This window comes from Phascolarctos cinereus, unplaced genomic scaffold, assembly GCF_003287225.1.
Source record: "Phascolarctos cinereus isolate Bilbo 61053 unplaced genomic scaffold, phaCin_HiC Scaffold_5;HRSCAF=322, whole genome shotgun sequence".
NCBI classification, from domain to species: domain Eukaryota; kingdom Metazoa; phylum Chordata; class Mammalia; order Diprotodontia; family Phascolarctidae; genus Phascolarctos; species Phascolarctos cinereus.
The window spans coordinates 322,448,600-322,566,389 of NW_027555958.1; the positions used below are offsets into that span (position 1 = coordinate 322,448,600).

The 117,790-nt window shown below is 41.7% G+C and overlaps 1 protein-coding gene and 1 long non-coding RNA gene across 2 annotated transcripts; both read left to right on the forward strand.

The window, feature by feature from the left end:
* Positions 1–36,774: 36,774 nt before the first annotated feature.
* LOC144457968 (uncharacterized) lies at positions 36,775–41,015 on the forward strand. The gene is made up of 4 exons (XR_013487549.1): positions 36,775–37,127; positions 38,228–38,375; positions 38,782–38,820; positions 40,727–41,015. It is a non-coding gene; the product is annotated as an uncharacterized LOC144457968 (long non-coding RNA).
* Positions 41,016–44,684: 3,669 nt separating this feature from the next.
* Positions 44,685–113,332, forward strand: IL6R (interleukin 6 receptor). The gene is made up of 10 exons (XM_020991651.2): positions 44,685–45,307; positions 71,762–72,010; positions 74,379–74,502; positions 77,541–77,716; positions 78,360–78,526; positions 79,666–79,804; positions 94,451–94,497; positions 97,715–97,790; positions 101,277–101,367; positions 108,053–113,332. The coding sequence occupies exons 1-10, from the start codon at positions 45,223–45,225 to the stop codon at positions 108,297–108,299; spliced, it is 1,401 nt and encodes a 466-aa protein (XP_020847310.1). The 5' UTR covers positions 44,685–45,222; the 3' UTR covers positions 108,300–113,332.
* The last annotated feature ends 4,458 nt before the right edge of the window (positions 113,333–117,790 follow it).

Sequence of the window (117,790 nt, forward strand, 5' to 3'; positions counted from 1 at the left end):
CTAGGTCTTCTTGGATCCCAGAACAGATCTCTATCCACTGTGAAATGCTATTTCTTCCTTTTTACATTTATTTGCAATATCTCTGTGCCCTAATCCATGGCCGATTTTTGTAAAAGTTTTATGTGTTGCTAAGAGATATGTATTTTCTTTCATAGTCCCATTTAGAAGATGCCATAAGTCGTTTTAGTTCTAGTTTCTCCAGTATTTTATTCAATTCCATATTTTCCCTTCTGTTTATCTCTCTGTTAGATTTGTCCAGAAATGGAAGAGAGACATTAAAATCTCCTGCCATAATATTTTTTATGCTCTATGTCTTCTAGTAATTCAATTGATTTTTCATTTATGAATTTAGATGCTAAGGCATTTGGAGCACATACGTTTAATATTGACATTGATTCATTGTTTATGGTTCCTTGTCCTATGAAAAGCTGCCATTCTCTACTGGCTGTATTTCCCCTTTCCTCTCTGTTTTCCTATACATGATGAATCCTTTCCCTATAACCTTCCTCCCCCCACAACTGTAAGGGACTCTAAAAATAATTTAATCCATTCCCTTCATTTTACAGATGAAGAAACTGAGTAAAGAAACAGAGGTGGGATTGGAACTCAGATCCTCTAACTTCAAATCTTTCCTATGGGGCACCCCCCCATCCCCATCCCCTCCAAACATGCATACCTCCTTTCTCCATGTATCAAATGGAATTTTCCTTCTCATCTACTTTCTCCTATCTCAGTAATAATCCTTTCTCCTGGCACCTCAGACCTTTTACCTACCCCCTATACCTGGCTCTGCTATCCTTGCCTTTCCCGTGGCCCCTCACTCATTCCTTCCTTGGAGCACTCTGGCTAGAACCAAAAGGGGAAGTAGAGGTTCTGCCCCTTGCTGCTTCTCCTTTTTCCTCATCAACACAGATTAGGCAATCTTGCTCTCCCAGAAGTCCTGAGGCCAGAGACCTGCTGGGGACATGCAGTTGCTCTGATTCGTATTATTTTCTTCTCAGCAAACCCAATAATCCCGGAAGAAGCTGCCCCCTGCTTGAGCAATCAATTTATTTACTTCTTTCCTAGCTCTAAGCTCCAAATGTTCCCAGGACCCTTCCCCTCTTGGTTAGGGCCAGGGAAAGTCATTTTGTGGGCTGAGGGCTCAGCTCAGGCTGATCATAGTTTGCATTCCCTTTCCCCCCTTTTTTTCTTTTATTTTTTCATTTAGCAAGTGTTTTTTTTTTCTCTCCGAGTTCTCCCCCAACAATTTAAAAGAAAGCAATTACAGCATTGGCTATGTCCAATTCTGTATCTTGAAGCCATCACCTCTGTCAGGAAGTAGATAGCTTGCTTCACATTAATTCTCTGGAATCATGGTTGGTATTGCATTGTGATCTCTGATCTTAGGAAATATTAAGCACATTTATTTAGTAGGTGCTTAATAAATGCTTATTGACTGACTTCCTAATTATCCTTTAAAATCAACTTGAGAAGCCATCTTTTCTTACAGAAAGCTTCTGTGATTTCCCTAAACTTCACCAAACACCTGTTCTAGACCAGCACCATTGATCAAGTGTGCCCCAAGATTCTCACATTCTAATTGCTATAATGACTCAATTTTTGTCCCTAGTATTTTAGGTGGCAGCTGAATTTTCTTTGAAGAAGAGGGGCTTTACCAATGTGAAAATTTGTTTTGCTTGACTACGTATGTTTGTAATAGGTTTTGTTTTTCTTGCTTGGGAGGGGGAAAGGAGGAGGAAGAGAATTTGGACCTGAATATAAACCAAAATAAAATTGAATTTTTTAAAATGAGAGTTTTCTTTTAGGAAGTGGGTCTAGGGAACAAGTTCAGTCTGCTCCCCACTCCCCACCTTCCCTCCATTTAACATGAAGTCATTCGAATTTAGAGATAGATTTTGAGATTTTATCAGTGCTCTCCTTTCTTTGACACTATGGGCACCCCAGTTGATATCAGTTCAGGTGTGAAGGCCTGTTCACAGACATCCAAAAAGGAGAGTCTGGCTTAATAGGGAGAGAAGAACCCCCAGGGAACTTCCTCAGAAAGGGTTGACAATTGGTGTTACACACTAGAAAGTTCGGAACATCTTTGTCCTAAACTTCCAGGCTCATCCTTGATGAGAATCTGCCATTTTGGAGGGATTACTCAGCGAATTATGTTACTCTTCCAACCCCATTCCCACCCTTCCTTCCCCTGTGGCATCCACTGCTACAAAGTAGGTTCCTAACTTACTTGTTTCTCAACTTGTTTATGTCAAAATCAACAGAAGTGGGGTGGAGTTGCAGGAAAGGGAGGAGAGACGAGGGGAGGAGGAGCCACAGGGCTAGGCAGTGCAAGGGGGAAGCTGGAAAGTCCCTGGGAGCTCCAGGTGGTTTGCTAATCCAACTTCCCTGTCTGTCTGTTTAACTGAATGTGCACGTCTCTGGAGGTAAGAGGGTTTTAAAAAAAAAAACATGAATGAGGAAATGAATTTTCCCCCTCTTAAAGTTAATGCAACTCAGCTCAATTGACTTCTCTAAGTATCATTTTATGGAATCAGTAGTGGCCATCTCCAGTCATCCTGCTTTGTACCTTGCCACTGGACCCAGATGTCTCTGGAGGAGAAAGTGAGGCTGGTGACTTTGCACAGCCCTGCCTCACTTAAATCCAGTTCACTTGTAAGTCATGGCATCACCTCCCTGATGTCATGGTCCTCTTCAAGAATGAAGAACAAACAATAACGAACGATGGAATCTGTAACAGAATAACACAGAACACTGTGCTAGGCGTAATATCATAGAAACAGAGTTGGGAAGGCCCTCAGTGGCTCTCCAGGCCAACCCATATCAGAAAAGGCCTCCAACCAATTTGAGGTTTGGTCATAGCCTCTGCAGCCTGTGGTAAGGGCTTAATAAATGTTTCATCTAAAAATATTTGGGACTTCTGATGAATAGAAGCCCGCTATCTGCCCAAGTAGCCCATTCCGTTTTTAGACAACTCCATTTTTAACAAGTTTCTCTCGAAGTCAAGCCTGAATTGGCCTCTTATCAACTTGGCTGCCTTGACTCCGCCTTCTCTAGCCTAAAAGGAACAGTCTAAAGTCTCCATATGGTGGCCCTTCTCCTGTCACCTACTTAATCTTCTCTTCTTCAGATAAAACATTCCATATCCTCATATGCCCTTCACTCCCCTGGTTGCCTTCCTCTGCACTCTCTAAAACTCACAATGTCCTTAAATTGTGGTATCCAGAATTGAACCCAATACTCCAACTGTCTAGAGTGAGTACAACCGCACTTCTCTTAATGTACCCCAAGTCTCCATTTGTTTGTTGGTTTTTGGCTGTCACATTATACTGCTAATTCCTATAGAGGTTGTAGTCCATAAAAGCCCCAGATCTTTTTCAAATTGCAGTCTAACCATCTTGTACCTGTGAAGTTGATATTTGAGCCCAAGGTAAGACATTCTTATTCAACTTCGTCTTATTAGATTCAATCCAGTGCTCTGGTCTGTTCTGGGGGTCCTGTCTCTGTCATTCAGTTTGTTAGCTGTCCCTTCTATCATTATATCATCTGCCAATATCATTACCATTGCCTTTATCTGAGTCATTAACAAAAACATTAATGGCACAAGACCAAGTACCGCTCCCTGGGGCACTCCAGTGGAGATTTTTTGCCTAGTTGACATTGAACTTTTTAAATCTACCCGTTCAACCAGTTCCAAATCCACTTAAATATATTATTGTCTAGACTACCTCTATCTTTACCCCAAGAATAGTATGAGATGTTTTATAAAATGCTTTGCTAAAGTCTAAATAAACTATGTGGCAGCTGGGTAGAGCAGTGGATAGAGTGCTGGGCCTGGAGTCAGGAAGACTTATCTTCCTGAGTTCAAATCTGGCCTCAGACACTTACCAGCTGTGGGACCCTGGACAAGTCGCTTCATCCTGTTTGCCTCAGTTTCCTCATCTATAAAATGAGCTGGAGAAGGAAATGGCAAACTGCTCCAGTATCTTTGTCAAGAAAACCCCAAATGGGGTCACAAAGTTGAACAACAAATAGCAGCATAGTTCCTTATCTCAACTTAGCTCAGTTCCTCACAACATTGGTCCTACCAAGTTTATTTCTGTCCAGATGCACATGACTACAGCATGAATCCTGCAGCTGTGCTGAAGTCCCAAATATGACTCCTGAAGATTTTTCCTTGCTCTTTACAGTATCTGTGCTGTGCTGGCTGCAAGACCCACCCTGGATTCAAATTCCTTCATTCCCGTGGCTCGCTCTCTTAAGTAAGACTGGAGACCCCATTCCCTTTACCTAGATCAGAAAAGAATGAATGAAAAGGACTAAGTCTCATTTCTTGGGGGCCATATGACCCCCTATGTTCTTAAGAACACTGCCCCAAGGCCAAATTTTCTCTTACATCATGGTCTTTCACTGGGTGTCACAAATGAAAAAGTCACCAAGCTTCCTATATGTGAGTGAAATAAAGACGTGGCCAAAGCTGACGCAGGTTTTTTTTTCTTTTGAAGATGCTGATAGTTCCAGTGAGGCATCTAATTGAAAAAAGATACTTACAACCATATAGTTAGTCAACTGGAATCAGTTGCAGAATGTCTATGCATGCTTCACATGGCATTTCTCTTACATGCCATCATGATTCTTCCAGAAGCAAGCTCTTCAGGCTCTCCACAAGTGAAGAGTGAATTAGCTGAGCAAGTTGAGGGGATCTGTGGATGTGCCATACCTGTAAAACACTTTTTATTTTTGGAAGCAATCAGGGTTAAGTGACTTGCCCAGGATCACACAGGTAGTAAATGCCTGAGGCTGGATTTGAACTCAGGTCCTTCTGACTCCAGGGCTGGTGTTCTATCCACTTTGCCACCTAGCTGCTCCCATAGTTCACTTTTAAAATATAAATGTTTTGTATAATGGGTGCCATATTGCTTGCCTTCTCAATAAGTGGGGGAAGGGCTTGAATGGAGGAAATAAAAACTGAAAATAAGATTTTTTAAAGTGTTATTGATACTTTTTGTTTTTACATCACCTATGTTTCCCACTGTATTCCTCTCCCAAAAATCAATTTTCTGTCAAGAAAATTATGCTCAATTTGGGGCAGCTAGGTGGTGCAGTGTATAGAGTTACAGCCTTACAGTCAGGAGGACCTGAGTTCAAATCCAATCTCAGACACCTGATACTTACTAGCTGTGTGACTCTGGGCAAGTCACTTAACCCCAACTGCCTGGCCAAAAAAGAAAAGAAAATAAAATTATGCTCAATTCAAACCACAAATAAGGAAAAAAGTAGTGACCATTACCATGTATATGGAGATGGAGCCCAGATTTATTTATCTATTGTTGGTATTTCTTCTGAGTACCAGTCTCTCGGCATGACCTGCTCTTTTTCCCCCCCCCTTTTTGGTGAGGCAATCAGGGTTAAGTGACTTGCCCAGAGTCACACAGCTAGTAAGTGTCAAATGTCTGTTGGATTTGAACTCAAGTCCCCCTGACTCCAAGGCTGGAGCTTTATCTACTGCGCCACCTAGCTGCCCCTGACTAGCAGGTCATGACCTACTCTTGATGAAGTCTTGTTAGCTCTTTGTAATCACAACTTCCTTTTCCAGAGGTTCACCACATCTTTAATGATCCATTTTAGAATTTTCCCAGGAATCAAAGCTACCCTCCTTGGCCTAAGGTTTGCAGACTCTGCTCCACTTCCACTTTTGAAAACTGGTATATTTGTTCTTCTGTAGTTCTGTGGTATCTCGCTCGTTTTTCCATAATCTTTCAAACATCACTGACAGATTAGCAAAGTTGGCTAAGAGGGAAAAATGAAAATTTGTGGGAAAAGGAGCACATAAAGGCGCTGTTGGGGGAGCTGTTTAATTGTTACCGCTGTTCTGGAGAGCAATTTGTAATCTATGCATGCACTTTAATCCCATGATAACACTACCAGGACTATATCTTAAAGACAGCAAAGAAAGAGGAAAAGGACTCAGAGGTACAAAAATTCTTCTAGTAGCTCTTTTTGTTATAACAAAGAACTGGAAACTAAGAAGTATCCATCAGTTGGGGAATGGCTGAACAAATTATAAGTGAATGTAAAGGAAGACTATTGTACCATAAAGGGTGGGGAATGGAAGGGATGGAAGGGATGGTTTCAGAGAAACTTGGGAAGACATGTAAATTAATACACAGTGAAGAGGGAAAAATCCAAATCGTTCATTTATTCATTTGCTTTATTTTTGGAGGCAATCAGGGTCAAATGACTTGACCAAGGTCACACAGCTAGTATCTGAGGTTACATTTAAACTCAGGTCCTCCTGACTCCAGGACTGGTGCTCTGCCCACTAACCCACCTCTCCAAAACAGTATATGCAGTAACAATGGCATTATAAAGACAGACAACTATGAAAGACTTAAGAACCCTGGTCAGTGTGATAATTCAACATAGTTTCAAAGGAAGAATGGTGAAGGATGTTACTACCTCCTGAGAGAGAGGTGATAGACTCAAGTTACAGAATGAGAGATACTTTCAGACACAACCAGTGTAGGAATTTTATTTTTTTTTTGCCTGATTATGAATATTTGTTAAAAAGGTGTTTGTCTTTTTCTTTTTCCCAAGTGTGGAGAGGGAGAGGGGTGCATGAAAGAGGGTAAATGCAGAACAGGTTGTTAAAAAGAAAAAAAAAAGGAAAAGAAAGAAAAGAGGTTGTTGAATCTTTTTTTTTTTTAATACATAGAAGACAAAATAGATCGAAGGCCTGAAGGAATCACAGACAAGCAGTATGGCTTAGAACATTACACGTTGAATTTATTATATTCTTCAGAAAGAAAGCAGGTTGTACATATGAAAGATTCACAGTTTCAAGTACAACTTCTTTTTTTCTGTTTTGCTGTGTATATGAAAGTGCCCATTTTATTTGGTGTTAAGTTTAGAATAAAAAACAAACCCAAAAAACCTCCAATTACCATTGGCTCAGTTTGTATCTACCACAGTTCTTTTCGAGACCTGAAGTTGTAGCTCCTTGGGTCCACCTGACTTGAATTCCTCGAGGGAAGCTAGGGGCTTCCTTACTACCTCTTCACTGATCCTGGTTTTCAGCTGTTTTCATTAGATAGAGCCCTGCTTCCCAGGAACCCACAATCTAATAAGAAGATAACATATATTGCTGTTTTGTTGTTGTTTAGTCATTTTTCAGTCTTGTCCCACTCTTCATGACTCCATTTGGGGTTTTCTTGGCAAAGATACTGGCATGTTTTGTCATTTCCTTCTCCAATTCTTTTTACAGATGAGGAAAATGAGGGTTAAGTGACTTGCCCAGGGTCACACAGCTAGTAAATGTCTGAGGCCAGATTTGAACTTAGGAAGATGAGTCTTCCTGACTCTTGGACCAGCATTCTATCCACTGAGCCATCTAGCTGGAAGGGAATTATAGGGACATATAACTCAACTATCTCATTTTGCATGTTAGGAAACTGAAGCCTAGATCTGAAACTCAAAGGTACCGAAAAGGCCATCAGTCCCAACCTCCTCGTTTTATAGAAAAGGAAATGGCGGCCTGGGAGATTAAATAATTAACCAAAGTCAGAGGGAAAGACAGAAAGATTATTTTATATATATGTCATATATATTATATTTAACTTTACATATAATTATTTTTTAAATGGATATTTTGTATATAATTATTTTAATTGATATTTTCTGTTTCTTACATTACCATATTATTCTCTGTATCCCTCCCCCCTCCCAGACAGTCATCCAATATGAAAAATCGTATCTTTTTTTAGAGAGGAAAAGAAAAGGCAGCAGAACTGATCATACATTGAGAAAGTCCAAAAACATGTAATGTGTTACACCTATGAACCTCCCATCTCTGCAAAGGGGTGGGTTGAGGGTGTCATATCTTTTTACTTGAAGAGATTGATCTTTATAATTTAGTTATATTTGCTCTTTTTTTTTGGTGTGTCGTTCTTTCCATTTACATTGTTGTAGTTAGTGTATATCATTTTCTTGCCCCTCCTTACTTTATGTCACGTCAGTTCATACAGATCTTTCCATGCTTTTCTGTATTCATCACACATATCATTTCTTGTAGCACAGTAGTGCTCCATTAACATTCATGTACCACAATTTGTTTAGTTATTCCCCAATTGATAGGCATCTACTTTGTTTCCGACTCGTAGCTATCACAAAAAGTGCTGCTATAAATATTTCGGAGTATATGAGGCCTATTTTCTCATTGATGGCTTCCCTGGGGTAAGTACAGTAATGATGTCAAAGGGTATGGACATTTTAGTCTATTTACTTAATTCCAAATTGCTTTCTAAAATGGCTGTACCATTTCACAGCTATAACAATAATGTATTAGTGTTTTTTCTACATTTTCCTACAATCCCTGTCCCCCCAGTGTTGACAGTTGCTATTTTTGGTTATTTTTGCCCATTTTCAGGGTCGGAGAGGTAAAACCTGTTGTTTTGATTTGTATTTCTTGTATTATTAGTGATTTGGAGGATTTTTTCATGTGATTGTAAATACTTTGCAATTCTTTTTTTGAGAATTGTTTGTTCATATCTTTTGACCATTTGTCTACTGGGGAATAGTGCTCTTTATTTTTTTTTAATTTTTAATTTTTTTGCCTTTTTAGTGAGACAATTGGGGTTAAGTGAATTGCCCAGGGTCTCACAGCTAGTAAGTGTCAAGTGTCAAGTGTCTGAGGTCAGATTTGGATTCAGGTCCTTCTGACTCCAAGGCTGGAGCTCTATCCACTGTGCCACCTAGCTGCCCCAGTACTCTTTATTAAAAAAAAAAAATTAAATTAAAAATTTAAATTAATTAAAATTTTGAAGAATTAACGAAAATCAGTTTTCTTTCCCTACCATCTGCCCCACTGAAAAAGAACAAAACCTTGTAATAAATATACATAGTCAAGCCAAAATAATTCCCACAATGATCATGTCCAAAAATATATGTAGGCACTCTGAGTCCATTGTTTTCTGATCGGAATTGGGGTAGACTTTCATCATGGGTTCTCTGGAATCATAGTTGGTCATGGCATTGGTCAGTTGCAGAATGGCTTCTATTCCTAAAAACTTAAATCATTTCTCTATATATCTTGGAATGAAACCTTTATCAGAGAAACTTGCAGCAAAGCTTTCTTTCTCAGTTACCTGTTTTCCTTCTAATTTTAGGTGCATGGTTTTGTTTGTGAAAAAAAAACCTCAAATTTTTATATAATCAAAACTGTCCATTTTATCTTCTGTGATCCTCTCTATCCTTTATTTGGTTCTGAACTCTCTCTCTGTTTGTTAATCTTAAACGTAATTTCTTTCTTGCCCCACCAATATGTTTATGATATCACCCTTTTTGTCTAAGTTAAGCACCTATTTGGAATTTATCTAATAAACCATAATTTTGTTCAGAGAAGAGTGCCTCAGTTTATCTTTTTGTTAAATTTTGGACATGACAAATGGAAATTAAATGGAGAACCTCAATTTGGCTGTCACTGATGAAGCCTTTATTTTACATAGGGAACTATGTTCGATGCTGGAGTTACTCTGAAATGATGATTTCTTTAGTGTGAATAACTCAGCATAGAGGTAGAACTACTGATTAAAGAACTACTTGGAGTTGCCTGAAGCACTTAGAAGCACTTAGAAGAAAAGTGAACTTGGCTTCATGCCTAGAGCTCCATGCTCTACCAACAGGAATGTTAGGAAGTCACTCCTTCCTAACCTGCTAAATTATAATAGTAGCTAACATTTCTATAGGCTTTAAGGTTTACAAAGGCTTTTCTCCAATCATTTTGTAAGGGAGGCAAAAGTTCCTTTTTACAGGTGAGGGATAAGAGGCAGCCCAGTGGGGTGGATTGTGAGCCAACTTCCAAGTCAGGGAAACCTGGTTTGACGTCTGGCTCAGGACACATATTAGACAAGCCACTTATATCAGTGTTCCCGGATAAAACTGTGCATTTCAGAACAATTCCTGATCTAGGGAGTTTCCTACTAACTGGTGAGAAAATTGAACCTCAGAAAGGTTAAGTGATTTGGTCAAGGTCACATAACTAGCACAATGCCATCCCCCTCTTTCCTTCCTCTCCCCAACTCCACCCTCAACATACAAAGTGCATTTATCCCTCTTATCAGGAGGGTAGACATTGAGCAACTGTTAAAAGAGGATTGGAATAATGATTATTTTCTTCTTTGACCCCTTAGATTCTCAATCTATAAAATGAGGAGATTGTACCAGATGACTTCTAAGGTCCTTTCAGGCTCTAAATCTATAATCCTATTATAGTTATCTGTCTGATATCATATATAGCTTCAATGGGGCACTGACTGGGTGTTATCTAAACTTTGTATTTCCTCTATCTCCCAGTGCTGTTTTCTGCGCACAGTGTTTTGCAGAATGCACCTCAATCCTCCAGAACAGACTTTTAAACTAGGAAATAAGCAGGAAAAGGTCTCTGAGCATCAAGTTTAGCTGTCATGAAGTCATTAAAATAAAACTCTTAGGTTCTCATTCAAACTCACAGACTTTTCTTTACCACTCTTATTTTTTAATTCTTAAATTCTTCTTATTATTTATTTTATTATTTCCCAGCTCTTATTTTTTTAAAATGCTTTTAAAAATCACATTAATCCCCGTGACAAAAATTTTAAAAGAAAGAAAAAAAGTATCTCAACAAAACTAGTTAACTCATTAAGTTTCTGACTATATACATATATATAGTATGTACATATGTGTGCATATGTATTGCATATATATGTATATGTATATATATATATACATAATAATGTGCACCCATAGTCCCTCACCTTTGCAGCAAAGGGTGAATTTTCTCATCTCTTTTCCTGAGTCAAGTTTAGTCATTACAATTAAGAAGCATTAAGTTACCTTTTTCTATTCTTTCAATTTACATTGTTGTAGTCATTATCAATATTGTTTTCCTGGTTCTGCTTACTTCAGTCTTAGGAAATTAGTTAATAAAACTTATAAAATTAGTTCATATAAGTCTTCTCATTTTTCTCTGTATTCTCCATATTTGTCATTTCTTACACACAGTAAAATATTTCACTAGATTCATGTGCCATAATTCATTTAGCCAATCTGCAATTGATGGACACCTATTTTGTTTCTAGTTCCTACTGCAAAAAGTGTTGCTGTGAATATTTTCGCACGTATTATCTGGGATTTGCTTGACGATTTGACTACCAGTGAAATCTCAGGGTCAAATGTCCAAGGGTTCTTAAAAAGCATAATTCCAAACTACTTTTCAGGATGGTCGGACTAGTCCACAGTTCCACCAACAATATATACTTAGTGTGTTGAGTTTCCAGAAGCCTCTACAGTATTGACTATTGACTTCTTTTGTCATCTTTGCCAATCTGTTGGGTTTGATGTGAGACTTCAGAGTTGTCTTGGCTTGCATTTCTTTTCACAGCAACACTTTTTGCAGTAAGAACTAGAAACAAAGCAGTGTCCATCAATTGGAGATTAGATAAATGAATTATGGCACATGAATCTAGGGAAATATTTTATTGTGTGTAAGAAATGACAAATATGGAGAATACAGAAACATGGGGAGACTTATATGAACTAATTTTGTAAGTTTTATTAACTAATTTCTTAAGACTGAAGTAAGCAGAACCAGGAAAACGGTAGAAATGCAGTAGAAAATAATAGTGATTTGGAGCAGCCCTTTATAAGGTTGATAATAGCTTGCGATTTTTCTTTTGAGAGCTGTTTGTTTCTATGCATTGGAGAATGTGTGGTGGTCTTATATATTTGTACTAATTCTCTTTCTATGGGATATCAGGCCATTATCAGAGACATTTGCGAAAAATTTTTTTTCCTAATTGTCAGTTTTCCTTCTTAGCTACTGCATTGATTTTATTTGTGTAAAACTTTTGTATTTAATTTTTATCAAAATTATCTGTTTTATCTCTTATGTGTTCCTTTGTTCCTCATTTCAATATTCTTTTTTCCTTTTTCTTTCTTTTTGTTTAGTATTTTATTTTTCCCAATTACATGTAAAAACAATTTTTAATATTCATTTTTAAAAATTTGAGTTCCAAATTTTTTCCTTCCTCCTTCCCCACCCCCCCTCGTTGAGAAGGCAAATAATTTGATATGTTATACATGTGTAGTCATGTAAAATATATTTCCATATTAGTCATGTTGTGAAAGAAAACACAGACCAAAAAAAAAAAAACCTGAAGAAAAATAAAGCAAAAAAAAAAGTATGCTTCAATCTGTATTTAGACACTATCAGTTCTTTGTCTGGGGATGGATGGCATTTTTCATCATATGTCCTTCCAAGTTGTCTTGGCTCATTGTATTGCTGAGAATAGCGAAGTCATTCACAGCTGATCATCTTACAATATTGCTGTTACTTTGTAGACAGTACATTTCACTTTGCATCAGCTCATGTAAGTCTTTACAAGTTTTTCTGAGAGCATCCTGCTCATCATTTCTTATAGCACAATAGTATTCTATCACAATTACATAGCACAATTTGTTCAGTCATTCCCTAATTGATGGGCATATTCCCAATTTCCATTTCTTTGCAACCAGAAAAGAGCTACTAGAAATATTTTTGTACATATAGGTCCTTTTCTATTTTTTTTTATCTCTTTTTTGGATATAGACTTAGTAGTGGAGTAGTGGTATTGCTAGGTCAAAGGGCATGCATGGTTCAATAGCCCTTTGGGCATAGTTCCAAATTGCTCTGAAGAATGGTTGAATCAGATCACAACTCCACCAACAATGCATTAATGTCTCATTTTTCCCAAGTACCATCCAATATTGGTCATTTTCCTTTTCTGTCTTATTAGCCAATTTAATAGGTATGAGGTAGTACCTCAGAATTGTTTTAATTTGCATTTCTCCAATCAATAGTGATTTAGAGCATTTTATATGGCTATAGATAACTTTGATTACTTCATCTGAAAATTGATCATATCTTTTGATCATTTATCAATTGAGGAATGGTTCTTATTTTTATAAAATTGACTCCGTTTCCTAAATCTTAGGAAAATGAGGCCTTTATCAGAGAAATGTGCTTCAAAATTTTTTTCACGGTTATAACTGCTAAATGTATTTCCCTCTATTCTATTTCTCCCCTGTGTATTCTATACTCTCTCTCCTTTCACCCTGTCCCTCCTCAAAAGTGTTTTACTTCTGACTACTACCTCCCCCAATCTGCCCTTCCTTTTATCACCACCACAGGACTGTGACTCAGATCTGAGTATAAGCAAAGAGTTCTGCCCAGCAAGGAGATCCTTATAATCCTTCTGATCAGTTGTTCGACCCCTTTACTATCTATGTTCTAAGAGCTCTAGAAGCAGCCACTACCACTGTTGATTCAGTGACTCCCAAGGCCTGATCCTGGTTTGCTCAGCTTGGTCTATGCTGGCATTGCCTGTGCTGGACTGTATTTCACTCCCACCCTAGTGCAACAGACCTTTCCTGCCAACCTTCTAAGTTGTCTTTGCCTGGAAAATTATTTCACCCCATCCTTTTGTGGGTTTTGCTGCTCCAGGAATTATTTTATGGTGTTATTTAAAGGTGTTTGGAGGGGCTTTGAGAAGAGCTCAGGTGAATAGCTGCCTTTTCTCTTATTTGAAATGTTTAAAGGAGAAGAATGTTTAAAAATTTTTCTTCTAAGAGCTCATGATTAAACAAGAGATAGGTTCACAGGAGATAAAATGGATCATTTTGATTACATAAAGTTCAAAAGTTTTTATACAAACAAAACCAAGGCAGCTAAAATTAGAAAAAAAAGCAGGATACTAGAAAAAAATCTTTGTAGCAAGTTTCTCTGATATAGGTCTTATTTCTTAACTATATAGGAAAATGATCCAAATTTATAAGAGTAAGAGCCATTTCCCAATTGATAAATGGTCAATGGATATGTACAGGAAGTTTTCAGAAGAAATCAAAGTTATCAATAGTAATAAAGAAAATGCTCATCTTAAATAACTAATAATTAGAAAAATGCAAATTAAAACAACTCTGAGGTATCACATCATGCTCATCAGATTAACTAAGATGACAAAAAAGGAAAATGTTGGAGGGGATGTGGGAAAGCACTGTTAGTAGAGCTGTGAATTAGTCCAGGGGTGGGAAACCTGCTATTGACTGAAGTCAAAGGGCCACACTTGAGGACCTAGATGGCCACATGTGGCCTCGAGGCCGCAGGTTCCCCACCCCTAGACTAGTTCAACCATTCTGGAAAGCAATTTGGAACTATGTCTCAAAAGCTACTAAACTGTGCATACACTTTGACCCAGCAATACCAATATTAGGTCTATCTCCAAAGAAATCAAAGAAAAAGGAAAAGGACTCATATATACAAAAAATATTTATAGCAGCTCTTTTTATTGTGGCAAAGAATTAGAAGTTGAGGAGTGCCCATCAATTAGGGAATGGCTGAGCAAGTTTTGGTATATGAATGTGATGGAATACTGCTTTGCTGTAAGAGATGAAAGGGATGGTTTCATAAGGACCGTGGAAGAATTACATGAACAACAAAAAACCAAAACCAAAACCAAAACAAAACAAAACAAAAGAAAACCAAAAAAAAGTTACATGAACAGATGCAGAGCAAAACAAGCAGAGCCAGAACAATTTATACAGTAACAGCAATATTATAATTAACTGTGAAAGACTTGGTAACTCTGATTAATGCAATGACTCATTATAATTCCCAAGGTCTCACAATGAAAAATTTTGTCCATTCCCAGATAGAGAACTAACAGACTCAGAGAGCAAATCGGAGCATATTTTCTTTCTTTCTTTCTTTTTCTTTTTTTTCCTTCCTATAACAAGGCTTATGTAGAAAATTTTTTTTTTGACTTCATATTTTTAGTGGGTTTTGTGTTTCTTGCCTTCTTAATGGTCAGGGAAGGAAGCAAGGGAAAGGAAAGAATCCAGAACTGAAAATAAAATAAAATTAAATTAAAAAAATAAAAATTATTTCTCTAACCACAACTATGAAAGATATTTCCACTGTTTTTCCTTAATTTTTCAAATGGTAAGACACTTTTATATTTAAGTTGTGTATCTGTTTGTACCTTATTATACCCTATAATTCTTATTAACTTGGGTATTTGGTTTCATAGAACAAAAGAGCGCCAAAAGTGCTCGACATAAAGTAGGTGTACTCAATATGTGTTTGTAGATGGTTGATGATGATGATGGTAATGATGATGAAGGATAGCTGACAGAGAAGAGAGAGATAAACAAAAAAGCAGTTACAGATCTGTGTTGGGTATTATAGTCAGTCAGCTAACAAGAATCTTCTGTGTGCCAGGCATTGTGCTAAGCACAGAGGATACAAAAAGAGGCAAAAGAACATCTCTGCCTTCGAGGAGCTCACAATCTGATATGGGAGACAATAAGTGAACCAAAAAGTACAAACAAGCTATATAAAGGATAAATAGGAAATAATTAAAAGAGGGAAAGTACTAGAATTAAGAGGAGTTGGGAAGGGCTTCCTATAGAAGATGGAATTTTAGTTGGGACTTGAAGGGAAATTAGGGAAACCAGTAGGTGGGTATGAAGAGAGAGAGTTTTCCAGGTATGGGAGAAGAAATACCTTGAGTGGAGAGATGGAGTACTTTGTGGAACAATAAAGAGGACAGTGTCACTGGATCGAAGAATATATGCTGGAGAGTAAAGTGGAAGAAGACTGGAAAGGAGGGGGACTAGGTTAGGTTATGAAGGGCTTTGAATGCTAAACAGAGAATTTTATATTTGATCCTGGAAGCAATAGGGAGCCATTGAATGATTGATTATTCAATAAAGGAGTGATATAGTTGGACTTAGGCTTTAGGAACATCACTTTGGCAATTGAATGGAGGATAGATTGGCATGGGGAGAGACTAGAGGCAGGTAGTCCCACCATCAGGCTATTACAATAGTCCAAGTGTGAGGTGCTGATGGGTTGCACTAGGGTAATGGCAGTATCAGGGAAGAGAAGGAAGTGTATTTTAGAGATGTTGCAAAGGTGAAATTGACAGGCTGTGGCGACAAATTGTATATGGAGGGCAAGAGATAGTGAGGAGTCCAGGATGACCTCTAGATTGTGAACCAAGGGGACCGGGAGGATGGTGGTGCCCTTGACAAAAAGTAGGCAAGTTAGGGAGTGGGAGAAGGTTTGGGGGAAACGGTGGGTTCAGTTTTAACATAGTTGGGTGTGTTTACTGAACCTTTAGCTGAAGATGTCCGAAAGGCATTTGGAGATGTGAGATAGGAGGTCAGCAGAGAGGTTAGGGTAAGAGGGGTAGATCTGAGAATCATCACAGAGATGGTAAATTCATGGAAGCTGATGAGATCACCAAGTGAAGGAGTATAGAGAGGGAGGAGAGAAGAAAGGCCAGGACAGAACCCTCTAGGATACCAATGGTTAGAGGGTGAGCTGGATCAGGATCCAGCAAAGGAGTCTGAAGAGTAGAATGATGGACAGGAGGGGAACCAGGAGAGAGAGGTATCCTAAAAACCAGAGAGAAGGCAGTGTCAAGGAGAAGACGGCGAGCAATCGTTTCACAGGGCATAGAGAAGCCAAGAAGAAGGAGGACTGAGAAAAGGCCATTGGATTCCACAATTAAGAGATCATTGATAACTTTGGAGAGAGTAGTTTTAGTGGAGTGATGAGGTTGAAAGCTGGATTGTAGAGGGTTAAGAAGTGAATGAAAGGAGAGAAGGTGGAGATACCTCGTGCAGCCAGCCTTTTCCAGGGATCTGGCCACAAGTGGCAGAAGAGACATAGGACAATAGTGGGGATGGAAGAATCAAACGAAAAGTTTTTTAAAGACTGGGAAGAGAAGGCATGCTTTTAGGTAGCAAGGAAGCAGACAGTAAACAAAGAGAGAGTGAAGATAAATGAGAAAGCAGAAAGGATAGAGGGGGTGATCTAGTGATGACAGGATAGAATGGAACCACTTGGGCATGTCTGCCTTGATGAGGTGAAGTGCCACCATTTTATGTGAGACAAGGGTGAAGGAGAATTCATCTGAGTGATGCGAGATGAGGAATTGGGGAGAAGAGGAGGCTCATGACTGATGACCTGGGCATCTTTGATGTCTGAATAAGCCCTAATCACTCCATAGTGCCAGCTTCATTCACCTTCCTTGGTACTGGAACAAATTGTTCTCCTCTACCCATTCTGCCATTGTTAGCAGCACATTTGAAAAGAATTGGCACATAGTAGGTGCTTAATAAATATTTATTGACTGGTTAAAGAATGAATGAATAGGACACGAATGGGCCTTTGTTGAGGGGGTGATCTATGTGTCAGATTAAATGAAATTATTCTGAATTTTTCGGTTGATGGGAATGCTTTCTGTAGTATTTGTACTTCTTTGGTTTCTGACGCCTTCAGGGAGAAGTTTTTAAGATAATAGCTAGCATTTACATAGCACCTTAAGGTTTACAAAGCATTGGACATAAATTATCTCATTCGATCCTCACAACAGCCCTGTGAGTAGGTACAATTATTATCCTCATTTTACAGATACGGAAACTGTGGCAGAGAGAGAGATTGCAGGACTTGCACAGGGTTACATGGCTACCTGTTTCTAATATCTAGTTTGCTAAGAGATTATGCAGTCATGTTGGGTAGGCCCTCTTCCAAAGTCCTCTTTGTGGCCTGAACACAAAGTTCAGTTCTCACAAACTACATTCCTGGAATGCCAGCACACGCAAGTTCCACCAAGTGCGATCAGCAAACGATTCTCAAGTGTCCACTCTGGGCCAGGACTTGGGCTAATCATTGGGTATACAGATATACAGATTCAATGCCTTCAAGGAGCCTGCAAATCTACTAGGAAAGCATATGACATGCATACAAACAAATCAGATATAATGTAGAGTGTCCTGGGGGCAAAGGTGAGAACAAAGGAAGAAGTGCTCTAAGAAAATTTGGGGAGGCAGCGATCCAGAAGGGTAGAATAGTAGGAAGATTTGGACTTGGAGTTAACCAACCAACATTTATTAAGTACCAACTGCATGCCAGGCACTGTATTAGATGCTGGGGATGATACAAAACCAAAAATGAAATAGTTCCTGCCCTCAGAAAGTTGATATTCTATTGGGGTAGACAACATGTACACATAGGAATATGTATAAAATGTTTATACAGATTCTCTGCGTGCTTGCTAAAGGACATATCCCACAGAGAGGTGCCTGAGCACATGCCCAGACTCATAGGAAGAGCTCCTACATATATAAAATGAATATTAGAGAATTTGTTGTGCAGATTGGATTGGGGAGTGCTTTAAAATTTTATTTTCTTGTATTTATTTGTTACATTTTGAGTTCAGAGTAGTCTCTGTCCCTCCCTCCCAATCCTGTATTAGAGAAGGCTAACATTTGACGTGTGTGTGTGTGTGTGTGTGTGTTTGTGTATATGGAACTATACAATACATATTTCCACTAATCAGTTCTTTCTCTGGAGGTAAATAGCATTTTCCTTTATAAGTCCTTCGTAGTTGATTTGAATATTCATATTACTCAGAAAAGCTTAGTCATTCACAATTATTCTTTGAACAATATTGTTGCTACTGCATACAATGTTCTCTTGGTTATGTTTATTTCTGCATTATTTCATGTGAGGGATTGTTGAGGAAAAAACATATCAGTACTAATAATATACTCTGCAACAGATGCTCAAGTATGCCAGAAGCAATACAATTTTCTATTTCTAAGCTATTTCTAGCTTGGAGAGAGAGAGATGTCCAAACGAATGTAAGTCTCCTCTGATGTAACTCTTTGCCGTAAGAAAATTTCAGGTGACATTTATAGGAGTCTCGAATAAGGAAAAAATTGTAACATGTTAAAATACAGTTTTGAGTTAATGTTCCAGAATAGTCTCTGCTTAAATCTTTCCTGAACACATTCCCTTAAGAGTTCCTTCCTGCGATCGATATCTTAACCTTGAATTTCAAACGAGGACAGACTTAGGTGGGTCTTGGCACCAAGCACTCCGGGTGCTGGGGAGGCAATCATACCATCTAGATATACATTAAGTTTGGTTATCATCCTTACTCCATTTCAAAGAAAGGCCTTAGCCTTTCTTCTTCCCACTTTCCTATAAAGAAAGGTTCGGAAAGGATTTTAAGTTGGAGAAATAGTATTTCTTAATATTTCTGATTTTTTTTGGTTGCTGTTTAGTCCTGAGTCTTTGTGTTTGTGGCAGAAATACTGGAGTGGTTTGCCATTTCCTTCTCCAGCTCATGTTACAGATGAGGAAACTGAGGCAAACAAGGTTAAATGACTTGTCAGGGTCACTAGTCACCGTCTGAGACCCGATTTGAACTCGAGAAGATGAGTCTTCCTGACTCCAGGCCCAGCACTCTATGCTTCCATAGGAGGCACTAGCAGCTAGGGCTCATATAGAAGTCAAGAGACACGTAGGTTTGAATCTGGCCTCTGATGCTTAGTAGCTGAGTGACTATGGGTGAGTGATTTTCACTTTCATGAATCTCAGTTTCCTCATTTATAAAAGAGAGATCAAGGTGGGTTCACTCAGCAACACCCAGGACAATGTGAGTCCATACCTTATCAAAGAAGCATCACCAGTGTAAGAACAATGGCCTCACCTGTGTTATCCTTGTTAATAGGGATTTAACCTTATTAAGGCAACATCACATCTTAGGTAGACAGGAGAAGGATTCAGAAGGGCCTCATAGGCTTGTCCTGGGTATCACTTGGGTTTGGGAGACATCTGGGTAGAAGTAATAAATGGGGTCAAGGTCAGCAAAGGAGAGTGGGCCCAGGACAGAGTAAGGGCAATGGAGGAGAACAATAAAAAGGGACCCAAGCAGTCAGATAGGGAGGAGGAGAACCAGGAGAGTGTCAAGGAAGCAAAAGGAAGAGAGAGAGTGGGTGTCAAGAGGGGCTGGTAAACGATGCTATAGAAAGCTCAATAAGGATGAAGACTGAGCAGAAATCGTAGGATTCAGCAATTGCTGAAGGTCATCGGTGAGTTTTTATAAGAATGATCTTTTTTTTTTTTTATGTGAGGCAATGGGGGTTAAGTGACTTGCCCAGGGTCACATAGCTAGTAAGTGTTAAGTGTCTGAGACTGGATTTGAACTCAGGTCCTTCAGACTCCAAGGCCAGAGCTCTATCCACTGTGCCACCTAGCCGCTCTTATAAGGGCAATTTTAGCAGAAATCCTGTTGCATGAGGTTGAGCAGTACAAATGGGGGTGAGTAAATAGACATAGCAAGTGGGGACAACTCTTTTAGAGGTTCTGCAGCAGGAAGAAAAAAGAGATTAAGGATGGTAGTTTGAAGGGGTTGGATGTTTAAGGGGTTTTGTTCTATTTTTTAAAAATTAAAGATAGAGAGGCAGCTTGGTGGCATAGCGGATAGAGCACTGGCCTTTGAGTGGGGAGGACCCGAGTTCAAATCCAGCCTCAGACACTTACCAGCTGTGTGACCCTGGGCAAGTCACTTAACCTGGATGGCCTCAAAAAAAAAAAAAGAAAGAAAGAAAAGAAAAGAAAAAGGAAGATTAAGGACAGAGAAGGAAAGAGCACTGGATTTGGATTCATAGGACCTGGGATTGAATTCCAGTGCATTCTGCCATTTATTACCTGTGTAAGTTACATAACCTTTCTGGATCTCAGTTTCCTCATCTGTAAAATGAAGGAGAGGGACTTTGTGGCATCTATATTCTCTTTTAACTCTAAAACGATCTCATGAATACATTTTTAGGCACTGGGGAAGGAGGGAGAGCCCGAAGCTAAGAAGGGACAATGCCTAGGGCAAGCTTGTAGAGGAGACAGAAGGCGATGAGATCATGGATGGCCCAAGTAGAGAGATTAGCCTTGGCAAAGTGGAGGGATAACAAGAAGAGAGGCTTCTGAGATGTGAAGGGGGGGAAATTAGGATGTCTGTCACGAGCTCAGTCTCCTCATTGGAGTTGGAATTGAGGTCACCTGCTGAAGGAGGAGGTTTGGAATGGAGTTGGGGACTGCAGAGGGGAGAAGGTTTGGATCAACCAGAGAAGCAAAGGATTGTCATACAGCAGCGAGCACCCACTTTAGATTAGACAGTGTAGGTTTACAGCTTCCTGCCTTTCTTCAGCAGCATTTGGCTGGCTCAGGAAAAGGAGCGGAAGAATGAAAATGGTGGGGGTGACCTGGGCTGAGGGTTAGCAGGGCGTGAACCGAGGAGGGTTCAAAAAGCAAGAATTCAAGGCTGGAGAAGAGGGACTTGTTCGAATGGAAAACTACAGGGTTAAACTTGAAGGGAGAGATGAGAAACCAGCACAGGTGAGGCGGAGGGGGACAGGAGGTGGGACAAAAGGTGGACAAAAAGACAGGTTTAGGAGATTTCAGGCCAGATGCAAGGACTGCACGCTTGCCACCCGTGGATCAGCCTACTCAGTCTGAAGTGACTCATCATCAGAAGGGTGGCTACCCGTGATATAAAGGCGTGTAGGTGACAATGGATTTTTGTGTCTACAGAAGCTCAGGGAGATAATCTACTAAAGCCAAAAAGTAATTACTAACACTCCTGATTGAAGGCCATGACAGCAAAATTGCATATTTTTGATTTAATAATAGCTAGTGTTTGTATAAGGGCAGCTAGGTGGTGCGGCAGACAGCGTGCAGGGCCTGGAGTCAGGAAGACTCGTCTTCCTTAGTTCAAATCTGGCCTCAGACACTTACTAACTGTGTGAGCCTGGGAGAATCATTTCACCCTATTTACCTCAGTTTCCTCATCTGTAAAATGAGCTGAAAAAGGAAATGGCAAACCACTGCAGTATCTCTGCCAAGAAAAACCCAAATGAGGTCATAAAGAATCGGACACAACTGGAAAAATGACTAAACACCAAAAATATTTATATAACACTTTAAGGTTTGCAAAGCACTATAAATACATCATCCCATTCAATCTTCTCGACGGCCCTTTGGAGGTAGGTGCTGTTATTAATCCCATTTTACATGTGAGGAAGCTGAGACCTCATAAGGTGAAGCGATGTGCCCAGGGTCACAGAGCTAGTAAGTGTCCAAAGCCAAATTTGAAGTCAGTTATCCCTGGCAAACCACTCCAGCATCTTTGCCAAGAAAACTCCAAATGGGGTCACAAACAGTCAGCACGACGGAAAAAAAAGACTGAACAAAAACAACAGCTCCCTGATTCCAGCACTCTGTCCGTGGGGCCACCTGACTGCCTTCAACTAATTCTCACACAGTATGGTTTTGAATAATGTCTTGCTAGCTTTCTGTGGACATACTCCAGCTTGCAAATGTCTTTCCTAAAACGTAATATGAAAAACTGAATAAATCTGGCCTGACTAGGGCAGTGATAAAGTGACTAGGCCAGGGTCATACACCAATAATTAGGGGTAGAAAAATCAGGATTGAAATCTAGGTCCTCTGATTTCAAATCTCACTCCCTTTCCACCGTACTATGCAGCTTGAATTTCTTTTCTTTTGGCAAGGCAATTGGGGTTAAGTGACTTGCTCAAGGTCACACATCTAGTGAATATCATGTGCCTGAGATCGAATTTGAACTCAGATCCTCCTGACTCCAGGGCCAGTGTTCTATCCACTGTGCCACCTAGCGGCCCCCCCCCCCACTGGAATTTCTAAAACCCAAAGCAGTCAGCGACTTCTTGGAATACCGGTTTTTGTTGTTGTTCAGTCATTTCAACAGTGTGGTCTTTTTAAAAAAAGATTTATTTATTTTATTTTTAATGTATGGAATAAAACAAACATTTCTATAATATAGTATGATTAAAAAAAGATGATTGCACATGAAACTGCAAATGTGCTGTGTACAACATGCTATTCCTTTTAAATATATAATAGGTAAATTTCTTTTTTTCTTTTTAAATTTAAAAAAATTTTTAAAATTAAAAAAAATTTTTTTCTTCCCTCCCTCCTCCCGTCCTAGAGATGGTTACCATCACACACACACACACACACACACATACACACTCGTAAAATCATTCTATACAATTCTGTTTATCAGTTCATTCTCTGAATGCAGATAGCGTCTTCCTTCACTTTGTCATTACTTTGGGTATTTATAATAGTCAAAATGACTTAGTCATTCAATGTGGTACTTAAAACAATATTACTATAACTGTACACAATGTTCTATTGGTTCTGCTTGTTTCACTCTTCATTATTTCATGCAAGTCTATTCGTGTTTTTCTAAGATCGTTGTGCTCATCATTCTTATAGCACAGAAGTATTCTATCACAATTACATACCTCAACTTGTTCAACCATTTCCCAGTTTGAAGGCATCCCCGTGATTTCCAGTTCTTTGCTACCATGAAGAGAGCTGCTATAAACATTTTAGGACATATAGGTTCTTTCCCTTTTCCCCTAGTTAATCCCCCCCCATCCTTTCTTCCCCATTATAATCATTTGTATCTGTGTAGTTAGAATTTCATCCTTGAAAACAGCACCTCCCTCTTACTGTGATTAAGGTTAGGTAAGAAATGAGGCAGAGAATGGCCTCTTTACCTAGTTAAAAATCAATCAGTCTGGAAGGGATGAAGGACAAATAACAACAATGATAGCTTTGCCCCTCTTACTGATGTCCCTTAAGGAGGTAGATCTTGTCTATCCTTTCGAGGAACTCTTTGAAATATGTCTCGGGTATACATAGGCACTTCTACCTTTTTTTTTTTTTGGTTAGGCAATTGGGGTTAAGTGACTTGCCCAGGGTCACACAGCTAGTAAGTGTCAAGTGTTTGGTCTGAGGCCAGATTTGAACTCAGGTTCTCCTGACTTCAGGGTCAGTGCTCTCTCCACTGCGCCACCTCGCTGCCCCACACTTCTACCTTCTGAAGGATGAGATGACCAGGAAGGAAAGTCAAGAATTTGCCCACTGCTCTGCAAATCACTTAACCCTGTTTGCTTCAGTTTCCCCATCTGTAAAAAAAAGAGCTAGAGGAGGAAATGGCAAACTGCTCCAGTACCTTTGCCGAGAAAAACACAAAAGGGGTCATGAAGAGTCAGATATGACTGAAAATGACTGAAAAACAGCAACAAACGCTTTGAGGGGAGGGAGGGAGAGAGAAAGACAGGGAGGGAGAGAGAGAGACAGAGAGAGAGAGAGAGACAGACAGAGAGAGAGAGAGAGAGACAGACAGACAGACAGAGAGAGTATAATATAAGTAAAAGGGGTTTTTCATTTCCTTCTCCAGATCATTTTATAGATGAGGAAACTGAGGCAAACAGTAGGTTAAGTGATTTACCCAGGGTCACATAGCTAGTGAATGTCTGAGGCCAGATTTGAACTCAGGAAGATGAGTCTTCCTGACTCCAGGCCTGGCACTCCACTTCTTGCACCAGGTAGCTGCCCCTTAAATCCTAGGTGTCCCAAGAAACTTAGTGCTGTGTTAAGCTACTAAATATTTAATAGTTTAATATGGCCACTAAATTTCTTAGGACACCCTGTAGCTGTGTTCTAGTTAGGAGCCACAGCTCACCAAGCTTCGGTGATATCTGATTGCAGTTCTGTTGGGAAGGTTAATCATTTCTTAGCTTAAGGCCCTATGCCTCTAGGATAGCTTCTATTCTGGGAAAACATTGCACAGGGCTCCTCCTAGGAAATAGGAGAGCACACAATGCCATCTGCACATGCTTGTGAAGTCCAGCCTTTCCTGTCAAGCAGAAATGACAGACAGTCAAAGGGCATCAGTTCAGGCAAACTTGTGATTGTGGTTAACAGGCAGACGCACTTTGTGAATGTGAACCTAATTAACTGAATGTGATAATAAGCAATTCTCTTTTAGGGCAACTCCTGTAATCTAAACTAGTGTTCTCAGAGTGTGGTCCTCTGCTAGGGTCCACAATGTCAGAGTTCATTGCTCATATTCTCCTGGTATATTCTTCAGTAGGAGTTCTCAAAGTGGTCTGTGGACCCCTGGGGTCCCTGAGATCCTTTCAGGGGATCAGCAAGGTGAAAAATTTTCATGATATAATGAAAACATTATTTGCCTATATGCTCCCTCCTTTACCAACTGCACATCTCTCTAAGGCTAGGTTTTCTTCATCTACTTCAACCCAAATAACTGATCGCAACAGATTGAATGCAGAAGCAGGAAGGAGAATCCCGATGTCTTCTATTAAGCCAGAGATTAAAGAGATTTGACAAAATATGTAAAACAATGCTACTCTTCTCACTAAATTATTACTGATTTAGAAAAATAGTTATTTTTCATTAAAATACATTATTTATGTTAACACGTAATGAGTTTATTGTGGTTGTTTTGTGGAATTAATAAATCAATTAATTAAAAATTAAATCAGTTCATATTTCTAATACGGCAAATATTGATAGCTATAATTCAAATAAACAAAAGCTCTTTGAGGTCCTTGACAGGTTTTTTTAATTTTTATTAGGCAATTGGGGTTAAATGACTTGCCCAGGGTCATACAGCTAGTAAGTGTCAAGTGGTTGGTCTGAGGCCAGATTTGAACTCAGGTCCTCCTGACTTCAGGGCTGGTGCTCTATCCACTGCACCATCTAGCTGCCCCTCCTTAACAGTTTTTAAGAGGTCCTGAAACCAACAGTTTGTGAACCAGTGATTTAGACTAATCCCGTCATTTTTCAGATGAGAAAATTGAATCCCAAAGAGGAACTTGGCCAAAATCATCCATCTAGTTAGTGACAGAGCCTTAAATCCAGTGTGTGTGTATGTGTGTGTGTGTGTGTGTGTGTGCGCACGCGCATGTGTATGTGTCAGTGCATGTGCATAGGCGTATATGTTTATGTATGTATATGTATGTATGTGCATGCATGTATTTTTGGAAAGCTGCACTTAGATCAAACTTCTATAATAAGAATTCTATCTTGCTTGCACTAGGGAAGATGGCCCTTCAGGAATCATCCTTAATTCAGATATTTTTGGAGTGAGTCCTACTATGGGGCAAAGCACTGTATTAGGTGCTGAGGATGATATAAAGAAAACACAGAAGCCTCTACCCTAAAGGACCTTACAGGTGAGTAGGGAAAATGAGACATGTGTACAAATGACTCTAATACAAATTAGAATGAGCCAAGCGCAGGGATCCAATCCATCCTTCCTATCAAAGTCATCTTTCTTATCTGCTGCCCTGGTCATGGCATTCCTCTCTGCCCAGAAATCTTCTGAGGCATATTATTGGCTGCCATGAATGATTCAAATTCCTTTGCCTCTAAGACACTATCACATCTCGCACTACCGGTCTTTCCAGCCATCTCTCATATAACCTACTTCTACAAATTCTTTGCTCCATCCAAACTGTATGGTTCTCTGGCCCCTGTATATGTCCTGTACTTGTCCATATCCATGTCTTGCTTGAGTCATTTCCTGGAATATCCCACTATCCTATATCTCTCCCTGTTAAATTCCTTTAAAGCCCTCATTCAATGCCATGTCTCCCAATGGAGCCTTCTCTCATAACATCTGGGGACTCCCTGTTGCCTCCAGGATCAATCATAAAATCCTCTGGCTTTCCAGTCTTCTTACCTTACTCCTCTCACTCTATTCTGCCATTCAATGACAAATACCAGCCTCTTTGCCCTTCTTCCCACAAGACAGTTCATCTCCAGACTGAACGTTTTCATTGGCTGTTCCCAAGCCAGGAATGCCATCTCTCCTTATCTCTGACTCCTGGTTTCTTTCAAATCTCAGCTAAAGACCTGCAAGAAGTCTTTTCCAGTCCTTTGCCTTAGCGCCTTCCCTGTGAAATAATCTCCAATTTTTCCTGCCTAGAGCTCGTTTGTGTATAATTGTTTACATGTTGTCTTTCCTGTTAGATTGTTAGCTCCCTGAGAACAGGGGTGATTTCATGCCTTTCTTTATATCCCCAGGAGTTGGTAAACAAAAGGGCAGGTAGGTGGCACAACGGATAGAGCGCTGGGCCAGGAGTCAGGAAGACTCATCTTCCTGAACTCAAATCCGGCTTCAGACACTCACTAGCTGTGTGACCCCTGGGCAAATCACTGAACCCTGTTTGCCTCAGTTTCTTCGTCTATAAAATGAAGTGGAGAAGGAAATGGTTAACCACTCCAGTATCTCTGCCAAGAGAATCCCAAATGGGGTCGTGAAGAGTCAGACATGGCTGAACAATATCAACTTGGTAAACAACTTGGTAAACTTAATAAGTGCTAGTTACAGTCTTTCTGGTAACAACCTTCATCTGTTGCCCTTACATAGCACTTTGTTCTGTAGTTATACGGGCTTGTGCTACCTTTAGGCTTTGTGTTTCTCCCAGTCCCTTGCCACATACAGTAAGTGCTTAATAAATGTTAGTTGACTGGACAAGTAATTTAATCTCCTCTATGGACTTTAGACTTATCCAGTTAGGCTCCTGGCTATTTCAGCTTCTCTCATGTGTTTCCTTTCTTTAGCATTGACCTTGTGAGGACTGAAAGGTCTTCAAATCTGTCTGTTGGGCCAAGAACCAACAGTGGCCACCAGAGTGGGAAGGGAAAGGCGGCCAGTAAAGAAGCACCGTGAGAAAGAAAGTGAGTCGGGGAGGAAAGATCCAGGGGAAGAAAGTGACAGTGAAATGTCAAGCAGCTCTTTATCACCCTTGCAAAGAAACTGTCCCTGTCAGCCTTGACTGTTAGCCTCCCAACTTATATTGGGAGTAGTAAGTGACTAGATTCTGTTCTGATCGTTCTGTGAATCTCTGTTGCTTAGAATCCCCTTTTCTGTGTGGCAATAAACTACTCCAAACCTGATTCACTTTATATTCTGAGCACGTTTTTACTTTCTTTTCTTGCTGGGGAAAGCCCGAGACTTAGAACCCATAACAATTTCTATAATTAGCAATTCTATAAGTAGTAACTTTTCCAGGGAATCCGAGATGGGGGTCAGAATGAAGCACTGGGCAGCCTAATTCTCTGACTGAAAAGGCAGGCAACCCCAGAGCAATGAACCCTATGCAAAGCATGTCAGGTAGAGAGATAAAATTGGTACAGGTCTCCAGAAGCTGTGGCCTCAGCCAGCTGGTGCCTGGTTAACATTGTGTTCTCTCTGTCCATCTGTCTCTTTCTGTCTCCCATTCTCTCTTTTTCTCCTTCTCCCTCTCCTCTCTCTTTCTTATTCTTCCTTTCTCATTCTTTCTCATGTTCTCTTTTCTCTCTCATTCCCCCACTCCCTCTCCTCTCTTTTTTCTCTCACCTTTTTTTCTCATTTTTCTCTTTTTCTCTCTTTCATTTTCCCTCTCTCGCTTATATTCACACACACACACACACACACTATTAAAGCTTTAAAATGCACTAAGACTTTTGAGACAATGTGTATATATCATTTATAATGCATCTATAAGGCAACATCTATGTTGCCTAATTTATCCAATGATATATCTCTGCATACAGAGGGTCCAAAAAGCTTTAATTGCTTAAAACTGCATTAAGCCTGATTAAGCTGATTGGATTAAAAAAAAAAAGGATGAATGTAGCAAGGCAAGGACACTACAACATTACTGGATGTCAAAACCAGCCTAGCCACTGCTTGTCACTAAAGGTGATTTTATGCATACCTTCATTTAACAAATTAGTCAATATATATATCATATGTATATATGTCTTCTATGTGATATATACAGGGTGTCCCGAAAATCTCCATGCAGTTGTAATCTATTAAAGCTTAACCCGTGGGAAATTCCCTTAGTGCTATAAAATGGTTAGACCGATTTTGATGTCCAATGATCTCTTAGTGTCCTTGTTATGCTGAGCTCACCCTCTCTTATCTGATTAGCTTCATCAGATTATGTAGTTCTCCTATTGTAATCTGAAGCCATTTTACGGCTGTGGGAATTCACCGCAGCTTTGTGACTGAGTGGAAAAGATTTTTGAACTTGATCTGTGTAACGATCAGATTTTCCTCTTTTCATCTGGTATTCAACCCGTTTGCAGGATGCCGGTAGACTTTTGGACCCGGCGCCACTAGCTAGCTAGATGTGAGAATTTGTGAGGTTCCTTTTACTACTGTGGGCCTCAGCTTCCTCATCTTTAAAAGGCGGAGGTGTAGAGGTGGAGCTCTGCAGGCACATTGTGAAGGAACCTCTTGTTCTGGGACAGGTTGGAGTAGCTGACCTTTGATGGTCCCTCCAGCTCAGAGGTTCTGTGGTTTCTGAGAGGCACAGGGGAAAAAATCTCTTTCCACTGAGGTGCAATAGGGGTGTATAATGGCACCTTATTTCAGTCTCTCTATCAGCAAGTATTCATTAAACACATAGTAAGTGCTAAGCAGTATGTTAAGTGCTGGTATACAAAGATAAAAACCAAAATAATTCCTGCCCACAAGGAGCTTACATTCTAGTGGAAAAAAAACTATATGCACACACACATATATCCTAGTGAACCTTACTTTATAGATATACTTACTATAGGTCTAGAGTAAGGCTCACTGGGCCTTACCATTGGCTCTACCTACCCCTACATCCTTCAGATTCCTGGGCATCACTATTCGACTTGCTGATTACCCTAAAGACCATAGAATCTTTCCTTCTGCTGTACAGCTGAACCCTTCTACATATATTGTCTCTCTCAATTAGAATGTGAGCTTCTAGAAACAAAAGACTGTCTCATTTTTTTTTTCTATTTGTATCCTCAGTGCTTGGCATGTAGTAAGCACTTAAATAATTTTTCATTAATTCATTTTCATACAGGCATGTACAAAACACATACAAGGCAGATCCAAGAAGGTATTTTTGGCTGGGGTGGGGTCTGGGGGAGCATGGGAGGGTATAGCAGCCAAGGGGACCAAGAAAGGCTTTGTGTAGACAGAGGTGGTTAAGCTGAGAATTTTGATGGAAATCAAGGATTCCCAGAGACAGAGGTGAAGGAGGAAAAAAAACATTCTAAGCATAAGTTCACAGAGTTGTGAGAATCAAAAACTTTAAAAGTATTATATAAATGTCAACTATTACTATTAGGAAAAGAACAGGAAGAATGATCACAGAACGCAAGGGAGGAGAGAATATTCATAAGGAGAGGCTGATCAACAGCATCAAATATTATGGAGAGATCAAGGAGGGTGAGGATTAAGAAAAAACTGGTGCATTTGACAAATAAAAATTCAACTTTTAGGCAACTAACAGACATATATGACCAAAAGCTACTTCCCAATAAATGTGGTCAAAGAACATGAACAAACAGTTTTGGTAATATTCAAAAGTCCTTTGGAAGCCTATGACAGATGGTGCACCATCTTGGGGAGGGAGGAGAGAAGGGAGGGGGAGAAAAATTTTAAACTCAAAAGCTTATGGAAGTGATTGTTGATAAGTCAAAAGAAATTAATAAACATTTTTTAAAAAGTCCTTTGTAACATGAAACAAACCCCATAATTTATCAGTTTCATAAATCATATTTTCATATACCAAATTGTTTTTTCAAATGAGGCATGCCTGCATTCTGAATACTTTATTTTTAAAAATAAAGTTTTATTGCTATCCTTGTGTGTATATAATTTACATTTCCCAATGTAACCATGTGTGCATGTATCCTCCCCACTCCATCCCCTTAGCAATCCCTTATAACAAAGAATAAAAAAAAGTGGGAAAAACTCAATAAATTAACATATTGAAAAGTAGGGCAACATATGTAGTATTCCACACCCATAGTCCACCACCTCTTCAAGGAAACTGAGGCAGTACCTTTTCATGGTTTTTTTTTTTTGTGGTCAAGTTTGGCCATTATAATTTTACAGATTTCAGTTTCGTTATTTTGTTCTTTTTTCTTTCATTGACCTTGCTGTAGTCATTGTATTTATTGTTTTCGTGGTTCCACTAACTTCACTTTGTATCAGTTCGTCTAAGTCTTCTCAGGCTTTTCTGTACTTCTCATATTCATTGTTTCTTACTGGAAACCTTTCTCAGCCCCTTTTAATTTTAGTGCCTTCTCTCTGTTAATTATTTCCTATTTATCTTGTATACAGCTTGCTTTGTATATATTCGTTTACATGCTGTCTCCCCCATTAGACTATAAACTCCTGGAGGGCAGGGACTTTTGCCTCTTTGTATCCCCAGTGCTTATGCTGTCTGGCACATAGCAGGCACTTAATAAATGTTTATTGATTGGTTGAGCTTACAGCACAGTAATATTCCTTGACATTCATGCACCATGACCCATTTAGCTATTCTCCAGTTGAGGGGCCTTTATTTTATTCCCAGTTCTTTGCTACTACAGAAAATTAGGCTATAAAAATTTTGGCTATGTGAGCCTTTTTTCATTCTTGACCTCCCCTGGGCTATATAGCTAGTAATGGAATCTCTGGATCCTAAGTATAAGGAAATTTTAATCACTTCCTCCACATAATTTCCAATTGCTTTCCAGAATGGTTGGACCAATTCACAGCTCCATCAATGGTGCATTAGTGTGCCTGTCTTTCCATAGCCCTTACAGCACTAATTTTTTTTTGCCATCTTTGCCAGTTTGTCATATGTGAGGTAAAACCTCAGGGATATTTTGATTCTCTTTTCTCTTATTAGTGATTCAAATCTTTCACATGTTGTTTGCAATTTCTTCCTTTGAAAACTATTCATGTTCTTTAACTACATTTATTGGGAAGTAGCTTTTGGGCATATATTTCTGTTAGTTGCCCATATATCTTGGCATATGAGCACCTTTTATAATTGCAAAATCATATTATTTCTTAAGTATAAAGATGAGAAAAGCATTTACTAAAACTCATTTTTTCCAAGAAAGGTAAGGAATTGCTGTTTCTGAGTTTTGACCAAGATGTTAACAGCAACTTGATGTAATGAATAGGTACTGGATTTAGAGCCAAGAAGACCTGGATTCATGTCTCACATCAGGCACTTGCTAGTTATATGACCTGGGGCAAGTCATTTAACTTCATTGGGCCTTAACTTCCTTATCTGTAAAATGAGGGGAATTGTCAATCAGGCAATAGTCAGTCAACAAACATTTATAAGCTCCTACTATGTGCCAAGCACTATGCTAAGCACTGGGGATACAAAAAGAGGCAAAAGAAGTTCCTACCCTCGAGGAAGTCAGAATCAAAAAGGGAGACAATAAGCCAACAAATATGTACAAACAAGTTATATACAGGAGGGAAAGCATTAGAATTAAGAGAGGATGGGAAAGGCTTCCTACAGAAGACTGGATTTTAGCTGGGACCTGAAGGAAGCCAGGGAAGCCAGGAGGCAGAGATGAGGAGGGAGAGCATTCTAGGTGTGGCATTTTAAAAAAGTTTGAGACATAATTTCTGGGTAATTTAATCATGTTGTTAATAAGGCCAGCATGTTTTTTAATAAAAGGATGGTCATTTGGTCGTCTCTCTCATGGTGGTGGGTTCACAGTCTACATGCCCTTAGAAGAGGAGGTGTTCCTGAGGGGTGGTAATCAACTCTGATTGGTCAACAATGAACGAGAAAATGAATATTACAGTGAGAGGGTGGGCTATATTACAATGAGGGTCTTGGGGTACATGACTTAGGTCACCCAAATCTTGGTCAAAGAGACATCAATTCCTATATCACCTGTCTGAGAAAAAGGAGATTCAACACTTCCCCAGAACTATCTGAGTAAAACACAATGAGCAGGAATGTACACATTAGCCCGAACTTAGCATTTCTTTGACTGTCTGATAAGTTCTTGGCCTGGGTAAATCTTTCAGAGAGATGTCCTACACTGGTTGGTTGCTGGATGAGGAAGTAGATAAGGGGGAAAACCCTGGTCCTGATACAATAATTAGTTATTAAATACAAAAGAGAAATAGCTAATTTCTCACACAGGCATGGGAGGCAGCCAGAGAAAATGCTCAGAAGCCAAGAAATGGAATGTCAAGATGGAAGATCTTGTTCATGGAACAGCCAAGAGGCCAATGTCGCTGGGTTGAAGAGTAGAGAGTAAGGTGTAAGAACAGTGGCAAGATTGGAGAGTGCTAGGTTATGAATGTCTTTAGATTTGGTAACCTCTGAGCTCCTTTCCAGCTCTCTCTCCTATGATCCCGTAACTAATGGGGCAGAGAGATGAGGGACAGCCTGGCAGAATGGAAAGCAAGCTGGAGTTGGAGTCAGACAAACTGGTTCAGAGTCCTGATTTCATTCTTACTAGTTGTATGGTCCTGCTCTTATTATGAAAGTAGGACTAGAAGAGCCATTTTGGGCTCCGCCCCTGATATTAGCTGGGAGAGGACCTGAGAGAGTTCTGTCTGAGGCCAGAGAGACTGAAATTAATGACAGGGGATGAGGGTCCTCTCTCTTGCTCTTTGGGGACTTCAGCTGACATCTGATTATGGGTAATGGAGGTCACAGGCCAGGGACACTGTGTTCTATTGATTCTTAGGACTGTTGGCTTAGGAACCATTGGCTGCCCTTCTTACCCAAATACCAGTGACTCTTCTCCTAAGGTTGGGAGGGACCAGGTGAAGGTTTTAGGGATCCTATGACCTACTCCCTTTCATTACTGATTAACCACTATTTGTAGGACACTCAGAAATATAAATAACTCAGAACTGGGACATAAGACTTAGGAGAGAAAGAGCTATATGCACGTGTGTATTGTGTTACTCTTACAGTGCCTTTTCCTAGACATTATACCTCTTTCCAGACTGCTCCCAAAACATTCCTTCATAGTCATACAAATAGTAAAATGCCACCAGAATCAATCTGAAAGGCAAAGTAGTGAAGTAGAGAAAACACAGAACTGCGTTTGTTTTTAGGCTCTGTAATTGACTCCCTTCATGGCACTGGGCAAATCACTGCCCTTCTGGGACTCAGCTTCTTCATCTGGAAAATGAGTACTGGATTAGAATCAGGGATGGGAAACCTTCAGCCTCAAGGCCACATGTGGCCCTCTAGGTCCTCAAGTGCAGCCCTTTAGATTCAGTCAAAGGGTCGAGATTGAAGACCTAGAGGGGCACATGCAGCTGGATTAGATGATCTCAGAAGCTTAAAACCTGATGAGCCTAATTCTATCCCCACCTCAAGGCCAAGTCTCTTTGACCTTCTAAAAGGGCAAATATTCAGCAGCCCAGATTTGAAGGTCAGAGGTAAAAGGGCACCCTGATTGTGGGGACAACTTGCTTGACCAAGGTTTGAGGACTTGTGGAACACTCCCTTTCGGGGGTCTTGAATGAAGTCACAAAGGATTGTGTTTGGAAGATAATGTGGTGCTGTTACCCAGTGAGGAAGAGAGCAGAGAGTATGGTCTACTCTGGCAGCAGCTTTAGGGAGCAGAGTGTGAGGTGGGAAAACAAAACAAACAAACAGTGGCTTTGGAGTCAGAAGGCCTGGGTTTGGATCTCAGCTCTCTCTCAGAGGCCATCATCTCAGCTGCAGAATTACAAAATTCAGAGTTGGAAAGGGCCTCAGTCACCAGCTAGTAGATCCCACACCTCAAAAGGAATATTCACTATAAGATTCATGACAAGTAGACATCCGTCTTCTGCCAGAAGGCATGATAATAGTCATAACAAAGCTATGGATTATATAACACTTTAAGGTCTGTAAAGCATTTGCATATATTGCCTCATTTGGTCCTCACAATGACTGTATAGTATATACTAGGTTGGAGTCTATGGGGTGCTCAAGGAGGGCTGGCATCTCTGGTGTGAGGGCTTGCTGAGCCCTTTTCAGGGCTGCTTGTCCACCTTTGGTGTCTACCCGGCATTCACCTCTCACCTGTGACTCCAAGAAGCTATGCTATGCCCAGCAGCCGCACCCTGGTAAACCCTCTCGGCAGACTGGCTAAATCGGGTTGAACGTAACCAACAGGTCACAAACTTGTTGGTAAGTTAGGGGGCATCTACCCCAAGCATGCAAAGACTTCTGTCAGTGGAATGGGCAGATGAGAACAATTTGTTCCAACAGGCATGAAGGCAGCTGAAGCAGGCACTGTGGAACGCTTAGAGCTTGGTCAAACATCAAAGACGCCAAGATCATCCATTGCCCCCTAAGCTATCACCTGTCTTCTGGACTTTTGCCTTGCCCCTGGACTTTGATGACTCAGGAAGAAAGAGTGAGGCTGACGACTTGGTGCAACTCTCTGCCCCACTTAAATCCGATTCATGTACAAGTCAAGACATCACTCTGTGATATCATTGGTCCTCTTTGAAAACGAAGGACAAACAAGTAAGTGCTATCACTATTCTCCTTTCAGAGATGAGGAAATTGAGACCAGGAGGTTAAGGGACAGACTCACCCAGCTAGGAAATGTCTGAGGTAAGGTTTGATCTTATATTTTCCTGACCCCAAGCTCATTATTGTATCCATCACAATACCTACCCGCCTCGACATTTAATTGAGGGAACCCACTATCTTCTGAGATGCCCCATGCCGCTTTGGGGCAGCTAAAATTGTGATCTTATTTCATAGGAACACGGGATCAAAGATTCAGAACAAGAAGGAACCTCAGATGTGGTTTATGTCCAATCCTATTATTTTACCGATGAGTAAAATGAAGCCCACAGAGAGCAAATAAGCTGTTTAAGGCCACGTTTAAAAAAACAGAGCAAGGATTTGAACCCAGTATCTTAGATTCCAAAGCCAGCATTCTTTCCACTATACCATGCTCCCTTTGACCGTACCTTTTTACTTACAACAATTCTGTGAAGAAGGTAGTCTATTATCTCCCCAGTTGACAAATGAGGAAACTGAGGCCCAAAGTGTGTGTGTGTGTGTGTGTGTGTGTATGTGTGAAATTACTTGCTCAAGATCATACAACCAGTCAGTGGCAGAAAAGAAACTTGAACCCAGGTATATGATGATCCTAGAACTGGCATGCTTTCTATGACACCTCATGGCATAAAGTAGAATGGATCCTGGATTTGGAGGTAAAGGACCTGGGTGTGATCATGACCTTGGGCAAGTCACTTCCCCCCTCCACTCCACCCCCCACCCTCAGTTTCTTTGGATCACAGTTCTAGGACTAGCAGGGACCTCACCAAGATCACACAGGTAGTAAGCACCAGAGCCAGAATTCAAATCCAGGCCCTCTGATTCTACACTCAATGCTCTTTCCACTGTACCATGGAAAATGCAAGTGTTACATTAGATGAGCTCCAAGGTCCCTTCCAGCTCTTGATTTATGATAGAATTAAATTCAGCTTGATTCGGTACAATTCAAGTCAATTCAACAAATATTTGTTGAATATTCAACAAGTATTTATTGAGCACCAGTGCCAGGCTCTGTGCTAAGCTGGGGGTATAAAGCCAAAAGTGAAAGTCTCTGGTGGCAAGGAGATTCCATCCTGCTGTGATGAGAAAGTCACTTTGTCCAATCTGTTTCCACCACTGCTACCAATTATTGTTGTTAAATTGTTTCACTTGTATCTGACTTTTCATGACCCCATTTGGGGTTTTTTTGGCAGAAATGCTAAAGTGATTTGCCATTTCATTCTCCAGCTCATTTAACAGATGAGGAAACTGAGCCAAGCAGGGTTAAGTTACTTGCATAAGGTCACACAGCTAGAAAGTGTCTGAGGTTGGATTTGAACTAAAGAAGATGAGTCTTCCTGACTCCGGGCCTGGCACTTTGTGCACTTCAACTTCTAGCTGCCCTTTAATTGCCCTTTAATTGCTATTAATTAAGAGTCATCAAACCCCAAGGGCAACCCTTCTCCCTTCCGGATAAAAGAGATTAAAATAAAGCTTCAGGAGAGGGGTGCAATGAGAAATCTGTCATCCCTCCTGCCACCCATACCACCGTGGCAGGTGCAGCCCCGAAAATAATCAGTAAAGGGTCTGAGCAGCTGCAGGCCTGAAACCGGAAAGTTGCTAAGGAAGTTATACTTGGAGATCTGACACCATTTACAGGAAGTGTGAAATGAGTTCCCCTTAAGCAGATCTCTTGGATCTCTCACCAGAACCCCAAACCAGCCTCTCACCAATTGATGAGAGGAGATCCGGCCCACTGAGGCGCTGGCAGAGTCACCTCTTCTAACCCTGCGTTCTCTAGGCATGCCTTGGACTCTGCCTCCAAATTAGGGTTGAGAAAACAGGGGCTTCTCACCCCTGGCTTTGTTTTGAGAAAAACTGGTAAGGAGGGAGAAAAACCAGCTACTTTCTTTATTTTCACTCTGATTCTCCCCTGTGGGCAGGAACCTCTTCTGAGACCAGTAAGAGTGTCAGACATCCTGCCCTTTCTGTCCCCCCACCTCCATCCTGGGAGTGGTGGGGGGGACATTGGAAGCACAATATTAATTCAGGTTTGTACAAAATACTTTGTTCATAATAGCTACGTGGTGTAGGGCTCCACCCTTCCTCCCCAGAAATTATATTGTATTTGTTTGGTAGGGATTTGGTCTTTATTTATCCGGGCTTTCTTGCCAGCTTTACTACTGGTGTGACCTCGGGTAAATACTTGTACTCACTTCTCTGGGACTCAATTTCCTCATCTATAAAATAAGAGGATTGGACAAGAATTCAGGGGTGGGGAACCTGTGGCCTCGAGGCCACATGTGGCCCTCTGGGTCCTCTAGTGTGGCCCTTTGATTGAATCCAAACTTCACAGAATAAATCCCCTTAATAAAAGGACTTGTTCTGTAAAACTTGAACTCAATCAAAAGGCCACCCCTGAGGATAGAAGTCCCTACCCCTGGACTAGATGATCCTTAAAGGCCCTTCCAGCCCTAAATCTATGACCCCACAATTCTCTGTTGTGCCACCCCCAGTAGAATGGAAGCAAAGCAGGGCTGTTTTTGCATTAGTAATGCCTTGTACAAGTGATAAATGATGATGAATGAATGGATAAATAGATTGTACAAGGATTCTCATCTTACAAATGAAGAAATCATAGAGGCCCTTGTTTGCTTCTGACTCTTCAGTGCTATTTGTTATCATCAGCATCATAAAAAAAAATGATTAAGCATTTACTATATACTAAGACCTGGGGAAACAAAGAGAGGCAAAAATATGCTCCCTGCCCTCAAGGAGCTTACATTCTAATGGGACAGACAACCAGCAAACAGCTATACATACAAAATACATACAGTGTAAATGGGAGATAACCTCAGAGGGAAGAAACTAGCAAGGCTGTTTGAGTCTTATAAGCCTAAGCAGAAGGAGACATCACTTGGTTTTGGGGGGTTCCGGGGATGGTGAAATAAGAAAGAAGGATGCATTCTACATTTCAGACAGTCTGGACAAGTTCTCTGCTATCATCCAGCTGTCCCCCATGACAAGCCATCATCTCTTGTTCCTGTAATGTCTTCTCTTCACCTGTTGAAATCTTTCCCCTTTAAGGGCCAGCTCTGGAACCATCCCTTTAATGAAACTTTGTACCATTTTTTACCCCATTTCTCCCCAGCCAAAAGCAATCTCTCCCTCTTCAAATTTTCTTAGAGTACATTAGCTTGATTTCTCCTTTGCACCCCATCACATGTGAAGCTTGAAGTCTATTTCTTTGTGTGTATGAAGAGCATGAAGCACAGAGGCCTGAAGGCCTAGCAAGTCAGGTAAGTGCTCTCAGACTAAACTCTAAGGCTCTAAGTTGTGAAACTATCACAGATCCTTGGTGTATTGTTAATGTGACACTCATCCTATTAGATCCTTCAGTGTAGAAACTTTCATTTATCACCTTGGCATGGCCAGAAACTAGTGCAGTGCCTAGAACGTAGCAGGTGTCTAATAAGTGTTTGTCGATTGTTAGATTGAATGTGTCTGATGATAATAGGATGAACAGGATGAAAAGAATAAGGACCAATAGGTTCAAGACATAAAGTAAACAGATTTCAGAAGTGCCACACATATGGGACGTGGGAAAGAATATAACATTCACAGGTTAGAACTTTTGTTTTTAAATTTTAAAAATATTTTAAAAATAAAAAATTTTTATTATCTTTCATTTTTTTTTTGGTCTAGGCAATGAGGTTAAGCGACTTGCCCAGGGTCGCATAGCTGGTAAGTGTTATGTGTCTAAGGCTGGATTTGATATTTTAAAATTTTTTACGTCACTTGTAATTCCCAATATATCCTTCCATTCTCCTCACCTACAATAACCATCCCTCTGACAAAGAAATCTTTATTTATTTATTTATTTAGGTTACGTAATGGGGTTAAGTGAATTGCCCAGGGTCACACAGCTAGTAAGTGTTACGTGTCTGAGGCCGCATTTGAACTCAGGTCCTCCTGAATCCAGGGCTGGCACTCTATCCACCGTGCCACCTAGCTGCCCCTACATTTTTAAAAAAGGGGTAAAAAAGTCCAACAAAACCAATGATATGCTGGAGCCGGCTCACATGACTCTGCAATTATTAAATTTTCAGTGTGAGCATTTACACTTCAGGAATTGGCATCAGGGCTTGATTTATTGTTCTGTTGATTGTATAGACTTAAGAAAGTGTTGGAGAAAATGGTGATAATACAGATTAAAAGTGTGTCCAGTATACTTTTTTTGGGGGAGAATTGTTTGTTATACATTTACCAGCATGCCCCTGAGCAAAACTAGCCAATGTATTGAAAAATTATGACATTTTATATTGTGTTCCGCACCCCAGTCCCCCACTTCTGCAAAACAGCAAGGAGAGGTGCCCTTTTGTATCTCTTCTTTGGTGCCAAGCTTTTTTCATTATAATTTTGAAGCGTTCAGTTTTATTTTATTGTAATCGTTCTCTCCTTTTACCCTATTGTAGTCACTGTCTATATTGTTTTCCTCTTTTGGCTTACTTCACATCTCTTCAAATGTCTTTCCATGCTTCTCCGTATTCATCACAACTATCATTTCTCTGTATTCTTTTTTTTTTTTAAAGGCAATTGGGGTTAAGTGACTTGCCTAGGGTCACACAGCTAGTAAATGTCAAGTGTTTAGTCTAAGGCCAGATTTGAACTCTGGTACTCCTGACTTCAGGGCCAGTGCTCTATCCACTGCCACACCTAGCTGCCCTTCTCCATTGCCTTTGGGTAATGTAAATTGAAATGTGTGCTGGTAAATTAACAACCAGCTTTCTGAAAACTCTGGGAACACTTTAAATTAATTCTGCATTATTAACATTTTTTCCATCACTTTCTTAAGTCTAGACATTAAAAAAAAACAAAAACCCAATAAATCAAGTCCTGATCTGTAGCATTTGTCAATTTCCAAGGTATAAATGCAGGTATAAATGCTCTCACTGAAAATTTAATCAGCCATTATGAGCTAATTTAAGCTACCTCCAGAAACCTACCATCTTTGGTTCAATATTGCAGAACACCTGCAATATTGATTCTTCTGATGTTATGTTCTATCATTTTACAGTCAATCTATGAGCTTTTGCTCATTTGCCCTGGAAAGATGTTGGCATCAATTAAGTTATACTTGTCATTGATGGCTCCTGGAATTGAGGTATAGACCAGCCTCCAAATTGTAGCTGTGGCTCCAGATGCCTATGGTAGGACTGGACTGCTAAATCTATGGTCCTATATCTCTACTTACTTGCCCCTTTGCTTTTTCTAATAGCTAATATTTATGCATAGCACTTACTTATGCCGGACGCTGTGTCAAACACTTTACAATTATTATCTCATTTGATTCTTACAACAACCCTGCAAGGTACCTAGGTATCTTCCTAGCCCTAGCAACACTTTAGTGTCCATGTAGACATTAGGCCCCTTCCAGGGGGAGAGAAGAAGGGGTGAAATAATGAGATATTCTGGCCCATCGTTACAACTTAAAGGGGCTTCATAGAAGAACTAAATGAATCAGTCCACGCTAAAAATAAAACAAGACATTATTTTATAATATTATTTATATTTATATTATTTTGTAATTCATTTTATAACTTATTTTATAACAATACGTAATAATAAACTTATTATCTCCATTTTACAGGTGAGGAAACTATGGCAAACAGAGTGACTTGCCTAGGGTCACAGAACTAATAAGTATCTGAGGCTGGATTTGAACTTCAAGTCTTCCTGACTCCATGTCGGGTCCTTATCCTTCCACTCTCAAGCAGATACACAGCTCTTGTCATGGAGTCCAGTTCCAGTCAGCTTCAGGAATTGTGTTCTTGAATTGATTCAGGCTCTACAGTTATCCCTTCTGCCTCTCGGGGGTTAGATGCACAGCACCTCTATGATCTGGAAAATCTGTGTAAAATTCTATAAAAGTCAGAATTATTATGGTTATTAAAAGATAAAATATGTTGATATTATATAATACTATGCATATATTTTACGCATTTCTGAGTTTTTAAACTTTTTCTGTGTTGTCTGTTGGCCTTTGAGTGTAGTCTGCAGCTTCCGCAGAACTCCCCCCCCAAATTCCCGTTTAATTTCTTATGCCAACTGGCAATAAATTGAAACCTCGATGGGAAAAGTCCCAATGTGAATGGGATAACTACATCCATTGATTGATACCCTGGAACCACAGTGTAGAAACACCTCCATTCTGGGCAGCATGGAATAATGGGAAGAGCTCTGTATCTGGAGTCAGAGGACTTTTGTATCCTGGCTCTGCTACTCACAAACTGTGTGACCTTGGGCAAATAACTTCAGTTCTTTGGGCCTCAGATGTCTCAGATGTCAAATAAGGTGATTGTATGATTAGATGGTCTCTGAGGCCCCTTTCACCTCCAGCATTCTTTGTTCTCTAGTTTCTTCCATTACTATCATTCTATATTTTGAGATTTCTAAAATTCTATATTCTAAGGTCCCTCCTAGGGTTTGGTTTCTATGATCCCATGAATTGCTTTCAATTTAGCAGAAGTTTCTGGGAATAATTTTAAAGCTGAATCTTAAAAATATTATAAAACTGCTACTAATATAAATAATATAATATAACATAAATAATATAACCCATAATAATAAATACTATAAACTAATAATAATAAATACTATAAACTAATAATAATAAAAAACAATAAAACTAATAGACCATCAATAACGAATAATTTAATAAATATTATAAAACAAAGATAAAATCTTCACATGAAGCAATTTTTAACAGGATAGAACCAACTTAATTAACAAGCCAGCAAAAAGGTACTTTTTTTGTTCTATGTCCTTTTCTAGGTCTATCATTTACCTCTGTAGAGCCGAAACCTTTTTGGGGGGGGCAGGGCTAGGCAATGGGGTTCAGTGACTTGCCCAGGGTCACACAGCTAGTAAGTGTCAAGTGTGTGAGGCTACATTTGAACTCAAGTCCTCCTGACTCCAGGGCCAATACTCTATCCACTGAGCCACCTAGCTGCCCGTTTAGAGCCTAAACTTGAAAATAAATTCCCTGACACTTCAGCTTAGTCTAAATCAGGGATGGGGAGCTGGCAGCCTGTGTGAAACCTCACAGGATGAGTTTGGATTCACTCAAAGGGCCACACTCGAGGACCTAGAGGGCCACATGTGGCCTTGAGACTGCAGGTTCCCCACCCCTGATAATTGGTAGCTGCCATCAACTCATTCCTTTGGCATGGCTCTTCTCCGTCCTTTCTAAGCATATGGTGCTGGTTTGTAAAATTCACATCCACTCACCATGGAAACACCTCTTTGCCCATTTGTCTATGGTGGGTCTCAGTTTATACATTCTGGGTTGGAAAGATAGTAGAATTTCTTCATTTGACAAGCAATGGCAATGGACGAAGTGTTGGACTGGAGGCAGCTGTCAGTCCTAGCTCTGTCACTGCTGGACAACCTGTTGGGTCAGAGAACCATAGGCCTAGAACTGGAGAGAAGTTCAAAGGCTAAACCTAGTCTAAAACATTCATTTTACAAATCAGGAAACAGACGCCTAGAAAGGACCTTAAAAGACTTGTCCAAGGTCACGCAGGTAGAGTTAGAATTTCAACCCTGGTCCTTTGACTCCAAATTCTATTCTTTCAGCCAGACAACACTGCTTTTCAAATTAAAAAAAATTTTTTTTAATTAAATTTCTTTTTTTATAACACTGCCTTTCAAATCAGCAAGTCAACAAGCATTTGTTTAATGAGCCTTCCTTCTGTTTATTATTTGAGCTTATCTTGTTTAGACATAGTTTACGTATTGTTTTTCTTCTCCATTTAACTGTGAGTTCCTTGTGAATAGGGACTACTGTCTTTTGCCTTTGTATTCCCAGCAGTACAGTACCTGCCACACAGTAGGCACTTGTCAATGGGCTCAATGACTATTAAGCAGAAGTGTGCTGGCAAATATTTAATGACTAGCTCTCTGGAAAAAAAAATTTATACATATATATATATATACATATATACAATACACTTTTAATTTTAATCTGCATTTTTAGCATTTTCTTTATCACTTTATCTAGAAGATCAACAACAGAAAAGCAAGCTCTGATTCTGTAGCCTTTGCGGATTTCTTAGGTGTAAATGCTCACACTGAAAATTTAACAGTAAGTTCTCCTAAGCTGTCTTGAGCTGGTTCAAACTCTTGAAGGTGCCTACTATGTGCCAGGCTCTGTGCTTCTTGCAGAAAGGCACCACCTCGATGCTCACACATTTAGAGCAACAATATTGCTTCACCACCTAGTTTTCTGATTTCTCAAGTTAAAGGTTCTAGAAGTGAAAAGCTTGCAGTCAGCTTCTTCAGATTCTGGCTCAACCTTGCTTGCCTATGAAATAAAAATCCAGTATGGCATGTACTGTAACATTCTGAAACAGATCACCAGTGGCAAAGGTTATTTTTTGCTGATTGAAAGAAATGAAGCATTTGAAGTACAGGCCCTGGAGGCTGAGGCTGAGGACCTGGATTCAAATCTTCCCCTGTCACTTACTATTACGTTTATGACCTTGAATGAAACACTTCAGCTTTCTGGCCTTTGGTTTACTCATCTATCAAATGAGATGCTTGAATGAGATGATCTCTAAGGTCCTTCCCAGCTCTGAATCTATTATCCTACTGGGATCTTGGCTCTCAGCAAACACATCAGCCTCAGTACTCTCATCTGTAAACCTGGGATAGTGATAATTACATCATCTACCTCACAGGTGAAGAGAGTGCTTTGTAAACTATAAAGCCCAGTTATTAATGTGCGTGCCTGAGGCAGGGATCATTGAGCCCAAGGAACTGATCACTATGTGGGGAGGGAGAGGCTTGTCCCTTAACTAAATTCCAAAGCTGCTCTGTTCTCTCTGTTCAGCTGCTTTCCTAATAGTGACCCTGGGAGAAGAAAGGAGTACCTTCCTTTTTTTTTTTCCCAAGGTTTTGTTCCCAAACAGAATTCTGAGGGGGGGTGGGGGAGGGTTGGGGGTGGATGGGGAGGGGTTGCTCCTCTGCCCGCTTAAGAAAAGCAATGGACTTTAAGAGGTGGCAAAATGAGTAGAATTCTGGCCCTGGTGCTAGGAAGATTGGAATTCAAATCCTACCTAAGACACGTAACTAGCTGTATGACACTAGGCAAGTCACTTAAACTGCCTCAGTTTTCTCATCTGTAAAATGGAATAATAATAGCACCTATTTCCCAGAGCTGTTAGGACAATAAAAAAAGAATATTTGTAAAGCACTTTACAAGTACTATGCAGGGTGTTTCCCAAAAGTTAGCTTAAAACCAACTGCCTGGACTTGGGAAACACCCTGTATAAAATATTAGTTATTATTATGAATGAGGAAGCACTGACTTCAAGTCCCTGCTGCACCACTAACTCACTCTAGGGTTCCCTAGCAAGTCATCTCAGCTCTCTGAGCCTCGATTTTCTTGTCTGTAAACCAGGTATAATAATAACGACCTTCAACTGTGTTGAGGAGAAGAAATCAGCCTATGAAAGCTCAGGGCGTGCTATGAACATAAGTCGTCGTCCCCTCCCCCCCCCCCCACCCGTCTCCTCTCTCAGGTGTGGAGTGTTTGCTGGCAACCCGCCCTCACGTCTCCCCTCTTGCCCTGGCTGCTGTTGCTCAATCGGTCCCCGATTTCACAATCGCACATGGGGACGGTCGACAGCCGCTGCAGAGCTGAGTTCCTCAAATGTTTTCCTGTGTTTGCCAGGACTATCCACTACTCTGAGTCATGTATAAGTGGGAAGTTGAGCTAAGACAGTCAGGGCTGGCTGAGCAGTGAACAAGAGAGGGAGTGAGAAAGGGCACTCGGAGTCTGGGCGCTCGCTTGCTTGCTGCTCCTGCCCGGGCTTGGGCTGCAGAGGTAGGCGGGGAGAGAAGCGCGGAGCCGGCCGAGCCGAGCCAGAGGCGCGGAGCGAGCGCAGCAGGCTAGCGAGCAGAGAGTGGCGAGGAGACACTTTGGGAGCGGAGAAGAGGGCCGAGAGAGGAGCGCGGGGAGCCGGCTTGGGGAGCACAGCGCTCCTCGGAATGGGGACTGGGAGTGAACCTCATATGACCAATGGACACTGGGAGAAGTGACACCACCCAGTTGGAGAATGGTGTATTAGAAGAGGAGGAAGCATGCTGTCTGTCATCCTGGCGCTCCTGGCCGTCCCGTTCTTGGCTCTTGGGGACCAGCTGGTCCCAGAAGGCTGTCCCAGACTGGGTAAGCTATTTTCTCTCTTGGAAGTCTGGGGTTCATGAGGCTGGGACAGAGGCTGTTGCCTCTGGGGCCACAGACAGAAAAAAGGACCGGCTGAAGGGCCCATGGCTAGCAGAATCCTAGCAAGTTCCATCTAGTTTCCTAGAATACTTGGGTCTCCAGACTTCTTTATCCGACGTTGGTCTCATTGGTTTTCTTATCGGTAAAATGAAAATAAAAGTGTTCAAGGTACCATCCCAACTCTGACGTTTGGTAGCTGTGTGATTTATGCCAGGCAAGTCTCGGGTGGACCTCGGGCAGGGACACCTGCCTGTGCCACATACTAGTTGGGGGGACCATAGGCAAGCCAGTTAACCTCTCAGTGCCCCAGGCCACTCTTTAAGACTGTCCGTCTGTACAAGTAGAGAGAGCTTCCACCTTGGAAGCTTTCTATCTCAAATCGTTGGTCTGAACCCTCCCCTCCCCCCACAAAATTCTGTGACAAAAACACACTCTGATGAAAGACAAGAAAGGGAGCATGTTTTTAATGCTTCCTCTGCTCCATCAATGACTGTTCTCTTGTGACGGGTCTCTCTACACCTGCTCCATGTGACTTGACTTGTTCTCTCTGACAGCCAGGACCGCTTGGGGCTGCCCCTCAATACTCTTATTTCTCATGAAACTTTCAGCACCTGGGGCCTTGTCCCCCTCCCCCTCATCTGCTCACAGGGAAAGGTCTGAGTTAGCTTTCAGGTATCCCAAGGGCAAAGATGCTTGAAAAGTCTTCTTGTGGGCACGGCTGTTTCCTCAAACGTGCCCCAACTCCTCTCCCTTCCCGAGGGTTATCCCTGAGCGGCTCTCCCCAGCCCTCTGGGGCTATGAGGATGACTCCTTCCTGACTGTGAGGTTGACTGACAACATCAGTGCTGAGTCACTGATCCACTCCATCCACCTTTTCTCCAGCACTCCCTCCACCCAGTCCTGGCAAGTCTAGAGTCTTTCTTTCTGGGAACCTAATGCCGAGACATCGAGATCACCAAGTGGGGATTGTCCATGGCTGGAGCTGGCAAACCCTAACCCTAGCCCCACCCCCACCCCTTCCTGTTAAGGGTCCAGGGAAGATACTGTGTTTGACAGGACTCGCTTGCTGGTTGATGGTGATATTTCCATTAATATCAAGGCTTTGGCTGGATGCCCAGGGCTGCCTGGCATACATAGCGTGTCTCAGTTTCTCTTTGACTTGTGGTGGCAGCACCTTCAGTAGTTTATTTTTGGGTTTGTCTGTGAGGATATCTAGAGGGCAACAGGTTTATTTCTTGCAAGGATCAATCAGCCACTTGGTTCCTAAGGCTGGTTGTCCCCAAGGCATCCCATTCTCACTGCCAAATACTCTCTTCAGTCAAGTCTCTGGCCTCCAGAAGGCAGAGTGAACCAAGTGTGCACCCCTCTCTCTTTTCTGGTTTCATTCCCAAGGAGAGGGTATGATTGTTGGTCTTCTATGATTGGAGGAAGACGGTAGGAGTGACGGTCTTGATGCCTAGCAGGCAGTGAAGACTGCCAAGACAGTAAGACCCTATAAAGTGAAACAAGACAAAAGGAGAGAGATGGGAGACACTGGGACAGAGCTGGAAGTCGCCCATGATCAGTTGAGGGCTTAAAAAGATAGAGGAATGGACAAGGAGTGGATGACCCCAGGCTGATGTCCTGGGTACCAGGACAGTGTGGGTGAGGAGGAGGAAAATAACAAGAGAGGTGCCGGGATGAGTCCCCAGGAGTTGCGGATGGGGCAGGTGGAAATTTACAATACACAAATACTATTCTTAATTGCACCTTAGTAGAGGGGAGCCAGTGGGAAAGGCCCTGTGACTGGTTTGAGGTATTTTAGGCAATCTTTCTTTCTCTCTATGCCGCAATGCCGGGCAAACAAAACCTGGAGGAAGTGTCAGCTCACTTAACATCATAGGAAAATGCAGAGAAGCAGAAAACATCCAGGGCCCAAGCTGCATACACACACACACACACACACACACACACACACACACACACACACACACACACACATATACTCCCACAAACTTGAGAGCAAAAATAGAAAAAGAAAAGAAACCGGGTAAGATAAATGGATCAAATGAGTTAGATGTTCAATTTCAGAGAATCAGGAGGCAGGAGTAAGAAATTAGAGTTGCTCCAACAGAAACATGTGATTTGGTAGAATGAAAATATAAGACTAGGAATCAGAAGACCTGAATTCAAGATCTGGTTTTGGACCTGCCACTGATCTTAGACCAGTGAAATCTTATCTCTTTGGGCTTCAAAAATCTTCATCTGTAAAATAAACTAGGATTACTCTTAACATTTTTTTTTCTAGTGGAAAGAGTGGTAGACTTGGAGTCAAGAGATCTGGGTTAGATATTAGCTCTATGTGACCCTAGCCAAGTCACTTACTTCTATGAGCCTCTGTTTCATCATCTGTAAAATGGGGATAATAAAAATTTCACCACCTACCTCACCAGATCATTGTGAGGAAAACACTTTCTTTTCTTAAATCTCCATGTAAAATGCCGATTTTCTTATGATTTTGAGTTTCCCTTCCCCTACCTCAAAATATGCAAAGCAATGTATCTTGAAAGTTTCTCCAGCCTTTGATTTTCCTTTTGTTACGATCTCCTTCTGCCCCATACTTTTCAATCTTATCCCTATCCTTCAGATGGCCAAGCCCAGGGCTATTATGACCCATAGATATAGACTTAGTGGCTATGGATAGAGCATGATTTTAGGGACCAGTTAGATTCTCTTACCTCCCAAAAATATCTGTCTCACTCAGTTTGGTTTTCTGATACCTGACATCCAGAGTCAGACATTCAGTTCTTTGGCTTAAAGAGTTAATGCTCTAGTACAATGTAAAGACCCTTAAAGAAGGCCTTTATTTATTTATTTTAAATCAAACCTGTGATTTCATTGGTAAAGGGAGCTCCTATCGAGGGACATTTTCTCCCCATGTAGCTTGTCTTAGCTGCCTGAAGCAAAAGGTTAATAATTTGTCAAGGGTCACATAGCCAATATGTGCCTTAAGTCCCTATTTTCTTCATCTGTAATATGGGGATAATAATAGTGATAATAGTACCTACCTCCCAGGGTTGTTGTGAGATAAAATGAGATATTTGCAAACTGTTTTGCAAACCTTAAAGTGCTCTCTAAATGCTAGCTATTGTAATTATATGGCAGAGCAGGAACTGGGACCCAGGTGCACGTGACTCTGCATAGCACCTAGCCCTGTGTCGTGCTCTCTTATTTAGGCCTTCTCACAATCACTGACATCTGTGGCAATGCAAGCTGCTTCTTGGTCTGCTTATTCTTTAACTTGAAAGCTTCATTTTTTGTAAGTCAAATATCCAAGGTATCCACTGATTATGTAAGGTATGCGTCATCTAAGCCCTTTGCTGCTTTTTATGGAAGGGGGGAGGCAAGGGGCATCTTGTCCTTTCCATGGCATGGTACAGTGGAAAGAGACTAGTTTTAGAGTCAGGAGATCAAGGTTCAAATCTTAGCTCTAAAATAGCAATAATTAATAATAACAATAATAGCTAGCATTTATATAGTGCCTACTACGTGCTAGGTACTGTGTTAAGTACTTTACAAATATCTCATTTGATAGTAGTAATAATAACAATAGCTAGCATTTATATAATGTCTACTATGTGCTAGGCACTGTGCTAAGCACTTTATGAATATGAACTCATTCGATTATAGTAGTAATAATAGCCAAACACTTATATAGTGCTTATTATGTGCTTATTATATATTTGATTCTCTCAACAATCCCGAGAGGGAGGTACTATTATTTTCATCATCCCCATTTTGCAATTGAGAAAACTGAGGTTGAATGATTTACCCCAGGTCACACAGCTACTAACTGTCTGAGGCTGGATTGGAACTCGGTTGTCCTGACTCCAGGCCCAGAGCTGTATTCACTGCCCCACTACTCATCTGCCTTTCCCCCTGTTGTTTCTGTTGCCTCTTTCCTTAGTTGTGTGATGATGGACAAATCACATAAAACCCTATTACAATCAATGTAAGTCAATTTCCATTCCTTTTTTTCTTAGTAAAACAGCCACTTGGATGACATTTTGCCCTTAGGGCGTTTTTCCACTTGAATATAAATACACACACAGGCAAGCAAGAGGTTGTAGCCCTTCCTGCTCTACTCTGTCCTCATCAGACCACATCTGGAGCACATTGTTCTATTTTGGGAGCCATACCATAGGAAGCACACTGATAAGCTGAAGAGAGGAGGGCAATCCGGATGGTGGAGGGTCTGTCATCTGAGGATGGGCTAAAGGAACAAGGACATTTAGCCTGGAGAAGAGTCTTAGAGAAAACGTAATAACTGTCTAAAGGGCTGGAAGAGGGTTAAACTTGTTCCAGATGGCCCCAGAGGGCAGAACTCTGAGATATGCATGGAATTTGCAGAGACAAATTTGGACTTGATTTATGGAAATTCTTCCTAACTTAGAGCAATCCAAAATTCGAATAGGCTTCCTTGGGAGATAATGAGCTCCCAATCACTGGGTAATCAATCAAGAGATATGTTTTAGAGGGGATTTTTTTTTTAAGTAGGGGTATACTTGATGAGGGGCAGCTAGGTGGCAGAGTGGATAGAACATTGGGTTTAGGATTAGAAAGACTCATCTTCATGAGTTCGAATCCAGTCTCAGACACTTACTAGCTGTGTGACCCTGGGCAAGGCACTTAACCCTGTTGGCCTCAGTTTCCTCATCTTCAAAATCAGCTGGAGAAAAAAAATAGCAAACCACTCCAATATCTTTGTCAAGAAAACTCCAAAATGGAGTCATGACGAGTAGACACGACTGAAACGATTCAGCAACAATGACAAGAGGAGATGAGCTGCTCAAGTTCCTTTTAATTCAGAGATTTTATGATCTTAAAACTACCTTCCAAGGAAACAAAAGGGGAAGATTTAGCCATCAAAGCCAGAGCTCCTGGGTCCCAGTCTTTCCTCTGGGGTTTTTCATCCATTTTTCATCCCACTCATCCTCTTCAATCATAAGCCCACTGGTAGGTATGTCAAAGATGAAGAGTTGCAAAGGAACTCGGAGTCAGCCAACTGGTACAATAGAGAGTTAGCATGTGGGAATTGGAGCGAAAGAGACTTTCATTTAAATCCTGCCCCAGATACTTCCTAGCTGAGCAACCCTGGGCAAATCTCCTCATCTGTAAAATGGGAGTGGTAATAATAGCACCTACTTCACAAGGTTGTTGTGAGGATAAAATAATATAATATTTGTAAAGTGCTTTGCAAACCATGAATGCTATTATTATTATTATTATTATTTAGTCCAACCATTAATTTTGATGATGAAGGAAGTAGGACAGCTGAGATCTGAACCCAAGACATCTGACTCCAAAGTCAGGGCTCATTCCTAGTGCCATGCTGCCTCACCTTAAACTTTGTGCCCACCTGAGGGAATTTCCAGGCATGAATTAGGGAGAACTGAGGTAGACCACTTTGCTTCACAAAGGCTTATAGCACTGAGCACTGAACTCAGGCTTCCTGTTGCCATTTTCCTTTGATCTATCAACCAACATACATACATAATACATACACACATACACACTGATATGTATATATGCACACCAACATATCTATCTATACACATATATATGTATATATATACACATACCCACATATATGTATATGTATGTGTATGTAATAGGAGCAATGCAAAGGCTCCTGACCTCAATGAGCTTGTAACTGAACCAAAGAGATGAGAGTGACATATATCTGGAGCAATTCAAATTATTGCCACAAAGCGCTTTACATGTATTTTCTCATTTGATCACCAAGCAATCTTCTGAAGTTATGATTGTAGGAATTATTGTCCTCATTTTACAGATGGGACCTGTTGGCTAACATCCTCCTCTGATGCCCCCTTGGGGTTTGCCAGTGGCCCCGAGGTTTTTTTTTTTTTTTGCTTTTAGGCAATTGGGGTTAAGTGACTTGCCCAGGGTCACACAGCTAGTAAGTGTCAAGTGTTTGGTTTGAGTCCGGATTTGAACTCTGGTCCTCCTGACTTCAGGGCCAGTGCTCTATCCACTGCGCCACCTAGCTGCCCCAGCCCCCGAGGTTTTTGAAAGCCACAACAGTGGTGGGACTTGAGGCAGTCCTGCAAAATTGGAAAATTTTCAGATTCAGGCACAGGGATGTCAGCAGTCCTCAGACAAACCTAGCAAAGTGCAGAGCAGCTCAGCAGCAGACAGTTGATAAATGGCCAGGTGATAAATTTCTGTGACCTGTGAACACAGGTTCTTCAGATTCCAAATTCAGTGCTTCTTCCCCAACATCCTGATGTCTTAAAGACTCTTAGTCCACAGGCCTTTCTCCTAGATCAGGGGTGAGGAACCTGCAGCCCTGAGGCCACACGCAGCAGTCTAAGTCCTCAAGTGCAGCCTTTTGAATGAATCCAAACTTCACAGAACAAATCCCCTTCATAAAAGGATTTGTTCTGTAAAACTTGGACGCAGTCTAGGTCCTTGGGAGCACCTAGAAGGCTACATGTGGCCTCAAGTCCGCAGGTTCCCCATCCCTGTTCTAGATCCTGACTCTTGGAGGAGGCAGTGTGGCTTAGTGGAAAGTGCAGCATAAGAGGCATGATATATATGGTGACAAGATTACTGATTTTGGAGGCTGAGGACCTGGGCTAGCTTACTCGTTGTGTGTCCTGGGGCAAGACATTTTACTTCCCTAGCCCTCAGATCTCTCACCCAACAACTGAGAGATTGTGAAATCTCCAAAGGCCTACCTCTAAATCTAAATCCTTTCATTGTAGGAGTGAGAAGTGAATTTGAGTCCCTTCTTTGATAATTATTACTTGCGTGACCCTGGATAACTCCCTTCACTTGGTCTTAGTTTCCTCATCTGTGAAACAGGGATAATAACACCCATAATGCACACTTACTAGAGATATTGGGAGGAAAATGTTTTGCAAACCCTAAATTACCAGTGGGACTTATTTATTATAGGCTCTTAGATTGGAAAAAACCTGAGAAGTCATCTCATCTACCCTCCCCTTTATAGCTGAGGAAACTGAGGCATGGGAAATTAACTGATTTGCCCTAGGTCACACAGCTAGTAAGTGGCAGAGCTTAGATTTGAACCACACTCTCTGGTTCTAGATGCAGAGGTCCCTCCATCGCACAATGCTTCCCACACTTTCTTAAGGGGGAGTTCTTAGAGCCTTCCTGCTCAGCTGCCTCCTTCAGGACCATGGGGAGCTACTAGCTATAGAGCATTTTCCCTTTTGGAGGTTTGAGGAACTAAGCCTCTCTGTCCTAGGCTCACCCCTTACCATTTGTGGTCCAAATGGTGCTGAATTCACAACCTTATCAGCTGAGTTTATTTCCCCCTGGCACTGCCCCTTCTGTGTCCATGAGTTCATCCTGGCTATTCTGTCTAGTTTCCATAAGTATACCTTTCCCCTCTCCCTTCCTTATATCCAAAAGTGCCTTTTATCTCTTCACAACTCCCCCTCTGTCCTTCCTCATTCCCTTCATAGTCCACTTCCTTTAAAAATAGGAATTATACAGGGCAAGTTTGAAATATAGTGTTAAGTTTTAACAGTATGGGCAGCTAGGGGGTGCAGTGCGTAGAGCACGGGGCTTGAAGTGAAATGGCAAGTCACTCCAGTATCTTTGCCAAGAAAAACCCAAATGAGGTCATGAAGAGTTAGACAGAACTGAAAATCTTATGTTAACAGCATAGTTTTAAGTTTTAATTGTATAGTTTTAAGCTTTGCTAGCTTAAAACTTTACTAGCTTAAAGCTGCACTAAGACTTTTGAGACAACCTGCATAATATAATGTTATGTATCATAATATCTGATATAATAAATGTAATGCAATATATAACATATGAAGTGATATGACAATATAATCCAGTATAATTTCACATGATGTGACATTACACAATATAATATACTATAACATGTGATATGATATAATTGAACATAATATAACATTATACAATATAAAATGCTATAACACAATATAATATAAAAATGTGATATATGATATGATACAATATGACTTAATATAATACAATATAATTAACAACATGACATTATACAATATGATATAATGCGACATAGTATAACACAATAAAACATAATATAATATGCTGACATATATGGAAACGCACATCAATTTATGTTTAAAGTAACCGCTGCACCCCTCAGGCAAGTACCTACTGTTTTCCCTAAACTATCTGCAGAAACCTTTATTTACATTTTTTAAAAAGAAAACTTCTGCCTAGGCTCATTAACACCATCCCCTACTGTCCTATTCTCTCCCAACTTTTCCCTATTGCTTTTTAAAGTTTGCTAAGTAATTTAAGTACATTATCTCATTTGATCCTCAGAATTACCCTGTGGGGGAAGTGGTATTATTATCCCCTTTTTACATTTGAGAAACTGAGATCACACAGCTTTTAAGTTTCTGATACAAGATTCAAACCCAGGACGCCCTGATTCTAAGAGTGGCCCTCTATCTGCTGTGTCATATTACCATTCCTCCTAGGAGAATGAATACAAAACTGGGGACCAGGAGATCGAAGCCCTAATCCCAGGCCCTTCCCAAATGTGCACAAGTCAGTCAATTCTCTTTGGGCTTCAGTTTTCCTAACTCTAAAGTGGGGGTGGTGCTATTGGACTGTACTGTCCCTCACAGCTCTAATGGTGTGTCCTTGTGGTTATTTTGGAAAATCCCTGTCTAAATAGATGTATCAGTTCCTTTGTGGACAAGTAGTTTTGACTGGGAATAAGGAAGTGGGTTACAAAGAATTCAGTCGAGGAAGAGGGGAAGGAGTATAAGAGGAGAGTATGGCTCTGAAGACAAACTTCTCTGCAGTTTTTGCTGAGGTCTGGGTGTGCTCTTTCTACTTCCATCTGTGACATTCTACTGTGTTGGCCACCAGGTCCTACATTTAGAGAAGCCCAGGACTAGAGCCTGCCTCAATGTATGTATGGGCAGAAATAATAGGAGAGGAAGAAGGAGAAGGAGAATGGGGAATGGGGTCCTGGCTCTTTTAGAGACTTAATTCTGCTTTCCCCACCCCCTAACATTAGTGTTTGTGTGTGAAGATATGAATTCTAGTTATAGTTCTAGTTTATTAGCTGTGTGACTATGGGCAAGTCACTTTACCTCTTTGAAACTTAATTTTCTCATCTGTAAAATGGTTATAATAATGCCTCTAGTTCCTACTTTGTAGAGTTATGAGGAAAACACTCCGTAAACTGTAAAGTATGAGCTCTATGCTATGGTGTCCACTCCCTTTTCCATCACCTCTCAAAAGCCCCAAGTGGTGAGTGGAAGGAGGACAGTTAGGGTTAGGTAGGGTTGGTGTTGAGAGTGGGGGGAATGGAGTTTATCAGAATGGTCAGGGTTGGGAGAGTGGGCTTATTTTATTTCCCCCTTAAATTCTAACATCCGTTTTGAAGGACATAGTGAAAATGTAGGCCTGGAATGGAAATCAAGAGATTTGGTGTCTAGTTCCAGATTTGCCACTAACTAATTGTGTGATCTTGGCAGTTTCCTGTGGTATGACTATGACGCCTTTGGAATCAGAGCCCCCGGGTTCGAAACCTGGCTCAGCCACTTCATGATCTCAGGCAGGTCCTCAGATTCCTCATCTTTAAAATGGTGGGGTTGGCCAAGATGACCTCTAAGCTCCCTTCCATCTGTCAGTCTATGAGCCCATGACCCTATTACCTTTCTGGGACTCAGTTTCTTTATCTGTAAAATTTGTAAAATGAAATGGTTGGCCAATGTGATGTCTAAGGTCCTTTCCAGCTTTGACATTCTGTGTCCTCTGTTCCAACTTTAAGCTCTGGATTGAGTGATTGTTTTGGGTTTTTTTTTTTTAGCATTTTTCTCTGCTCTCTTGACCCCTCCCTTTTCAGTTGCTTCCCTGCCTCCACTGAATAGCCCTGTGTTCCCCATTTTATCTCAAAGCTCTACCACCCTCCCTGCTTTGGCCCTCTTTCCTATAAAACCTCACATTTACAAAACACATTGAAATTTACGAAGGTCTTTGCTCATAACCCTGTGAGATGGGTGGTGCAGTTATCATTATTGTTCCTGTCCTATAAGAATAGTATTAGGAAAACAAACGCTCAGAATAAGCAGAGGCTGGCAAGTTAAGCTAAGGAAAAATATATATGTATGTGTGCATATTTATATATGTCTGTGTGTGTATTTATATATGTATGTATGTATATACATGCATATATGTATGTATATATATATATACATGCATATATGTATATATAATTTTAGCCATGTTGGGGATGAGAGGAAGATCAAAGAAGGAACAGGACTCCTGTGAATGAAATGAAGACAATGGAAGATGTGATGAAGCTGCTCAGTCCTTTATTTTCCTTCTATCTTCTCTGCTGCAGTAGCTCAAAAGAAATGTGAGATGCCCAAATTTAGAGACATCTCCGCTCCAAATGCTCAGTTAGACTCTTTGTGCCTGACCTGTGGTAGAGCCTTCTGAGCTTGTATTGTTCTGATCAACTGGAGTCAGACACATTGTACCTTGACTCCAACATAGTGACGTCATTTTCGTCCTCTTTGACAGCAACCGACCGAACCACCAATTTTTTCTGCTAATGGAGAATAATCTTTGTACTGGGAATGACAAAACAAAAAGTGGCTGATAGACAGCTGAGAGCCAAGAAAAGAACGGTGATAGAAAGAGGGGATCTGGATACGCTTGATGCGTTTGAGTTACCAGACCCAGAAGATCCTTTAGTACTAAGGCAATTATGTGGTAGAGGGGGGAAAGTGCTAGACTTGGAGACAGAAAGACTTGAGCTCCAGTTCTGCCTCAGATACTTATTAGCTGTATGACCCTGGGCAAGTCATTTAACCTCTATGTGTTTCAGTTTCCTCATCTGAAAAATGGAGATAATAATAGCATCTATCTCACAGGGTTGTTATGCAGAAAATCATATGAGAGAACTCATGTAAAACATTTTGCAATGTTAAAGCATTATATAAACAGTAATAGTTATTATAAATAACAATATATGACAATATAATATTAATAATAATTATTATTACCGAAAGAAGTGGCAAATGTGTTTGCTGAGCCACTATCAGGGATCTTTGAAAGACGGTAGAGAATAAAGTTGTCTCAGGATTAGGTAAGTGAAATATCTTAGTTTTCCAAAAAGGGAACAAAATAAAGTCTGTAAACTACACAGGCCGGTGAGCTTAACTTGGATTCCTGGCAAAATTATAGAATGTATTTTTAAAGAGATGGTTAGTGAACATTTAGAAAATGAAGATAAATAGAGGCTGTGATGAAATCAAGATCAAGTCATGCCATATGAATGCAATGCAATATTATTGTGCAGTAACAAATGCACAATAATAAGAGGAATTCAGAGAAACATGGGAAGATTTGCATGAACTAGTGCAGAATGAAATATATGCAATGAACTACAAAAAAGTAAACAAAAAGACCTTTGAAAGAAAAAAAACTCTTGAGCCAAACTCTGAAAAATCATTAATAATCTTAGAGAACAGGTGATGAAATATTTTTCTTTTCTCAAACCAGAGATGTGGGGGGACAATAAGGTCACAATGTTGCATACAATGTCAGATATGGTCACTGCCTAAGGTGTTTTGTTTAATTGTTTTTCTCTGTTACATGGAAACTTTGGAGAGGATATAGAGTCTTTTCTCAGAAATGACTAGATATAAAGACAAGAGGCATTTTTAAACTGCATTTTTAAATTTTTAAAGAAAGAAAAACAAAACTTCTGTTGCAAATATGTATAGCCAAGAAAATTGACAATGCACCTCAAAATATACCTCGATCTGTACTGAATCCATGATCTCTCTGTAAGGAGGAGGGTGGCGTGTTTCATTATGACTCTTCTGGAGTTGCGGTTGGCCATTGTGCTGATCTGAGCTCTTAAGTCTTTCAAGATTTTTGTCTTTATAGTATTATTTTGCAAACTGTTCTGGGTTCGCTTACTTTACTGTGCATCAGTCCATATAAATCTTCCCAGTTTTCTCTGAAATCATCCCCTTCATCATTTCTTAGAGCATCATGGAATTCTATGACACTCACATACCAGAACTAGTTCAGCCATTCCTCAATTGATGTCACCCATTCGGTTTCTAGTTCTTCGTCACCACAAAAAGAGATACTATAAGTATTTTTGTACATATGAGTACTTTTCCTTTTTCTTTGATCTCTTTGGAGTATAGAATTAGTAGTGGTATCACTGGTTCAAAGAGTATGTACAGTTAGGGCAGCGAGGTGGTGCAGCGGATAGAGCATCGGCCCTGGTTTCAGGAGGACTTGAGCTCAAATCTGGCCTCAGGCACATAACACTCACTAGCTGTGTGACCCTGGGCAAGTCACTTAACCTCAAATGTCTCACAACCCCCCCCCCAAACAAAGAGTATGTACCATTTAATAGCTTTTGGGACATAGTTTTAAAATTGTGTTTTTAAAAATAAAAAAGAAGAGGCCATGCCAGGCTATATAAGGATCATTTCATTGGTTGTCTTTGAATCTCTAGTATGTAGCACAATGCCTAGCATATAGTAGGTGCTTAATAAATGCTTGTTGCTTGCTTGCCTGAGTAACTTTATTTCCTATTTTGACAGAATTACCAGATTAATAAATCAGGAGAATGATACAGATGTCATCTACTTTTTGTTGTTCAGTTGTTTCAGTCATGTCAGACTCTTTGACCCCATCTGGGGTTTTCTTGGCAAAGATACTGGAGTGGTTTGCCATTTCCTTCTCCAGCTTATTTGACAGGTGAGGAAACTGAGGCAAACAGGATTAAGTGATTTGCCCAGGGTCACATAGCTAGGAAGTGTTGGAGGCCAGACTTGAACTCATGAAGGTGAGTCTTCTGGACTCCAGGCCCAGTGCTCTATTGCTCTATCCATTGCACCACCCAGCTTCTCTCTCTCTCTCTCTCTCTCTCTCTCTCTCTCTCTCTCTCTCTCTCTCTCTCCCTCCATGTATATGTGTGTGTATGTGTGTATATATGTATAGGTGTATATCTCAATCTGCACTCTGAGTCCTTCACTTCTCTATCAGCAGGCAGTAGCATGTTTCATCTTGCATCCTCTGTTGGCTGTTGTGTTGATTGGAGTTCTTTGAGGAGTGGTATTGATTAATTGATTGATTAATTAAACAGCTCAGAGGAAGATAACCAGGATGGTGGAGGGCTTTAAGATCATGCCATATGAGGACTGATGAAAAAATTAGATATCTATAGTTTGGGGAGGAGAAGACTTGGGAGCTACATGATTATTTTCTCCAAGTGTTCAAAGGAAAAAGATAGTAGATTTGTTCTACTCTCCCTTTTTGAGCAGAACTAGACATAACGGGTGGAATTTACAAAGAATAAAGTTGAGGTTTCATGTAAGGGAAAGTTTTCTGAGAATGAGAGCTATTGTAAAGTGGAATGGCCTCCTTTAGGATGTAGTGGTCCCCCGTCACTGTAAGCCTTCAAACAAAGAATGGATGGAACCCAAAAAGGAAACAGTTCCTGCCCTCAAAGAGCTCATATTCTATTGGGGAAAACAACATATACATCAATAAATTAGTACAACATATCTACAAAATAAATAGCAATGTAATTTTTTTAGGGGGGAAGAGTACTAACAGCTGGGGGCGGGAGAATCAAGGTAGGTCTCATGCAGGAGATACCACTTGGGTTGAGCTGTAAAGGAAGCTAAGGATTTTATGAAGTGGAGGTGAGGAGAGTGCATTCCAGTGAGATGGGAAATGGAATATCATGAACAGGGAGCAGAAAACGGTCCAATTCAGCTAGAATATAGAATATGTGAAGGCAAGTAATGTGTAGTAATCCTGGGAAGGTAGGTAGAAGCAGTAAAGGCTTTGAATGCTGAACAGGCAAAGGTGTATTTAATCCTGGTGACAATAGGGAGCCAAGAAAGCTTCTTGAGCAAGGGAGTGATGAGTTCAAACCTGTGTTTTAGGAATACCAGTTTGGTGGTGGTGTGGAGGTTGACTTAGAAAGGCAGAGACTTGATACAGATCTCTTCCAGCTCTGAGCTTCTATGGGCCAAAGTATTTGCCTTCTATCACACAGCAAGGTGTTGAGTCAAATTTCGAACTCAGGTCTCCTGAGGACACACCTTACTGCCTCTTCCTCAAAGGCCCCTCCCTTGGCTTCCTTTCAAAGGCTGCTGTTCTCTAGCTGCCTGGGACACTGGGAAGAACCAGAAATTGTGTCCCTCTCCCCCTTCTTTCCCCTAATTTAGAAAACTCTGCCTGTTCCTGTATCTGGTCCCAATGTGCCTGATATTGAATCTCTAACATTTTGGAGTGGGAGTGGGGGTAGGCATTAAGATTTGAGAAACTAGAAATAAATTGGAGTTACCTGACTCCCTCAAAGCCTCTGAATCACCATCTCTAGATTGACTTCGGTGGAGCTTAAATGAGCCACTATCTCTGTCTTCAAGCAGTTTATAATTTATTAGACAGACCAAACAAGCACCGTGGAGCCAAGATAAATATTTGTATGTACAAGCTGGAGGTTATTCCAGAGGCACAGACATATGTTTAGTGGTGAAGCATCCAGTGTGCCTCGGAGCAGGGATTTGATTATTTGAGTGGGGTTTAGTTAGGTAAACATAAACCTGGTTCTTGGAAGGTGTTAGGGCACAGTTTCAGAGCTGGGTTTTTGGTTCTCAACCATGGAAGAATCCTTTGCTATCTGCTCACAGGATTTAAAGGTGGAAGGGAACTTAGAAATTATCTAGTTCAACCCTCTCATTTTACTGTTGAGGAAACTGAGGAACCGAGAAGGACAACAACTTGCCTAAGGTCATACCACCAGCAAATGGCAGCATTGGAATTCGAATATGGTCTTTGAACTCTCAGTCTAATGCCGTTTTCATTACAGAATGTTTTCCTGCTACCATACATTTCACAAAACTTATAAAGTACCTACTGTGAGCAAAAGAACATTGAATAAACCTTTTAGGAATGTTGTTGTTCAGTTGTGTCCAACTCTTCGTGACCCTGTGGCCCATAGAACAACAATACTGTCCATAAGGTTGTTTTTTTTTTTTAATTAAAAAAGATTTTTTTTTCATGAGGTTTTCTTGGAAAAGATACTGGAGTGGATTAAGGCAAACAGAGGTTAAAAGACTAGCCCAGGGTCATACAGCTAGTAAGTGTCTGAGTCTAGATTTGAACTCAGGTCCTCCTGACTCCAGACCCAGTGCTCTGACCACTGAACCACCTAGCTGCCTTGAAGGTTAAGAACCTAAGATATCATCTTACAGATGAGGACAGTGAGTCCCAGAGAAGTTAAATGACTTGCAGAAGGTCACATGGCTATTTAGTAGCTGAGCCTGAACTTGAATTCTTATTTCTTGACCCATTCTGGGCGTCTCTCTTCATCCGTAGCTGGGAATGGAAGTGGGGAGAAGTGAAAGAAAACAAGAAATCTGGAGACTAACATTTATGATGCCTTTGGGAGGGAATAAGTGGAATCAATCCATCAGTCAATCAATCAACAGGCATTTCTTAAGAGTCCCTCCCACATGCCAGACACTGTACTAGATGATGGGGATACAAAGAAACAAAAAAAGAAATTTCTTTTCATCCCTTTCCCCAAGGAGCTTACATTCAATATGCAGAAATAAGTATGCAAAACAGGCCCAAGAGAGATGATTTCATGGGCATGGGAGGCATTAACAGTGGAGGTGTTGGGGAGAAGGGGGAAGCTTCCTGTAGGAGACGGCACACAAGGTGAGCTTTGAAGGAAACTAGAGATTGTAAGCTCATCCTGAAGCAGGTGTTGTACAGTCATTTCAGCCTCTTTGCGACCCCATTTGGGGTTTTCTCGGCAAAGATACTGGAGCGATTTGCTATTTCCTTCTCCGGCTCATTTTACAAATGAGGAAACTGAGGCAGAGTGAAGTGGCTTGCCTACAGTCACACAGCTAGTAAGTGTCTGAGGCCGGATTTGAACTCAGGTCTTCCTGACTCCAGTCTTGGGGCTCTATCCACTGCGCCACCTAGGGGGGCAGTGGATAGAGTACCAGGCTTGGAGTCCGGAAGATCCATCCTTCTGAGTTCAAATACAGTCTGAGACACTTACTGTGTGACTCTGGGCAAGTCACTTAACCCTGTTTGCCTCAGTTTCCTCATCTGTAAAATGAGCTAGGAAAAAAAAAATGGCAAACCACTCACGTATTTCTGTCAAGAAAACCCCAGATGGCATCACAAAGAGTTAGACGTGACTGAAATGATTCAACAGCAAGAACAAAATTGTAAGGGCTCTGTAGAGGTGAGGAGGAGGTGCCTTCTAGGCATGAGGACAGCCTGTATAAGGCATTAAGGCAGGAGACGGAACTGGGAGTGGGCAAATGAGGAGGAAGAGGGGAGGCAGGAATTGAGGGCTGGGCCCCTTCAGGGCAACAGGGATGGAGAGAATCACCCTGAGTGTCTCCCCCTGTTAACCTGGTCTTGTGAGATGAAATTTGAACTCTTCCTTTCGCAGTCTCACAGACAGCTAGGCATACAGGCATCGTATTTGGAATCTGTGTCCTGGTTTCAACTCATATGACCTTGCACAAATCCTTAGGGAGAAACAGCAAGAAGTGGGCTTAATGAAGAGGACATATATGTGTGTGTGTGTGTGCATATGTGTTTGTATAACATAAATCTGGAAATGTAAGTTGGAGCCAGGTAGTGAGGACTTTTAAATGCCACACGGAGGAATTTGCAGCTTATCCTAGAGAGGAAACCGAAAGAGAAAAGTTAGGAGGCTCATTTCCTCAATAAGTCTTAGAGATCTCAGTGGCAGGGCTACCACAGCCCTGAGAAGAGGACCGATGATGTCACAAGGGTGATGTCTCGACTTGCTTGCGAATTGGATTTAAATGAGGCAGAGCGGTCATCTGCCTCCCCTCACCCCTCACACCTCAGGCTTCCACTGGAGCTTCCTGCAACTTCTATAGGAATGGTCGGAGAGGTGTGGTAATGAGAGGGAGAAGAGGAAATGGGAAGACAAGGTCTGTATATAACCCTAAGGAAGGGGACAAGAAAGAGCTGGGGCTGGGAGTGGGCAAATGAGGAGGAAGAGGGGAGGCAGGAATTGAGGGCTGGGCCCCTTCAGGGCAACAGGGATGGAGAGAATCACCCTGAGTGTCTCCCCCTGTTAACCTGGTCTTGTGAGATGAAATTTGAACTCTTCCTTTCGCAGTCTCACAGACAGCTAGGCATACAGGCATCGTATTTGGAATCTGTGTCCTGGTTTCAACTCATATGACCTTGCACAAATCCTTAGGGAACCTGTCTGGCCTTACTTTTTTCATCTGTGTAATGAGGAGCTATCAAAGTTCTCTTCTAGGCTTTCACATGTTACATTCTATGGTTCTTTGATTCTGCTTAGGCTGCTGGGTAAGGAGGCCTAAATTTAATTCTTCAAATTTACCATTCATGGATTAAGAACCTATAGTATGTACAATAATGTGCTGGGGCCCAGGCAGAAAGAACAAAGTTGAGCTATAGCATCATCCCTGCCCTAACAGAGCTTACCTTCTAGAAGGAGCAGCCAGCTTCTTTAACTTTAAGGTGTGTGACACTCTTCACATATATACAAGGTATCCCCAAAATCTTAGTGCAGATTTAAGATTTTTCTAGCTCAAAACATGGGCAGCTAGGTAGTACGGTGGATAGAGTGCTAGGCCTAGAGTCAGGGAGATTCCTCTTTATGAGTTCAAATCTGGCCTCAGACACTTAATAGCAGTGTGACCCAGGGCAAGTCACTGACCCCTGCTTGCCTCAGTTTCCTCAACTGTAAAATGAGCTGGGGAAGGAAATGGCAAACTGCTCCAAGTATCTGCCAAGAAAGCCCGAAATGGGGTCAGGAAGAGTCATGCCTGACTGAACAACAATGACAAAGCTTAAAACAGCACTAAGCCTTTGGGTTATGCCATTTTATCTCTACGACAACCCCAGCAACATAAATGTTATCCTCAGATGAGGAAACTGAAGTGAAGAGAGATTAAGTGACTTGTCAAGGCTCACACAGCTGGTAAGTGTCAGAGGTAATATTTCAGCTCAGGTCTTCCTGATTCCGAGTCCTATGTTCTAACCATTATGCCACCTAGCACATCTAGGAATAATTACAATACAAACTGATGCAAGATAAGTGCATAAGAGAGGGGCAAACAAAGTGCTGTGTGAGGTCTGAAATCTAGGATATGAAGCTTCCTTTCCCCGCTACCTCTCTAGCTGCTGGAGGCTTCTGCTCTTGGCACCCAACTCCTTTCTGATCAAAGGTTCTCTTCCTGAAACAAGACTCTTTCTTGCCTCCTCTTTGACTGCCTTCCAAATCCTCTCCAGCTAGAACTTGAGAGAATGGGAGCGTGAGGTTGCAGGAAGCTCTGAAGCCATTGGGGTGGTCCAACCCATGGCCTGCAAGCTCCTGCTCCAGACCAAGGGGCTGCTGGGATTAGCAGCCCCAAGCTAATTCTCTTGCTTTGGCCCAGTTAGCCTCTGACGTAACCGGGACTGGGAATCAGAGGTTTGTTTTTGCTGGCACAGAGCACAAGCAATCTGTAAGAGAGTTGGGACATAGTGTTTGTGTGTTCATGTTTTTCTCTGATTTTGGCGTTTACAAATTTACTTGAAGAGAGAGGGGGGAAGAAAACAACTGGAGGACGATTGCCTCCCCGCCTCACCACACCCCTCTTCCCTCACCCCCACTCCCAGCTATTTCAAAAACCCACAACTAGAAGCCAGGAATGGGAAAGGTCAGGGCTTACTTCAATTCTTTGGCCATCACCATGAAATCCAAAGAATGTGGGACATCTATAACTTGGCTCAGGGGAATCCTGCCCCACTTGAGAGCTGGGATTCTAGTGGCTTCAGCTACAAAATGCAGTGGGCATTGTTGCCTTGATTTCCAGGTATTCTGTCTAAGTTCCTCAGAGCCATGGGTGAAGCACTGGTTTCCTTTTTCCTCCAGGGAAAACCCAGGGAGGTGGTAGAAACATCCTTCCCTAGAGAGCTTGAGGAATCCAGTCATTGTTATGTGTCAGAGCTGGGCCACAGCCAAACCTTCTGAGAATCAGAGATCGGGAGATGGCCCTGCCATTAATCCCATGGCTTCAAAAGGCATTGATTGAGTACCTGTCTTGGATGTGGTGTATGATATGCATGTGAACAAGTATGGTCTCTGCTCTCTGGGAGTCCACAGTCTAAGAGAGACAACACTGATGTGGGCAGAGAGAGATACCAAGGTCTAATAACAGGTTAAGAATTTATATTTTCCTGTCAGACCAGTCCCATCCAACGAGAGTTTATTGAGTGCCTGCTTCATGCACAGAATTGTATTAGGTCCTGGGAACATGAGAAGAAAACCAGTCTCTGCCCTGAAGGAGTTGACGTGCTCCTGGAGGGACAAAGCATGTTAACATACAAAGAATAAGTATGATAATTTGAGAAGCCTGATTCTATTCGGTTAGTAAGCAATTAGGCTGATAAGGGAAGGAGAGAAGATTTAATGGGGTAAAGGGTCACTACACAGAAAAATGGCTATCTCTTGATTGTCCATCTCAGCCCTTCCCTGCCAATGCTCATGCATCACACACACACACACACACACACACACACACACACACACACACAATCTTTCTTATCTTTATTCTCTTTGACTTGGAAGTTCTCCTCAGAATACCAAGGTGAAACATTCCCTCTCCTCATGTCCTGACCCAATCCTGGCATGAGGGGGCCTTTCCTCGCATTCTGTCTTCCCTCGCCCTCCAAGTCACTGATGCAGAGGGTAATGACAGGAATTCAATTAGATGATGCCTAGAGTCCCTTCCAACTTTGAGATTCAACAAATTCAAAATTTAGAAATATTTCTTGAGTGACAGCTGAATAAAGCGCATGCTTGGGGAGGGGCAAAGTTTAGCTAGGACAGTTTTCACCCTCCTGGAGTTTAAAGTCTAGTAGGGGCATGACAGAATATGGCAACTGGTACAGATGGAAGAATTGGAAGGAATCTTAGAAGTTACTAAGTCCAAACCCCTCATTTTAGAGGAAACAGAGGCAAAGAGACATAAAGTGACTTGCCAAAGTCCACACAAGCAGTAGGTAGCCATATTGGGATTTGGACCCAGATAGAGAAAATCGAAAAGCTGTGTCACTACTAGTGTGTGGAAAGGGGAGCTTGGAGCATAAACAAACTGTCTCTAAGAGAGTCTGAACATTTTGCTCTGTAGAAGAAGGTGGGATTCCAGCTCCAGCTCCAAACTCCAAAGGAATTGTTGACTCAACAATCCCGGACACTAATTTGTTCACAGTCAGAATGAAGAGAATTATTCACCCTTCTCCCAGCCCTGTCTCCTCCCTTCTACACGTCCAAGTGCCAGGATAAGTTTAGAAAGATGAATGTCTCTCCACACCTCCAGGCTACCCCTCCCCCAGCACAGGGTGGAGGTGGGGATTGTGGGGACAGCAGACAGAAGTCACTGGGCATCCCAGAACCAGGCCTGCAGTGCTGAGTGCACTGAAAAGATTAACACAGGCTTGCTGAAGCATTCTCCCAACCTCTTAGGCAAATATTGACACATACTTCCCCTCCCTTTCTGTAGGGGCCAGTCTCTGGGAAGGCCTGGCCCCGACAAAAGATGAAGGAGCAGAGAAAACATGAACAGATGGAAAGATCGATAGTCCAAGTTCCAATTCACTGACAATTAGGCTTGAGAAATTCTATCTAAGTTACACTGTCTAGGAGACGGATAGTCCTGCAGAGCAAATCAGAGGCCTCCAGATGGTCGCTGTTGAGTTGTAGCTTAGAGAAAGTTGCTGATGCAGAAGGTCAAATCTGATCTGGTGAAGGATTCGAAAGCATTATTTGTACTGGAGAATTTTGATTACCCACATTTCCTGGTCTTTCACCTTCTGAACTATCACATGTAGAGGCAGCTGGTAGTTTAACAGATGGAACACTGGGCCTGGAGTTAGGGAAGACCTGAGTTCAAATGTGGTCTCAGACACTTAATAGCTGTGTGACCCTGGGCAAGTCACTTAACTTCTGTCTGTCCCAGTTTCCTCAACTGCAAAATGAAGTTAATACTAACACTTACCTTGCAGGGTTGTTTTTTTAGAATCAAATGAGGTAATATTTGCAAAAAGCCCTTAGCTCAGTGCCTAGCACATAGCAAGGCACTATATAAATGCCTTAGCACGGAGGAAGAACGAAGGGCTACAGAGCTTCTCGATGAATGTTTGAAAGAAAAAGTATTTATGAACCGTGTACTACACACAAAGCACTTTACTAAGTGATGGGGGTTCAAATAGGAAAGAAAGAATCCCTTCTCTCAAGGAGCTCACTTTCTAACAGGAAGAGACCCTGGAAGATGAAAGATTCTGGTGGGCCTTAGGGGTTCAGTAACAGGGCGGATGGTAAGGCCTGGGGGTCTGTAGGGAGCTGCAGCAGGGCAAGACAAGGTTTTTCCAAGCATGATTCTTGTATTTATCATCAAGGAACCCCAAGAGGAAAGGATCATGGGGTCTCAGATCTAGACTTGGAAGAGACCCTAGAGCTCATCTAATCCAACCTTCTTATTTTACAGATAAGGAAACTGAGGCCCAGAGAAGTAGAATGACCTGCTCAAGGTCAAACAGAGAGTAGGTGGCAGAGCGGCAAACCTCCCTACAGAGAGGTAGATGAAGGCACAGAGACATTTAAGAGACTTACTTGGACCCACCTAGTTAATTGGTCACCAGAATCTAAGTCTTCTCAGTGAAAGGCTTTTTTTTTTTTTAGGCAATTGTGTTTAAATGACTTCTCCAGGGTCACACAGCTAGTAAGTATGTGGTCTGAGGCCGAATTTGAACTCAGATCCTCCTGACTTTAGGGCCAGTGCTCTATCCACTGCACTACCTAGCTGCCCCCAAGGCTTTTTCAACTAATAGGAAGAGTGGCATAATGGAAAGAGGCCTAGACTTGGAGGCGGAGTTTTGGGTTTAATACTTACCATTAGTGTCACCATGGGAAGGTCCCTCCACCTCTCTGCGCCTCAGTGTTCTTCTCTGTAAAATGGATGGGGATAGTGGTAAGAATTGTTTCTTGCTGCACTATTTATTGAGGATGGTCCTTTGAAAAATCTTTGTGCATTTTTTTGGATCTGCATTTTCTTTCTCAACATTGCTAACATGGAATTGTGTTTTGCATGAGTGTGTGTGATCTGTATCAAGTTGCTTGCCTTTTCAAGGAAGGAGGAGGAAAGGGAGGGAAGGAAGGAGGAAAAAAATTTGGAATTCAAAATTTAAAAAAAACAAACTTTAAAAATTTTTGTTTACATGTAATTGAGAAAAAAATTTAAAAAAGAAAAAAGGAAAAAGGGAAAAAGAGAAAAATCTTAGTGCACAATTGAAATGTGAGTTATTACTCTTAAGAATAAATTTGGCAGTAGAGTGAAGGGGAAAAGAGACTCCAAAAAGTTATACAACTGCAAGGTAGCTGCAAGGCAGATTCAAGGTCTCCCTCCGTTGTATCTCTGATACTCCCCGCTCTGTCTCTCATTGAATGCAGAGCTTGTCTCCAGGATTGCTGGTCCCCACCCCGGATTCAGTTAGCATGTTCCCTATCCTGAGACAGCTTTTGGCTTCTTGGTGTCAAAGCTGTTTGACACCCCAGTTCTGAAGGCGTGGAAGGGCAGCCCCCAAAGTGCTAGATAACAGCTGCTGTTAAAGGAAAGAGCTTTGTGCAGAGATGCCGGCAGGTCTGTGTTGAGAGTAAACATAGATCCTTTCACATGACTTGAGACCAAGGTACAGGTTGAGGTCCAAGGACGTGAAAAGTTAGCACTTCAGTGCCATAGAATAATAATATTAGTTGACCCAAAGATAGACTGGAGGGGGGATAGACAGACAAAGATAGAAAGATAAAGAAAAGGAAGGAAGGAAGGAAGGAAAGAAGGAAGGAAGGAAGGAAGGAAGGAAGGAAGGAAGGAAGGAAGGAAGGAAGGAAGGAAGGGAAGGAAGGAAGGAAGGAAGGAAGGAAGGAAGGAAGGAAGGAAGGAAGGAAGGAAGGAAGGAAGGAAGGAAGGAAGGAAGGAAGGAAAGGGGGCAGCTAGGATGGTGCAGTGGATAGAGCATTGGCCCTGAAGTCAGGAGGACCTGAGTTCCAATCCAGCCTCAGACACATAACGCTCACTTAGCTGGGTGACCCTGGCAAGTCACTTAACCTCAATTGCCTAACCAAAAAAAAAAAAAGGAGGGAAGAAAAGGAAGGAAGAAAGGAAGGAAGGGAGAGAGAGAGAGAGAGGAAGGGAGGGAGAAAAATGGGGCTAATAGAGGAAGACAGGACATGATCTGGAGTCCGCTCTGAGTTGCCAGGGGAAGCCATGGGGATGATTGGCACATGGGAGAGACTGAAAGGGTGAGTGGAAGTTGACAGAGACATCAGGCCTACTTCACCATCTTGCCTAGGGCTGGCCTTGCAGCTGAGGGCTCTTCAGACCAGGTGTTCCAATCTGGTTTAGACATGTGAAAAAGACCCATCAGATCCAAAGGTTCTCTAGTCTCATTGAACCCAATCTTGTCCTCAGACCTTCCCTCAAGCAGTAATTCTAAAATCATAGTTTAGGGTTTGTAGGGGCCTCCCAGTAGTCCAAGATCTTGTACTGGGAGAACAATGTTTCTGATTTTTTTTTTTTGAGGGGCAGTAGATAGCTTGTAGTCTATGGCCAGTGATGGTGTAAGCGCAAAGTGAGGCAAAAGAGATGTTGCCTAGGAAATGCACAATCAGAAAGGGAGATATAACCTTGGACAAGTCTCTGCCCCTCTCTGTGGAACAAATGGAGTTAGACTAGTAACTTCTGAGGTTGCTTCCAGTGAATAATATTAATTTAATAATAACTGTCATCTACATAGTGTTTTGAGCTTTATAGAGTGTTTTACAAATACATCTCTTTTTATCCTAACAACAACTTTGGAGATATTATTATCTCCATTTTACAGATGAGGAAACTGAGGCAAATCGCTATTAAATGACTTACCTATAGTCATACAGCTAGGAAGTGTGCGAGGCAGGATTTGAACTCAGGTTATCCTGATTTGAGGTCTGAGGTCCAGTGTTCTACCACTTGTACCACATAGCTGCCTAAATTGATCATTCTATGCCCTATTTGATTCTCACGATTACCCCACAAGGCAGGTAGGGCAGGCATCCTTGCTCTAAATTCCTGATGGGGTCATGGTGAGAAACACACTTCGTAAACCATAATTATTTTGTTCTTTTGGTGGGTCCATGATCTCTTTAGAGTTGGCTCTCTTTCCTCCATTAGTGTAGACTGAAACCCATCCACTCTTCATCCCATGTGCTTCTGAGCCGTGACTTCCAGAAAGCATCCACCTAACCCACTGGAGGCGTTCCTCTAGCTCTTTCATCTATTTATTTATTTGTTTGTTTTAATTACTTATTTGTTTGTTCATCCATCCATTCATCCATTTATTTTTTCATTCATTCATTTGTTTGTTTATGTCTTTTATCATTTTATGAATTGCCATGCAGTTCTCAGACTTTCCATCAGCGGTTTCTTGCTCTTGCTAACTGGCCTATGTCCCTTTCTGACTGGATTTCTAGGGTGAAATCCTTTACAGCTCACCTTGCATTCAAACCAGCACTGGCAGAATGCTGTAGGCTACCCATTCCTGTCCTCCCTCCTCTCCCAAGGGAGCATCACCCCATTGCCCTGTGGGTCCCCTGCCATATTGGTTCTTCAGAAATGATGATATCCTAGAATTTATAGTTGAGCTGTGTTGCCAAATAAATATGAGCTCTGAGGATACTGAGCCTCAAGTGAGGGACAGAGCTGGAGCTCCTAAGAGGTCTTGCCACTTCCTGTTTCTGCCCCCATTTGCACTCCACCTGTCCTTCATGGGCCTGACTCGCCTTCCTAAAACTTTGCTGGGATCACGTCACCCCTTCTCTACAAAAGCTTTCTGGGTAGCCTCATTTGCTCTGAAATAGAACATCAGCTCCTGCCTCTAGCGTTCAAGGACCTTCACAATTTGGTCTCAGGCTACCCTTATAGGGCTGAACTCATGTTTTTCCCCTTCCCATGCCCTACCCACTAGTCAAGTGGGACTAGTCTCCTTTTCCCATCCTTGAGTTACAATCATCTGTCTCTGTTCACCCTATCCCCCATATTTAGGGGGATGTTAGCTCTACCTATCCCAGTCCCAATCAACTGCCAAGTAGTTCTGCTTTTCTTTTGAGTCTAGCTCGCATACTGGCTATTGATAGAGAGATATAGATGTATCTTCATATGCCTACATATATACAGATACACACATATATGTATATACACATACATATATGTTGATATACTTACACCTACATATACATCTACACATATACACATATATCTTCATATACCTCTATCTATATCTGTACATGTACACACAAATATATAAATACTCATATATCTTCATATACCTATATCTATGTATATATCTGCACACACATGTATATATACATATCTTCACGTACCCATGTCTACGTATATATCTGTACACGCATATATATCTTCACATACCTTTATCTATATTATATATCTGTACATATATACAAACACATATATACACATATATATCTTCATGCTTCCAACATAGAGTATAATGCTTTGCACACAATGGTTTGTTGAATGACTTGGTGACTCAAATTTGGGTCCTCCCAACACCAAATCTAGTCCTCATTCAATTATATTGTGAAGCAGGTGCTATCTATAGCACTGCAAGGTCCCAGTTCCAACCCAAACCACCACTTCTCTGTGGATTTCACCTGAGACCTAAGAATGCCCTCTGCTCCCCGGTAATATCCCTAAACAATATGCCCAAACAAGGGCAATAAAGCCATCTCATTTTACCCTGGGAGGTTATGTGGTGCAATGTAAAGAGTCTTGGATTTGAAATCAAAGAACCTGGGTTTGAATCCTGCCTCTGCTAGGTACTAAGCTGTGTGATCTTTGGCCAATCACTTTCCTTTTCTGGACCTCAGTTTCCCTACCTCCGTTTTCTTATCTTCTTTGAGAATATTTAGCTTCCTTCAAGACTCAGCCCCAGTGCCCCTACCAGGCCTCACCCCCAACTGCTAGTGTGCCCTCCCTCAAAATTACCTCATATTTATTTTGTAGATATTTTGAATTTACTTATGTTTGTACATATTGTCCCCCCTCCCTTCCATTAGAGTGTAAACTCCTCGAGGGTAGGAATGGTACATTTTGTCTTTGTATCCCCAGCACTTAGAACTGGTAGGAAGGGTTTAATAAATGTTTGCTGAATGAATGTAGGGGTTGGACTCCAAATGTCAAAGGTCCCTCCCAATTCTAGAGTCTATGGTTCTATGTCTTCTCTCTTTCACAGACGTGCCAGGTGATATGCTGGTCCAGGTGCTTGGTGCCCCCATCACTCTGAACTGCCTGGATGGGGAATTGGAGCCTAATGGCACCATTCACTGGAAACTGGATGATAAGCCTGTAGGCCCACAGCTTGGCCAAAGGGAAATGGTGGGAGGAAAGCTATTACTGAAGTCAGTGCAGCATAGCGACTCGGGAAACTACACCTGCTACCTGGATGGCCGCCCAGTGAAGACCTTGCCTCTCCTAGTGGTTGGTGAGTAACACGCCTGGAACATTGCTATGCTGGCATTCTTTTGGAAGATCCTTCCAATGCATCCTCCATTGCCTCATAGGCCTCCACTCAGATTCAACCTTCTTCCTGATGTTGGGCTAACCTTCCTTAGAGATCTGGTCACGGCACACTCCTTTGCTCAAAAATCTTTGATAGTACCTTACTGATTACTGGGTCAAATCCAGATTCTTTTCCTTGGCATTCAAGATCCTCCATAATCTAGTGCCACCCCCATCCCCCCCCCAGCTTTCCTGATTTATTTTATGTTACATGATTCTACAATTTCTAATTCCTAGCCAAACTGCACAATTAGTTCCCTCTATACCTCAGTGTAAACTGATCTCCATACCTTTGATTACACTGTTCCTTATACCTATGATATATCCTCTTTGCTTCCTTTTGCTTGTTGAATTTTTACCTAGTCTTTAAAGACCAACTGAAATGCAGTTTCCTTCAGAAAACCTTCTCCCTCCATCATTGACACCTTCCTTCTTAGACCTTACACAGAATTTCTAATACACTTGTATAAAATTGTATTTCAGACTTATCTGTGCTTGTGCTATTATATTCTCTTTCTAGACTTCCCTCTATGAGGGAAGGGACCTTTATTTATTTAAACTTGCCATCTTCTTCGGTGCCTAGCGCTGCGTAAAATATATGTGTGTTAAATGGATACTCTCAGATACGTGCCATGCCTGAAAAAAAATCCCTTTAATATCCTGTTATTTACTTGGTCCAAGAAATTACAGGAAAAGCTTATTATATTTGCCGGCAAGTGACAGGATACCGGAGAATATTCTGGCTCCTGCCTGGGCTGGGTATCTAGCAGCTCAGGACCCAGAGAATTCAGAACTCTTCTCATAGTGAGTTGAGTGGTTTGGACTCCACTGGTGTTAGAAGTATGCTGCCTCCCTCCTTCATGGCTTATCTCAGTGACTTGGAAGATGTTTTAAACAGTAAAAGGAAAGGGAGACTCTCTTCAGGAAATATGCTGTCTTAGCCTTGTGACCTGAGTTAGCCACTCCTTCCAGGGTGGAACTGTATCTTTTAGCACAGCAAATATTCAGTAGTTATGAACTGTGCTGAAGATGACTGGCATCTGACCCAGGGCCTAGAATATCTTAGGTGCTCCATAAAGAAAGCCTGCATTTATTAAGTACCTGCTATGTGGCAGTCAGGCAGCTAAGTGGTGCAGTGGATAGAGTGCTGGGCCTGGAGTTAGGAAGAACTGAATTCAAATCCAGCCTCAGATACTTGTTAGCTGTGTGACCCTGGGCAAGTCACTTAACCCTGTGTGCCTCAGTTTCCTTATCTGTAAAATGAGCTGGAGGAGGGAATGGCACACCAGTCCAGTATCTTTGCCAAGAAAACTCCAAGTGGGGTCACCAAGAGTTAGACGCGACTAAAGCAACTGAGCAAAAACAACGTTTAGCCAGACACTGGGCTAAATACCGGGCATACAAATACCAGCAAGCCAGACTGTCCCTGCCCTCAAGGAGTCTACATTATAATGGGGCTAGACAACACATGAACAGGGAGCTAGAAAGAGTCTTGTACAAGTACAAAGGTCTTGACGTGACCTTAGCAAGATAAGCTGAAAGCTGGCCTATGACTAATTGAGTGATTATGGAGAGGTAGTATAGAACAGTGAAAATACAAACGCAAAGGACAGTGAATGTGGAGAGCGTCTAGAGTGGGTTGTGAACCCCAGTCCTGTTATTTACTAATTTGTGGGACACTTCCCCTCTTTGCATTTAGGATGAAGAGGCTTAAGCTGCTCAACATTCCTTTCCTTGACATTCAAGAACAGGGATGTTCAAGGAGGCTTGGATGTTTTCTGAGGCCTGCTCTAGCCGTAGAGTTTGATGAAATAGAACTTAATATCCACAATTACTAATCTCTATTGCTTCCCTTTCCTTGAGATGCAGCAAGGTATGGTAGAATGAGTACTCAATTGGGAATGAGTAGGCAAAGGTTCAAATCCCATTTCTGTCCCTTACTACCTGGCTTTAACCTCTCTGTGACTCAGTTTCTTTACCTGGACTAAATGACCTCCGAGGTTCAGTTCCAGATCTAAGTCTGTGATCTTCTGATTCTGCTTCCCAGGAGGGAAATGGGACCTATGGTACCTCGGATTTTTACAAGGCCGTAGTTAGAATACAATGTACTGCTCAACTTGTCTGCCCTCTAAAGGACATGGGAATCCTTGTGGGGTATAAAGGAGGAGTGTTTTTCAGATTTGTTCTCTTTGGACTGCCTGGTCCTCTCACACCCTAGAAGAAAGCTTTTGTTGTCTGCCTCTGTGACAACACCCCCTATGTTTACATGCCTGCTACGCTTTCCTTTTCAGATCCTCCTGAAGAGCCCGTGTGCTCCTGCCGGAGGAAGAGTTTCATCAGCAGTGTTTGTTGTGAATGGAGCTTCCAGAGAAAACCGCCCCCACAGACTAAGGCCGTCTTGTTAGTGAGACAGCTGTAAGTGTCTTGGGAGATGATTTCATTTTAAAATCAGGTCATCCTTGGGAAGGGAGAAGAGGGTCTTTAGAAGTCATGACACTGGAGTCAAGAGAACCTGAATTCAAATCCGGCCTCAGCTATATAATACTTACCAGCTGTGTGACTCTGGGCAAGTCACTTAACCCCGAATGCCCTCACTAAAAAAAAAAAAGTACAAACATCTGTGGATTTATTGGGGCAACTAGGTGGCACAGTGGATAGAGCATCAGCCCTGAAGTCAGGAGGACCTAAGTTTAAATTCGGCTTCAGACCAAACATTTGACACTTACTAGCTGTGTGACCCTGGGTAAGTCACTTAACCCCAATTGCCTTAAAAAAAAAAAGAAAGAAAAGAAAAAGAAATCATGACACATGAGGTACTGGGTGCTGAGAAAATAAAGGAAATATTTGCTGGATTGAGCCACAGGCAAGTACAAGGCATGGCATGATCTGAGGAGCTCCAGGAAGGCCCCTACAAATATCTTCCCCCACACTGGCCCATGATGATGACAAATGTCAGAAGGCAGAAGTAGGAGTGACTTATAGAAATTGCACAGAGGCCAAATTTAGCTCAATCTAAGGAGGAACTTCCTGCCAGTTAGAGCTGAATGAGAAAAGAGTGGGCTGCCTCAGTGGTGAGTTCCCCATCACTGAAAGCTTCCACAGCACCTTAGATATCCATTTGTTGCAGGTGTTGTAGAAGGTACAGGTGAGATACCTTCTAACACTGAGATTCTGATTTTATGCCTGAAATCCCAGCATCCGTGAGTCATTTCTTGGGCTTGTCATTATTATTATTTATAATCAGCATTTACATAGGCTTTATGGTTTGCAAAATGCTTTATATATATTATCCCATTTGGTCCTCACAACAACTTTGGGAGATGTCCTATTAAAATGCAAATTAGCTAGGTAGGAATGACATATCAAGCCATGCTTAGTAGGTACTTACTAAATGTTTGTTCACTTGACTTGAATGAGATGAGAGAGAGAGAGAGAGAGAGAGAGAGAGAGAGAGAGAGAGAGAGAGAGAGAGAGAGAGAGAGAGAGAGAGAGACTTGTTTTTGCTGGAGAAAGAAGAGTGGGGTACACCTGGATACTCTTATAGGTCTTGTAGGTAGGGTACCACGAAGGTACAGGGCACATAGGGATGGGGACAATAAGAAGGAAAAGGGATACCAGAAGAGGAAGTGGAAGGTGCCAAAGATATACTGGGTCTGTTTCACAATCTTGGCCAGCAACCAACAGCCCTGTAGCTGAGGCCCCTTCAGTCCAAAAGTTTTCCAAACTAATCTAAAGATAAACACACATATCAGATTCAAAGCTTATTTAGCCTCCAGTGCTAAACCTTGCCCTGAGAGCTTCCCCAAAGGAGTTATTCTTTTTTTTTTTCCCCCTTTGGCTAGGCAATGGGGTTAAGTGACTTGCCCAGGGTCACACAGCTAGTTAGTATTATGTGTCTGAGGCTGGATTTGAACTCAGGTCCTCCTGAATCCAGGGCCAGTGCTCTATCCACTGAGCCACCTAGCTGTCCCCCAAAGGAGTTATTCTTATAAGCATAGTTTAGAGACTACCAGTAGTCTCTCAGAGGTCCTTTTGACAGTCCCTAGGCTCAGGGTAGAAGGATTTATTTGAAAAATTGCATGCCAAAAATCTACACATGAAGAGATGGGCCTTGCCCTATTGGAAAAAACACTAAAGACTATTCAAAGTTACTATTACTTTAAGAATCACTCCCCAGGAAAGAGATATAGACATCTCTTGACTTATCTGATTTACTAACACTGTGTTTCCTGTCTTTATTTGTAAATGGGCTATTTAGAACTTGGAGTTCAGCTTGGGTTATGGTATGCCTAGTGGGTAGAGCGCTGGGCCTAGAGTCAGGAAGCCTCATCTTCCAGAGTTCCAGATGCTTACTTGCTGTATGACTCTGAGCAAGTTACTTAATCCTGTCTGCCTCAGTTTCCTTATCTGTAAAATGAGCTAGAGAAGGAAATGACAAACCACTCCAGTATCCTCACCAAGAAAACCCCAAATGGGTTCATGGAGAGTTGGACTCGACTGAACAACAAAAAGGCCCGGTGTGATAAGATTACCAGGTTAAAAAGCATGCAAAAACCTGTTTAATTTGTGATGTGGCTAAAATCTTGCACATTTGCTTGCAGTAGAAAATAGTAGGAAACAATACGATGGAACATGTCCGGTACATTTTTTCTGCTAGAATGCTCTGCTTCTAGCTTCAGCAGTTCCCCGTAAGGTAGCCTTTATAAGGCTCAGCCTTGGGCTTAGGTTGATTCACCCCAAAGTATATGTGGTAGAGTGTGAGGCCTGGAGTTAGGAAGACCTGAGTTCAAATCTGCCCTCAGACACTTCAAGTCACTTCACTCTGTTTGCCTCAGTTTCCTCATTCGTAAAATGAGCTGGAGAAGGAAATGGCAAACCACTCTAGCATCTTTGCCAAGAAAACCCCAAGATGGGGTCACAAAGAGTGGGACACAACTGAAAAACAACAACTTCTGAACCCATAGCCAGGGATCAATCTCTCTGAGTTTCCACTTCCTCATCTGTAAAATGGGAATAATGTTTACAAGAAGCAGCTCACAGGGCCATTGTGAGTCTAAAATGAGATATGGTAGGTGAAATGTATTTAAACCCCAGGAGATAGCGGCTGCACTTCTGATGTCATTGGTAAAAGGATTTCCCAGAAATTCCTTCTACCAATGCAGGTTGTTACCTTCTTTGCAACTTATAGTCAGAGAGTTGCCTAGGGCATTGCCTGTTAGAGTCAGGACTTGAACCCAGGGCTTCCTGGCTCTGAGATTGGCTCTTTATATACCATACTGTTCTGCCTCTTATGTAAACCTCAGAGTGCCATAGAAATGTCAGTTATCGATCGCCAAATCAGTTCTCCAGTATAGTTCTTCCTCTAGTTGCTTTTGCTTGTGTCCAACGGAAGGGGTACAGCGGGGAGGCTAAAAATGAGACTTTTGGGGGTGTTGGTCTTATGTCTCTGGCAGACAGAAGGAAGAGACTTTCCAGAGGCCGTGTCAATACTTGCAGGGATCCCAGAAGTTCTCTTGCCACTTGAATCTTGGGGAAGATGATGACTCCCTCTACTTGGTTTTCTTGTGTGTTGACAATGGGGTGGTGAGGAAGTCCAGCAAAGCCTACCAATTCAAGGGCTTTGAAGTGCGTAAGTATGCTTCTGCCTTTCCCAGGCTGCCTCCTCTATCTGCTTAGGAGAGGTCTTAGAACCCTGGGGACAGAGTAGGTGTGAGGATGGGGCTGCTGGTCAGACCCTTGTGGTGAGCCAACCGTTCTACCTCAAGGATTGAGGTAGGGGTGTGCCGGTAACTTTTTTAACAAGTTCTCTGGGAAAAAAAATTCCCATGACATACTCTTAAGTTTAGTCTCCATCTGAGTCTTTTTTTTTCCATGTTTTTTCCCATCACTTTCTTAAGTCTAGATGGTCTATAAAACCAAAAATCAAGCTCTAATTTGTAGCATTTTGCCGATTTCCGAGGTATAATTGCTCATGCTGAAAATTTGACAGATGGGTCTAGCCCAGGGAGCCTTCACATGCACACCATTGGTTTGGAGGAGCAGGGATGAGGTTTGTTTACAGGAGGTCTGAGTACCAGTGGCATTCAGCCGCCTAGACATCCTGTTTGGATAACTATCAGCAGAGGCTGCTATTTAATGTTTATTGATTGAATAAATGAAGGTGTGAATGAATGGGGAAGGTCTGTACTAAGCACTAAACTTGTCCCTTATAGCAGGCACCCTTCTTATTCCTCTCTGCCTCTCCTCTCTCCCCATCGCCCCCCAACCTGCAGTTCAGCCAGATCCTCCAACCAATATCACAGTCACAGCCGTGAACAAAAGCCCCCATTGGCTCAATGTCACCTGGAAAGACCCGCCTTCCTGGAACTCCATTTACTACCGACTCCAATTTGAGCTGCGTTATCGAGCTGAAAAGACCAGCACTTACACAATCATCCAGGTCAGTTCAATTTCACTCCTCCCTTCATGACTTAGGGGCAGGTGGAAAGCTCCTCAAAGAGATAGTTGAGCTACCATATGGAGATATGTGAAGCAGCAATGATTTCCACAGCATGGTACTGGGTGGGTGGAGAGGGAGTACTAAGTGATTGGAATTTCCTCCAGTGATGGAGCCTGTGATTTAGTAAATAAATCCTAGGGAGTTGCCCAAGTGAATTTCCCAGGGTCACACAGTTACTGAGTATTAGCAAAGCCAAAACTAACCACTTTTACTGAGGCAGTGCAGTGTCCAGCATATTCTCAAATCAACTTCTTAAAATGTAGGGCCAGTGGGGGCCATGGGAGCAGGATTGGATCATATTGGGAAGGAAATATATATATATATATGTATATATGTATGTGTATACGCATATGTGTGTATATGTATATGTGTATATATAAATATATAAAGTCTTTGGTTATTGTTCAGCTGTTTCAGTTGTGTCTGACTCTTTGTGACCCATTTGGGATTTACTTGGCAAAGATCCTGGAATGGTTTGCCATTTCCTTCTCCAGCTCATTTTATAGATGAGGAAACTGAGGCAAACAGGGTTAAGTGATTTGCCCAGGGTCACACAGCTAGTAAGTGTCTGAGGTCAAATTTGAGCTCAGGTCTTCCTGACTCTAGGCCCAGTGTTCTATCCATGGAGTCACCTAACTTGCCCCTGGCAGAGTTAAGAGGAAAGAGATGTTTTGAAGGCTTAAAGTGCTATTGAAATGTATTATTTATCGCCAAAGAACTGCCTGATTTAGGTAAAAAGCTGGAGCTGTTACAGCTGGTTAGAAGTTGGCCCCATTAACTAATGGATGGGTAAAAGTTATAAAGATAGAGTAGACTCATGTGTGTATATGCATTGGAGTATTGTAGGTGTATGTGGTCAAAGATATTTTATGCTTTGCATTTGTGTGTATGTATAGTTGTGAATGCTCATACTTGTGTATATACACAAGTGCAAGTGTTCTAGAGATGTGTTGTATGTGCGTGCATGCACATGTGTGACCAGGTCTCTGTTTATGTGTGTGTGTGTGCATGTATAATTGTTGTGTGTGTGTCTGTGTGTGCTAATTCATCTCCTATGTCTTTGTGCCTTTCTCTTTCAGAGGAAGGACAGACACTCATTGATTATCAGTGATGCCTTGAGGGGCATGAGGCATGTTGTGCAGATTCGGGCCCGGGAGGAGTTTAATCACGGCCGATGGAGCGAATGGAGCAAGGAGATCACAGGCACCCCATGGACAGGTAGAATTGGGGAGAGGGTACATGCCTTTGTTCTCGGCTTTTTGAAAGCTCAGTGATGATGGATGACTTAAAGTAGTAGTGTCAAACTCAAAATAGAAATGGGGCCGCTACACTACACCTAAGTATTCTTACCAGTTGCATATTGACTTCTTGTTGTTGTTAAGTTGTGTCTGACTCTTTGTGATCCCATTTGGGGTTTTCTTGGCAAAGATACTAGAGTGGTTTGCCATTTCCTTCTTTAGCTCATTTTACAGATGAGGAAACTGAGGTAAACAGAGTTAAGTGACATGCCCAGGGTTGCACAGCTAGTAAGTGTCTAAGGCAGGATTTGAACTCATGAAGATGAGTCTTGCTGATTCCAATTCCACTGCTCTATCCACTAGCTACCTAGCTGCTTGCATATTGACTTAGAAAACGACATGTTAACATTGCATATGTTCTATTATATTTTTATTGATTTTGTCAAATGTTTCTCATTTACATTTTAATCTGATTCAAGCAGGGAGCTTACAGGCCAAGTATTTGGCACCTCTGATTTAAAGGACCCTGGAGCTTTAAGGTAGGAAGGGTCTTTAGAGGTCATGCACGTCAACCTCCTGTAGGACTCCCCCTCTATAATATACTCAACAGGTATACATTTGAACACTCCTAGTGACTGGGAACTTATCTCACAAGACAAGCAGCTATGTGGCCTGCTGGGTAGAATACTGGACATGAAGTCAAGAAGACCTGAGTTCAAGTCTGGCCTCAGACCCCCTTTAGCTGTATGATCCTGGGCAAGTCACTTAAACTCTGTGTTTCAGTTCCCCAACTATAAAATGGGGATAATTATACCACCTACCTCCTAGGGCTGTTGTGAGGATCAAATGAGAAACACTTTGCAAATCTTAATGTGCTATGTAAATGCTAACTATTTATTATTACTGTCACTCATTGTTGGACTTCTCTGTTACAGTTCTGTTTCATGTTAAGTCCAAGTCTGTCTCCCTCTATCTATTTGGGAAGCAGTGTAGTTTAATGGAAAGAGCGCTGGCTGTGGACTCAGATGACTTGGGTTCAAATCTTACCTCTGGCATCTACTACTCATGTGACCCTGGACACATGACTGCCCTGTGCCTCAGTTTCTCCATAAGTAAAAGGAATTGGTTCAACTAGAAGAGATTTGAGGTCCTTCCCATTGTAAATCTATGGTATACCTTCTAGAATAGCATAGAACAAATATACTCCCTCTTCCACATAACAGTCTTTCACGTATTTGAAGTTAGCAATAAGCTCCTTCCCAGCCCCACACCCTTGCCTCACATCTCGTAGTGCTCTAGGCCCTTCAAACTCAGTCTCACATAATTCTCACGTGAAGTACTTTCTAGAATCCTTGCCAACTTGGACACTCTCCCCTGGAGAGTCTTCTTTGTCAAGGTCCTTCTTAAAATACATGGCCCAGAATAGAATACCATTTAATAGATGTGGCCTGACCAGTGCCTAATTGGTAGAACCATTGCTTCCAGGGATCTGGATACCACACTGGTATCAATACACCCAAGCGCGATAGGAAGAACACTGGACTGGAAATTACAAGTCCTGGGCTTGTATCCCAACTGATTCTTATTGGTTTTCTAACTGGGGGCAGGGAGATGTCTTACTTCTCTGAGCTCTACATTTTTCATTCATAACATGGCAGTAATGACACTTGTACTCTCTACCCCTACAAAAGTGTGGTAAGAAAAGAACCTTGTTGTTGTTTTTTAATCTTTTAATTCTTACCTCAATTTTAATTTATTTACATAGTTATAAATTTAATTATCCCTTAATTCTCATCTTAATTTTTAGTGATTACACTGAGACAGTAATGACTTAACTGCAGTGGGACAAAACCCAATGATCTTTGTACTTCACTTAATGACCCATGACTACGAGGTCTAGTCTGCTCAGTACACTCTGCCCTCCCCTCCCCCCAGTTCCCTTTTATGTGTTGTCTTCCCAATTAGACTGTAAGCTTCTTGAGGGCAGTTACTGTCTTTCCTTTTGCTTATATTTGCATTCCTAACACTTACCACAGTGCCTGGCATTTAGTAAGAATCTAATAAATGCTGGTTGACTGACTGATCACCTTCCTACTCATGGCTGCTATGCTTTTCTTAATGCAGCCTTATATTTTGTTAATTTCCCTCCTACCACAACATACTGCTGACTCATATTGAGCTTACAGGCCTCTAAAACCCCCAGATCTTTTTCAGATAAATTGCAGTCTAGCTGAATAATTCAACCCCCGTTTTGCACTTGTGAAGATGATTTTTTAGACCCAATTGTAAGACTTTACATTTATTCCTACTAAATTATTTGTCATTATTCAGTGGTTTTCTGTCGTGTCCAACTCTTTGTGACCCCATTTGGGGTTTTCTTGGCAAGGATACTGGAATGGCTTTTCATTTTCTTTTCTAGCTCATTTTATAGCTAAAGAAACTGAAGAAACTTTTGTAGATGAAGAAACTGAGGCAAACAGGGGTAAATGACTTGCCCAGGGTCATACAGCTAGTAAGTGTCTGAAGCTGGATTTGAACTCAGGAAGATGAGTCTACCTGACTCCAGACCTGGCATTCTGTCCACTGCATCACCTAGCTGCCCTTATTAAATTCTTAGTTGGACCCAATGTTCTGTATATTGTAATGATTTTTGAATTCTGACTCTAACATCTAGTTTTTGCATCTCCTACAAATTTGATAAGCATGCCATTTGTACCTTTTTTCAAAGTCTTTGATAAAAATGTTCAGTAGAATGAGACCAAGGACCATCTCCTGGGTTCACTTATACTAAGGACCGCCTTCCAAATTGCCCTTCATTTCAACCCCTCAAGGAACTGCACTGGTAACAAACTGTTTTCCATCTGTTGTCTGAAGATTCCGCCTAGCTAAGTTATCCCAGGTGGGTTGCAGGAAAGTGAGTTTTTTGTGCATGCCAACTCTTAAAAGACCATTTATCTCCTAAATTGTAAAGGGATTGTGATCCATGTCTGTGGAAGGAATACCCACACAAATGAAAAGCAGTCTGTTACCAGTGTAGTATTTGAAGCATTTCTAGCTTGGTAGGACCAGTCAGAGCTTGCATTCTGCTGATACAGCCTTCCAAAACCCAGGGTCACATATGTTGAACCACTGAACCATTAATAACTACCTCTTCAGTCCAGCCATTTATCCAGTTCTGAATCTGCAGAATTGTCTCATCTCCTAGGCCACATCTCCCCACTTTCCCATAAGAATAGCATGAGAGATTATGTAAAACCTTTTTTCCCTAGAAGCCATATAAATTATATCTCCAGTAGTCTCCTGATCTAGAAGTTTCGTAACTCAATCCAAAAAAGAAAAAAAGAAATGAGATGATTTTTTTCAGCATGACCTATAGTGATGAAGCCATGTTGGCTCTCTGTGGTCATTGCTTCCTTTTCTAGTTACTTGTTAACTATCCCTTTAATGCTCTGTTATAGAATTTTGCCAGGAATTGAAGTCAAACAATCTCATGGGATGATAGTTTGCAAACTCTTGTGTGTGTGTGTGTGTGTGTGTGTGTGTGTGTCTGTGTAAGACTGGGACAACATATTTCTCCTTCTCCAATTTTATAGCACCTCACTTATGTTTTTATAGTCTTTCCAAGATTAACTCAGTAATCACGATAGGCTGGACTATACAGATCATCTAGACCTGGTAACTGGACCTCCTCAAAGGCAGCTAGGTGTACTCCTCTCATCTCCCTACCTGTCTTTGTGTTCAAATCCACATTAGCCATTTTTATTCAGGCCCCAGATCGTTTTCTTTGGCAGAAAAAACAGAAGCAAAGTTAAGAATTAAGCAGGTCAATGTTCTTTCCCTTGTCAGTGTTATCGTCATCTCATCTGCCGCAGGAGGCAGTTTTTTCCCTTAATAATACTAGCTAACGATAACTATCATTTACATAGTACTTTTAATTTTGCAAAGATCTTTATGTATGTTATACCGTTTGATCCTCACACCAACCCTAGGAGGTAAGTGCTATTATTGTCCTCATTTTACAGATAAGGAAATTGAGGCTGAGAGGGGTTGAGTGCCTTACCTAGGATCATGCAACTAGTAACTGCTGAGCTAGGATGCAAACTTGGGTTTTCCTTACTCTGAGTCCAATACGACATCCTGTTTTTTGGCCATCTTATTTTACCCAGTGTAGCTAATAAAAGATCCTTTATTGTTGTCCTTAGCTTTTCTCTCAGACTCATGTCTTTTTTTGAGCTTGAGCCATCCTAATGCTTTTCTTACAGGCAATGTCTGGGTGAGTTGAATTTGGGGTTTACCACTTGTTGGTATCCTGTGAATGTTATCAGTTTACAGTCTGTCCCCTTAAAAATTTTTTTTCTTAAAATTTTTCCTTTATGATTACTTGATATGTAGCAATCAGACTTTTTAAAATTAGTTTTTGGGAAGCCTGAGAGTTGTTCCATTTTTTCTTCATGCCCTGCCCTCCACATCTATCTTTTTTGCCTGCATAGATTCCACATTTTTTCCAGTTGTGTCATTTCCTGGGCTTGTTGTTTTGGCTTTAGCTGTTGTTTTCACCATTTTTCTCTCCAGCAAAATAATTATGTTATTTGTTGAGTCTGTTGTTTTGTTTATTTTCTTCCCTTGGATATCTCCAAACAGAGGAATTTTATTATCATCTTGTCCAGAATTAGGCCCTTTCAATTAAGCCCTTTGTTTCTTTATTTCACTTCTTGATATTTTTTGCTAATTCCACTTCTTCCTGTATTCCTTCAATGTGTCCATTCTTCATTTTATTGTGTTCTTGGAAATTTCTAATTTCATTCCTTGTGCTTCTGTTGCCTGTGTTTGAATATTTTTCCCTTCAATTTCTGCTTCTTCTCCTGGTCTATATCTCTTCCTTTGCTGTTTTTTGTTCTTTTTTTTTTTGGAGGAAATTGGGGTTAAGTGCTTGTCCAGGGTCACATAGCTAGTAAGTATCTGAGGCTGAATTTGAATGCAGGTCCTCCTGACTCTAAGGTGTGTTCTATCCACTGTACCATTGCCCTTCCTTGGCTATTTCTTAAAAACAATGTTCTTTTGAGAATCTCTAACAGATTAAATTTTTTTTGAGTTATATATTGAATTCCTGTGACTTCTCATTCTTCTATTGTCCTGAAAGTCCATTCTTTATAAGCGTTAAAGTGCTATATTCATTTATTCATTTGATTAGCATTTGTTAAACACCTGCTATATATTCCAGTCACTGTACTAGGTGCTAGGGCTACAAAGACAAGAATTAAACAATCCTTGCCCTCAAGGAACTTACATTCTGTTGATTCTATAAATGTGAGCCCTGTTTATTCTCTTAAAGAGGAGCTCTATTAGCAGCTGTGTCACATATTAAGAGTGTGATCATCTAAAGCCCTCAGATTTTTTTTTCACATGAACTGCTAATGGTGATGAGGACCTGTACCAGGGTTGCAACTGTGTGAATGGAGAGAGCGAGACATACACAAGGGATGTTGTGCAAGCAGAAATAACCAAACAGCAACAGATGGGATGTGTAGAGTGAGTGTGAATGAGTTGAGGATGACCCAGATGCTGTAAGACTGGGGGACTGTTGAGGATAGTGGTCCCCTCAATGGGAGGGTCCAAAAAGGTGAAGGTTTGGAAGGCAAGATGATGAGTTCTCCTCAGAACCAGTTGAGTTTCAGATATTTATGGGCATCCAGTTTGAGATGTCCAAGAGGTAGGCACCAATTTGAGACCAGAGCTCGTGATGGAGACTAGGGTTGGCTATATAGGTCTGGGAATCTTCTGCATAGAATTGATCATTCCACTGACAGGAGCTGATGGGATCACCAAATGAGATAGTACAGAGAGAGAAGAGAGGAGGGCCCAAGTTAGAGTCGGGACCCATGATTTACTGAGCATGACCTGGATGAAGAGGCAACAAAGGAGCCTGAAAGTCGGTCAGACATGTAGGAGAAGAACCAGGAGACAGCAATGTCATGGGAATCTAGAGAGGAGAGAGCATCCAGGAAAAGAGGGTGATCAACAGTGTCAAAGATTACAGAGAGGTCATTAGTGACATTGGAAAGGGCATGATTAAATTTGGAGAAAGCTGATGAGACAGGAAGCTAGGAGGCGAAAGGAGATTTAGATTGTAGATGGTTTTGTCAAGGATTTTAGTCACAAAAGGGCGGAGAGTTAGTGGGGATGGTTGGATAAAGTCAGAGTTTAAGGAGGGAGGAGATATGTGTGGTTTGTAGGAAGCAACAACGTTGCCAATAGACAGAAAAGCTTGAAGATTAGTGAGAGAAGGGGCAATCTACTGGCAAAGAAAGATGGAGGAAGAATTTGCCTCGGCAAAGAGAAGGAAAGAGGTAAAGAGGAGAAAGTGAGGGAAGACATCTGATTGATGTGAGTTGAGGAGAGGGAGCTCTTGACAAATGGCCTCAAAATCTGAGGGGTTAAGCATGAGGCAAAGAGCTCTACCCAGTCGTAGGGAAAACCTGTATAGCTTCATCTCCTCCCTGGACAGCATGGAGCTGTGGACTAGATCGGCTCTCTGCCTCTACTCACAATGGACCTGTGACTGTCACCTGTGGAGCTCTGCCAAGGGTGCTAGTATGGAAAGTCATGGGTCTGGGAACCTTCAACACTTCTGGGATCAGTGGCTGCTCATCCATGCTTTAACAGACAATCTCAGGGAGGTAAAGTTTCTTGCTTAACGTGCCACAGGTATCAAGTGGCAAAACCAGAACTCAAACCCAGGTCTCTTGATGCATTCTGCCTAGCCCTTAATGGAAAAACAAGGAACAAGAGGTGAGAGTTGCAGAGACAAATTTAGGTTCCTTCTAAGAGCCAAAATCTTGGCATTGCTGACTGCCTCTTCCCTTACCCCCAATATTCTTTTCTCTTTTGGTCCCTGTAACATTTGTCCCTTGGTTTTCTTCTTACCTGTCTATCTTTCATAATCCCTTTTGCTGGATCATCATCCCTATTGTACCCTCTAACTCTGAGTGTCCCCAAATGTTCTGGCATGGGCTTTCTTCTGTCTATACTTTCCCTCTCAGTGACGTTATCAGCTCCCATGGGATCCCACATCTATATATGTAGTTCTAACTCAGGGGTGGGGGACCTGCAGTCTCAAGGCCACATGTGACCTTCTAAGTCCTCAAGTGTGGCCCTTTGACTGAACCAAACTTCACAGAACATATCCCCTTCATAAAAGGATTTGGTCTGTAAAACTTGAAGTCAGTCAAAAGGCCGCACCCACAGACCTAGAAGGCCACAATGGCCTGGAGGCCGCAGGTCCCCCATCCCTGTCCTAGCTTCTCTCCTGTGCTCCATTCTCTTATCACCAACTATTTGATATTTCAAACTGGATGGCCCATAGGTATCTCAAACTTCATGTGTTAAAAACATAACTCATTAGCTTTTCCCCAAGACCCACCCCTTTTCTGACCTACTTTATGTTGACAGCATCACCAAACTTCTAGTCATCCAGATTTACAACCTTGGAGTTACCCTCGACTCCTCACTCTCTACACCATATATCTCATCAGCTGACAAGTCCTGTCTACTCTGCCTTAATAATAACAACAACAACAACAACAACAGCTAGTATTTATATGTAGCTTTAAGCAAAGTGCTTTATAAATAGTCTCATTTTGATTTCATAACAACCTGGAGAGGTAGGTGCTATGTCTCTCACAGCTATTCCCTTCTTTTTACTCACATAGCTACCACCCTCAGACCCTTATCACCTGTCTTCCAGCCAGGGGTGGGGAACCTGCCGTCTTGAGGCCACATGTGGTGCCCTCCCAGGCCACACTTGAGGACCTAGAGGGCACCACATGTAGCCTTGAGACCACGGGTTCCCCACCCCTGTGAATATTACAATATTCTCCTAATTGTTCTTCCTGTCCCAGGTATCTCCCCTCTGTAATCCTTCCTCCACATAGCTGCAAAAAGGATTTTCCTAAAGCACAAGTCTGACCATGTTGCTCTTCTGCTCCAGGTTTCCCTGTTACCTCTGGGATCAAATAACAACTCCTCTGTTTAGCATTTCAAGATCTTCACGATCTAGGGCCATCTTATCTTTCCTGACTTAGTTAACAAGTGAATCCCAGAGAGCATGCTGGGAGTTGCCACTCCTGGTTCCAGCAAACATTGTGGGAGTGTTGGGCATGGCTTCCAGCCATGTATGACTCATTGCTAAGGCCTTGTGAGATGATGAAGATGCCCTTAATTGGATACCAAGCCAGAGTAACAGGTGACTCAGTGCATCTACAAAAAAAAAAAAAGCTCCCACCTGATGGACATTTTGAACTCACAAAGTTGTGAGCATCCTGGACCATTGCAGGATAAGTACTTATAGGCCTAAGACCAGAATAGAATAAGCACAAGAGGGATGACCCCAAACCCAGGCATAGGCTTGCCCAGGCAAGACATATACTTTAGTGGCCATGTGCTCGCAGTCGCTTAGAGGACTGGGTTGGGACATGGCCTTCCCACCCCTCCTCCATCCATGCAGGTTGAAAAGAGTATTTGCCGCACATTTCTGCACAGAAAAGCAGAGAACAGCAAAAGGGCGGGTCAGTCCCTCTTGTGTGTCCACTGAGTCATCAGCTCCTCCGATTCAACAGCCAATCACAGGACTCTGTCATCTCACAGCATAAACCTCCCATCCATGAGTCATATGCATGGCTGGAAGCAGGTCCCTAGAGGTTAGTAGGAACCAGGAAGAGCTACTCTGGGAATGATCCGGGGTTATGCCCTTGTAACACCATTATATATTATTCCCCTTTTCTCTTATTATTATAATAGTTATTAGTTAACAATTATAATTAATAATTAATTGGTTGATGAAGAAAAACCCGCAAACAATTTAGAGCTATTCAAAAGTGGAACGGGCTGTCTCCAGAGCTAGTGGGATCTCCCTCCTTGAGGGTTTTTAAGCGAAGGCTGGAGGACTGCCTTGTGTGTGTGTGTGTGTGTGTGTGTGTGTGTGTGTGTTTCTGTTATAGACAAGATCCTTTTCCAGGTATGATTTTGGATTGGAAGGTCTGAGGTTTGAGGTCTGAGGCTGAGGTCCCTTCCGCCTCGGAAGTTCTGTGGTTCTGTGACACCTAATCCAGGTTTAGCACTGAACTCTAATCAGCTGAGATAATGGCCGGAGCAGAAGGTGTCTTAGCACCCGCTGCAGTGACTGCTTTCTCTGTTGCTGATGTCAGTGAGGAAAGAACAGCAATTTGATGCTAATAACACATGAGTGGAGATGACCCATAGCTGCATAGCAACCATTTTCACAAAGGAGATATTTTGTTGGGTTTTGCACAAATACTTATTATCTGTGGATGGTTTTTTTTTTCACTTTAGAGCTGACGAAAGCTTAAAGTGGCCAAGTCTGGATGGCCTTATAGGATCTAGGAAATTTTAAAGGAAATATTAGGAATATAAAAGAAATATTAGGAAAGTAATTGGGTAATCTCTGCCGGGTTGGAAAAAAGGACCTTGCCAATACCTCAGAAATCCTTTTAAATGTTCCTTCCTGACTCCTCCTCATAAGTAAAACCATGGTTACAGCCTTAAGGCTACCCAAGCACCTGCTCACATATGGGGGAGCAAATTCTAGAAGCTTGTGTTTTTGTCTCATTTCTGAGATCATCTAGACAAGGGGTGGGCAAGAGCGGGTCTAGACTGGAAAGAGAAAGTTCACCACTGACTCTCAGGGTCAGAGAATAATTCTTCCCTCCTACATTCCTAAAATTACTGTGGTTGTCCTTTTCAGCTTTAAAAAGAAAAAAGCAGATGAAGATCTGTGAATAGCCCTCATCAGCTCATTAGCATTTAAAGGGCCCTTTGTGTCTTTCTCTCTTCCTCCCTTCTTTCCCTTTGCCCTCACCCTGTGTCTGACAGTTTCCCCCTACTCCTCCATCCCAGTTTCTCTCTCTTTTCTTGCTTTGCTCTCTGCCTCCTTTCCTTATTGTTTTTTCTTCAGGTTCCTTTTCACAATCTTCACCGACTTACAGTTCTGAGACATTGTCGCTGCTGTTTTTGACTTCCTATTCTCTGTGACCCCCATTTGGGGTTTTCTTGGCAAAGATACTGGAGCGGTTTACCATTTCCTTCTTCAGCTCCTTTTACAAATGTGGAAACTGAGGCAAACAGGGTTCAGTGACTTGCCCAGAGTCACACAGCTAGTAAGTGTCTAAGGCTGGATTTAGACTCAGGAAGATGAGTCTTCCAGACTCCAGGCTCAGCACTCTATCCACTGTGCCACCTAGCTACCCTAGGTGGCATATGTTTATTTGTGGTGTTTATTGAATAGAATATTGCATTCTCTGTTCTTAATTTTAAAACTGGATGCCTTGAGCATTTAAAATTTCTCTTCTCAAACCCAAATCCAACCTTCCAAATTAACTAATTAAATTACTTTTTATTTGAGTGCTGCCTTTGATTCATTTTTTTGGTAGGTCAACAGTCCTTGATTGAAATAAAACAAAAATCTTTTCCATCTTTGATATAGGTTATTTCCAGTTGCAAAGTAAAGTGAGAAGTGAAGAACTGAATATAATTAAATAAAGTGATTATTGTTTACATTATATAGTTTATCTGTATATATAATTTATACAGTTTACATATATATGCAGAATGATATGTTCCTGCTACAATGAAAAGAGAACTGGATTTGGACTCAACGTCCCAGTTCAAATCCCCACCCCCATCTCTCTGTGTGACCTTGAGAAAGTTACTTAACCTCTCCAGCCTCAGTTTTCTCATCTGTAAAATGAGGGAGGTGAGCTCAATGACCTCTATGGTCCCTTCCAGCTCTAAATCTTAGATCTTGTTATGATCCTTATAAATAACAATGCAAAACCTGCAAAACCTGCTTTTCTCTTATACTCTAGAAAGGTCTATAATGATTTCCAGTTGCCATAATGGGATATGGTCAGCCACATTTGAGATATAACATTTCTTCTGCTAGGTGACCTTGGGCAATTCACTTAACCCCTCTAGGCCTCAATTTGCTCATCTGCAAGATGAGAAGGTTGGACTATGACCTCTAAGCTTCCTTATTGCTCTAAGGCTGTATTTCTATGGCTGATCCTACAACTGTGCACTTTAGACAGAATTGTCATTATTCATCATTCATGACACCAACTTCCTGCTTTGGCCTGACTTCCATGAAATTGATTTAATCCATTAGTTTTTTGATGCTCTTCTTACCTATTTAATGAATTTACTCATAAGGCGAGGGCAGCTGGGTGGCACAGTGGATAGAGCACTCAGCCTGGAGCTGAGTTCAAATACAGTTTCAGACACTAGCTGTGTCACCCTGGGCGAGTCACTTCACCCTGCTTGCCTCAGTTTCCTCATCTGTAAAATGAGCTGGTGAAAGAAATGGCAAACCAGTATCATTGCCAAGAAAACCCAAATGGTGTCATGAAGAGTTGGATATGACTGAACAATAACAACAGCACAGAAGGATCAGTCTTGTCAATAAGCAATTATTAAGTCTCAACTACTATGTGCCAGGCACTGTGCTGGGTCTTTTTTTTTTTTGCTAGGCAATGGGGTTAAGTGACTTGCCCAGGGTCACACAGCTAGTAAGTGTTATGTGTCTGAGACCGGATTTGAAATCAGGTCCTCCTGAATCCAGGGCTGGTGCTCTATCCACTGTGCCACCTAGCTGCCGCTGTGCTGAGTCTTCAGCATCAAATTAAAAATCAAAACCATCCCTGCCCTCCAGAGCTTATACTCTATCAGGGAAAATCATGTACACATACCATAGGTGCAGGGAGGAAAAAGACAATTGGGAAGATAGAGAAAGGCTTCGTGTAGGAGGTGGCACTAGAGCTAAGCTTTGAAGGAAATTAGGAGTTCTGCGAGGCAGAGATGAGGGAGGTGGGCCTTCCAGGTGTGAGGCACAGCCCATGCAAAAGGCATGTAGGTGGGCAATAGAATGTTGTGTATGATAAAAAGGAAGTAGACCAATTGGGAAATATAATGCTTGAAGGGGCATAATAAGCCTGGAAAAGGAAGCTGGAGCCAGATTATGAAGGGTTTTAAACGCCAAACAGAGGAATTTGTATTTTATTCTAGTGTCAATAGGAAGCCACTGGAGCTTTCTGAGTAGGGGAATGACACAGGAAACCCTTTGCTTTAGGATCTCACCATCTATGAGGATGTGCTGGAGTGAGGTGAGACTGGAGGCGAGGAGACCGTTAGAAGGCTATTGTGAGTATCCAGGTGAGAGGGATGAGGGCCTGAACTAAGGTGAGGTTTCTATGAGTAGAGAGAAGGAGATAGTTGAGAGAGAGGTTGTAGAGGTAGAATCTACAAGACTTGGCCACTAATTGGTTACAGAAGCTAAGGGAGGGTGAAGAAATGAGGTTGATCCCAAGTTCGAGTGACTAAAAGGATGGTGGCATCTTCAGCAGAAAGGGGGAAGTTAGGAAGAGGGGTGGGTTTGGTGATGGCATGGTGATAATGAGTTCTGCTTTGGGTATATCAAGTTTGAGATGCCTATGGAACATCCAGCTGAAAATGTCCAATAGTGAATTGGTAATGTGGGCCTAGAGCTTGGGGCAAAGGCTAGAGAAGAATATGAGATCTGGGAGCCATGTGCAGAAGTGATAATTGAATCATTGGGAGCTGATGAGATCACAGAAATAAAAGTATAGGGAAAGAAGAAAAGAGAACTCAAGACAGGACTTTAGGGTTCACACACAGTTGGGGAGTACCATGGTTGATGATCCAGCAAAAGAGACTGGAGGACCAAGAGAGAGCAGTGTCACAGAATGCCAGAGCAAAGAGTGCATCCAGATGGAGAAGGTACCCAACAACGTCAAATGCTGCAGGGAAATCAACAAAGATGAAGAATCAGCAAAGGTTATTGGGTTTGGCCATTGAAATGTAATTGTTAACTTTATAGAAATCAGTTTCAATCGAGTGATATGGTGGTCAGATTGTGAAGGGTTGAGAGGAGATGAAATAGAGGCAATGAGCATAGAAAGCTTCTCCTAGGAGTCTGTTCGGTGAAAGAACAGAAATATGAAGAATAATAGCTTAAGAGATGAAAAAAGTGACTCCACTTTAATTTTCAGTTGGCCATCCTCTAGGTAAAACAACAGGAGGGCAACCAAGGTTTTATCCCAGGGTTCCAATGTTCAATGGTGACATATACTTCCTTCCAAAGGCAGTCACCCACACTGTTATCCTCTCAACTCACTGTCCTCTGCTGGCCTTATTTATGTTGCATGGTGGGTGCCACTACTGAGATACCCACCCTTCTGCTGGGGCTTACCTCATCACCATGCCCCCTACCTTCCATTTCAACTGTGGTGAGTGAAGCAACTGAATCTAAGGTGGACTCTTCTCTCTGTTCTTCTGCTATTCTCCCCAAATTGAATTCTCTCCAGTTTCCTGAATGCCTGGTTTTGTCTAGATTATAAACTCCTCGAGGGCAGGAACACTTTCTTCTTCTTCTCTTCCCCACCACTCTTCCCTCTGTGCCTAGCATAGCGCCTTGTCCACAACAGATAGTTAATAATTCTCAATAGACTTCAACTGAACCACATGGCAGGGTTCATTCTTCCCCTGACGATAAATACCACTGGGCTACCCTTCATCTGATGGCTGCCATCTTCTCCAGCCACTTCTCTTGGCTCCCTCACGGAGTAATTCACATAGTCTCTGCACTGACATTCCTTAGCAAACCCTTCCAATATTATTTTTAACTTCTTGATGTTGGGTTGATTAACTAAACAAGAAACAACAAATATTTCAAAACCCAAAAGGCATTCCACTCTATCCTAGTCATATTCCAGTGCCCAGTTGTCAGCCCTTTGTCCCTTTGGAAGAGTTCATTCCCACAGAGAATCTGAGAATGTTTAGAGAGAAAGGGCTTTAAGAAGTCATCTGGACCATCCCAACTTTGAACGAGTTTCCTAAAGTCAATGCCATAAGCCTCAGAACTTGTTCCATTTTTAAAGTCCAGAGGTATCTTGAGGAATAGCCCAGAGCAGGGTAGTTTGATGCAAAGAGTCTTGGATTTGGAATTAGAAGGCCCTGGACTAAAGTCCTAGCTCTGATGTTTATTAACCATGTGGCCCTGGACAAGACACTAAATTTCTCTAAGCTGCTATTTCTGTAGCTATAAAAAGGGGAATAATATCTACTTCATAGGGTTCGAGAGAAATAATGTCTATGAGGTATTTTGTCACCATAGATGCCCAGATAAATAATCTCCTGGGTATAGGGAGCTCCTGTGTGGAAACCCAATGCATATTGTTACTCATCCGCAGGCTAGTGTTAGAGAGTTGCCTGGGGCACTAAGAAATTAGGTGACTTGGCCAGGGTCACACAGCTGGTATGTATTAGAGCCAGGACTAGAATTCAGGTCGTTTTCACTCCAAGGCCAACTCCAAGGCCATCATGTCACAAAGCATTAGAAAAGAGGCAGCTGGGCAGTGCAGTGGATAGAGCACAGCCCTAGAGTCAGGAGAACCTGAGTTCAAATCTGGTGTCAGATACTTAATAGCTGTGTGACCCTGGGCAAGTCACTTAACACCTGATTGTCCCCCCTAAAGCATTAGAAAAACATAAATTATTATCCTAATTGTAAATAATGATCCTTTTCTTAAATCTGCAGAAACCAATAGCTTTGCAGCTGAGACAGAATTATTCATTTCTACACAGGTAAGCTATGAAGTTGTCACTAGGACCTCTGGTTCTTCTTTGTTGGTCCTTGAAATTTGATAAGTGTCTTTGAGAAAATAGAATTGGACCATTCTTGCCCCAGTGGGCTCATGGTATCATAATTTGACTGAGAGATTACAGGCAAAGCTGCTTAGCTCTCCTTCTTAAGTAACCGAATTTCTTCCCTTTCCTACTAAGCCTCTTTAACTAGGGACATAATTCCCTAAGCACTAAAACTTGTGGCCCAGCCACTCACAGCAGGATAAGCCCTTTGGGGCAGACAGGGAGAGGGAGAAAGAAAGAGAAGGGAAAAGGGAGAGAGAAAGAGAGACAGGAAGGGGAAGAGAAAGGGAGGAAGGGAGGAAGAAAAAGAAAGAGAGACGGGAGAGAGGGAGGGAGAGAGAGAGAGAGAGAGAGAGAGAAGAGAGAGAGAGAGAGAGAGAGAGAGGAGAGAGAGAGAGAGAGAGAGAGAGAGAGAGAGAGAGAGAGAGAGAGAGAGAGAGAGAGTGTGGTGATGGTGGTGTAAGCATTGGACAGGACCGGAAGAAAAGACAGGAGCTGAGAGGGAGTAAGTGTCTGACCCTGGGGGACTCATCAATACACATCTGTTGAGTATTTTTTTGTGTGTAGGGTGCTAGTTAAACCTTGCGGCTAGATTAGAGGCTGGTGAAAAAGATAGGAAACCTGAGGCCTGACCTCAAGGGGCTTTCAGTATAGTTGGGGAGCCTGAACATGTATCTAAAAAAGGTAAATCATAATAATGCCAGTTAAGCTGGCATATGGGAAGCAGGACAAATAATAAATGCCCTTTGTTGGAGAGGGGGAGAGGCCATGGATCGTGGGAGTAGTGAGGGATGGCCAAAGGGGGAAGATGGGTTTGATTGGGATCTTGAAGGAAAGCTCCAGAAGTTAGTTGTAGGCATCAGACAGGAGAGGAAGGGTATTCTAGGAAGGACAGAAACATCGATGCTGGGATTCACAAGGACCACTGAAGGGGGTCATAGATTTAGAGCTGAAAGAGACCTCAGATCAAGGAGTTCAACTCCTCCCCCCATTTTACAGATGAGGAAACTGAGGCCCAGAAAAATGAAATTACTTGCCCAGGGGTCATAGAGCTAATAAGTATCTGAGGTAGAATTTGAACCAGGGCTTTTGGAATCCAAATCCAGTGCTCTCTACCATGCTGCTTCCTATTGAGTAGTTCAACAGAGCTAGAGTGGATGCTGGATGTAAGGTAATAGTGGGAGAAAAGATTGAAAAGGTATTTGAGACTACCTAGAGGTGGACCTTGAATGCCAAGCAGACTAGTTTAGACTTCATCTTATTGGCACTAGGAAGCCCCTAAAGCAAGGATGTGCTACTAAACATTTAACAACTGGCTCCCCAAAAAAAGTGCAAGTGACACACTTTTATTTATTTATTTGTATTTTATGTAAATAATATTTTATTTTTTTCCAATTACATGTAAAGGTAGTTTTCAACATTCATTTTTTATAAGAATTTGAGTTCCACTATGCCCGAAGAGCTATAAAAATGTGCATACGCTTTCATCCAGCAATAGCACTTCTAGGGCTATATCCCAAAGAGATCAAACAAATGGGAAAAGGACCCACATGTACAAAAATATTCATAGCAGCTCTTTTTGTGGTGGCAAAGAATTGGAAATCAAGAGGATGCCCATCAATTGGGGAATGGCTGAACAAGTTGTTGTATATGGATGTAATGGAATACTATTGTGCTATAAGAAATGATGAACAGGCTAACTTCAGAAAAACCTGGAAAGACTTGTATGGTCTGATGCTGAGTGAAGTGAGCAGAACCAAGAGGACTTTGTACACAATAACAGCGACGTTGTGCGATGACTAATATTGATAAACTTAACCCTTCTCAGCATTACAAGGATCTAAGATATCTCCAGAGGCCTTGTGATGGAAAATGCTGTCCACATCCAAAGAAAGAACTATAGAAGTTGAATCGCTATCATTTTTTTCTCTTCTGTTGAGTTTTGTTTCATCTTTCTGATGGTTCCTCCTATTGGTTTTAATTTTTACTTACAACTTCACTAATGTGAAAATATGTTTAATAGGAATGCAAATGTATAGCCTATATCAGATTATGCGCCGTCTTGGGGAGGGTGGTGGGGAGGAAGGGGGAGAAAAAATTTAAACTCAAAAGCAAATGGAAGTGATTGTTGATAAATCAAAATAAATTAATAAAATTTTAAAAAAAGAATTTGAGTTCCAAATTTTTCTCCCTCCCTCCCCTCCCTAAGATGGCAAGCAATCTGATATAGGTTATACATGTGTAATCATGTTAAATGCATTTCCACATTAGAAATGACACACTTTTAAGTTTAATCAGCATTATTAACAATTTCTCCATCATTTTTTTTTTTTCGGAGACGTCAGGGTTAAGTGACTTGCCCAGGGTCACACAGCTAATAAGTATCTGAGGTCACATTAGAACTCAAGTTCTCCTGACTCCAAGGCCAGCTGTCTATCCACTTTGCCACCTAGCTGCCCCTCTCCATCACTCTCTTAAGTCTAGACAATCAACAAAATGATAAATCAAGCCCAGATTGTAGCATTTGCCAATTTCTGAAATATAAATGCTCACACTGAACATTTAACAATCAGCTCTTCCCAGTGGTTTGAGCAGGCTCCAGCACACTCCTGTTCTGAAGGCTTTTGAGGAGGTGTACATGTCAAGGAGGCAGTCAGAAATGTAGCACTAAAGCTCACAGAACAGGGCCAGGGTGATGGTGTAGATAAGATCTCAGAGGGAGAGAGAATAGATCAGAGGTGGGGAACCTGGGGCCTTGAGGCCACATGTGGGCAGGGGTCCTTGAGGACCTAGAGGGCCATGTGTGGCCTCAAGGCCAAAGGTTCCCCACCCCTGGGATAGATGCATACAGAACAGAAAGAGACCAGAACAATATTTCTTCCATTGTATCCTCCAGCCACCTAACACCAGTAAATAAGCCAAGGATTCTTACCTTTATTGTGTCCTGGACCTTTGGCAGTCTGGTGAAGCCTAGAATAATGTTTTTAAATGCATGAGATAAAACACATAGGATTACAAAGGAAACCTGCTATATTGAAATACAATTATAAAAATATATAAACAAGTTTATAGACCCCCAGGCTATGAGCCCTTGAAAAGTAAGTGGTTAATAAATGCTCACTGAATGAATGAACTTGTGGAATGTCGTTTTCAGGTGCCTACTACCTCAGATGACTACAATGAAAGCCTTTCCCGAGAAAACCCTGAAGGCGTCACTAACACTCTGCCAGGTAAGAGTCCAGTGTTCAGGGGCAGTTAGGTGGAACAGTGGATAGAGCTCCGGCCCTGGATTCTGGAGGATCTGAGTTCAAATGCGGCCTCAGACACATGACACTTACTAGCTGTGTGACCCTGGGCAAGTCACTTAACCCGTTGCCTAGGCCCCCCCCCAAAAAAAAAAGAGTCCAGCGTTCAGTTTCTAGGAGCTCTGGGTTAAGCTGTGGATGGAAAGAGAATATGGAAAAATCTTAGTAATTTTGAACAATGGGTTGAAAACCAATGTGACAAGTTTGAATTAGAGAAGAATGTTAAGAAATGCGCTAGAGTCACTTCCCAACTATATTGCATTACTTGAAGCTGGGACAGAGCTGACTGCTGATAAGAAGTTTATGCAAAATGTTCATTCCTGAGAAACTTACAGTGTAGATGTGCACATATGCACACACACATATACCACACATAAACACATGTTGTGTACACATGTTTACATGTATGTATATGTAGTATATATACAAAGATTATTGTTCAGTCATTTTTCAGTTGTGTCCAACTCTTTGTGACCTCATTTGGGGTTTTCTTGGCAAAGATACTGTAGTGGTTTGCCCTTTCCTTCTCCAGCTCATTGGACAGATGAAGAAACTGAGGCAGACAGGGTTAGGTGATTTGCCTAGGGTCACATAAGTAGGAAGTGTTTGAGGTCACATTTGAACTCAGGTCCTCCTGCCTCCAGGACCAACATTCCATCCACTTCATCCACTCTACCACCTAGCTGCACAATGCAACCAAATATGCCTAACTTCCTTTAGGTAATCTACCCTGAAGCTAGCAAACTTGGAAACTGTGCCTCAGTTTCCTTATCTGTAAAGTGGAGATAAGGGTGCTTGCTCTACCTATTCTCACTGAGTTCCTGTGGAAAGTGCTTGGTAAATTGTAAAGTGCTGCACAGATGTAAAGTGTTGTTTATGTCGAATTGATCTTCTCAAAGCCCCATCTGTGCCCTAAGGAGGAGATTTGGTATCTGTTCAAAACAACTGCTTTACTAGCCTGCACAAGACTGTGGTCAGACTTTAAAAACCCAAAGAGACCCATCTGGCTCTGTATGACTGGGAGGGAGGATGGGTATGCAAATATCCATGAAAGAAGGCAGTGGTAGCACTTCTGTAGAGGCCCAAGCTGGCCTAGACATGGTTGGACTTGTGCTGAGTGGTGGTTGTTTTTTTTCATTTTCAGAAGCAGTATGGCATAGTGAGAGGTTTAGGGGTACAGCTAGGTTGCGCAATAGATAGAGTACCGGGCCTGGAGTCAGGAAGACTCATCCTTCCGGGTTCAGATCCAGCCCCACAGCTTAATAGCTGTGTGATCCTGGACAAGTCATTTAACTCCATTTGCCTCAGTTTCTTCATCTGTAAAATAATCTGGAGAAGGACATGGCAAACCACTCCAGTGTCTTTGCCAGGAAAGCCCCAGATGGGGTCACAAAGTATGGGACACAATTGAAAAGTGACTAAACGACAACAATAACATGGCATAGTGGAAAGAGTAAAGGACTAATTAAATGGATTAATTAAAAGATTAATAGAAGAGAATCTGTGTTATTACTTACTAGCTGTGTGATGTTGGGAAAGTCATTAACCTCTCTGAGCCTCAGTTTCCCTCTCTGTAAAATGGACATGATGATATTTGTTCTATTTCACTATTAACCTCCAAGATTTCTTGGGCTGTTGGGAGAAGGGAATTAAAGGAGTTATACGAAAGAGCTTCATAAACCTGCAAGTGCTAATTAAATGTGAATAATCCTCACAGCACTGATTATTTGGAGCTGAAGGAGTCTTTAGAAGGCATCTAATCTAACTCCTACATTTCATAGGATCACAGATTTAAAACTGGAGGGGACTTTAGGAACAATCTAGTCCAGAGGTGAGGAACCTAAATCCTCAAGGCCACATGTGGCCCTCTAGGTCAAGTGTGGCCCAAATCAGTCAAAGGGCTGCACTTGGGCACCTAGAGGGCCACATGTGGCCTTGAGGATGCAGGTTCCCCACCCCTGAAGTACATCTTCCTCATTTTGCTGATGAGAAAATTGCGGCATAATGAGGGTAAGTGAACTGTCCAAGGTCGCACAGCTGGAACATTTCTGAGGCAGGATTTGAACTTTAACTTTTCTGGACCCCATGCCTAGAATTTCATCCATTACAGCAGAAGAATAAATTGAAATTCAGAGAGGTTATTACTTGCCCAAGTTCCCATGAGTGAGTAATAGAGCCAGAATGTGAACTCACATTCTCTGATTCCAAATTCAGTCCTCTCCTCACTGCGCCAGGCAGCCTCTCAGATAGAGGCAATGTTGTCATCATTGTGGAGAGAGCACAGGACCAGAGGATGGGAAAGCATGGCTTCCAATCCCATCTCAGTCCCTACCTACTATTTACATCCCTACTAGATTACAAGCATTTTGCAGGAGAGGATGATGCCACTTTTGTGTTTATATCCTCAGCACGTAGCAAAGTGCCTGGCGTGTAGCAGACACTTAATAAATGATTATTGATTGATTACTAGTTTTGTGTACCTGGACAAGTTCTTTAACCCCTCCTGAGCCTCAGAGCCTTGTAATTTATAGACTAGTTGTGATCTGTACTGGTGGAAGGAATTTCTACACTGGGAGTCGCCCCACACTGATGAGTACTGTATCCTTCTTGTATTTAAGTTTTATTATATGTGTGAGCTATCATCATTGTCTTTACATATGAGATAGCTCCTTCAAAACTTATAATACTATGTATATACAGGCATTCCTTGGAGATACTAAATGTTTGGTTCCAGATCATGGCAGTAAAGCGAGTAACACGAATTTTTTTGTTTCCCAGTGCATATAAAGTTATATTTGCATTGTACTGTAGTCTTTTAAGTGTGAAATAGTATTATGTCTAAAAAATATTATGTCTAAAAAACCAATGTATATAATCTTAATCAAAAATACTTTTTTACTAAAAAATGCTAGCCGTCATCTGAGCCTTCATCGAGCCATAATCTTTTTGCTGTGAAGGATCTTGCCTCGAAGTTGGTGGCTGCTGAAGGTTGGGATGGCTGTGACAATTTCTTAAAATAAGACAACAATGAAGTTTGATGCATCCTCCTCCTTTCATGTGAAAACTTAGAGGCCATTGTAAGGTTATTAATTGGATTAATACACAACATTTGTAGATTAAGTTTGCTCTCATATATGGATGAAGTTCATGGGGCCCCACAACAATTACAAGAGTAATATCAAAGATCACTGATCACAGATCACCATAACAGATGTAATAATAAGGGCAAAGTTTGGAATATTGCAAGAATTAACAAAATGTGACATAGAGACACAATGTGAACACATGCTGTTGGAAAAATAGCACTGATGCAGGATTGCCATAAACCTTCAATTTAAAAAAATATGCAATAAAGCAAAGCGCAATAAATGAGGTCTATCTGTATTTTGTTTCTCTCCCCCTCTTCTACAGTGCCTGGCTCTACTCATTCGCCCTACACATTCCTACTAGCTGGTGGAAGCCTGGTCTTAGGAATGATTCTATTCATTGGCATTATCTTGAGGTAAGATGGCCCCCCACTGGGATGGTTCTGTACCACTTGCATTGTCGATGCCCATTATGACTGGGCCATCTTAAAGTAATATGCTTATTAAGTTCTGGGCCACGAAGATGGAATAGCCAAACTTATGCTAAAGACACAAAATCCTCCTTGCTCTCATCTGGTAAATGTGTTTTTAAGAAGAGGTGTTGCAAATGTCGATATGGGGAGCAGGGTTTCCTTTTCAACCATCCTTTTCCACAGGTATTTGTTTTGAGCACTCATTCTGAATCTCTAAACAACTTAGCTCAGCATAGTTTCCTGGCTCATTTAACAAATGAATGACCATTAAGGAAAAATTACAGTTCTCTTGATTTAACTTTAGAAATCTGCAAATTGGTGTGTGCTTGAGGCCAAAAAGAAATTAGTACAGGATGCTTTGGGGGCACTTAACTGTTTATGATTTGAGAAACGGAATTGGGTAACAAGTGGAAAAGAAATGTAATAAATTCACCTTTCTTTTATCTTAACTTTGTGTGTGATTTTCATGGGAACCTATGTCTGGAGGCCAGAGCCATAATTAGATTTTTGTTTTTTTAAGCCTGAGGTAAAAACAGATGAGCTGGGAGAGGATGTTAGCAATGCTGAGGACAGTAAGATGGGGGAAGGGGGAAAGGCACAGAAGATAATCTGATCATGAGTGCATTCAAAGTTCATTCTCCCCAATACCCTATACCTTTTTTGGGGGGCGGGGCTAGGCAATGGGGTTAAGTGACTTGCCCAGGGTCACACAGCTAATAAGCGTTATATGTCTGAGGCCAAATTTGAACTCAGGTCCTTCTGAATCCAGGGCCGGTGCTCTATCCACTGTGCCACCTAGTAGCTGTCCCTAATACCCTATACCTTTAAGGTGAAGTCCCATTCTCCCGGTGTTAGTCCTGTGCTTATAATTCTCACATTAAGCTTATTGATATAGATAGATTCCTCTGTCTTTTTAGGCAGTAGTATCCCTGCCTTGCCAAAATAACCTGACAATTCATTAAGAGAAAAATTAAGTTGAACTAATAACTTTTATGATATTAATACATCATACTGCAGAATAATAGTGGTTGAAAAACTTCATCCCTTGGGTACCTATCATCTGGCGATTAGGCTTTCTGTACCAAGCTAGGACTGGTCTGTGGGCGACACAGTCACTATGCGCATACTTGTTTTAAAGCTAAATGACACAGTGGATAGAGCACTGGCCTGGACTCAGGAAGATTGGAGTTCAAATACAGCCTCAGACGTTCCCTAGCTGTGTGACCCTGGGCAAATCACTTACCCTCTGTCTGCCTCAGTTTCCTTATCAGTAAAATGGGGATAATAGCACCACCTCCTTCACAAGATTGTTGTGAGGATAAGATGATAAAATATTTATAAAGCACTTAGCACAGTACACTCCCCTCCCCCCCCCAAAAAAATCTTGTTTGTGTGTGTGTTTCTTCTCCAATATAATCCCAACAATAAGAAGCAACTATGGCTTAATGGAAAGACCTTTGAATTTGGGCCAAGGTTAGAATACTAGTTCTAGCACTGACTATGTGACCTACTACGTTAATAGAAATTAATATTATCTGTGTTGTATTGTACTTTTATTTATTTTGATTGAAATAATTCCAAGTGACATTTTAATCTGGCTTGTGGGGCATTTGGGAATTTTGTAGGCCCGCTTGAAGCCAGTGGGCTATGACTTTAACCGCTATGAACTGATGATTGTTAAAATTCCTCCCAGCTCTAAAGCCCATGAACTAATAGGATTGTTGAGTTAAGGGGAAGGACCAGTTCAGCATTTTAGTTAGAATCCTGCTAGATTGGCCTCCAAAAGGCTTACAGCAATTAAGTCCTTTCAACAATACAATAGGGCACTTGTTTGCAATGGAATTTTATGGCTTTTAGCTATTTTTGGTAGTTTGCTAGAGGTAAGGTTTAGTGGATAGAGGCCTGGTCTTGGAATCACAAAAACCTAGGTTCTGCCTCTGTAGAACTGAATCGAATTGAAACCTACTCACGTGGCTCTGGACAAGTCATTGGTCTCTTAGTGCTCCAGGCAACTTTCTAAGACTCTAAGTTTTAGATAATTTGCTCATCTGCATTGGTGAAAGGAATTTTAACACTGGGAGTTCCCTAAACCAATGAAATTACAGGTCTGAACCTCTCTGCCCCACAAAAATAAAGGGTGATATCTTAAAGTTGTTTAAATTTCATTTAAATCTTTTTGATATTAGCAAATTTAAACAGTTTTGAAAGTGTTTATTGACAATTTTTATCTCTTGCTTCACAATTGTCTGTTCATGCCCTTTGATTACTGTTCTGGAGAACATGTAATGACATTGTACATTTAAAGGTAGAAGGAATCTTGAGGCCATCTGGTCCACCCCCTACTCCACCCCCCCCCATTTTTGGGGTGAGAAAATCAAGGCCAAGGGAGGTGAAGTGAGACTTGACCAAGGACATCAGCAGCAAAGTTGGAATTTGAACTGGTATCCTTTGATTCCCACATCCTCTGGTATGCTGGCTCATGCTTGTAAATCCCTGCTATTAGAAGAGGCTGAGAAAGCGCACTTGAGTTTGAGAGTTCTGAGCTTCAGTGGGGCCCAATTGGTTGTCGTTACTAATCCCCTTCCCAGGATGGGGACCTCTTCACCCTGATCCTGGGAACATGTGGTCACAAGTGGCTGATTAACTGGTCTATGTTGGAAACAGAGAGGGTTAAAGCTTCTGTGTTGATCGACAGTGGGCTCAGGCTTGGGAGTCCCCACTGCACTCCCAACCTAGGTGAGATACAGACCTCATCTTAAAGGGAAAAAAAGGGAAAAAAAGAGGATTGAGCCCTTTGGGAAACATGGGCAGGATCAGAATAGGTTTCAGCAACTGGGAAAGCAATCCACAGGGGTGACTGGAAGAGTGGTGGTATCATTGGTAGAGATAAGAAAGTTCAGAAAAGGATAGGTTTAAGGGGAAAGAAAGGGAAGGGAATAAGCATTTATATGCTATGTGCCAGGTGCTGTGCTAAGTGCTTCATAAATATTATATCACCTTATCTTCTCCACAATCCTGTGAGGGAGGTGGTGCTATTATCCTCACTTTACAGTTGAGGAAACTGAGGCAGACAGAGGGTAAGTGATTTGCCCAGGGTCACACAGCTAGGGAATGTCTGAGGCTGGATTTGAACTCAAGTCTTCCTGACTCCAGACCCAGTGCTCTATTGACTGTATCATCTAGCTGTAGAGTAGATGTGGACATAGCGACCATGTTGCCCACAGACCAGTCCTAGCTTGGTACAGAAAACCTAATTGCCAGATGATAGGTCTCCAAAGGATGAAGTTTTTTAACCACTGTTATTCTGCAATTCTAAAGTGGGATTTTTTTTTAAACAAAGACATTCTTTCCACTCCCCCCCCCCAACCAAGGAAAATATTAACAGTTGACATTCCAAGAGCACTTTTTAAGGTTTACAAAGAACTTTGCATACATGATGTCATTTGTGATCATAAGACAGTTAAGTGGTGTAATGTTGGGCCCCTGAATTCAAATCCTACCTCAGACACTTACTAATTGTGTGATCCTAGGCAAGTCATTTAAATTCAGTCTACCTCAGTTTCCTTGCCTATGAAATGAATAATTATACCTTTCTCCTAGGCTTGTTGTGAGGTTAAAATGAGATAATATTTGTAAAGTGCTTTGCAAACCTTGAAGTGTTAAATAATTGGTAGCTACTTGAACTTCACAATAGGTTTTACTTCATCATACGGATGAAGAAATTGAGACTCAGAGAAATCTTGTAATTTTTTTGCATTAGTCACACAGCCTAAGAGCCTGTCACCTGACACACACTGGCTCTGGGCAAGTTGTTTAACCTTTCAGTGCGCTGGGCAACTCTGGCCTACGTTGCAGAGAAGGTGCTGACCTGACTTGGTAGAGGGACTTTCCTTTTCTGGGAGTGACCTCTATCAATGAAATCCTAGGTTTAGTAGGTATTTAGGGTTGTTGTGTTGGTAAGTGTTTTACAACTGGCTCTCTGCAAAGGTGTCAACATGACACACCTTGAAGTTTAATTTGCATTCTCATCATTTTTTCCAATCCCTCTCTTAAGTGTAGAAATCAGCAAAACAAATCAAGCCCGGATTTATAGCATTTGCCCATTTCTGAGGCATAAATGCACATACTGAAAAGGTAATAATCTGCTCTTAAGAGCTGGTTTGACCTGGCTCCATTCCTTCCATTAAGCTATCTGTACATCTTGCTATGCATTCCTGCTAGTATATGTGGTCTGGGATTTGAATCCAGGTGTCTCCTGACTTCAATTCAGGTTCTCTCTTCATTATACCACACCACCTGTAGAATCTACTTTACAGCAAACTTATTTGGGATTGATTAGTTCTATTAGGTAAGAGCTTCCTTATGCATACATACATGCATACATACATACATGTGCCTGCATGTATGCGTAGATTATAATCCTACATCATAATTAAGATTGTGTTAGGGGCAGCTAGGTGGCGCGGTGGATAGAGCAATGGCACTGGAGTCAGGAGGACCTGAGTTCAAATCCGGCCTCAGATACATAACACTTACTAGCTGTGTGACCCTGGGCAGGTCACTTAACTCCATTGCCTAACCCCCAAAAAAAGAGAAGAAAAGATTATGTCTGCTACACCCATTGTAGTATCCCTAAAAAGATGGAAGGTAGGGATTTTGCAGATAGAAAGACTGAAGTCCACAGAGGTTAAATTCACTGTATGTGAGTGCACAGTTCAAGGAAGTTAGATATAATCTGTTCAGGGTTGTGATACAACATCTAGTCATTGGCTCTGCTCATTTCTATATTGGGAAACATCTGCAAATCGAAGTCTCACTAAGATACTGCAGACTCCATTAAATTTTTCCGAGTTCCAGGTTAAGGGCCAAGTAGCAATGTGGATAAAGATAGTATGGAGAAATGAAACTCAAGGACAATCTCTGTTGTTTATTTTGAGTACTGGTCTCATTTCCCCCCAAACAAAGCAGCTAACCTATAACGATGAATAAATTGAAATTAGAGATCTCAGCCTGGAAAATTGGAAAGAGGACTTGGATTTGTGATCAGTGGACCTGGATCTGAGCAGTAGAATGGTGGATACTCGTTCTGCCACTTACTAACTGTCTGTATGACCTTGGGTGAGTCATTTATGCCTCAGTTTTCTCATCTGTAAAAATGAGTGGGCTGGACTGAATGGCCTCTAAGTTCTCTTCCGGCTCTAAATCTGATCCTGTGATCTTCCTTGCCTTGCCCGCCTTCAGAGGAATCAAGGAATCAAGGGGTAGTCAAAGTATGAATAGCAGTAGAATCATAGAACTCATAGCTGAAAGGGGCCTTAGAGATAATTTTGTTCTCCTACTCTGATGTTACCAAGGAGGTAACTAAAACTGAATCCAATTCAACAAGCATTTATTAAGAACCTACTGTATATAAGGTACTAAGAGGTCATGTGGACAGGAAGTAGCAGAACTGAGATTTGAACTCAGATTCTCTTGTTCCAAATCCAGAAAGAAAAGAAACCAAGGGGCCTGGACTGTCCAGAGCATAGGTCATCTGTCCCAAGATCACTGAGATATGGCTGGACCTTGGGTCGTTGATAATGAACCTTTCTTTGGGCTACCAAACTATTCTTCTCAGTTACTTAGCTTTGGCATGAGGCCCTGGGGGCTGAGTACTCCATCAGAAACTGTGATCACAGAGATGTCTATCTCTTTCCTGTTGAACACTGTCTTTCCTGTTGAGTGAGTCACTTTTGCCCAAATGGTGCCCACAGCAGGGCTCTGTTGGAGCTGTTGAAGCTCAGTATGCCTCCCAAGAGTTGGGGAGCCTGGAGATGAAATCTCCCATAGGCTGTGTTGAAAGATGCAATTGTTGATGGGGAGGAAGGAGCATCAGTGGAGGGAGAAGCAGGAGAGCTTTAGAGGGAGGGAGTGGCGCAATGCTTTCTTGCTGTTTATTCACTCCTGAAAACACCTTTGCCTGCTGTTTTTCAGAGGCAGTATTCATTTGTCTGATGTCCCATTTTATTTTCTGCTCTAGTAAAAAGAATATGTCTTATTTTCAAATTAAATAGTTTCAGTGCTGAGTATAGGAATTGAGGTTGTAGTCTCAAGAACTGGCCCCCCAGGAATTATCTGTTTTCTCATCTGTAAAGTACATGCATACATACATATATATTCCCCGCCAACCCCCCCCTCCCCCCAATTATCAAGCATGTATCAGCAGCTCTTTAAAGTATTTCTGAGGCCTTTGACTTAGACCTTCTGGAAACAGATAGCACTATGAAAAACTTAGTTAAGATCCCTTTGGTGTAGTGGAGAGGGTGCTGGACTGGGAGTCAGGAAGACCTGGGTTCAAATCCCACCTTAGGCACTTTTTTGTTGCATGGCCCTGGGCAAATACCTTAAGTTCTTTGTGTTTCATCATCTGCTAAATGAGGGAGTTGGCCTCAGTAGTCTCCATGGTTCCTTTCCGACACTAAATCTGTGATCATGTGATCTGACCTGGGAGCCTGGCCTCATCAAAGTGGTCCAGATAGAAATGTTTTTCATGATGTAGGGGAGCAGCCTTGCTGAAGATTTATTTGTCAGTACATGTAACCATCTGGGTTTCTTGTTTTGTTTCTCTCTGTGTGCATGTATTATCAAGGTACAGAAAAAAGTCGAAGCTGACAGCTTTGAAAGAAAGCAAGCCAGACGTGCTCCCTCCATATTCCTTGGGTCCGCTGGTCCCTGAGAAGCCCCAGTCAACCACGGTGCTGGTTCCCTTCATCTCTCCATCAGTGTCTGCCAGTAGCTCTGAGCCTACCAACACCCCAGGGCACAGTGGGAAAGACATCGTGGACCTCCAGAGTCCTTACGACATTACCAACAGAGACTATTTTTTCCCGAGATAGACCCAAAAATGCATGGAGTATTTGGGCTTCAGATAGGCTAAACTTTGTGGCACAAAGGAAGACTGAATGAACTATCAAGAAGGATGCTTCTCAATGTTATTTCAGTCTACCTGCTGATGGGGTTTGGTGCTTTGGGCTTCTCCTGACTTATTGCTCTACTGGGGAAGCTGGACTGGGCTCCCTCAGAGAACCAGAATGCTTTTTAGGTCCAAGAAGAGCTTCTTGCAGTGAGGAGACAGTAGGCTGGAAGCAAATAGACTGATTCCCACCAACCAGGAGGAAAAGGTGGTTGGGTTTCAAAACCACCATGTCTCACGATCCTCTGAGTAACTGGGTTGGTAAGCCACCCCAGAAAAAGAGACACACATAAACGCATATGGAGGGCCATGAGCCCAAAAGGCTATGCTCCCTTGACAGGACCTAGAGGAGGATGGAATTAGGGGTCAGCTTGTTCCTAAGAACAACAGGACTAAATAGAGAGAAGCTTCTGTGGGTCTGGACTCAACCATCAACATTCCCTCATCCTCCAGGCATATCCCCCTCCTCATTTGGACACAATAACTTCTAGCACATCTGCTAGCCTGTCACTTCTTATGAGCTTATTTCCTCGCCCAATACACACTTTTCACCATCCTACCAAGGTTCTTGGATACCTAGAAGAGCTGTTGAAGAAATTCAGGTCTTTTAGGCCTATGACCCTCTTTCAGTTTCTTCCTTGCTGGTTTTTTTTTTTTTCTTCTCAAGATGCTGCCTTCTTTTCCCATCCCAGAATACTGTTGAGAATGAGTAAATGGTGCTATCTCTTAGGACCAAATTTTAAAATAACATCCTTCCCCATGTTAACATGTGTGCACATGCATGCATGCATACACACACACACACACACACACACACACACACACACACACACTCCCAAAGGCTATTCTAATTAGTGTTTGATCAAAACACTTTATTATGTACCAATTGTCCCTACTTTTTACCATATGTATATATATGTATACAAACATTCACTGTATATAAAACACACCTACTTAGTATCTGAAAGTTCCTCCTTGCCCTCTCTGTAGTCCAACACCCTCATTTTACAGATGAGGAAACTGAGGCCCAGAGACTTGCTCATGGTCCTACAACTCTTTGGTTCACAGTGTTCCACCCCTCCCCCCTCCCCACAAGGAACAGAGGCTAACTTTTTTCCGCTTAATGGCAGCTAGGATGTAGTAGTGTCCTTTCCTTCTAGTCCACTTAAGGCCAGCCTAGCATATGGTTCCCTTTCATGTGAAGCATGAAGTCTCATTTTCACTATAGTTTTATGTTTTGTTTTGTTTTGAAATAAACTGAAGTAAGCAGGGAGACAATATTTATGTGAATAGGGATGTGAAAAGAAAAGAATAAGCAAGAATGTAGTTTTTATTTAGCTTTTTTAAAAGCACGTTAACTTTCTTTTTCTTTGAGAGGAAGAACAGCTGATATTAGAATAGGGTCTGTGTATAAATAACTCAGGCTAAAAGCACAATAACTTTGGACAGTTGAGCCAAGTGAAAAAGAGGAAGGAGGAAGAAAATATTATTTTCCTCTTTCCCTTATGCTCTCCCTCTCCCAAGAGGAAGGATTCTAGTATTATTTTGTTTTTGATGAATTTACTTAAAAAGCCCACAGAAATCCCTCCTCTCCTTTGCCCTAGAATTACCCATTAGAATTAGATCACAGAATCTTCAAGTTGAGAGAGACCTTAGAGTTCATCTCATTCAATTTGTGTTATTTTATAGGTGAGGAAACTGAGATCTACCTAAGATCACAAAACTTATTAGTGGCAGAGCAGAAATGCAGAGCCAGGTCTCTGGACTTCTGTTTTACTCTTCTATGCTGCACCTTCATCCCTGGAAAGGATGGAAGAAATGATAGTGGATTTGTCCGGTAGATAATGTCATGAAATAAATATGACACAACTGCTAAGAACGGTCAATGGAAAAGCACCTCGTCACTTAGAGTGATTAGAGTTCTTTGGGCCAGAAGAGGCTCATAGGAAAATTTGTTATCTCTGTTCCCACCTCCACCACCTTTTTAATGCTTCTCTAATTTATCCTCTCAGTCAAGTGTTCCATATTCACTGGCTCACCCTCTCCCCATCCCTGTTTGCCAGGCTACCCTCTTCTCTAAGAAAAGGTAGATAAGAAAAACAAAAGCAAAAATCACCTCATTTCGCTATTTGCCCTAAACACTTTGTTGTGACTGGCACTGGCTAAGGGGGCAAGTTGACCAGAAGGTTAGCCTGTAGGACTGGGAGGCCTGGCTTTTGTCCTGGCCCTGCCACTAACTAACTAGGTGATATTAGCCAAATGACTCTTTGCACTTCAGTTACCACATCTGTAAAATGGGTCTGATAATGGGAGAAGTTGGACGAGGCAGTGTTGCTAACCAAGGTCCCTTCCGCCTCTAAGTTCTGTGATGTCCAAGGCTTGTTTGCAAAGCTGGCTTAAACTGGGAACTTTTGAAAGCCTGTTGCCGGCTTAGGCGGTGAATCTTAATTCACAATAGCATCAAGCAGGTTTTTTAAGGTTGGTTGGTTGGTGGGTGGTTTTAAAAAAAACTTTTTTTAATGTTATCTGAAGTTTCATAAAGGTTTCTGAGACCTGAGCACAGCAGAAGTAGTGCTCAGAGGAAACTTCAAAATAAGCATCTGCCTCACAAAGGGTCGCTCTGTGCCTTGCAGTTCTTAAAGTATTTGAAAGGGTTTTTTTTTCCTTTTTGCCCACATACAAGCTTAACAAACTCAAGCCGAGCCAAGTTCGACTGAGATGTGAAATTCAGATAACTCATTATCTCAGACAGCCAGCAAGCTTTGATCTCAAAATGATGATTGCTCTCAGGATTACTGTAACCCTGAAGATTTGTTTTTTGTTATTTTTTTTTTTTACTAACCGAAGAGCACTCCCCAACCCTCTGCTTCTGCCTTTGTTTTCCTGTCTCTCTGTCTCTGTCTTTCTGCCTCTCTCTCAATAAGCTAGGATAAGTGAAGCATAAGTCACTTTGAGCCTTCTTGCTTGAGTCTTATTCCATCCCTGAGAAAGTGCTACTCCAAATTGTCTGGAAAGGCGGCAAATTCCCCACCACTGCAGGAGCTCAGGCAGACACTGGATGGCCACTTGGTGGGGATTGCATAAAAGGGTTCTTGCTTCGGATTGTGATTTGGCTAGAAACCTTTGAGGTCCCTTGTAACTCTGCAAATGTATGATTTGAAGTCATAAGCTACCACTGAGATTCTCCTTCATCTTGACTGACTATTGACTTTAATCCATGGGAGGCCATTTTGACCCAAACCTTAGCTTCTTGTGTTGGCCTTGGTGCTAGTGACTCAACATCAGTGGCCATCTGCATACGTTTATAGTAAAAGCCAACATGTCAGAATATCCACTTACTCTTTTGACTACGAAGAACTGGAAACCCCTGTCTGTACAATGTTTATATTGAAATTGTTGTGCAGCCTTGAGGCTTATTGGAATGAGAAACAACAAAGAATGTGTTTTGATCAATGCTGGGTCCACCTCGCCATTAGTAACCCTCAGAGAGTCCTTTCCTCTAAAGCATAGAAATGAACTTATGGATTCATTTGCCAGGGACAAATTGTCAGATGTATCCTGGAAGAGATGGGAAAATTGTGTCTCTGATGAAGACGAGCACTAGCAGGGTGGGCAGGAGTGTACACCTCTTAGGGAAGAGAATCATGGCCTGAGACAGGATCCAGATAAGGATAAATCAAAAGTTCAGGCCATGTAAATATCAGGGTCTTTTTGATGTGCCTAAATCCAATGATTTGAGATGGAAGTAGAAAACCCAGTGGAGGAGCTGAGATTCAGATTTGGAGGGGGGTACCAAATAAAGTGGCAACAGACAGGGAGTGTTGGAGAAAACTATTTAACTCCACCTGGCTCTCCGAAGCTTCGGCCTTTTCTGGTGTCTGTGACCCATTCCCCACCCCTGCTTTGCACTGATATGTCTGCTGGGTCATAGGACGGATCTACCATGCTACTTGTAGACTCAAAAAGGCTTTGGGGCACCAGCACTCACACTGTATTTCAGCCACTTCTGCACCTGTGGGAAATGGACAACTGTCAATAACCTAATCCCAAATTTCCTGGTACATATTGGAGAATCTGGGCCATCGCAGCCCATGGATTGAGGGTAGGACTGATGGCTAGGTCATGCCCCTCAAAAGCTATGGCTGGTAGCATCTCCCATTCCATGATGAGAAGGGTCATGGTTTCTGAATTCCTCAGTGAGCATTCCAGAACCTCATCGTCTTCCTCTTTCACACTGAGTCATAGCCTGTATCTGTGTTTCCTGACCTAAAGCCATGCTTCAGGTGTACGCAGTGTTTTGGAAGCCAGAGACAGTCTGAAGACATTTCGCTTTGGAGAAATGGTGAAAACTGAGGATAGTGATTTTGAGCAAGAGTATGGGACCCTGGCTTTCTACTCAGGTCAATGACCAAAATGTGGAGTTTCTGGAAAGTTTGTAGCAGTTTCTGGAGAAGATAGGATGGGAAGTTTGGGGGGCTGGGGAGAGCCCTGAGCATAACACTCAAAGCAGATGTCTCTTCTAATTAGCTAATGTCAATCTTTGCGTCACATCCTTGGAGTGGCTGGAAGCCAGCTATCCAGGGTTTCTATGGTAACATTAACATTAATTAAGGGACATTCTCAGTTTCATGAATGTTGGCTCAAGCTAAGATGCCACTAGAGAAATGAGCCTGCTCCACATTGGAGAATTCTAGAAGGTGGCAAGGTGACTAATGCTACAGAATTTACCTGAATGTAAATCACTGGCTTGTTTGTGCAAAATACCTCAACTATATGTGATTTTGTCAACAGAAGTAAGATTTTTCAACTGTTGACCTGATTTCCTGAAAGTATTTACCAAAGGTTATTATCTGTATCAATAGGATACCTTTTCAATATATCTTCTATCTGCTGTTTTTATTTTCATTAAAAAAACCTATTTTTTAATGTTTGAAATAAATACATTTTTAAAACTTATGTCTGAGATGAATTTGCATTTGGGGTTCCCAGACTATTTGGAAAGACTAGATGGGGGGCAGCTAGGTGGCACAGTGGATAGAGCACCAGCCCTGAAGTCAGGAGGACTTGAGTTCAAATCCGGCCTCAGACCAAACATTTGACACTTACTAGCTGTGTGACCCTGGGCAAGTCACTTAACCCTAATTGCAAAAAGAAAAAAAAAAGACTATATGGACAAATAAAAGGCAGCATGGCATAATGAACAAAGGACTAACATTGGAGTAAGGAAGACTTGAGTGCAAGTACTACTTCTAACATATACTAGCTGTGTGACCATAGGCAAGTTGGTTAACCTTTCAGTGCTCTAGGCAACACTGTAAGACTATAAGTTATAGAAAAATTACATATTTGCATTGGCATTGGAAGGGAAATTTCCATACTGGGAGTTCCTCACACCAGTGACATCACAGGTCTAGGGACCAACCAGAAATAGGTCTGTGACCTGAAGTGTCACTTTCTATAACTCAGTTTCCTCATCTGCAGGGGAAAATGAGGAGTTTGAACAAGAAATAATAAGAGCATTTATATAGCACTTTAAGGTTTACAAAGTGTTTCAATAAAAATAGCTAACATTAATTTAACATCAATTAAAATCAATAAAGCAATAACATCCAGCTTTATATAAGCTCTTTAAGGTTTGCAAAGAGTTTTATATATATTGTCTCATTTGTTCTTCACAACAACCCTGCGGGGTAGGTGCTGTTATTCTCTCCATGATACAGGTCAGGAAACTGAGGGTGAGACATGAAGTGACTTTCCTAGAATCACACAACTAGTAAGTATCTGAGGCAAGATCTGAACCCAAGTCCTGTATTCTACCCACTATACCAGAAGTGTCAAACAGGAGGCCAGTGGGCCACATGGAACCTACAACAATCTCAATATAGCCTGAACCAGATTAAAATGTCATTGGGAAATATTGAACAAAATAAATAAAACCATAGTCGGAGAAGGAAATGGTAAACCACTCTAGTATCTCTGCCAACAAAACCCCAAATAGGGTCACAAAGACTGAGATGACTGAACAATAACAACAACATGACCTAGGCCTTGCAGAGAAAGATTTCATGGAGGAGCCCATGACCTAGGCCATGAAGAGGAGGATTTCATGGAGGAGCCCATGACCTAGGCCTTGAAGAGGAGATTTTCATGGAGGAGCCCATGACCTAGGCCATGAAGAGGAGGATTTCATGGAGGAGCCCATGACCTAGGCCTTGAAGAGGAGATTTTCATGGAGGAGCCCATGACCTAGGCCATGAAGAGGAGGATTTCATGGAGGAGCCCATGACCTAGGCCATGAAGAGGAGGATTTCATGGAGGAGCCCATGACCTAGGCCTTGAAGAGGAGGATTTCAACAGGAGGGAGTGCACCCTAAGCAAATGCACAGAGAGGGGAAAGGGCAGGATGAATATGGGAACAACCAGTAGTCCAGCTGGGCTGGAATGTAGGGAATGTGACCCGATTTATACACTTATGAAATTTAGTTTGGCAGCTGTGAGAAGGATGGATTTTGAAGAAAGTTTGGAGATGCAGATGCCATTAGTGAAGGGAGCTCCTCCAGGGAGAGGGCAAATTTAATGTTCTCCTCCAGGAGGACATGGGTGATGAGGTCCACGTCTGATAGAGACTTGAAGAAACAAAGGGGAAAGAAGATGGAAAGAAGAGGACTAGTATGACCAGAGGAAAAGAAGACCCAGGAAGTTTTGACCTTATCTTACAAGGCGAGAGGGCACTGAAAGATTAAAATAGTACAGATTTATCTGAGAAACTAGTGGGTCAGGTGGCTAAAGAGATGGAAGATGGAGGGAGAGAAGTCAGTAAACAAGCGTTTATTAAGCACCTACTATGTGCCAGGCACTGGGCTAAGCACCAGGTATTCAAAGAAAGGAAAAGACAGTCCCTGCTCTCAACAAGCTCACAGTCTAACGAGGGGGACAACATGCAAACAATTACATACAAACAATCTATAAACAGGATGTAATGAGGACAATCAGCAGAGGGAAGGCACTAGCATTAAGGGATGTCAGGAAAGGTTTTTTTCCCGAGGAATGGAAAAGGGAGGAAAGAGAGAGAAAGGGAGGAGGTAGATGGAGAGGGACAATGAGACAGAATGAAAGAGAATGAGACAGAGAGAGGAAAAGAGACACTGAGCACCTAATTTATCTTTGGGGACTAATGGTTATGCATTTAAGGGTCTCTGTTTTGCTTTCCTTCTTCTAACAAAACTCTTTTCTAAGACATTCGCAACAGTAGGCTTCAATCAGATTGCAGGTCTGGGATTGCAGGGTGTTACATAGTGCACTGACCCAGTTTTCCTCCTCAGGAGTTACATACATACTGGCCAAGAGAGTGAAAAAAAACCCAAAAACCAAAAACCAAAATGATTACTAATCAACTTTCAAGGACAGCATCCCCAAGTTGGGATGGATTATGGAAACATTTGTAACATCAGGCCATCCACTGAAGTCTAAGAAAACCATCTCCTCTGATCGTGTTCTAGCCACCTAAAACCAAGTTCTTAGAGACCACGGGAATGCCACAGACTCCACTGGGAGACTGGAGATGCCTGTGGACTCCTCAGAATAATGCTTTTAAATAATTCAAGGAAATCTTCAATTTCAGGGAGAGGTTAGTGAAATAAAGATGCAATTTTAGTCTATCCAAGTTCACTGACCCCAAAATCTATCCAGGAATCCCCGGAGGTCTAGACACCCCAGGTTAAATGCCCCTCTTCTAGATGATGGAATGCCCTAGCCATTTGACTTGCATATTAAATCTGCAAGATACACACAAAAAGGAATATTTGTTTTACCTGACTAGGACTTGAGTCAGCTTTACAAAGCCAGTAGAAGCTCATTTAAAAGATCCTCTGTATTTGGAGGCTTTTAAAAAGTCTCCCATATTCTTTACCTAGAAAATTTTTTAATAATATGTTTAACTTTAAAAAAAGGAGGGGGAAGTGAAACCCCACCCCCCAGAGTTGTCTTAAGCCTTTCATGTCATGAGAGCTTCTGACACAAAAAGAATTGGGGGAAAGGTACAGAACAGTTATTTGGAAGAGGGGACATTTTTTGGTAAAAGGTGTTCTTGGAACCCATGATTTCTATTGATGCTGGGAAATTGAAATGCAGTGATTACTCCATAGCCTAGGAGGGACAGTTTAGAAAGTACAAAATAGAAACCAAAGTGGAGAAAATTTGGGAACTAGAATTGTGGCATTAACTCCCTTCATAAACTGAGATGAAATATCAACGTGAAGAAGATACAGACAACGTGAGGTAAAGTAGAAATAGTTCAGGGTTGAAGGGGGGAAGAAACTGAGCAAACCCTGCAGGGATGCCTGAAAGTTACTCAAGGCAGATTGAAAAACATGTGAAAGCCATCTGCTGCCTGCTCCCCTGCCTGGCCAATCAGAGGAAAACCGCAGGACAAGAATGGCACTATCCACGGTTTCCTTCAGGATGCCTACTTCTGTTTCTGAGGTCGGTTCCCTGGCTTGCTCAAAGGTACACAGGAAGCAGATGGCCCCAGGGTGACAATGCTGCATGGATAGTGGAGCCGTGGGGTGAGAAGGAAGGCACCAGGCCAAAAGAAACAAGAGACAGTCCCTTCCCTTTTCTCGTACAGTGTAACTATTAGGATAGCAGGGCTACGGTTTTCATCCCAAAAGAACTCCTGCTGGCAGATGGTGTTTCAAACTGGGGAAACTTTGCTCCAAGAACAGTTTCTAAGAAAGCTGGATCGATGATTTTGCATCAAGGCACAGATATCCCGACCCTGGCTTTCTATCACGGACAGATATAACCTGACAAATCCCTTCCTGTCCTTCGGCCTCAGTTTCCTCATCCGCAATAAGTTGTTTTTAAGCCCTTCTTCTGTCCCAGGTACCATGCTGAGTCTAAGGCCCTTTCCCAATCTAACACTCAGGGATTCTGTATGGCCAAGACAGCATGGCACTAGGAGTCAAGAAACCTGGGAGTCCACTCTTAGCTTTGCTGACGACTTCTCTGACCCTTGGCTTCCTCATTTGTCAAATGAGGTGCTTAGACCTGATGAATTCTAAGGAGCTTTCCCAACTCCAGCTCTCTAGCCATCATATGGTTGGCCCTGGAAAATCAGAAGCACTGATGAGGTTTTTAGTTATTAGTAATGCACTTTTAAAATAGCTAACCCTCGACTAAGCAGAGCCTTGTAGGAAAGAGGAAGGGAAAAGTCTCAGGGGATTATGACTCCTCAGGTGGGCTTGACTTGGATACCTATGCTTAAACATCTTCCCCATGTGCAGTGAGAGCCTCCCACCCTTTCAAATATTTCGCCGCTTCTCCTCTTGTTTTCTTTCTGAAAGCCCCTCCTCTCTTCCTCAAATGAACTTTTTGACTCAGCTACTTCCTAACTGAGACCAAAATAGCTTCAGG

What these genes read in the sequence shown, in the direction of transcription:
- IL6R (XM_020991651.2), top strand. Translation starts at nt 45,223, where the DNA reads ATGCTGTCTGTCATCCTGGCGCTCCTGGCCGTCCCGTTCTTGGCTCTT. An exon ending in ATTCAAGGGCTTTGAAGTGC is followed by an intron (nt 77,717 to 78,359) that starts GTAAGTATGCTT and finishes CCCAACCTGCAG; the next exon opens with TTCAGCCAGATCCTCCAACC. An exon ending in GCACTTACACAATCATCCAG is followed by an intron (nt 78,527 to 79,665) that starts GTCAGTTCAATT and finishes TTTCTCTTTCAG; the next exon opens with AGGAAGGACAGACACTCATT.